The 121,896-nt window shown below is 50.6% G+C and overlaps 3 protein-coding genes, 1 non-coding gene and 1 pseudogene across 9 annotated transcripts; 3 read left to right on the forward strand and 2 right to left on the reverse strand.

Moving 5' to 3' along the window:
• Positions 1-16,519: 16,519 nt before the first annotated feature.
• SOX13 (SRY-box transcription factor 13) lies at positions 16,520-62,388 on the forward strand. Of its 2 annotated transcripts, none has more exons than XM_007523154.3 (14): positions 16,520-16,657; positions 54,481-54,679; positions 55,886-55,997; positions 56,071-56,157; positions 56,859-57,031; positions 57,327-57,395; positions 57,640-57,754; positions 58,079-58,164; positions 58,384-58,546; positions 58,882-58,991; positions 59,094-59,190; positions 59,450-59,593; positions 60,574-60,790; positions 61,953-62,388. In XM_007523154.3, the coding sequence occupies exons 2-14, from the start codon at positions 54,482-54,484 to the stop codon at positions 62,227-62,229; spliced, it is 1,848 nt and encodes a 615-aa protein (XP_007523216.1). In that variant the 5' UTR covers positions 16,520-16,657; position 54,481; the 3' UTR covers positions 62,230-62,388. The 2 variants fall into 2 exon arrangements, with proteins under 2 accessions (XP_007523216.1, XP_016043652.1); XM_016188166.2 differs by having other exon boundaries at positions 57,643-57,754.
• On the forward strand, positions 53,455-53,584 carry LOC132534803 (small nucleolar RNA SNORA3/SNORA45 family). The gene has a single exon (XR_009546501.1). It is a non-coding gene; the product is annotated as a small nucleolar RNA SNORA3/SNORA45 family (small nucleolar RNA).
• LOC132534785 (uncharacterized) lies at positions 62,292-63,657 on the forward strand (annotated as a pseudogene).
• A 1,973-nt stretch (positions 63,658-65,630) lies between these two features.
• On the reverse strand, positions 65,631-87,480 carry ETNK2 (ethanolamine kinase 2). Of its 5 annotated transcripts, XM_060178633.1 has the most exons (9): positions 86,976-87,099; positions 86,041-86,183; positions 85,664-85,923; positions 82,411-82,533; positions 77,249-77,391; positions 75,420-75,503; positions 71,299-71,444; positions 69,947-70,020; positions 67,744-69,739 (listed from the first exon to the last, which is right to left on the reverse strand). In XM_060178633.1, the coding sequence occupies exons 3-9, from the start codon at positions 85,867-85,869 to the stop codon at positions 69,535-69,537; spliced, it is 981 nt and encodes a 326-aa protein (XP_060034616.1). In that variant the 5' UTR covers positions 85,870-85,923; positions 86,041-86,183; positions 86,976-87,099; the 3' UTR covers positions 67,744-69,534. The 5 variants fall into 5 exon arrangements, with proteins under 5 accessions (XP_007523215.1, XP_060034616.1, XP_016043654.1 ...); XM_007523153.3 differs by lacking the exons at positions 67,744-69,739; positions 86,041-86,183 and adding an exon at positions 65,631-66,630 and having other exon boundaries at positions 86,976-87,474; XM_016188168.2 differs by lacking the exon at positions 86,041-86,183 and having other exon boundaries at positions 86,976-87,480.
• Positions 87,481-89,640: 2,160 nt separating this feature from the next.
• On the reverse strand, positions 89,641-103,078 carry REN (renin). Its single transcript, XM_007523152.3, has 9 exons — positions 102,468-103,078; positions 97,573-97,729; positions 96,275-96,398; positions 94,993-95,111; positions 94,077-94,273; positions 91,209-91,328; positions 90,716-90,860; positions 90,405-90,503; positions 89,641-89,985 (listed from the first exon to the last, which is right to left on the reverse strand). The coding sequence occupies exons 1-9, from the start codon at positions 102,563-102,565 to the stop codon at positions 89,824-89,826; spliced, it is 1,221 nt and encodes a 406-aa protein (XP_007523214.1). The 5' UTR covers positions 102,566-103,078; the 3' UTR covers positions 89,641-89,823.
• Between the last annotated feature and the right edge of the window lie 18,818 nt (positions 103,079-121,896).

Consider the following 121,896-nt stretch of genomic DNA (forward strand, 5'->3'; position numbering starts at 1 on the left):
ATTTTGTTGTTCCTGACAGAGATGACCCTTAGCAATGGAGAGAGGGATTTATTTGAGGTCTAGGTCCATCATGTCTGTTTGGGAATCTCAGGACTCCCCGAATAGGGCCCCAGCTGGTGGAATGGCCTGATAGTAACTTCTTCTTCTAGCGTTTGCCACTTGATAGTAACTGAAGAGTCATCATTAAAGGATGCCAGTCTCTTGCCCTTATTCAGCTTTTGCAGTCCTTGCTTTGCTAAGGTTAGCTTTGGAGTGAGTGAGAGAACTGTAATAGGAAGTAGGTGAGGAAGGAATCTAAGTCTAATTAGATACTATTTCATTAGGAACTTTATACTGACTCACTGCAGATTATGTACTTTTAGGGTATATATTTTGCCCTAGTTTATGGATATGTGTGAACATAGGCTCTATCTCACGGACCTGGTCTATATCTAGGTTTTGGGACTTTGTTAGGAAGTGAGCCTCCTGGAATGGATTAGAGAATACCATGAAAGGAAAGGTCTCACCCGAGTGATGAGGATGAAGGGTTGTCATTCCACACCTGAAGTCTCTGGACACAGTCTGAAGTGAAGCATGCTGAGGTGATATTCATTGCTTAGTTTGGGATCGGCGATGCAATATTATTTGGAATGAATTGAGAGAAGCATGCAGGAAAGTAAGCCCCACCCCAGAGGTTCCAGGACTGGGGGAAATATAGGCTCTATAATGTAAGGAAATATAGGCTCTATAAATGTAAGGTTCCTGCTGTCTTAGGGTTCAAGAAGACAATAGATAGTTATTGTTATAATCACATTATTTGGTAATTGGGTTAACTTTGAAAAATCCCTTTGCTGGGATTTGCTGTATAATACTCAACATCACCATAATTTATGTCCTTTGACATTATTTGTTTATAGCTGTGCCACCATTTGCTTCTGTTCTTCCTGGTCTAGGCTTTTGAGAGAGTCAACATATCAAAGATTCAGCCTATGTATTAAAAATATTCAGTCTGTACATTAAAAAGTTTGAGACATACAATCAGTTTTCCCCTCTCATATTAATAGTGATTTATATGACTGGAAATTAATAGGACTGTACGTAAACACCATTCCCACCACCAAAAAAAGACTGTGTCCCATCCCACCCAACCCCCCCCCCCCACCCACCCCCCACCCCCCTGCCGCTACTGGAAGCTGACTATCCACCCTCACTCTCACCCCAGGGTTTTTACTTTGGTGCCCTACTCTGATTTCTATGTTTCTACCAAATAAATAAAACAAAATATTTACAAATAAATGGAATTAAATGTTATAACATTTTACTAGGATATAGAAGACTTCTAGGAATTTCAGGTCATTTCTAGGTTTGGGTTTTTTTGTTAGTTTGTTTTTTACCAAAGCACTGCTCAGCTCAGGCTTATGGTGGTGTGGGGGATTGAACCTGGGACTTTGGAGCCTCAGGCAGGAGAATCTCTTTGCATAACCATTATGCTATCTACCCCCAGCCCAATAGGTTTCTATTAATAAGCATTTCTACTAATGCTTGTACAAAGCCAACAGAGTAGGGCTGGGTGGTAGTGCAGCAGGTTAAGCACACATGGCTCAAAGCACAAATCCAACAGAAAGATTTAGTACTGTTATTTGACAATGTTTCCCATATAATTGTATATACTAAATAGGCCTTATTAGCTTAATCTCTCTCTTTTTATCAGGACAAAGAACAAACCTTATGAAAAGTTCCAGGGGGAGTCAGGCAGTAGCACAGTGGGTTAAGCGCAGGTGACGCAAAGCACAAGGGCCAGCATAAGGATCCCGATTTGAACTCACAGGTCCCCATCTGCAGGGGTGAAGCAAGGTGAAGCAGATCAGCAGGTGACTATCTTTCTCCCCCTCCACACTGTCTTCCCCTCTTCTCTCTATTTCTCTCTGTCCTATTCAACAACGACGTTAGTAACAACAATAAAACAACAAGAGCAACAAAAGGGAATAAATATTAAAAAAAAAAAAAAAAAAGAAAAAAGAAAAATTCCAGGGATCCTACAGAAACCCTCATAAGTTAGGATTTTTAAAAATCTTTATTTACTTGATAGCCAGAAATCAAGAGGAAGGGGGCATATAGAGTGGGAGGGAGACAGAGAGACACCTTCAGCACTGCTTCATTATTTGTAAAGCTTTTCACCTGCAGGTGGGCACAGGGGGGTTAAACCCGGGTCCTTGTGCTTTCAACCAGTTGTGCTACCGCCTGGCTCCATAAGTTAGAATTAAAGACTTCATTTAGTAACTGGGGATATAACCCAACTGGTAGAGCATTGAACCTTAAAATGTTTTATTTGGCTATTATAAATTGTGTTGCTATGAACATAGATATACACAGATCTTTTTGGATGGGTGTGTTTGGTTCCTTAGGATGTATTCCTAGGAGAGGAATTGCAGGGTTACAGCTAAGGTCCATTTTTAGCCTTCTGAGAGTTTTCCAGACTGCTCTCCACAGGGGTTGGACCAATTTACATTCCCACCAGCAGTGCAGGAGGGTTCCTTTGACCCCACAACCTCTCCAGCATTTGTTGCTGCTACCTTTTCTGATGTATGACATTCTCACAGGACTGAAGTGGTATCTCATTGTTGTCTTTCTTTGCATTTCTCTGACAATCAATGACTTGGAACATATATATATATATATATATATATATATATATATATATATATATATATATATATATATACCTGTTGACCTTTTGGATCTCTTTTGTGGTGTATATTCTGTTCATATCCTCTCCCTATTTTTGGGTAGGGTCATTTGTTTGTTTTGTTGATGGGTTTAGTGAGCTTTTTATAGATTTTGGTTATCAGGGCGCTAGGTGATGGCACACTGGGTTAAGTGCACATAATACTAAGCTCAAGGATCCTGGTTCAAACCCTTGGCTCCCCACCTGCAAAGTGGTCTTTTCACAAGCAGTAAACCAGGTCTGCAGGTGTCTATTTTTTCTCTATCTCTCCCTCCTCCTGCAATTTCTCTCTGCCCTATCCAATTAGAAAATGTAATATTTATATAAGGGCTAGGCGGTGACACACCTGGTTAAGCGCACACATCACAGTGTGCAAAGACCAAGGTTCAAGACCCTGGACCCCATCTGCAAGAGGAAAGCTTCATGAGTGGTGAAGCAGTGCTGTTAAGTGTCTGTCTCTCTCCCTCTCTATCTCCCCTCCCCTCGCAGTTTCTCTCTGTCTCTATCCAATAATAAATAAAATATTTTAAATTTTTTAAATGTAAGATAAATATTACATTTTTTGGTTATTAGACTTTTGTCTGATGTCTGGCATGCAAAGATCTTCTCCCATTTTGTGGAAGGTCTCTTTGTTTGGGTGGTGATTTCTTTCGCTGTGCAAAAGCTCTTCGGTTTGATGTAGTCCCACTGGGGCTTTTGTTTGTTTTGTTTTGTTTTGTTTTATTCTTCTTTGCAATTGGATTTGTATCATTGAAGATGCTTATAAAATTTAGATGGAAGTGGTCCAGGAGGTGGTGCAGTGGATATAGCACTGGACTCTCAAGCATGAGGTCTTGAGTTCAGGCCCCAGCAGCACATGTGCCAGAGTAGCGTCTGGTTCTTTCTCTCTCTCTCCACCTACCTTTCTCATGAATACATAAATAAAAAAATTTCTTAGAAAAATTTAGATGTAAAAAAAAAGTTCTGCCAATATTTTCCTCTAAGTATTTGATAGTTTCTGGTCTAACATCCAAGTTCTTGATCCATTTGCAATTTACTTTTGTGTCTGGTGAAAAGAGGTGGTTCAGGGAGTTGGGCTGTAGCGCAGCGGGTTAAGCGCAGGTGGCATAAAGCACAAGGACCGGCATAAGGATCCCGGTTCGAACCCCGGCTCCCCACCTGCAAGGGAGTCGCTTCACAGGCGGTGAAGCAGGTCTGCAGGTGTCTGTCTTTCTCTCCTCCTCTCTGTCTTCCCCTCCTCTCTTCATTTCTCTCTGTCCTATCCAACAACGACGACAACAACAATAATAACTACAACAATAAAACAACAAGGGTAACAAAAGGGAATAAATAAATAAAATAAATATATTTTTTTAAAAAGTCTTAAAAGAAAAGAAAAGAGGTGGCTCAGTTTCATTCCTCTGCATGTTTCAACCCAATTTTTCCAACACCATTTGTTGAAGAGAATCTCTTTTCTCCATTTAATGGTTTGGGCCCCTTGTCAAAAATTAGATGAGTATCCCACAACAGGCGAGCTACTGAGTAAGTTGTCATATATATATACACATTGGAATATTACTCAGCTATAAAAATGGTAAATTCACTTTCTTCACCTAATCTTGGGTGGAGCTTGAAAGAGAAAGATGAATAAGAATTACCTCACTCATAAATAGAAGATGAGACACAAGAACAGAAAACACAAAGTACATCTTGGACTGGGTTTGATGTATTGCACTAAAGTAAAGACTCCCTGTGTTGGAGGTAGAGAGGGGTTCAGGTCCTGGAGCATGATGGTGGAGGAGGGCCTAGTCAAGATAATGTGAGCTCATTTGAAGGTAAGCAGGTGAAAACAGTCAGCTGTATGATTCTCTGTTAACTCTGGAAATATGCTTGTTTTATAAAAATTTGAAAGTCTTAAGAAAAATTAATTCAAGGCATAGTGAATTATGGGAAACAGCATAATGGTTATGCCTGAAGCATCAAAGGTCACAGGCTCAGTCCCCAGTACCACCATAAGCCAGAGTTGAGCAGGACCCTAGTCTCTTCCTTATTTATTTATTTATTTATTTATTTATTCCCTTTTGTTGCCCTTGTTGTTTTATTGTTGTAGTTATTATTGTTGTTGTTGGATAGGACAGAGAGACATGGAGAGAGGAGGGGAAGACAGAGAGGGGAGAGGGGAGAGAAAGACGCCTGCAGACTTACTTCACCACTTGTGAAGTGACTCCCCTGCAGGTGGGGAGCAGGGCTCCAACCCAGATCCTTACACTGGTCCTTGCTCTTTGTGCTATGTGCGTTTAACCCACTGTGCTACCGCCTGACTCTCTCTTTCTTTCTTTCTCTCTCTCTCTCTTTCTTTCTTTCTTCCTTCCTTCCTTCCTTCCTCCCTCCCTCCCTCCCTTCATTTATTTCCTCCTTTCTTTCATCATTTTTATTTATTTATTTATTTCCTTTTTGTTGCCCTTGTTTTTATTGTTGTTGTTGTCGTCATTGTTGGATAGGACAGAGAGAAATGGAGAGAGGAGGGGAAGACAGAGAGGGGGAGAGAAAGATAGACACTCAGACCTGCTTCACCACTGGTGAAGCGACTCCCCTGCAGGTGGGGAGCCGGGGACTTGAACCAGGATCCTTACACCAGTCCTTGCGCCTTGTGCCACGTGCACTTAAACTGCTGTGCTACCACCTGACTCCCCCTTTCTTTCCTTCTTTCTTTTCTTTTCTTTTCTTTTCTTTTCTTTTCTTTTCTTTTCTTTTCTTTCTTTCTTTCTTTCTTTCTTTCTTTCTTTCGTTCTTCCTCCCTCCCTCCCTTCCTTCCTTCCTTCCTTCCTTCCTTCCTTCCTTCCTTTCTTTCTTCTTTTTCTTCCTTCCTTTCTATTTTTCTTTTTTTCTCTTTTTTTTTCTCTCTGTATCTCTCTCATTAAAATAAACTGTTTAGGGCAGGGGTAGGTAGCATAATGGTTATGCAAAGAAACTCTCATGCCTGAGGCTCCGAAGTCCCAGGTTCAGTCCCCCGCACCACCATAAGCCAGAGCTGAACAGTGCTCTGGTGTTTCTCACTGTGTCTTTCTCTCTCTGCATCTCTCTAAGAAATATAAATAAATAAAATACTAAAAAATATTTTTAATAAACTGTTTAAAAATTAATTATTAAATATTTAGTATTTAGGTCAATACAAATTTAATTTTGTACAGAGCCAGGGAGATGGCATAATGGCTAGGTTTAATGGTTATGACTTTCATGTCTGGACTTCTAAGATTCTAGATTCAATCTCTAAGTCTCACCATAAATTAGAGTTGAGTAGTACTATGGAGGGAAAAAGTAATAATTTTGAGTAATACTATCTGAAGGTAAAATTATACAATTATGAATCATCTGAGTGAATAAAACCAGACTTTTTGTTTTGTTTTGTTTTGTTTTTGTTTTTACCAGAGCACTGATCATCTCTGGCTTATGGTGGTGTAGGGGATTGAACCTGGAACTTCAAAGCCTCAGGCATGAGAGTGTCTTTGTATAACTATTCTGCTATCTAAAACCAGACATTTCATAGTTTCCATTTGAAATTTTAGTCATGAGTCCTTTACAATATAATTTATTTTATTATTTATTTCCTTCTTTCTTTTCTTTCCCTCCTCCCTCCCTTTCTCTCTCTTTCTCGTTGTCTTTCTTTTTATCTTTATTGGATTAGAAACAGCCAGAAATTGAGAAGGAAGGGAGAAGTAAAGAGATAGAGAGAAACAGAGACATCTGTAACATTGCTTCACCACTGGCAAAGGCTTCCCCCTGCAGGTGGGGATAACTCTCACCTGAAACTCCCCCCAGCCCCCTCTTTTAAATTGCATTTATTTATTTATTTGCCTCCAGGATTATTGCTGAAGCTCTGTGCCTGCACTACTTGGACTGGGTCCTGACACATTATAACAAGGTGTGCCACCACCTGGCCCCCTATTTTTATTTTATTGTTCTAAAGGTGTTTTTTTTTTTAATTTATTGATTTAACACTGGTTTACAATAGTATAAGATTTTAGGAGTGAGCTGGGGAGATAGCATAATTTCTTTCCTTCCTTCTTTCTTTCTCTCTCTTTCTTTCTTTCCTTCTTTCTTTCTTTCTTTCTTTCTTTCTTTCTTTCTTTCTTTCTTTCTTTCTTTCTTTCCTCCTTCCTTCCTTCCTTCCTTTTTTGCCTCCAGGACTATCGCTAGGACTCAGTGCCTGCACTACAAATCCACTGCTCCTGGAGGCTATGTTTTTCCCTTTTGCTGCCTTTGTTGTTTATCTATGTTGTTGTTATTATTATTGTTGTTATTGCTGTCATTTTGTTGGAGAAGACAGAGAGAAATTGTGAGAGGAGGGGAAGACAAACAGGAGGAGAGAAGGACACCTGCAGACCTGCTTCACTACCTGTGAAGCGACCCCCTGCAGGTGGGGAGCCAGGAGCTCGAACCAGGATCTTTATGCTGGTCCTTGCACTTCACGTCATGTGTGCTTAACCTGCTGTACCACTGCCCAGCCCCCTCCATAATTTCTTCATCCAGTTATCTATTGATGGACATTTAGGCTGCTTTCCACTCTGGCTATTGTGACTAATATAGCTATAAAAATAGATACATCTCTTTAAATTAGTGTTTGTGAGTCCTTTGAATAAACACCTAAGAGTAGTATTGCTGAGTCAAAAGTTAATTCTTTTTTTATTTCTTTTTTTTTAAACTACAAGTAGGCTTCTTAGCTTTATCACTGACTCCTGACCAAGAGATAAAGCAGGGTGTGGCAGAGATATTCCAGTGGTTATGCAAAGAGACTTTCATAGCCCCACCACTATGCCACCGAGGTATAGATCTTCTGAGTTTCCTGGCTAGATCTCTGTCCCCTGGTGTCCCCCACTGCTGCTGCTCCAGACTCTGAGGGCAGTAGCAATGGAGACCCAGAGTTGCACTTGGTGAGTCTCCGGGGAGTCCTCTCCTCCCCTCAGCTGTCCCCTTGTTGGTGGAACAGACTGGAGGTGGTGTCTCAACTGATAAACTGCCGGACTGTTACCAGCCACTTAATCTCTCCCTAGGCTCCTCTCTGTCACCAGCCACACGTGTTTGCACTCACTGGTGACCTGGTGGGTTCCTGTAGTCGTTCCAGTCCTGTCTCGTTTTGGTCCCAGGTGGTCTCCTTTGGTATTCCCAGCCTCCTTGGCTCGCTCCTCAACCAACTCCTCCTCCTGTCTATTTCCTTTTTGTTGCCCTTGTTGTTTTTATTGTTGTTGTAGTTATTATTGTTGTTGTTATTGATGTCATCATTGGTGGATAGGACAGAAAGAACTGGAGAGAGGAGGGGAAGACAGAGAGGAGGAAAGATAGACACCTGCAGACCTGCTTCACTGCCTGTGAAGTGACTCCCCTGCAGGTGGGGTGCCGGGGGCTCGAACCAGGAACCTTGGACCAGTCCTTGTGCTTTGCATCACATGCACTTAACCCACTGTGCTACCACCTGACTCCCTTCATTTTTATTTCTTTAAGAACTCCCAAAGAACCTGCACTACCACCAGCAGTGTGGCAGAGTTCCTTTCTCTCTTACCACTTTGCCAACACCTGTCATTTCCTGTTTTGTTGATGCAGGCCATTTTCACAGGTGTACAGTGGAATCTCTGAGTAGTTTTAATTTGCATTTTGATAATGATAAGTGAAGTGGAACATTTCTTCATATGTCTGTGGGTCATAAGTATCTCTTCTTCAGAAAACAGTTTTGGTCTTTGGCCCACTTTTTTTGTTTGTTTGTTTTTCCTTTTTGTTGAGCTGCACGGGTTCTTTATTGATGCTTGATTATCAGTTGCTTGTTGAATATGTGACATTCAAATATCTTCTCTCATTTACTGGCTTGTCTGGTTATTCCCATGCAGTTTGCTTTTGATGTGTAGAAGCTCTTTAATTTTATGTAACCCATTTATTTGCTCTTGTTTTCATTTCCCATGCTCATAGGGCTGAGCCTCCAAATACATCAACATTGGAGGAAGTTTTAGTACTATGGTCTGTCTATCTATCTATCATCTTTTTTAAAATTTTATTTATTTTTTTAATTTTTATTTATAAAAAGGAAACACTGACAAAACCATAGGATAAGAGGGGGTACAACTCCACACAATTCCCACCACCAGAACTCTGTATCCCATCCCCTCCACTGTTAGCTTTCCTATTCTTTAACCCTCTGGGAGTATGGATCCAGGGTCATTGTGGGTTGCAGAAGGTGGAAGGTCTGGCTTCTGTAATTGCTTCCCTGCTGAACATGGGCATTGGCAAGTTGACCCATACACCCAGCCTGTCTCTCTCTCTTTCCCTAGTGGGGTAGGGCCCTGGGGAAGCAGGGCTCCAGTACACATTGGTGGGTCATCATTATGGTAGCATCTGGGACCTGGTGGCTAAAAAAAGAGTTGACATATAAAGCTGAACAAATTGTTGACTAATCATGAACCTAAAGGCTAGAATATTCAGATGAAGATTTAGGTTCTTTGCTTTCTAGATAGCTAGTAGGCTTATTTAGTTATATTCCAAAGGGCCCATGACTATATTAGTTTTTCCTGAGCCTGACATCTGATATGCAGGTGGATCTAGGTTATTGTCTGGGGAGATGATGTCATGGCTGGAAAAAGGGCTAGAAAGCTGGATCAGGGAAGAGAGTAGCTCCCAAATATGGGAAAGGTGTATAAATATTGTTGACTGTAAACCCCAACGATTTGATCTCATCTGGGGCCCATATTCAGCTTAGGAGCCTATGTGTCTCTGTGTCCCTGTAGGTCTGAGCTCACATTCTTTCATCATGAGTAGGAACATTCCAAGCTGCCCCAATTTCAGGACCCATCTTCCTCAGCTAGTAGATAGAGTATGTTATCCAACTTCCCTTGGAAGGTTGTTGATCCACATTGAGGGCAAGGTCCTATGGGTGCCCACAGAGGGGTCTATTGTGTTGTTCCTGATGGAGATGACCAGTAACAATGGAGAGAGGGATCTATTCAAGGTCTAGGCCCATCATGTGTGTGTGGGAATCTCAAGACTCCCCGATTAGGACCCCAGATGATGGGGTATTTATTTATTTTTATTATTGGATAGAGACAGAGGGAAATTGAGAGGGGAGGTGGAGACAGAGAAGAAGAAAGACAGAGAGACACCTGCAGCTCTACTTCACCACTTTTGAAGCTTTCCCCCTGCAGGTGGGAACCAAGCGCTTGAACCTGGGTCCTTGCACACCATAGTGTGTGTGCTTAACCAGGTGTGTCATTGCCTGGCCCCTGTATCTATCATTTTTCTGCCAGTCTCTCTGTCTGAAAAAGCTAACCTTGGAGTGGTGATGGCCTAGGAAATAGCAATAAATAATTAATTAAATAAATAATTTTTAGTAATCTACTTTTCAAATAATTCTTTTTCTTCTGATGAGAATTTATCTTCAAAAATGTACTTAGGGTACTGGGCAGTGGCACACCTGGTAGAATATATATATATATATATATATATATATATATATGTTTAGGGTTGGTATAGCAAGGTTGTAAGGCTATTTACTGATTTAGGTTCAAGTCCCCGGCCCCCACTTGCAGAGGGGAAGCTTTAAGAGCAGTGAAGCAGTGTTACAGGTCTCTTCCCCACCCCAGCCCATCTGCTCTCTTTTCTCTCAATTTCTCTCTAAAAAAAAAAATTGGGGGCCAAAAATTATGTAATAAAGGTACAGAGAAAGCATGACAACCCCTCCAGGAATAAGTATTATTCACAAAACATTTTGAGAAGAATAGGAAAAATTCTGGGATTGAAGAGGTGGGTGAATTTTCCATTGTTTCAGGAGCCACACCTCTGGTCCTGTAAAGACTAGATTTGTAAAACAAAGATAGCTGTTTTGATTCCTCAAAGAATAGGATCTCTGTCTGAATGATGTCAAAGGACAGACACACCCACTCACCTATGTTGGAATGTTTTTCTTTACTTAGTACATTTAGCTTGGGGGAAGAAACCTAAGAAAAACTACTTTGGAAAAAAAAAGGCCTTTAAATATTTCTGGCTTTAGTCAGTGCTAAGTCTTCCCTTGACCTTGAGAGGGAGGCACTGCTAAAGAGGATACTAGACCAAGTCCCATCTATCTCGGACCCAGTTCAGTTCTAATTGGTGAGCCCGGGATCCAGCCCAACTCTGGAAGGGACCTTTTAGTCCCAACTTGAACTAAAAGCACAAACTGAAGTAAAAAGAGACTGAAAACCAGAAGCAGGGAGGGAGATCCAAGTGTGGAATTATGGGCTGTGGACAACAGATTCTTGATAGAATCTTCTACCCATTTCCTCCTGACTCTCTAAACCCTGGAGAGGAATTACATCAGGAGAGCGCAGCTAATGGCTGAGTTCAAACCACTAGAAATAACCCATAACCCTTAGAAATAATGAGAAAGACTGAAGGAGAACTCAACAGTGTTTCTCATTGTCCCTCAGTGCTGCCATTAGAACCTGATTCCTTACCTACCAGTAAACTGTTAAAAAAAAAAAAATCGGGAGCTGGGCAGTAGCGCAGTGGGTTAAGCGCACATGGCACAAAGCACAAGGGCCAGCATAAGGATTCTGGTTCAAGCCCCCGGCTCTCCAGCTGCAGGGGGGTCTCTTCGAAAGCAGTGAAGCAGGTCTGCAGGTGTCTCTCTTTCTCTCCTCCTCTCTACCTTCCCCTCTTCTCTCCATTTCTCTCTGTCTTATCCAACAACAACAGCTATGACAACAATAACAATAAAACAGCTACAACAAGCCAACAAGAAAGGCAACACAAAATGGGAAAAATGGCCTCCAGGAGCAGTGGATTCCTAGTGGATTCCAAGCCCCAGCAATAACCCTGGAGGCAAAAAAAAAAGAAAGAAAGAAAGAAAGAAAGAAATCACCAAAGGTCATTCATAAATTTTGATACCTAGTTGGCTTTATCTGTGAATGTAGCAGAAAGAAAGACTAAAAATCAAAAAGATGACATGGTAGTTAATAATTTGTTTGGCTTTATATGTCAACTATTTTTTCAGCCACCAGATTTCAGATGCTAACATGATGCCAACCAGACATCCCTGGTCAGACGACCCCACCAATGTGTCCTGGAGCCCCACTTCTCCAGAGTCCTGCCCCACTTGGGAAAGAGAGAGACAGGCTGGGAGTATGGGTCAACCTGCCAATGCCCATGTTCAGTGGGGAAGCAATTACAGAAGCCAGACCTTCCACCTTCTGCACCCCATAATGACCCTGGATCCACACTCCCAGAGGGTTAAAGAATAGGAAAGCTATCAGTGGAGGGGATGGGATACAGAGTTCTGGTGGTGGGAATTGTGTGGAGTTGTACCCCTCTTATCCTATGGTTTTGTCAGTGTTTCCTTTTTATAAATAAAAATAAAAATAAAAAAAGATGACGTGGTCCTTTGGGACAAAATGAATGATGCTTAGTCAAATTAGAGATGGAAGACAGTTATGGAACGGCTCCACTCCTATTATTATGTCTGATAGACATTCACTTGAAAAAGAACAACAAAACCAGAAGCAAGACTTCTAAGAACTCCTGTGGTTATCTTTGGGAGGTGGAAGGTGGGAGGGTGGAGATAAAGTGGTGAGCATGGTGTGAAACTATACACTCTAATCTTACTATCTTGTAGCCATCTATTAATCTCAAAATTTAAAAAAGGGGGGGGGGGAAAGACTGCAAAGGTCTTGCCCCGAATGGAGATTTTTATAGTTGGAAAGTACGTGGGACACAGAAATTAACAAAAGCAAAGGGATTATTTCATACGAAAGCACCTTCTTTCTAGAAAAGGGGTGGGGGAAGGATTGTTTTGTCATAGATTCCCTTACCTTTGCTGATCAGGAAACTCAAGGTTGATTGATTTTGGATTATCAGTTGAGGGCCCAGGAAATAGCTTACTTGGGTAGTGCCCTGCTTTGCCTTGTGTGCAGCACTGGGCCCCACAATGTTCAGTGATATATATGCAAGATATACACTTAGGAGAGGGTGAGAGTGTAATTCGGTTAGGCATTAAGTCCTGGTCGGGGACTTGGCATGAAACACTTCATTGTGGGCCTACTAAGTTTTTTTTTTTTTTTCATCAGGTTCCCTAAATAAGTTATTGTTGTTTTCTCCCACCCCTTTATCTCACCTGGTCCCTTCTTCCCAAGCCATTGTAGCTCAGGCTACTGTGATAGTCCCAGCTTCTGGCTAGACTGAGGTCACTAAGGGGCTAAGAAGTAGCATTCTTACCATTCAGTCAGTAAAATTACCATTTATTTAATTTTACCATAGCACTGCTAAACTCTGGTTTTGGGCACTGGGGTTTGAATCTGGAAACTTTGGTACCTCAGGAATGATGGTCTTTCTAACATAATCACTATGCTATCTCCTCAACCTTTTTTTAAATATAGAAAATCTTTTAAAAAATATTTATTTATTCCCTTTTGTTGCCCTTGTTTTTACTGTTGTAGTTATTATTGTTGTTGTTATTGATGTCGTTGTTGCATAGGACAGAGAGAAATGAAGAGAGGAGGGGAAGACAGAGAGGGGGAGAGAAAGATAGACACCTGCAGACCTGCTTCACCGCTTGTGAAGCGACTCCCCTGCATGTGGGGAGCGGGGGTTCGAACTCAAACCTGGATCCTTATGCTGTTCCTTGCACTTGGCACCACCTGCGCTTAATCTGCTGCGCTACTGCCCAACTCCCCCTTAAAAATTTTTTTTTTAATTATTTATTGGGGATTAGGCAGTAGTGCAGCAGGTTAAGCGCATGTGGCGCAAAGCTCAAGGACATGAGTAAGGATCCCGGGTTCAAGCCCCCAGCTCCCCATCTGCAGGGGAGTCACTTCACAGGCAGTGAAGCAGATCTGCAGATGTCTATCTTTCTCTACCCCCTCTGTCTTCCCCTTCTCTCTCCATTTCTCTCTGTCCTATCCAATAACAATAACAACAACAATAATAATAGTATCCAAAACAACAAGGGCAACAAAAAGGGGGGACATGGCCTCCAGGAGCAGTGGATTGGTGATGCAGGCACCGAGTCCCAGCAATAACCCTGGAGGCAAAAAAAAAAAATTTTCCCTTTTTGTTGCCCCTGCTGTTTTTTTTTTTTTTTAAATCATTGTTGTAGTTATTACTGTTGTTGTTTTTTGATGTCGTCGTTGTTAGGACAAAGAAATAGAGAAAGGAGGGGAAGACAGAGAGAGGGAGAGAAAGATAGACACCTGCAGACCTGCTTCACTGCCTGTGAAGGGACTCCAACTGGGATTCGTTCGCTTCGGGCCATGTGTGCTTAACCCGCTGTGCTACTGCCCAACTCCCCCCCTTCCCCCCCCTTTTTAAAGTAGTTTGCTCAGCTCTGGTTTATGGTGGTGCTGGGAATTGAACCTGGCACTCAGAGCCTCAGATGTGAAAGGTTTATTTTTTTGTTTTTGTTGTTTTTTAAAAAAGATTTATATATATATGTATATATATATTATTTTTTTTACTAGAGCATCACTCTGGTACATGTACTGCCAGCTTGGGAATATCATGCTTGAGAGTCCATTGCTTTACCCACTGTGCCATCTCCCAGACCACGGGAAAGTTTTTGTGTTATCTCCCTGGCCTGACTGACAAGTTTTTCTCAAGGGCCTGCTTTGGGCTAAGGCCTGACTAAGCATAAAGACTGCAGCAGTGAACCAGAGAAACACATCCCTGTCCTCATGGAGCGTGTGTGTGTGTGTGTGTGTGTGTGTGTGTGTGTGTGTGTGTGTATGTGTGTGTGTGTGTGTGTGTGTGTGTGTGTGTGTGTATAGGCAGATAAATGGAAGGCATCTGGAAGATGAGGAGCTAGCTGTGGAAGGTAGTGGGGGAGGATAAAATCCAAAGCTCTGAGATGACCTTTGCTGGCCATCATCTGCTGAGCTGCTGGCACCTTTCTTGTTACTCACACTTTCACCATTGCCATGCCTTGCTCCGGCTCCACTCCCCAGGAAGCTTCTGACTGGGGATCTGCGCTCAAGTCCTGGATCCCCACTTACAGAGGGAAGCTTCAGAAGTGGTGAAGCTGTGCTGCTGCAGGCTGCAATTGTTTTTATCTCCTCCTTCCCTCTCAATTTCTCTCTGTCCTATTAAAAAAAAGGGTGGGGGGAGAAAGAAGAAGCCACTGGGAATGGTGGGTCTGTTGTGCAGATGAACCCTGGTGACATTTCTTATTGTTTTTATTTGTTACCAGTATTATTCTTTTTTTAAAAAAGTATTTTATTTATTTTATTTTCGAGAGAGATGCAGAGAAAGACACAGAGAGAAATACCAGAGCACTGCACAGCTCTGGTTTATGGTGATGCGGGGGATTGAACCTAGGACTTCGGAGTCTCAGGCATGCAGAGTCTCTTTGCATAACCGTTATGCTGTCTACCCCTGCCCTATCAGTATTAATCTTATAAAATAAAATGAGGAAAGAAGATGAAGACAAACAAAAATTCTGATCTCCATCCTGCACTCTCCAGGCCCCCATAAGCTGGCCTGACCTCAGAGCTCCTACTCACTGGTATGCTTTTGTTTTTTCCCCCAGTATGCTTCACAAATTGTGAATCCAGAAAACACAGGGTTGTGTCTCATTTACCCTGGCCCCTCAGCACCCAGTTAGGCCAGGCCTAGTGTAGGCATTGATAGTTAGGATGAATTGAAGGAATCCACACCCTTAAACAGAACAGATCAGAAAAAAATATATATAAATAAAGGAAAACAGAGCAAGACGGAAAGGAAGGGTGTGTCCTGTTGTGGAGGGTGAAAGGTGACAGGTTTAGGGTGCAGTGTGACAACTGAGAAGCTGTGGGATCAGGTTCCTAAGGGATGGTCTGAAATTGAGTGGGGAAAAAATTTTGGGGCAGGGGAGACAGCATAATGGTTATGCAAACAGACTCTCAAATCTGAGGCTCAGGCCCTAGGTTCAACTCCATCATGAGCCAGAACAGGGCAGAGCCCTGGTAGAATAAACAAACCTTGGAACTGTGCTCTGGTCTTTCTGTCATAAACCCAAACCAAACCAATAAAAACCAAGTGAAGGGTGTGTGTGTGGTGTGTTTGTGTGTGTGTGTGTGTGTGTGTGCGTGTGCGAGCGCGCGCGCGCGTGGGAGTCCCAACTTCTGGCCCCCTCACCTGGGCAAGGGAGGAGGCGGAGTCACCCCCTTTCTTCCCTTCGCCCCGCCCCCGCCGCCCGGGCCGCCGCCCCCCGCCTCGCGGTAGAGGTTTCCAGCTGTGGATGCCTGGATGGACCTGGCTGCAGGGAGGAGGAGGGAACTCGCTGTCCCTCCCTCCCGCCCGGTCTCCCCACCCTCCCTCGCTCCCTGCGCCTCCCCCTGCTCGCTCTGCCTCCCTCCCTCTTTCTCCTCAGAGGCCGCCGAGTCGCTTAGCAGCCGGGAGCCCAGCTCGCAGCGCCGGCTCGGGACTCAACTGTGCGGGGAGCGGGGAGCGGGGAGCGGGGAGCGGGGCCCCGAGCGGCGAGCCCCGGGCTGAGCGCGGGCGCAGCGGCCGGTCCCGGAGGCCCGAGTGGGGACGTAGCCGAGCCGCCGAGCGCGGAGCCGGGGAGCCGGGCCGCAGAGCCGGCCGAGGGCAGAGGGCAGAGTGCAGAGAGCGGCCTGGCCCGGCCGAGGGCGCCGCCCGCCCGGAACCGAGTTCCCCGCCCCGGTCGCCGGCTGTTCGCGGGGCGCGGACCCAGGGTGGCCCCGAGCGGGGAGCCGCTGCCCGGCCGACGGCGGGGGGCGTGCCCCCTCCCAGCCCCGCGGCCCCTGCCCAGCTTGCCGGGGCATGTGAGAGGGAGGTCGGGGCGGCCGCCGCGAGGACCCGGCCGGAGCAGGAGCAGGAGCCGCAGCGGCAGCGGCAGCGGCAGCGGCAGCGGCAGCGGCAGCGGCAGCGGCAGCGGCAGCGGCAGCGGCAGCGGCAGCGGCAGCGGCGGCGGGACGAGCAGGAGCGGCGGCGCGGACCCGAGCCCGGAGCCCAGCGCCTGGCTGAGTAGTAAGTGCGCCCCCGGCACCCCGAGCGCGCCGCCGTCCAGCCCTCCGAAGTTTGACACTCGCGCCCCTGCCTTTCGGGACACAAGCCGGCTGTCTTTCCGGGGAGTTTGCATCCTTTGCAAAGTTTTCCGAGGAGGGACGCACCCCCACCGCCCCCCAGCGCCGCCCGGCAGCTGTTTCTCGCCCGCAGCCCCGCAGAGGGGGGCAACCTGCTTGGGCGCTGCGCGTCCGTCTGCCGAGCTTGAGGAGCCCCCCGCGCCAGCTCCCCACCCTCTGGCCGCCGCCACTCGCTCTTTCTCCCCAGCGGGTCTGGATGCCCTGTTCTGTTCGAGGGTTCCCAGCGGAAGCCGTGCGGAGCTCGGGTGCGGGCGCCCAGACTCACATTCTTCCCCCCCCCCCGTTCCGGGCTGTGCGGGACGCCTGCCTCGCCACCCTCCCTCGCAGGTTGCTCCCCGGAGCCGGCGGTATCTGCACCCCGTTTGCAGCCCTGGCTGCTCCTGTTTCACCCCCTCTCACCTTCCACCCCGACTTTCTGACGCCCCCTCCCCCAGTCCAGCCTCGGGGTGTCGGAGGTGGATCCTTTCATCCTGAGGGCTCCGCGGGAGCGAGCCTTGCCGGGGTGGGGGTGGGGGTAAAGAGGTGTGTGTGGGGGGGCACTCGCTCTGTTCCCAGCGGCTCGCCATTGTTTTCCCACCCCGCGCGTTCAGTGCGTAAACACACACAGACACACACACAGACACACACACAGAGACACACACACGTGTGCGCGCCCGCTGCTTCCCCTCCCCGGGTGTGCGCGAGTGTGCGCGCGCGCCGGCTGCTGCGGTCCCTAGACACGCGGGGATCGCCTGTGGGCTTCTCCCAGCTGCCCGCCTGCTCCTCCAGCCTCCGGCTGGGGACCCCAGGGCCGCGGGGGTGGCCGCAGAGTCCCAGGCGGGGCCGCCGGGGCGGGCGGGGCTTTGGGCACTTCAGCCTTGGCCCTTCCCGGGACGATCCCGAGCGCCCCAGCGGCGGCTCCCGCCCCGCAGCGCGGACAGCAGCTGCAAAGCCTCCAGCCGCGCTTTGGCAGCTGCCTCCCGGACAGCGACTGGGAGGAAGCCGAGGAGTTTTCCTGGGAAGTTCGCTAGGACTCTGTGGGAATTTCCGGGCTGGGCGCCCGACGCTGGTGAAGGGGTCTAGCGGGAGGACAGCTGGGGAGGACGCTGCCGCCCTGGGCAGAGTTTCCGGGGACTCTGGACTTCACAGCGCTCCCTTAGAAAGCGGTGCCGGGGAGGTTGGGGTTCAGCACATACATTTGGGTAGCCTGCTCCTCCGTCTCTGGGCAACCTGAGCTCAGGGAGTCCCAGAACTTTTCTAGAATTTTTTTCCCCCTCGTGTAAAACGGGCAGTTATGTACACACGTTTGGAATTGGCATCTAATGATCACTTGAAAGATACTGGCTTAGAAGTCAGCTCCAGGGAGCGAGGGACAGCCCCTCACTGGGCCTCTGAAGGCTAAGGACAGTTTAGTGGTTAGGAACTTGGGCCACTGGTAGCATGCATGGTCTTGAATAACTTCACTCACTGCTCTGTGTCTCAGACTGTTCATCTATAGTATGGGTTTATTGGGCTGAGGAGTTAGCATCACCGTTATGCAAAAAGACTTTCCTGCCTGAAGCTCTGATGTCCCAGGCTCAATGTCCAATATCACCAGACCCAGAACTGAGCAGTCCGATGGGGGAAAAGAAAAGGATGAAAAAGAAAAAATATATAAGATAAAATGGGCTTAGTGTGAACTATACCTACGTCATTGCTTTGTCTTGAGGATTAAAGGTCTTAATAAAGCGAAGCTCATAGAACTGTGCCAGGCACATCGTAAATGTTAGAGAAATGGTAGTTGTTATTGTTTCGGTGACTAACTGACCTTGTACGGTGCCCAGAACAGCACTTTACCGCTGTGCTCATTCAGCCAGTTTTAATAATTGTCCATGCCTGGGACAGAAAAATAACTCCCGTCTTCCCACCCTTTTCCTGAGTTTGGATCCTTAGATCCGCCTTGTCTTAGTTCATGCTTTCTGAGTACATGATGCTTTTCCTTTCGCCCTCCTTCCTCCACACACTTTGTGAAAGGCGCTTCCTCTCTTCCTCATTCTTTAGCATCTAGCCTCGGCCCCAGTGCAGTTTTCTCTCAGTGGAAATCAGGCCCCAGGAAGGAAGCGTCTCCACAGGGTGTCCCCTGAGTATCTCGGCTGGGCGGCAGGCTCAGGATTGGATGTGCATTTGTGTCTCTGAGGCTAGGTAGATTTCCTGAGAGAGGAGCCCAGGTGTCTGGGGCCCCAGGGAAGAGGCAGGTGGGATGGGCTGGGTCCGCTCCTGGCGGGGATGGTGGTGGTGGTGGTGGTGGTGGTGTGAGCACTGCTCCCTGGGTAGCAGCTGTGCCGCTTGCCAATGGGGCTCGCTTGGGAACCTGAAATATCCCAGCTGCCTTGGCAGACAGGAGGTGGGATTTGGGGCAGGTGGGTGACAGGGAAAAAGAACCACAGGCTCTGCTTAGCCCTTTGGGCGGTGATGGGCTGCTCTCTTCCTTTCTCTGACTGGCTAAGCCCATCCTAGGCAGGGGGAAGAATGCTTCTTAGTGCTCGCGGAATCCTGTTAGTGGGCAGTTTCCAGTTTCTAGTGATGAGAACAGCCAGCATTGCAACCACTTGATTCTTTCCTTCAACAGCAATTTGCCAAACACCAGTTAGGTGTTTCTGTGCTAGGCAGTGGGGGCTTCAGGGCTGAGCAAAAGAGGCTGCCAGCCTTCAGGGATCCTTGTTTCTAGTGTGCAAGACAGACAATAAATATGGGAATATGTAACCAAGGTGTAATATAGGTATACATGTGGATATTATAATAGTAGCTCTGTTATAGAGCTAAGGAACTACAGTACCATGTGAGATATATCCAGGTGCTCAGAGAGGCCAGAAGGAAGGGCATGCCAGGCAGAGGCAGCACAGCAAGGGTGGGAACCCCACTCCCATCTTCCGCCCCACTAGGATGGGGTTTGCAAAAGCAGTGCATCTGGAGGGAAAGACTACAGCAATTAGAGAACATGGGGCAGTCACACAGGACCTGCCTTGTCAGAGGACTGAGGTGTTTTTTTGGTTTTTCTTTAATAATTTTATTTATTATTGGCTAGAGACAGAAATTGAGAAGGGAGAAGAGACAGAGAGACAGACAACTTGCAGCATTGCTTCACCCCTCGTGAAGCTTTCCCCCTGCAGGTGGGGACCAGGGGCTTGAACCCAGTTCCTTGTGCACTATCATGTGTGCATTTGACCAGGTGTGTCACTGCCTGGCCCCAGAAGGCTGAGTTTTATGGCCAGATTGATGGGAAGCTATCTGCAAGTCTTAAGTAGGGGAGCAGCCTGACCCAATTTGTGCTTGTAAAAGGTTATTTGGTGCACTAGAAACTGGTAAGCAGAGTTGCCCCAGGGGAAGGAAAAGGACGGTTGAGGTGGAGGAAGGAGCGTGTTTTCCCTGTAGACCCTTCAGTCCTTTCTGCTTGTGGTACCACAGATGTGTATCCACTCCACCAAGAAAAACAAATACCCTAAAAGCATAGTTAAAAAGGACAAGCAGGGCAGTTGGGCGGTAGCCCAGCAGGTTAAGTGCAAGGATCCTGGTTTGAGCCTCTGGCTCCCCACCTGCAGGGGAGTTGCTTCACAAGTGGTAAAGCAGGTCTGCAGGTGTCTGTCTTTCTCGCCCCCCTCTTTGTCTTCCTCTCCTCTCTCTGTTTCTCTCTGTCCTAGCCAATAACGACAACAACAAAACCATGTAGTAGAACACCCATTTGATACAGATAATTTTACATGTGTTCACATGTGAACATGATTTTCTTTCACATGAAAGAAAATCAGGTTATGAGGGCCGGAAAGGTAGTGGCTATGCTTGCATTGAGGCTCCCAGGCTCAGTCCCAGCACCACCATAGGTCAGAGCTGAGCAGTGTTCTGGTCAGAGGAGGAAAGGAGTAGAGATAGAGAAAGAAAGAAACTGGCTCTCAATGCTGGACATGGGATCGATTTCCTTTCTTTTTTCTGCTTTTTTTAAAGTGTTTTTGTTACTTGTTTACTTATTTATTTTGGATAGAGACAGAAATTGAGAAGGGTGGAGATGTAGAGAGGGAGAGAGAGATACACTTTGAGCACTGTTTTCACCACTCATGAAAGCTTCCCTTGGTGGGATCCAGGGGGCTTGAACTCAGGTCCTTATGCACTATAATTTGTGTGTTCTGCCGGGTAGGCCACTGCTTGATCCCTGGGCGGTGTTCATTTCTTGGTTATTTTCCTCCACTCTTCCACTTATAAAAGTGGGCAATTACTCAAGATGAGATTATTCAAAGTGAACACACTCAGGGGCACTGTGATACATATAGTGAGAAGAAATTAAAGGTAGAGGCGCCAACTATCACTTAACATCTCTGAAACTCCATTTGTCTCCCCATCTGTGATATGGAACAGTTATAGTGACTACACGATGCCAGCAGAAGGGCTCCATGGGTGGCAAGTGCTGGGGATTGCTGCCACCAGATGAATGAGTGTTGGAGGCAGGCCTGTCCTTCCAGAGGATCCAGGCATTCTTGCCTTCCAGGGCTTGACAGTCCACTCTCACCACAATCGTCCCACAAGCTTTTCTTTCTTCTCTCTGGGGGTGCTTTACTGGGTAGCTCCAGAAGCAGAAGCAGGCATCCTTTGGAGGAAGTGGGATCCTAGTGCCACTGAGTGCCTCCTCCCCATATTCAGGGGTAAAGCTGAGTGTTTGAAAAAGACTCTGTGCTGCTGGAAGGCCCAGCCAGGCCCTGTGTGAATCGTGCTTTGAATGGGAATTACTTTTGTGCTCACTGTTTGCTTAAGACAGCCGGCTCCTGGCTCCTGCCTGAACTCGCTGCCATCCTCACCCTTTGCTGGTCCCATTCCTGGAACCCCAGAAGCTTTCTCCAGAAGGGCTGTCCCGGGCCCAAGGAGCCAGTGCTTGAATCTCCTAGCCCTCTGAATGTTCCCTTGTGCACTGTAGCATGTGCACTCAACCAGCTGTGCCACTGCCTGGCCTCCCAGCTTCTCTAATCATGGATGACTTATTATTATGACTGTTTTTTTTACCAAAGCACTGCTCAGTTCTGGCTTAGGGTGCTGGGGATTGAACCTGGGACAGGCATGGAAGTCATTTTGCATAGCCATTATGTTATCTTCTGATTTTAACAATTGAGATTTTTTTCCTGAGCAGCAAGGTAAAGGTAGTTAGTTCCCTTCTGAGAGTAGGGTAGGGCGTTCAGTGCCTGTTATATGCTAGAGACTCAGGGCCAGGCCCTGCCCGAGGAGCCTCATAGTGCCTTCCCCAGAAGGTTTCCATCTGCCCTATTGCCACTTGCTCATGGGCCCTTAGCCCCCTCTGCTTCTGAGTGGAGGGTGGGAAACTTGTCCTCAGGTGGTGCGGGAGAGGATGGACACCGGTGGAGAACAGCTCCAGTGGTCTCACTGAGGCTGTGAAGTTGGAGGAAGTGGCTAGCATTCTGCGCCTTCTCTCTGGAGGTGAACCCCAGACCTGGCACTGCTGTGTCCGCATATGTGAGAGTGCCCAGCTAGCCAGAGCAGCAGGGGACAGGGATGTGGACCCAAATATCTTGGGTTCCAGCCTGAGTGTTGTGGGGGGTGGGGGGGTAGCGGAGAGGGAAGAAATGGGATCTGCTTTCCCTGTCTCTCCCGGAGAGCCCTGGCATCTGAATTCAGTTCCCCTAAACACTGGACATTCAGCTGCCCAACCCCCACAGTGGCCTTAGCATTTAAAAGGCCTTGGCGTGGAGCCCTAGAATCTTCTGGGGGGGGGGCATTTTGACCTAGTTTGGGGAGCGGGGCGGGGCGAGGGTCTTGGTGTCACCACCCTCACACACACACTTAAAGTGCCTTCTTGCAGGGACTCTAGAGAGCAAGAGCGGGAGGGCCGCCCCTCCCCCGGGGCCGCTAAGGTCGGTCCTCCAGCCGAGCCTGCGCTCCGGGGGGACCCGCCCCCGAGGAGGCCGGACTGTTCTCCCTCGGCCTCACCTCCCCCGTCCCCACCCCCTGCTTGACTCAGAAAGGAATGTGCAGCCTGTGGAACAGGCCTGGGTGAGAGCTGGTTCCCAGAGGCCCTGGGTCCAGGCTGTGCCCCGCCCCCTTGTGGGGAGGGGCGTCTGGGCGCGGGTCCTGCCCCTTGGTGGTGGGGGCTAACCTTCCAGTTCTGAACCTTGTGCTGAATGGGGGAGGGTCTGGGTGCTCTGGGGGGTACTGGTCTGGAGTAAGTCCAAGTTGCGATGGGTGGTCAGTTAGAGCCGGCGCCTCCACCATTGTAGCTGGGGGTGGCCTATCCACCAACGGCCTTTTGTTAACTTCTTACAAAAAATTATGGCTATTGTGGCGGGGAGGTGGCTCTGCCGCTCCGGATTCCTTGCCTGCGTGAGGCCCTGGGCTGCTTCCCCAGCGCAGAAGTGGGCAAGAGACTGACTGAGCTGCGCTCTGGGCTCTCTCTAAATAAATGATTTTAAAGTATGCCTATGTCTTCACTTCTCTATTTCCAGACGTAGCGTCTCCTCCATTAGAATAGCAGTGGGGGAGGAAGAACAGTTGTAACACACGGGTGGCTGTGGAATGGGCCCCCCTGGAAAGCTCTGGACCGGTGGGCTCTCCTGGGATTGGGCCCAGAGGCTTCCTTCCTTGGCCTTGACACGGGGAAGAGGCAAGAATGGCAGGGAAGCATCCGGTTCCTACAGAGTGGAGTGGTTGGGGCAGGCCAGAGGGATCCAAGCTGAGAGGGAGGGCCTGGGCAGTGGTGCACCTGGTTGAGCACATGCATACATAGGCACCAGGACCCGGGTTTGAGCCTCATCCCCCTCCCCTTGGGGGAGTTCATGAGTGGGGAGGCAGTGCTGCAGGTGTCTTTCTTTTTCTCTTCCAATCTCCCCTTCCCTCTCAATTTTTCTCTGACCTATAAAATTAAAAATAACTTTAAAATAAAAAAGCTGAGAGGGGAGGGGCCCAGAGGCATCCCACCCCAGGGAGTAGGGGTGAATAGGGGGTCCCTGAACTGAAGAGTGGCTTCTAGAGAGAGCCCATGCAACTCAGCTGACTGGCCTGATCCCTTTTATTTGGCTGGTGGAGGGGGTGTGTGCCTACATGGTGTAGGAGTTGGGGGCGGGGTTGCTGCACCCTGCAGATCTTGGGTAGCAGCCCTCACCCCTGGGTGACCAGGCAGTGCCTATAAGAGTCTGGGCAAATCTGGGGGCTGTGGGGTACCACAGTGGGTTAAGCGCACGTGGCGTGAAGTGCAAGGAGGGGCATAACGATACAGGGTTGAGCCGCCCGCTTCCCACCTGCAGGAGGGTCACCTCACAGGCAGTGAAGCAGGTCTGCAGGTGTCCATCTTTCTCTCCCCCTCTCTGTCTTCCCCTCCTGTCTCGATTTCTCTCTGTCCTATTCAATGACAGCAACAACGATGATAACAACAATGACAAACAAGGGCAATAAAAGGGAAAAAAATAGCCTGCAGGAGCAGTGGATTCACAGTGCAGGCACTGAGCCTCAGAGATAACCCTGGAGGCACCAAAAAAAAAAGTGTCTTGGCAAATTCATGGAGACTTTACATCAAAATCTAGAAGGAAAGGGAACCGTGGTGGGAAGGAAATGAGAGAGCTGGAGTGGGGCCAGTGCTGGGTTGCGGCAGACAGAGGGAGACATTTCAGGCTGCCCTTCCACCCCCCATCTTGAGTTTCAGCTGTCCAGGCCCTCTGTGCCCCACCGCTGTTGGGTGTTTCAGTGCTGACCTACCTGGGAGGTTGGAATAGTAGGGCCCTTGCCCACCCCCCTTCTTCCCTCTGCTTGGTGGCATGGAATTGCAGCTCCGCCTGTCCCCCACCTGGGTGACATGGGGGAGTCTGCTCAGGCCAGGAGCCCAGGGCTCAGCCTTCACTCACACCAGGGACCAGGTGACACAGACAGAGGACTGAAACCCAGTGAGGTCCTGCCTGTTGCAGAGGTAGGTGGGTAGTGGAAGCGATTTCCCTTCTGAGGCACCTGACTGTGTACTGTCTGCCAGGGAACTGTAACAGTGGGATCTTAGTTGGAGTTGTGCACAGCCCTGCTGCTGTATGGGGGCATCCCCATGGCACTGGCTCTGAGCCTCAAGGTGCTGTGGTTCTCTCTCTTTTCAAAATTTTTTTATATTTATTTATTTTCCCTTTTGTTGCCTTTGTTTTTTTATTGTTGTAGTTATTATTATTGTTATTGACGTCATCGTTGTTAGATAGGACAGAGAGAAATGGAGAGAGGAGGGGAAGAGAGAGGGGGGAGAGAAAGACAGACACCTGCAGACCTGTTTCACCACTTGTGAAGCAACTTCCCTGAAGGTGGGGAGCCGGGGCTCAAACCGGGATCCTTCCTTTGGTCCTTGCACTTCACGCCACGTGTTCTTAACCCACCACACTACTGCCTGACTCCCACTGTGGTTCTCTTGATGTCAGTTCCCTTCTCTTCCTCCTGCTTTCCTGGCCTTATACAGGACACCCCTTGTTTGCAGGTGGCTTTAGGACCACTTGTTACCCCTTTCTGGACACTGGTTGACTTGGAACCTGGGGAATTGGAGCTGAGGGAGGGCCTGTGTGTGTATGTGTGGGGGGCAGTTGGGCACAGTAGAGGGGTTGTGGACTTGGGTCCTCCCTTGTGGAGTTGGGGCTGTTTGAGTTGATGGTAGATGAGTTAGGCTGGGGTTGAGGGGTATCCCAGGTGGAGCTGGAAGGGGGAGTGGGGAAGGCAGGCTGCCTCTCCTTATTTTTTTTCTTTTAAATTATCTTTTATTTATTTGATAGACAACCAGAAATGGCGAGAGAAGAGGGAGATAGAGACAGAGACACACCTCCAGCACTGCTTCGCCACTTGTGAAGCTTTCCCCCTGCATGTGGGGACTGGTTGCTCGAACCTGGGTCCTTGTGCACTATAACACGTGTGCTCAGCCAGTTGAGCCACCACCCAGCCCCCATTTTTTTTCTACTTGGTATATAGAGAGAAATTGAGAGAGGAGAGGAGAGATAGGGAGAGAGACAGAGACACTTACAGCATGTTTTACAGCTTGTGTAGCTTTCCCCCTACGGATGGGGACTGGGGACTTGAACCCTGGTCCTGGCTCATGGTGGTTTGATTGATGTCTGAGGAAATCAGGCTCCTCTGGTTTCCAAAGTTTGTGCGGGTGCTGATGGCAAGTGGTAAAGCAGGTCTGCAAGTGTCTCTTTCTCTCTATTTCTCTATTCTTCCCCCTTTCAGTTTCTCTCTATCCTATCAAATAAAAAAGGGGGCAAAAAGGCCACCAGGATCAGTGGATTCTCTATGTGGTCACCGAGCCCCAACCATAATCCTGGTGCCACAAAAGGGCGGGGGGGGGGAGACACTGCAACACTGCATCACAGCTCGTGAAGCTTCCTTCCCTCCTAGGGGTTTGAACCTGGGTCCTTGCACATAATACTGTGCCTGCTGTATCCGGTGCTTCACCTAGGTTGTTGGTGATCCAAGAGGTGGCTGTCATACAACCCAGACATGGGGTATACCTGCCTCGCTGCCTGGGGGGACCAGACCATGATTGCAGCCTGACCCTTTGAGGAAGACAGAGAGGAGTAAATAACCTGCACTGACACTCAGACAGTATGGGCAGGGGCGCAGGGCAGAGTGCTTTCAGGAGCACTTCCCAGGGTGGCCACCACCGCCAGATTTGGTCAGTTGGGGCAGGCTCCCTGTAAGAGGAAGCATAAGGACCTGTCAAGGACCAGCAGGGTCCTGGAGAGAGCTCAGGCTATTAGAGCACTGGTTGGCATGTGTGCAGCCCCAGAGGCTGAAGGTTTGATCTCCTACACCATCTTCTGCTGGAGCTGAACAGTGCCCTGCATTCCTCTCTCTCTCTTTCTCTAGTACTTATTCTCATTGTGGATAGAGACAGAGCAATTAAGAGGGGAGGGGGAGATAGAGAAGGAGAGAGAAAGAGAGATAACCTGCAGCACTGCTTCGCCACTCATGAGGCGTCCTCCTTTCAGGTGGGGACCAGGGACTTGAACCCTGGTCATTGTGCATGGTAACATGTGCGCTCAACCATGTGTGCCACCACCTGCCCCTTCATTCTCTCAAAACCAATGCAAACACAGGGTAGCCAAGGTCTCCCCGAGGCCTTGCTCAGCTGTGTCGTGTATCAGCACAGGGAGTGTGGGGTGCTGGCCCTGGCAAAAGCATGGGATATGTGAGCTCACAGGGACATGGTCACCCTACAGTGGGTAGCCCCAGCTGCCCAGGAATTAGAAGCCCAGGCCTGGCCCAGACAGCCATGTGTAGTTTTTTTTTTTGGGGGGGGCACAGGGTCACAGGAACCAATTGCAGACCATGGGGCTGGCATGAAATGCCTGTGCTCCTCTCCTCTCCTCCACTCCCTCCCAGCCCTCCTGAAAATCACCAACTGTGTCAACAGCGGGGGTGATTGTGCTTGGCCCTCGGCCCCCAGGGCTGCCAGGCTAGGCAGGGCAGGTGCTGGCAGGGGCTGCAGGAGCCCCATGCTGGGAGCAGGCTGAGCCTGGCTGGCGGGCCTGCAGGGTAAACAGGGCCGCACACGGGCTGGGGGAGGGAGGCGCAGGCCCGCAGGAGAACAGGTGTCTGCGAGTCCTGCAGACACAAAGGGCCTCTTGTCTCCTCCTCCCTGGCCCCGGGAAACAGCCCCCCTCTCCAGGCTGCTCGCAGTCCGGTGGCCAGGTCAGCCAGAGGGTGCTAGGAAGGAGGAGGACAGGTGCTGCCCTTAGACACCCCTGTCTCTTGGTGTTTGTCTTTTCTTGCTTGAGGTGAAGTTAAAGCTCCCCCACTCCCCACTGCCACCCTTGGGGTTCAGGCACACTGTCCAGGACACCTCAGTGGGGCCAGTGTCCTTCGAGAAACACAGCAAGATCCCCTCACCCCTGCCAGGGCACCAAAGGAAGAAATGGGGTGGGGGGGGGAGGTGGGGAAGGCAACGAACATGGAATGTTCTGGAAGATGGGGTGATTAGTAGAGAGATCTGGACTATGGGAGTTGGAGTGACTGGTGTGCAGCCTCCCCTCCTCTCCTCTCTTCTCCCTTCCCCTCCCCTCCTCTCCTCTTCTTCTTTCTGAGACAGCTTGAAAGGGAAGGGAGAAACCGAATAGAGAGACAGACACCTGCAGCTCTGCTTCATTGTCCATGAAGTTTCCCCCTACAGGTGAGCGCTAGATGTCTGAATCTTGCACATGGTAACCAGGTGTGTCACTGCCTTGGTTATTTGATTTTAACAATCATTTTACTTACTACATTTGAGAATTTCACATGAAATGAAGGGAAGTCACAGTATCACCCCAGCACATTCGTTGCAGGGCATTGAACTGGGAACTGCAAATTCTGTGCTACTAGGTGAGCTGTCTCCTCAGTCTGTTCTGTACTTCCCAGTGAGTACTTGCTCTGTATCTGTGGGCCTGGAGAACTGGACTGCTCTGACTCAGTTTCCTCATCTGTAAAGTGGGGGAGGAAACAGTGGTGTCACAGGCTGTACATGGGCTGTCAGTAGTGTGTATGTATACATCTTGTGGAACTGGGACCTCGCACACACGTGATTTTACCAGTCCGGGTTATTTTTCATTCAAATATAGAAAAACAGGAAGAGAGAGAGTTACCACAGCGCTAAAGCCATCTATTGCCATAGCACCTTGCGTGGGCTACGGGAGGGTCAATTGGGAGTGGGTCATATCTAGAATTTTGGAAGAAGACAGCCAAATAACTCCTTGCAGTTTTACAGTCCCATGAAGTGCTAGAAACCAGTGATGACCAAGGACATGGAGAAACCCCAGCTCTCCTAGGACTGTGGGGGAGAGATTGACAAAGGAAGGACAAGAAAAGAACTGGAGGAGGGGTGGGCGTCAATATAGGAGTTCTCTAGTTAAGGAGACGTAGGAGTTCTCTGCTCAAGAGTATACCAAAGTGGGGTGGAGAGATAGCTCAGCAAGTAGAGAGTGTGCCTTGCCTTGCAGGGTCCAGGTTTAAACCCCAGCACCACAGAGGAGGAAGTTCTGGTGCTGTAGGCCGTACCACTCTCTCTGAATGGAAAAATCAGCCTGAGAAACGGAAACCACCTTCACAGGGGTGAAAGAGCAGGACCCTCCCCTGCCAGCTCTGGAGCTGGGTGCTGACTTTAGTGCCTTTTCTGTACCTCTACCCCTAGCCCCATGCAACTCCTGTGAACAGCTCCATCTCATTTGCTCTGGAATCCTCCTTGGCCTACAGAGAACTGAACAGCAGGGCTGTTCAGTTTCAAGTCAGGGTTGAAGCTTCTGGATTCTGACTCTCCATGTGGGGCCACAGACCTCATTTTGTATTTCTCCCCCAACAGGGCAGGGGGCTGCAGAGGGCACACCTAGCTCCGACACAGGGAGACTGTGTGGTCATCAGAAACTGTCAGGGCTGCTCTCTGTGGACTTGCTCAGGTCAGAGACCTCTGGCCTCAGTTTCTGGATCTGTAACCTGGAGACAATGCCCTGTCTTCTTTGCCTCCAGGTTTTCATCTGAGTGGTGAAAAGCCAGTCTGCACATCCCCAGTCAGGTCTAGAGGCTCAGGCCGGTGGGGTCAGGGGCTAGTTCTCCTGGGGATGATGGGGTAGACTCTCCTGTCCTGTTTCTGACTGTTTTACTGGTGCTAGAGGGCCATGGGCATGAGGAAACAAGGACCCCCGGCTCCCCTCCTGGCCTGCCTGAGTGTCCTCAAGGTGCGACTTCACCTTATACCTCATTTTTTTTTTTTTTTTTTTGATCTGCTATTTGGGATTGAGCCCTCACTGCAAGCCTGGCACTCTGCCCAGAGGTGTTCTGTCTCCTGGGCTGTCATCCATCTGCAACCTGAGAAGAACTGTTATTTTATTATATTTGATAAGACACAGAACCTGAGAGGGAGAGGGGAGATAGAGAAGGAGAAAGACACACCTGCCTCACTACTTTACAACTCATAAAGCTTCCCCCCCCCCTCAGGTCCAGGGGCTTGAACTCCATCCTCGCACATGGTAATATGTTTGCTCAAACAAGTGTGCTTCCACCCAGCCCCAGGAAGGACTGTTTGACCCCACCCCACCTGGGGTATGACAGTAAGTTGTGGTGATGACTCCAGTCGGTTTTCCAGTGGCACCAGAAACTAGGTGTGGAATCAGACACTTGGCCCCAGCCCCCACCACCTGCATTTGACAGTGCCCTCTGGGTGCCTCCTTCCCTACAGCTTTGACTCTCCTCAAGGGGGTCTTGGGGGGGGGACCCTGTGAGTCCACAGGGCAAAAAGCATCTAACCCAGTAGATAGAAATGCAGGTTCAGAGATGGGACTTGTCCAGTGTGAGGTTCTGGGGCTCCAGGACAAGGCTGGCTCATGGTGTGTGTGTGGGGGTGTCTGACCCTGTGTGGGACAAGTGGAACCCCCCTCCCCCTGACTGGGCTGCAGAGTTCCCTGGCTTTCTGCTCTGGTTTTGAAGACTTGGTGATGGGAAGGGCATCAAGGAATGTGCAGAGCCCACTGGGTCTCTGCCGGTCACAGGGAGGTCAGATCTAGGAGGAAGCAGCCTTGGCAGAGGCTACCATTTCCTCCCCTCACCCCTCCAAACTCTTAACTCTCTCTCTCTCTCTCTGCCTTGGTTGTGCCTGGCATGGGCACACTGCCACCCTCACCTCCTTGACTGCACTCACATTTCTCAAGGTGAGTTGAGGCCAGGGAAAGGAGTTGGAGCAAAGGGGTCAATGGCAGAGGGGCCTGGGGACAGCACTCTGAGGTTCCCTGGCCAGGTGGTCAGATAGCTTCCTGGGTGGCCCTGGAAACTGCCAGAGGCAGACAGAGCAGCAGGGGCACTCAGATGTTTTCAAGGGCCATGTACATATTTACATATGATTTGCATAGAGCCAAGACTCTTGAACACAACTTTATAATCTGTCTCCAGGCACAGTCAGATGTGCTTCTTGCTATTGTTCCTTCCAAAGGTGGCTGATGCTGGCTTTTTGCCCTGGACTGGTTGTCCTCTGACCCTTGTCACAGAGGATGAGTGACTGGGGGCACAGTCAGCTGCTGGTCCTCCCTGCTGTTATCTGCCCTACCTTCCTTCCTCCCTACTGGTGAGCACCAAGGGCAGCGCCAGCCTTCCCTGCACAGCTGCTTAGGGGTACACAGCTCTCACTCTAGTGTTCCCCAGAAGCTAGCCCCCCCCCCAGCTGTGAATGGAGATGGAGACCACCTTCACCCACTAGATGTTGGGCACTTAGCAGGAGAAAGGAGATAGCCAGAAGGAGCAAAACAACACACACACACCCCTCCGTTGGGCCCTGGCTTTTATGCTGGAAGAGTGAGGTTTTGGGGTAGTAAGGAATTCTGGAGGTCTTGGGGTGGGAGGGGGACCTCTTCCATCTTCTCCAGTGTGGCAGAAGGAGGCACTTAAAAATACTATTCCAGGGGGCCGGGCGGTGGCGCAGAGGGTTAAGCGCAAGTGGCGCAAAGCACAAGGACCGGCGTAAGGATCCCGGTTCGAGCCCCCGGCTCCCCACCTGCAGGGGAGTCGCTTCACAGGCGGTGAAGCAGGTCTGCAGGTGTCTATCTTTCTCTCCCCTTCTCTGTCTTCCCCTCCTCTCTCCATTTCTCTCTGTCCTATCCAACAACAAATTGCGTCAACAAGGGCAATAATAATAGCCACAATGAAGCTACAACAAGGACAACAAAAGGGGGAAAAAATGGCCTCCAGGAGCGGTGGATTCATGGTGCAGGCACCGAGCCCAGCAATAACCCTGGAGGAGGAAAAAAAAAAAATACTATTCCAGGTGGGAGAGACAGAATAATGGTTATGCAAAAAAAAAAAAAAAATTTTCGTGCCTGAGGCTCTGGGGTTTTAGGTTCAGTTCCTAACACCACCATAAAGCAGAGCAGTGCTCTAGTCTCTCTCTTGTTCATTAAAATAAATAAAATACCAAAATTATTGCTTTAAATATTTTGTTTATTTATGATTCAGATAGAGAGAGAGAGAACCCTGGCATGTGCACCACCAGGGATTGAATTCAGGGATTCACTAGAGATTCCAGTGCTTGGTTCACTGCACGACCTCCTGGATCATGCTAAAATTACTTTACTTGCTACTCATGAGTTTCACATGAGGCATGGGGGGGGGGTGCTGAGAGACTGAGAGATTTTCCCAGGTGCGGAGGACACACTTCTTTTTGGGATTGGCCATGCAAGAAATAGCACAGCTGAGAGGTGCAGAGAGAGGACTGGCCAGGGCTTCTGTTACTGTGCTTTGTGCAGCCGGGGAAAGCGTTATTAGTGATTTATGGCCTCCAAGCCCCAGCCAAGCACATTCTGTTCTGCAGCGTTGGGGGAGATGGGGGTCGTAGGGGGACAGGAAGAACGCAGGTCAACAAGTTGAGACTGCTGGTGATAGGTTCTGCTTGTGCTGGGGACTGTCCTAGCCTGGGCGAATGGGAGGCCAGCCTTGTGTGGGTGCCATGGCCCACCCACGTGGACCCTGGTGGCTCCAGTGAGTGGGAGGGATGAGCCCCCCCTTCCACAGCTCTTCTGAGAAGTGAGGGCAGGGTACTGTTGTTGGAACCCAGAGGCGCCGAAGGGTTCCTCAAGATGGCAGGGCCTAGAGAAGACGCCCCACAAGGAAAGTAGAGCATCTGCATGAGTGAGAACCCCGGAAGAGGGGGACAGTGAGAGGCCCACCCCTGCGGAAACAGCGGCATACAGCAAAACAAGCCCATTTCTGCAAAAGTGCTGAGCTAGTGTGATTGCGCTGGGTCTCAAGATCGCGTTGCCGATAGAGCGCAGGCCCGCGCCCCGCCGCGTGTGTGCAGGCGGTTTTGGGGGCCCCGGAAATCAACCGGTGGGACGGGAGCAGCTTCCGCGGTGCCCCATCTCCACTAGCCTCCCCGTTTCGCTGCCCCATCACTGCTCCTGTTCCTGGAAGTGCCTTGCCTTTCTCCATTCACTCCGCATGTGAGTTGCTCGTATTCGCTTCCCAACTTTTTGAACGATTTATTTTTTAAAGAGCCCTTCTTTTTAAATTTTTTTAAAAAAATTTATTTCCCTTTTGTTGTCCTTGTTGTTTAACATTGTTATGGTTATTGATGTTGTTGTTGGACAGGACAGAGAGAAATGGAGAGAGGAGGGGAAGACAGAGAGAGGGAGAGAAAGACAGACACCTGCAGACCTTCTTTACCACTTGTGAATCGACTCCCTGTAGGTGGGGAATCGGGGCTCGAACCCGGGTCCTTACACTGGTCCTTGCGCTTGGTGCCACGTGCGCTTAACCCGCTGCGCCCCCGCCCGACTCCCGATTTATTTATTTTTAATGAAAGACACCAGAGCACCACTCAGCTCTGGCTTTTGGGGGTGCTGGGGATTGAACCCAGGACCTCAGAACCTCAGGCATCAAAGGGGCTTGCATTATGTTGTTTCCCCAGCTTCCAACTTATGACTTTAACCAAAAATGGCTATCAGCAGCCATTTTTAAAAAAGATTTGATTTATTTATTAATGAGAAAGAGGAAGAGAGAAAGAACCAGACATCACTCTGGTACATGTGCTGCCTGGGATTTAACTCAGGGCCTCATGCTTGAGAGTCAGTGCTTTATCTGCTGCTCACCTCCCTGACCACTGTCAGGTATTCTTCAACGACGCATCCCCCACCCCAACCTTACAGTGCTTAAGGACAGGGGACTTTGAAGGAAGAGCCATCTCAGTTCAGGAATAGGGGTATCTGCCCCCCAGGGAGGAGCCTAAACTGCATGGTAGTTCCTTACATCCCAACCAGTCCTCCCAGCTTGGTGCTGATGGATGGTTGTTTAAGAGCGAACCTTCTGGAAGGGCAGTGAGAGGCTGGTCCTGCTCCCCAGCTGTGAAGTTAGGACTGATCTCTTAGTATTACCTCCACACTGGCAGGCCACTCGGCCCCCCGGGTCAACAACTTGGCCTGTATTCTCTTGCCAGGCGTGCTTGAATGGATAAACTGAGATTTCATTCCCCAGCAAGGTCAGTGCTTGTGCCTGGACCCCCATTTCCTGCTAACACAAACATCAGCCAGGCAGCTCCGAGCTGGAACTTTGGCTCCCGGGCAGCTCTGCTGTGATGGGAAGGGAAGGCAGAGACCACCAGGGTCAGAGCAGGCCGTGCTGACAGCTGAGAACCCAGGGAAGACAGGGTTCAGAGGACTTTCAGCATGGCTGCCTTCTTCACCCAGGCTGGACCATCTCATTGTTCTACAGAAAATTCCATTCAAAGGAATTTTCACTGCCTTTGGGTTATGCCTTCCTGCCTGGTGATTGAGAACACCTTGTGTTCCTTGCCAGGGCTGGTGGGCTCCCAGGGCTTGGGGCAGGGGGCAAGGCATAGGTGGGGTATTTGTTCCTTTCCCTGTCTGCTGTAGCCTCATTGGCTTCCACTTACTCCAGTGGATCACTGAGTCTCGTGTTTCTCAGTGAATGCACCAAGCTCTGCAGTCCAGAGGTTAGCACATTAGATTAAGACAGAGTCATTAATATTTATTTATTTATTATCATTAATTTTTAATTTTTAATTTATTTACTTTCCCTTTTGTTGCCCTTGTTGCTTTTCATGGTTATTGTAGTTATTATTGTTGTTATTGATGTCATTGTTCTTACACAGGAGAGAAATGGAGAGAGGAAGGGAAGACAGAGAGGGTGAGAGAAAGACACCTGCAGACCTGCTTCACTGCCTGTGGAGCGACTCCCCTGCAGGTGGGGAGCCGGGAGCTCCAACCGGGATCCTTATGCTGGTCCTGTGCTTTGCGCCATGCACGCTTAACCCACTGCACTACTGCCCGACTCCCTATGTATTATTTTTAACCAGAGTACTACTCAGCTCTAGCTTTTAGTGGTGCTGGGGATTGAACCTGGGTCCTCAGAGCCTCAGGCATGAAAGTCTTTTTGCAGAACTGTTACCATATCTCCTCACTCCTGGTCTGTTTTTTGGACAAGTGAGATATTCAGGGACCTGGGAAACTACCAGGCCTTGGTTAGATGAAGACGGTGGGCTAGGCCTAGGAGGGCAGACGGGACCCTGCCCACAGAGAAGTCTGGGGGGAGAGGAGATAGAATTATGGCAAACAGCTGCCTTGTGGGAACAAAGCCAAGATGGCCCAGGCAGCAGCAGGGCTGATGGAGAAGTTTCCATCTTCAGAGCCTTGGGGTGTAAGGCTGGGCTTGAAGTGCCATCAGACAGACCTGGGTTTGATTCCAGCTCTGCTTCTACTGAGCTGTGTGGCATCTGACAAAATCATAGGACCTAGTAAGACCTAGTCTTATGAGAACATACCATGTACTTCATGTGGTCAGAAGGATTCAATGAAGTGATGTGTGCTTACCTCACTTAGGACTGGGCCCTGGAGGATAGAAGGTTCCAGAATGTGGGAGCTGATAGCATTGTGGCTGTCTGCAGTGATGGTGGGACTTGTGCTGGGATGGAGCTTGGAGGAGTGGGGCTCTTCTGAGGCCTGCCTGACCTTGGAGGGGAGCCCCTTACTTGGCTCATAGACCTCTGAGATCTGAGAACAGAACAGGATCCTTCCTCCTTTCCCTCGCCCCACCCCCTATACAAGCACACTCCAAAGTGTGGTGAGAGCAGTTGGATCTGCACCCCTCAGCCTCCCAGAGAATTCCTCCTTCAGAGGCAACATGCAGGTGTGCTGTGTGGCCCTGGGCTAGGGTGAGGGTGAAGGTCCCTCATCTTCTTCACTCGTAAGATGCTGCCCATGAGCATGCCTTTGTGTTGAAAGAATTATGCAAAAAGTGTTTAGTCTGTGTCATGTGAGGCGACTTTATGTAGGTATGGCTGCCACCGTTGCTGCTGTGGTGATGCTGTCACTGAAGCGATGACCCCCCAAAAAAAAAAAAAGCAGGTGAGATGCCACCCTGGGTGTCCCAGGAGCTTGGGCAGGGCTGTGGAGTGCAGGTGGGCTGGGCTACACACCCCGCCTTGATGGTGCTGGGGAGCAGCCCAGGAAACGGCATACGCTGTCTTCATACTCGGCGTTGCTGGTGGGGCCGGGGTGTTGCCAGGTGTGGCAGAAATGGCTCAAGACCAGATGTCTTTTGTCCTTTGCCCAGTGTCATTCCTGAAACGGGTCACTTAGGGGGATGGCTGTACTCCAAGGAGGATGGATTTTTGTTAAACTGATGAATTCTGCATGGTGTTGGTTGGGATCCCTCAGAAGCAGAAAGGGCCATGTCTGCAGACCCCAGTTGTCTGTGGATTTAATAATTTACAGTGAGAAGTGGCCCTGAAGGGACCTTTGGACTCAGGGCTCAGGAGCTGTCTGCTGACTGAAGCAGGGCAGGAAGTGAAGGCTGCCCCCAGCCCTGCTATGGAGGGTGCATGTTGGGGCTTGGGGTGCCGGTGGGAAGCAGCCTGTTCTCCCCTGTTTCTGGGCCTTGGCGTCTGATGCGTCACCTGTAAAGTGGGTTTTGTGACTTGTTTAGCTGGTTGTGATTACTCGCTCAATGACAGGTACTGTCAGTTTGCTCCCTTTTCTGCTGCTTTCGGGCACAGCCTGAAGGTGGAAATTGGAGGCCTAACAGCACACATTTATTTCAGAGTCATCAAGGACCTGGAACTCTCCCTTATGTAGTTTTAGCTCTGAGGAAAGAAGGCTTAACTCACCCCACATGCAAAGAAGGGCTGGTTGGCGCATCCAGCTTTGCAAACCCAGCAGGTGTTTGGAGGGTTAGAAATCACTGTCACTGCTCCAGAGTCTGCTGAGCTTCAAAGAGTTCACACATGTCCAGGATTCATCCAGAACTCGGCTCAGGCTCTGCCTCCAAGTCAGTGCTCATGGCCACCACCCTTATTAATTTTCCTTGTGGCCTGTTCTACCCTGTCTGCACTGATTCCCCTCCAGGCTAGTGCATTGGTTCTTGTGGGTGGTTTTGAGCCAGCAGAGAGAGGGTTAAATTCCTCCAGAGCTCCAGAGCTGGTTTTGAGCCGGTTCCTCCTGTGACCCCATCACTGACCCTCATCCCCTGGGTCAGGGCGGCCGGCCATGGGGGGAAGGGAGCTGAGCATCTCTGGCACGATGGGGGGTGGGGAAAGCCAGGCCGGGGAGGGGACACTCCTCTCTCTTCCCCTTGAAAAAAGGTGCTGGTGGCTTCTTTTAGTTGCCCTAGGTAATTCCTTGTGGGAAGGGGCAGGGGTCCTCTCCTGGTGAGAAAGACAGACACCCTGAGTAGTAGCTGCTGGGTTAAGTTCAGTGCCTTCTTTGAAACCAGCACCCTAGAAGGACATTGGAGGAAAAGCTTTCCAGCTCGAAGGGAAGACTCAAGTCTCTTCTTCTGTCCCCACTAGTCGCTTCCCTTCCTGTCCAGGACTTGTAACTGCACCTTGTTGGGCCAGGCAGGTGGAGCCTTTAATTCTTCCTAGAGGTGAGGTGGAGGAGGGGGTAGGCATTGATACTGGTGGGCAAATCTGGCACTGTCTGGCCCTGGCCTTTTCTAGACACTTCAATTAGTGACGTTAATTATGGCTTTGTGAGCTGGGACAGCCAATCTCCGGGCTCTCTGGAGTCCTCAGGCTGCGGCTGTGTTTATGCTCTCACCCCTGTCCCCTGAGAGGGAAGGGGCCTCTGGGGTGCCATTTATTAGGAGTTTTCCATTCTCCATCTATATGCTCTGTGTGGTAAAGCATACACAACACAGTCACCATTTGGACCATGGCTCTTTTATTATTGAAAATAATTGTATTGGGGGTCGGGCGGTAATGCAGCGGGTTAAGCTCACTCACGTGGTGCAAACACAAGGACCAGTGTAAGGATCCGGGTTCGAGCCCCCGGCTCTCCACCTGCAGGGGAGTCGCTTCACAGGCAGTGAAGCAGGTCTGCAGGTGTTTGTCTTTCTCTCCCCCCTCTGTCTTCCCCTCCTCTGTCGATTTCTCTCTGTCCTATCCAACAACGAATGCCATCATCAACAATAATAACCACAACAAGGCTACAACAACAAGGGCAATAAAGAGGGGGAACAAATGGCCTCTAGGAGCAGTGGATTCATGGTGCAGGCACTGAGCCCCAGCAATAACCCTGGAGGCAAAAAAAATTGTATTTATTTATTTTGGATAGAGATAGAAATTGAGAGGGTTGAGGGAAACAGAGACAGGCACCTGCAGCACTGTTTTACCACTCGTGAAGCTTTCCCCCTTCAGGTAATTAACATGTGTTCCATGAGGTGTGCCCTGGACCATGATGCTTCTGTTTATTAATTTTGATAGGACAAGAGAAATTGAGAGGGGGAAGGGAGATATATACAGATAAAGATAAAGATAGAGAGACACCTATAGACCTGCTTCATCGCTAGAGAAGCTTCCCCCCTGCAGGTGGGGCCCGGGAACTTAATCCAGGTCTTTGTCCATGATAAAGTCAACCAGCTGTGCCATTCAGACCACGCTGAAGTGCCTGGCTCGGGGCAGTAAGTCTACATCTACAGTGAACTCCTCACCACTGTCCTCCAGAGCTTCACATCACCCCATACTGTTAAACAGTAATTCCCACTTTGTCTTTTCTCTCAGCCTGGTCACCTCTGTTCTACTTACCATCTCTATGAATTTAACTGTTCCAGTACTTTGTAAGTGGGGTCCATCATGACATTAAATGATTACACACACACACACACACACACACACACACACACACACACACACACATTCCCTTTTGTTGCCTTGTTGTTTTATTGTTGTAGTTATTGATGTCGTCGTTGTTGGACAGGATAGAGAGAAATGGAGAGAGGAGGAGAGAAAGATAGACGCCTGCAGACCTGCTTCACCATTTGTGAAGCGACTCCCGTGCAGGTGGGGAGCCGGGGGCTCAAATTTATATCTGGCATGATTCACTTAGCACAGCGCATGATGCTTGTCAGAATTTCCATTTTTGTTCCCTTTTTTTTTTTTTGAATTTTTATTTAAAAAATTACTTTAAAAAATTTCTTGGGAGTTGGAGGTAGCGCAGCGGGTTAAGTGCACATGGTGTGGAAGTGCAAGGACCGGTGTAAGGATCCCGGTTCAAGCCCCCGGCTCCCCACCTGCAGGGGAGTCGCTTCACAAGCGGTGAAGCAAGTCTGCAGGTGTCTGTCTTTCTCTCCCCCTCTTTGTCTTCCCCTTCTCTCTCCATTTCTGTCTGTCCTATCCAACAACAACGACATCAATAACAATAATAACTACAACAATAAAACAACAAGGGCAACAAAAGGAAATAAATTAAAATAATAAATTCTTTAATGGGGGATAATTTCCCCCCCTTCTCCTTGGGGCTTTACCACACCAGGTCGACTTTTCTAGATACAGAGAGAGGAAAAGACACCACAGCACCAAAGCTTCCTCCAGTGTGGTGTGGGCTGGACTCACGCCTGGGTTGCACACGTGACAAAGCAGGCACACTGTCTAGGGGAGCTATTTTCCTGTCTGCATCTGGTGGGGGGTGCCTGTGTCTGTCTCTCCTTCTCAGAAATGTGTCTGCTGTGGAGGGTGAATGGATAGAATGGGTCCATCCTCCACGGACTCTGGGGTTGTTTCTGGCTATTGTGAACAGTGCACATGGGTGTACGAGTGTTTCTTCAAGACCCTGTTTTTAGTTGTTCTGGGAAATAGCTCAGCTGGTAGAGTGCTGGACCTGCCTGCCTGTCTTGCCCACCTGGTTCAATCCCTGGCACTTCGTGTGGCCCAGTGGTGCTCTGGCTTCTCTGTCTCATATGAAATAAATAAAAATGAGTCTCGGGCCACTGCAGTTGCTTGACTGAATGATGTGCTGCTTTGCTGTGTGTGACCCAGGTTCAAGCCCAGCCTCACCACACTGAAGGAAGTGTTGGTTACACCTCTCTCTCTCTCTCTCTCTCCCCCCCTTCTCTCCTTCTCTGTGTCTATCTTAAAAAAATATATCTTAAAACATCATGGGGGAGGGGGACGCTAAGGAACTAGCACAGTAGTTCTGCAAAAAGACTTTCAAGTCTGAGGCTCCAAAGGTCCTAAGTTTGATCCCTAACACCATCATCACCACCTAGAATTGAGCAGTGCTCTGGTTAAAAAAAAAAAAAAAATTGGAGCTCATATACCGAGAAGTGGAATTGCTGGGCTATACGGTTATTTATTTATTGCATCTATCATATTTTTATTTTTAAAATTATTTTTATTTATTGGATAGAGACAGCCAGAAATCGAGAGGGTAGGGGGAGAGAGATAGAGAGAGAGAGGCAGAGAGACACCCGCAGCACTGCCTCACCACTTGCAAAGCTTTCCCCCTGCAAGTAGGGACCAGGGGTTCGAACCCAGGTCTTTGCACATTGTAACATGTGTGCCACCACCCAGCCCCTCTCTATTATATTCTTTTCATTTCTTTCTTTCTTTCTTTCTTTTTTTTTTTCCAGAGCACTAAACAGCTCTGGCTTATGATGGTGCGGGGGACTGAACCTGGGACTTTGGAGCCACAGGCATGAGAATCTCTTTGCATAACCGTTACGCTATTTTTTATTATATTATTTTCAACAGCAGCTGTGCCAGTTTACATTCCCAGCAGTAACTGTCCCTATCCTTGCCAACACTTTTCTTCCTGTAATAGCCATTGTGGGCCTCATGGGGTATCTTTTCGTAACTCCTCCATCTCTTGAGAGCGAGTAAAGACTTGGGACTTGCCAAACTGTGCCCCCAGTACCCACGGGGCGGGGGGGCTTCATGACCAGTGCCGAAGGTATCTTTCTCTCCCCCTTTCTCTTTTTTTTTTTTTTTTAAATTATTTCTTTATTGGGGAATTAATGTTTTACATTCAACAGTAAATACCCCCTTTCTCTTTGTTGCTCTCAGTCTCTATAGGAAAGGAAAGGGTTCCGTAATAAGAAATACAAAGAACGGAGGCGTCTCAGGCATCACATCTGTAAAGTGAGTAAGGGGCCTCCGTTGAGGGGAGGATATGTGACTGTAAATGATTTTATAAAGATTTTTTTTTTTTTTTTTACCCAGGCTTGTCCCTGAGGCTCAGGAATTCATGACTCCACTCCCAGTGGCCTCTTTTTTTTTTTTTTTTTTAATAGAAGATGCAAGGCAGAGGAGGAAAGGAAAGGAAAGGAGAGGTACTATACACCATTTCAGAGCTGAAGAGCTCAGGGACTTTCTCCCCTCAGGTGCTGTCATGTGCTGGTCTGGGGCTCCTGGCCCGCAGTAGCATAGGCCTTCCTGCAGGGAGTCCTTCCTGCCGTGCTGCTAGGTATATAGAGAAGCACCCCAACTTGGTGGGGATCTCCACGTGGGGAAGAGAGATGTGCCGGCAGCATGCCTGCTTGTTATCATCAGTCACTTCTGGATTTGTGGGACCTCGGTGGCTTTTAAATGGTTTTCTTCTGTCTTGTACTAAGCTTCGAGTGCTTTCAACAATGAATACACCTCACTTTCCTGTTCAGAAAAGGTGAGCGGACAGTAAGAGTGACTGCAACCACTTGTACCAGCAGTGCGGGTCTGTGGAGGGCACAGGGATGAGAGTTGGGGGGGTACGGGGGGTGTGTGGAGGGGAGAGGGCACAGGGATGGGAGTTGGGGGGTACGGGGGGTGTGTGGAGGGGAGAGAGGGCACAGGGATGAGAGTCGGGGGGTATGGGGGGTGTGTGGAGGGGAGAGAGGGCACAGGGATGAGAGTCGGGGGTATGGGGGGTGTGTGGAGGGGAGAGAGGGCACAGGGATGAGAGTCGGGGGGTATGGGGGGTGTGTGGAGGGGAGAGAGGGCACAGGGATGAGAGTCGGGGGGTATGGGGGGTGTGTGGAGGGGGAGAGAGGGCACAGGGATGAGAGTCGGGGGGTATGGGGGGTGTGTGGAGGGGAGAGAGGGCACAGGGATGAGAGTCGGGGGGGTATGGGGGGTGTGTGGAGGAGAGAGGGCACAGGGATGAGAGTCGGGGGGGTATGGGGGTGTGTGGAGGGGATAGGACACAGGGATGAGAGTCGGGGGGTATGGGGGGTGTGTGGAGGGGAGAGGGCACAGGGATGAGAGTCGGGGGGTATGGGGGGTGTGTGGAGGGGAGAGGGCACAGGGATGAGAGTCGGGGGGTATGGGGGGTGTGTGGAGGGGAGAGGGCACAGGGATGAGAGTCGGGGGGTATGGGGGGTGTGTGGAGGGGAGAGGGCACAGGGATGAGAGTCGGGGGGTATGGGGGGTGTGTGGAGGGGAGAGAGGGCACAGGGATGAGAGTCGGGGGGGTATGGGGGGTGTGTGGAGGAGAGAGGGCACAGGGATGAGAGTCGGGGGGGTATGGGGGGTGTGTGGAGGGAGAGAGGGCACAGGGATGAGAGTTGGGGGGGTATGGGGGGTATGTGGAGGGAGAGAGGGCACAGGGATGAGAGTTGGGGGGGTATGGGGGATGTGTGGAGGGGAGAGGGCACAGGGATGAGAGTTGGGGGGGTATGGGGGGTGTGTGGAGGGGAGAGAGCTCTTGCACATGGCAGCATGTGTGCTCAACCGGGCAACCCACCACTCGACCCAGAGACTAAGCCATTTCAACAGAGCTTAGCTGGCAGAGAGTGAGTGCCAGCTATAGCCAGAGGATACACACCCATTTGTTTGTGACTGACATCTGCCAGCTCACCGGATCCTCCCAAGAGTCCCATTTAATTGGCAAATATTTTGAATGTTCTCATTATTATTTCACTATTATTAGTGTTTGGGCTCCAGCAGTCGAGTGCCCTCCAAGAATCGTTCCTCAGCCCCCACCCCGGGCTGTGCCTGGCTCTTCCCCTGGTGTGGAGGTGCCCCTGCTGCTGAGGGGAGGGAGGTCCCGGGGTGCAAGTCTGTGACTCTGGAGCTCGAATTATGGGCATGTGAGACGGCTGCTCTCTTCCCTCCTTGCTTCCCTCCTTCTTTGAAAAGGAGCCAAACCCAAGGGAAAACAATCACCCATAAATAAAGGGGCCCTGAAAATAACAGAAAGGGAGGCGAAATCTCGCTTTTGCTGCGGGCTTGGCTGCCGATGGGTTAGATAACGGAGAGACGAGGCGGCCTTTGTAGACAAAAAGGACGGGAACACTTTGTTCAGATCTGACCAAGAGCTGCTAAGCTGGGGTTCCGACGAGTGGGCTGGCTTTAGATGGGGGCGAGATGGTGACGATTAGGCTGACTTGAGTTGACGATTAGGCTGACTTGAGTTGACGATTAGGCTGACTTGAGTTGAGTGGTGGCCCACCCAGAACCTGCTGGGGGACAGATCTGAACAGCGTCCTCGGTCACCCCTTTCCTGAGCTGCCATCACTGCTGCTGTGTTGTTGGGGGTGGGTGGGGGGCTAGATGCTCAAATCACCTGAAAGCTCCAGCTCTTCAGGGTTTGGAGGAAAGGAGGAGTCTGAAGAGTGTTTGATGTTGGCTCTGCATATCCACCTCTGGGCCCCAGGCTGTGCTGCTATGGCTGCTGCCCTGCGAACGTTCTTGGGGGCTAGCACTTAGGCCGCCCCTGTCTCTCCTGTGGCAGTTGCCCATCTATTTGCTGACCCATCTCCCTGGGCCCTGCCTGGTGGCTGAGGCAGGAACAGAGAGCAAGGAACTCAGGAATGAATTAGAGGCCTTTCTTCAGCTTTGGGGTGGGAAGGGGGCGCCAGGATGCAGTGGGAGGTGCCCACTTAGAGAGAGAGCCCCCAGCTCCCGGATGTGTGGGGGCTGGTCTCTGAAGTGCCTTTAAGTGGGACCTTGGAAACACACACTGTTGGAGGCTGAGTGCCCGGGCTGCCCTTCCATTCATTCATTCATTCACTTATTCATTCACCCCCAACAACACCAAGTGCCAACCTGCTTTGTGCCAGGCACGATACTGAGTCTCCTGTACACAATGACTAATGAAAGAGTTCTCCAACAGCCATGAGAAGTAGGTGTCCTTAACTCCCTTTAGATAAAGAGCTCTAGGCATAAAGAGGTGATGTCTCTAGCATAACTTTGAGTGGCATAGACCTGAGCATCCCCCCACACACACCTTTCCACCTTTCATCCTCCACTCTGATCGGAATGCCCATCAAGTCAGTAGCTCCATGGCTTGTGCCAGACACTGGCCTGTGTGGGTTCTTTCTAGTCCTTGCAACCACACTGGTGTGCGTTAATGGCTCTACACCCACTATGTGCTTAGTACCTCCCTGAGCCCTTTGGAGGAGAAGGGGCCGCTGGCTTGGCCGGACAAGCATTGGCACAAGGCTGTGATTTCTTTCAGCCTGGTCTTGTGGTGTGGAGCCTAGCGCCTGATTCAGTGGAAGTGCCAACAGGGGGTGGGTGGGTGGGGAGAGATTCCAGGGTAGTTAGGGACCCCTTCCCCAATACTCAGACAATCCAAGTGGGGTTTAGAGATAGCACCCATGAGGGAGAGGCCTGCCAGGAGCAGATAGAGAAGGAAGGAGTGGGGTGACAGCCCAGTGGTGGGGCTTTAGGTTGTGGTGGGGGTAGGGGATTTTTTTTGACTTGAGCCCTGCAGGCATGGGGTGATCGTGGGGTTCAGCAGGCAGCTCCTTTCTCCTTCTTGCAAACACCGCATTCGGTCCTCCAGTAATTTTACAAGACAGTTAGGATTTGCTCCATTTTAGAGGTAGAGAAACAGGAACTGTCCTGTGGTCACATGCCTGGTAGTCTGTGGTGAGGCTGCTTTCCTCAGCCGAAACTCATGGCACTGCTGGGGACCCTGGGTGGGTGCCCTGCTCTGAGCATGAGGTGGAGGTTAGACAGAACCTCCCTGCTTTAGCTCTTTCTCTCCCTTCTCTCAGAACCACCAGGTTCTTTTGTTGTTGTTGTTAATTTTTAAAATATTTATTTATTTATTTTCCCTTTTGTTGCCCTTGTTGTTTTTCATTGTTGTTGTAGTTAGTTGTTGTTATTGATGTCATTGTTGTAGGACAGGACAGAGAGAAATGGAGAGAGGAGGGGAAGACAGAGAGGGGGAGAGAAAGATAGACACCTGCAGACCTGCTGCACCACCTGTGAAGCGACTCCCTGGCAGGTGGGGAGCCGGGGGCTCAAACCGGGATCCTTAAGCTGGCCCTTGCACTTTGCGCCACGTGCCCTTAACCCACTGCACTACCGCCCAGCTCCCACACCAGGTTCTTTAATAATAATGTACAAGCATCAGAATCACCATATGACGGTGCGGAGGTTTGAGAAGTTGAGCTTTTGGGGTCGGTGAAATAGCTCACTTGGGTAGTGCACTTTGCCAGGTACACAACCCAGCTTTGCTGCTGTGGACCCTTTCACTTTCTCTCTTCTGTATGGAGAGAGAGAGAGAGAGAGAGAGAGAGAGAGAGAGAGAGAGAGAGATTAAACCTTTGCTCTAGGTTTCTTTTCACTAATTCTTCCTGGGCCACCACTCAAGTCAAAAACAACTCAAATCCTGTCAGCAGTGAAGACAGTGGCAGATCTATCTTTGTTGGACCGGATCCTCTTATCTGGAGTGGAGGGAGAGTGGCCAGGGCATCAGGCGACATCGGTGTGGCCCGGGTTCCCCTGCCAGCCTGGTTGGGCCTTGGGGAGGAGGGGGGCAGCAGTTGGAGACCAGGGAATGAGTGGGGGCCCCCTCACTCAGCATCAGCGGCCAGGTAAGTACTCTGGAGGCTGCACAGTTCCTTCCTGCCTGCCCTGCCTTCTGCAAATGCTGAGGGCCACCTCCAGAAGGAAGCCTAGGATGGGGCCAGTGGGACCTGGCCCTGTTGCTCCTGCTCTGTGTCTGCAGAAGGCCACAAGGGACCAGGCTTGGCCCTGGCCACCTAGAGGCGAGGAACTAACCTGTGTGTGTGCATGGGGGCGTGGGTGAGGCAGAGAGCCAGAGACAGCATTAGGTGCTGGGCAGGGAGACCCCCAGGGGAGAGACTCCTGAAAATGCTGCTGCCCTCTTCTGGGTTTGCCCAGGGCAGTGGGCAACCTGCAATCCCTTTTTCCCCACAATCCCAAGGTGGGAGGAGCCTTGGTTGTCTCTGAGGTTTGGTGTCATGGGGAATTGTATCGGGGACCATTACAGCTTGTCTCTCAGGCTCCTTCCTAACCCTGTACCCTTGGGCTGGCAGGCCGGTTGAGGCAGCTGGCCCTGGCAGGCTCTGGTGCCCACAGTTCCCCAAGGCTGTTTGGCACCTCTGCTCTACCAAGTGACCCCTGTCTAAGTTAGCCTAGGATCATCTCAGGCATAGGGCCGTTCACTGTGACACCTCCTGAGCTGGGCTAGATCCTGCCAGCCCGCACCCTAGGCCCTGTACCCCCAGAGCACCAAGGACCCACAGAAGTGGGAGAGGGTGAGGGGCCTGTCTCAGGAAAACTGTGTCCCCAGCCCACAGCTGCCCTGCTCCCAACTCAGAGTAAACAGCAGAGATAGGATCGGGCGTAGCCAGGAAGGGTGGCAGGGTGCGGCCCAGGAGAAGAATAGCAGGATGTGGCACTGGGGCACCATTCTGGGCACCCACGCCTTGGGCTATTGTTTAAGGCTGCCCGAGGCTCTCAACTCTCTGGGGCCTGGAAAGGAAGTGACATTCCCCTGGATTCAGGCCCTACCTCCCACCTCCAGCCCCTTGGGGCCACCCCCCCATGCCCAGGCATGCCAGGACCTGGGGGTTTGGTGTGTGCCTGTTCACCCCCGGGGAGGGTCTGCTGGCTGTTCAGTCTGCTTTCCTGTGCCCCAGGCTGAGTCATGCTCGGATGACTGGGATTTATCTCTAACTTTATCTGCATTTAGACTGAGGGGGGGCAGGGGGCTGTCATGGGGAGAAGGAGGGGCTGAAAATGAAAACTCCTTTGATTCCCATCCAGCTGTGCGGGTGGGTCAGCTGGTTGATGGGGGAGAGGAAGTGACTGGTGATTTGTTTGGGGCAGAAAGGGGCTCAATGTCTGTGGGGGGCTGGGGGTTGGAGGTCAGAAGGGTCTGGAGAGGGCTGGGCATGGGGAGGAGTGAAGGAAGATCCAGCCCCTGCAGGCTGCTTTGTCACTGCGTCCCCACTCAGGGCAGGGCTTCTCTGTGCCCGATCTTGGCACTGGACTGGGGCCGAGGCCTCACAGCCTCCATCCAGTTCAGAGACTCAGGACTCTGGGCCTTCCAGAGTGACGATGCTCAGTGCCCGCACCTGCTAGGGGCCGTCACCTCTTCTCCAAGCTCAGGTGAGCTGGGCAGAGTAGGGCCTGTGTGTTGAGAAGGTGGTTTCTGGAAGGGAGGGAAGGGGAGGGTAGAGCAGAGGTGCTGTTCTGAGTCCTAGCTGAAGAAGTACAGATTGAACTTGGCCTCTCTGGGCCTCAGTGTCTTCATACACAGACTGGTGAGAAGGAGGTGCTTGGGGACCAGAAGCACTTCACTCAGTGGGAGCCCTCAGTGGGCAGATGTCCTGGAGGCTCATGGCCTTTGATGCCAGGTCAAGGACCAGGTTGCCCATTGCTTCTTCCCCTGTATGTCCAGCATCTTTGGCTTGGGGTGTGTGTGTGTGTGTGTGTGCGTGCCCCTGTGTGCATGTCTGCTGACCTTCAGACCTGAAAAGCCATGTGAGCTGTGCAGTTTGGAGTGCAGAAGCCAGAGGGAGCAGAGCAATGTCAGTGCTTCTTACCCCCTTCCTTTCCAAATAGACTGCGGAGAAGACTGCAGTTGGGGTTTTGAGTCCCCAAAGTACAGGAACCACTTCTTATTCTCCACGGGTCACAAAAGCAAATGCCCTTGCTTTGCTGCTGAGGCATTTAGGTCACTTGCATTCATCCCCCACCCCTCCTTTTTTTTTTTTTTACTTACGAGAGGAAGGGAAGATAGAAAGAGACAGAGACGGAGTTGGGCGGTAGCACAGCGGGTTAAGCGGCCGGCATAAGTACCCCGGTTCAAGCCCCCGGCTCCCCACCTGCGGGGAGTCGCTTCACAGGCGGTGAAGCAGGTCTGCAGGTGTCTATCTTTCTCTCCTCTCTCTGTCTTCCCCTCTTCTCTCCATTTCTCTCTGTCCTATCCAACAACGACATCAATAACAACAATAACTACAACAATAAAAAACAACAAGGGCAACAAGAGGGGAAAATAAATAAATATATATAAAAAAAGACAGACACACCTACAGCACTGCTCTGCCACTTGTGAAGCCTCCTCCCTGCAAGCACTTGATGCCTGGTCCTTACACTCGTGTGTACCCACCCAGTCCCACTTTCAATCTTTGTTTCCCTTTCCTCCCCGGATTCATGTAGGATGGAAGAGCACGTATGGTTACACAAAGAGACTTCCATGCCTGAGGCTCCAAAATCCCAGGTTCAATCCCTTGCACCACCATAAGCCAGAGCTGAGCAGTGCTCTGATATATATCAGAAAAGAGGCAGAACCAGAGCATCACTCTTGACATATGTGATCTGATGCCAGAGATTGAATTCAGGACCACATGCTTGAGGGCCGGCACTTTATCCCCGATGATGACTGGGTGAAGTCAGTGGGGGTATGGGAGCCACAGAGTAGAGACCGAGTCTGTCTAATAAGCCGTAGCGGCTGCCACACATTCCACTTCCAGGTCTGCCTGCACCGTGCTGCTCAACCTTGTTAGGTCTTTGTGTTATCCTGTGCACATCCACCAAGTTTATGTTGTGTTCCAGCCTCTGCGCTAGACACTGAGTGAGAGCAGGTGTATTTCCACAGGGCCCAATGTAAGGGTGGGTGGTTTCGCAGCTACTGGGTCAGCAAGATATAAATGAAGCATGTTTTTGGCTGGGGGAGATAGCATAATGGCTATGCAAGAAGACTTTTGTGCCTAAGGCACCAGAGGCTCCCAGTTCAATTCCCAGTGCCACCATAAGCCAGAACTGAACAGTGCTGTGGTAAAATAATAAATAAATAAATTCAGGAATCACAAAATAATAAATGAAGCATGTTTTGTTTTATTTTATTTTTTTTTAAATATTTATTTATTCCTTTTTGTTGCCCTTGTTGTGGTTATTATTGTTGTTGTTGATGTAGTTCGTTGTTGAATAGGACAGAGAGAAATGGAGAGAGGAGGGGAAGACAGAGAGGGGGAGAGAAAGATAGACACCTGCAGACCTGCTTGTGAAGCAACTCCCTTGCAGGTGGGGAGCCGGGGGCTCGAACCAGGATCCTTGCGCTTTGCGCCACGTGCACTTAACCCGCTGCGCTACCACCCGACTCCATATATATATATATATATATATATATATATATATATATATATATATATATATATATTTTTTTTTTTTTTTTTAAAAAGATTTTAAAGAACCAGACATCACTCTGGTACATGTGCTACCAAAGATTGAACTTAGGACCTCATGCTAGAGAGTCCAATGCCCCATCCACTGCGCCACCGCCTGGACCACGAAATGAAGCATGTTTTAAAGGTAGTATGACAACCAACTTCATTAAGTGCTTTTTCCCTTTTTTAAATTATGAGAGAGAAGCAGAGCATCACTCTTTACACATGTGATGCCAGGAATTGAACTTGGGACCTCAAGCTTACTCAGGGAGGGCAGTGACTTCCCCTGCCTGGTGGTCATAGCCAAGGAGGCCGGCAACTGAGAAGTGCATCTCTCAAGAAGTTGCAGTGCCAGGCTGAAGACCCTGAAGATGCTAGCTCACCAACAGACAAGCCAAGGGGAGCCCACGGTTATAAGAAATACTTTCACGGTCAAAACTTTGATGTCCCAGGGCCACTGTAAGTTAGTGCTGAGTGGTGCTCTCCTGTGCCCTGTATCTTTCCCTCTGTATCTTTCACATTAAAATATTTAAAATAAAAATGAACCAAGGGGGGCCTGGCTAGAAAAGGAAGTAGTGATGTGGGGTCTCTTCCAAGTGGAGTGTCCTAGCCGAAGGAGCAGAACTTGGGACACGCACAGACTCACAGCTTTGGGAGGTTTAACAACCTGGATCCAATTTCCTGTCTAGCCAGCAGCTGACTTGTGTGACCTAGAGCAAGTTCATTAACTGAGTCTCCATCTCCTCGTGCAAATAATGGGTAAAATAACCCACCGCTATCTCTTCAGTAATTGTGAAGATGAACTGAGACAGGGCGAGCACTTGTTAAGCTATCTCTGGGCTGGGATGCCCCTGGAAGTTGAGCACAAAATCTCTGGAGTTAGACAGTCAGAAGATGTACCTGTTTCATGGCACCTCGATCTTAGCCTTATAAATACTTATCAAGCTGCCCCAGGAAGTGGTGGAGTGGATAAAGCATTGGGGCCCTCAAGCTTGAGGTCCCAAGTTCAATTCCTGGCATCACATGTGTAAAGAGTGATGCTCTGCTTCTCTCTCATAATTTAAAAAAGGGAAAAAGGGGAGAGGAGGATGAAAGAAATATCCAAGGACCCAATCCTTAAAAGATGAAGCCAGGGATCAGGTGGTGGTGTGCTTGGTTGAGCAGGTTGCAAGGACTTGGGTTTAAGCCCCCACCTACAGGGAGGAAGCTTCATGAGTGCTGAGGCAGTGCTGCAGGTCTCTCTCTCTCTCTCTCTCTGCCTCCAGGGTTATCACTGGGACTTGGTACCTACACTACAAATCCAGTTTTCCTGGTGACAATTGCCCCCTTAACCCCCCATTTTCATTCATTAGGACAGAGAACTTGAGAGGGGGAGGGAAGATTGGGAGAGAGAAAGACAGACACCTGTAGACCTGCTTCACTGTTTGTGAAGTGCCCCGCTGCAGGTGGGGAGCTAAGGCTCGAACCTGGGTGTCCACGGCCCTCTCTCTCTCCTTCTGACAGAGATTTCTCTCTGTGCAATAAATAAAAATAATAAATATGTTGGGGGTCAGGCAGTAGCACAGCAGGTTAAGTGCTCATGCACAAAGTGCAAGGACCGGCATAAGGATCCCGGTTCAAGGCCCCAGCTCCCCACCTACAGGGGGTCACTTCATGGATGGGCAGTGAGTAAGTCTGCTGGTGTCTATCTTTCTCCCTCCCTCTCCTCCACTCTCGATTTCTCTCTATTCTATCCAACAACAACAATAATGACAACAACAAGGGCAACAAAATGGGAAAAATGGCCTCCAGGAGCAGTAGTGCGGGCACAGAGCCCCAGCAGTAACCCTGGCGGCAGTAAATAAATAAATATGTTTAAAAAAAAGATGGGTCCAGGAAGGCACCAATGGGCCCACGCTGTAGCTTCTCCCAGCAGCAAATGTGCCCCAGGGTGCCCAGCCAGTGCCCATGTGTGTAGGAGAGCCAAGCAGCTACCCATGGGGATGGAGGGGCCCTTCTGTGGGCAGTTGGACCTGGCTGTCCTGTGTGGTAGGCACCACGCCCTAGTGAACAGACAGACGCCTCCAAACCAGCTCGGAGGTCCCCAGAGCCATTTTCTCAGTTAGTGGGCGCTGTGCCAGAGTTCCAGGGTAAGCTGTGGGAGCTCTGGGGAGGCAGGCTCCCCAGTGTCAAGTGCCCCCAGCCTAGGGTGTGTGTGTGGAGGGGGTTGAGGTGCTGGTTTCTCCTCATGGGTAGGAAAGGTGACAGGAGCTCCAAGATAGATGTCCCCGTACCCTGGCAGCATCGTACCCTGGCAGCATCGTCCAGGGGCAGATGTGAGCCAACTGCCAGTAGCGCCAGTGAGTCTAAACAGACACAAGTGAGATTAATCTCAGGAATGTGCTCTGTTCAACACCCCGCAGCCAAAATAATTATAATTTCAGAACCTAATCAATAACCAGTCATTAATATAGATGGGTTTGTAGCCCATTGACCCAGCTGTCATCGTGTTTCTGTGTTGTGCTTGGAAGCCAGGTTTGGCGAGTGACTGGCCCCTCCTCTGCCACCACGTTCAACTGAGGGGCTGAAGGACAGGCCGGCCACATTCCCTTGGTGACTCTTTTCTGGCCAGGTGCCCTGCTGCTGCCCATGGCTCTCCAGAGGAGAAAGGGCTTAAGGTTGGAGCTAGAAGGGACAGAAAGGGGGACAGACCCCCGTAGGGTCCAGACCCAGGAGTGAGAATGACCCGGTGGCCGGCCCACGCCCGCAGTTCAGGCAATGGGTGTGGGGTGAGGCCCAGAGCTGGGCTGGGGATCAGAAGCCCCAGGCTCCCATTGTTCTCCTGTCACACTTCCTTTGGCTTTATTGCCTTTGTCCGACACCCTATTGTCTGGTTTCCTTTTGTCCCCCTTTCAGCCCAGCCGCCTTTTATTTCCCAGCCAGCCTGGTTGTTTTCATTTCTTTTGTCTGAAGTTCCTGAGAGGAAGGTTTTATTTTCAGCGGTTTGATTAATTCACAGCTTGAGCCCAGGGTTTGTTTGTTATGTAATTGCTGCCCTCAGCTTCAGGATAATACCCCTCCCTCCCACCAGTCCCCTCCCCCATGCCGACACCCACCCCCTCCCGTCCCTCCCCTCGCCTGGATGGGCTGAGCCACCACTTCCTGGATGCTCTCTGGCCACAGGGACAGAGCCCTGGCGGCTGTGCTGGGGGCTGCTGGCTTCCTCCTGGTCTTCTTAGTGCTGCTCTGTGGTGCCCTGCCCCTGGCGCTCACACCATCCTCCAGAGCCCCGGACTTTCCAGAGTGTTCTGGTTTGACCTGCAGGGGGCAGCATCTCTGACGCACCTTATTCAATGGAAGTGGCTACCCAGCTACCGTACTGGATTGGGGGGGGGGTGCTCTATATGGAGTCCACTGTGTACGACACAATCACAGCCACTCTTTGTGTGTTATAAGAAGTTTGTTTTTCCCCACTGTACAAATACTATATTGCATTGGCACTTTAACTTATAACTTAAGTTTTCTCCCTCCCCCTCAAACTCAAGTTGTGCACCTGGCAAAGCAGCTCACTATCCAAGTGAGCTATTTCAGCCGTCTTGAGGGATGTTTACACTATTTTTTTTGTCTTATTTGTTTCAGATTTTATGCAGTGAACCTTTAAAGATTTTTATTTAGCAGTTTAGTTATATATATATTTTTTTAATTTGAGTTTTCTTCTATTTGATAGGACAGGGAGAAATTGAGGGGCAGGGCAGAGTGAGTGAGAGAGAAGGACACCAGCACTGCTTCACCTATCATGAAGCATCTCCTCTGCAGGTGTGTGTGTGTTGGTGGGAGCAGGGGCTTGAACCCCGGTCCTTGCACATAGTGACATGTACTCTCAACAAGAGTGTGTGACTGGCTGGCCCCAGCAGTTTGCTTGTAGCTAATAATTTGTGTCCAGCTAGGCTGTACTAGAATCACCAGAAGAGCTTATTAAAACCACCCCTGGCCCCACCCACAAGACATTCTGATTTGTGGGGTGACTCATTTGCTTTACAAATGACCCCCAGGCCACACTGAGATTGGGACCTCCACCTCCTTGAACAGAGGGCTGGCAGATGCCACCTTGGAGTTGGCAGGTGCCAATGTAACTCTGAACACCATATGTGTGCCCACTCACAGATGTCACTAGACTGCCTGTTCTATAGATGAGAAAACAGAGCACTGGAGAGGTTCTCCTGAGTCTCACTCACAAAAGTGCCCTGTGGTTAGCTCAGTAGCCAAGGCAGGGCCTGTGGGTGCTTGGAACCTGCTGTTTGTCCCTGCTGGTGTTGTCTGAGTGACAGGGAAGGGAAGCAGGTGAGCCATGGACTCATGTGCTCTGTCCTGAGCTTGTGGTCACTCAGCTAGCATTGCTGTTAGGGGCAGTGGGCACACCAGGGAGGCACAGATGGATGGATGGGAGCAAACCGGACTTACAAAGACCTGCAGGGCCAGATGCTAATGGAAGCTCTAATTCCATCTTTTCCTCAATGCCTCTCATCCTTATTTTCCCACTTTCGGCTGATATGTGGATGCAGGAAATATTGCTTATAATGTAAGAAAATTTCCCTAGTCAAGACTAGAATCACGCTTGGGAACCACCTGTTGCCTTAGTGTGTGCGAGTCCTCAAAGAATAACTGCTGAGCTTATTCACTGGCCGTGACCTTGTTGGCATAGTAAGTCACCAGGTTAGTGGCATGTTAGATTGACTTATACTAAACATTACGTCCACTAGTTAGGGGTGGCTCTTTTTTTTTTAAAGTTATCTTTAAAAAAATTTTTTTTTTAATTATCTTTACAGATAGAGACAGGTAGAAATCGAGAGGGAAGAGGGTGATAGAGGGAGAGAGACAAAGAGACACCTGCAGCCCTGCTTCACCACTTGTGAAGCTTTCCCCCTGCAGGTGGGAACTAGGGGATCGAACCTGGGTCCTTGCGCATTGTAACATGTGCGCTCAATCAGGTGCGCCAACACCTGGCTCCGCTTTTTTTTTTTTTTTAAGGCAGGTTTAGAAAAGATTAGGCCCAACCTCTGGCACCATACCTGTTACCACCTTGTGACTTGTGGATTTATGCACTAGCCTAGGGAATATCTCTCTCTCTCTCTCCCTCTCTCTCCCTTTCTCTCTCTCTCTCTCTCTCTCTCTCTCCCTCTCTCTCCCTTTCTCTCTCTCTCTCTCTCTCTCTCTCCCTCTCTCCCTTTCTCTCTCTCTCTCTCTCTCTCTCTCTCTCGGAAGAGAATGCAATTAGTTTTATAACTTTGTCACCTTTACAGCTCATTTCCATTATAGCACTGTAGAAATTTACAACATTCAAAACCTATTGATAACAGTGTTGGCTTCAGATCACTTGGACACAACAAATTCTTACACCAACCCTGAGGCCCTGCAGTACGGCAGCCAGACGTCCCACCTACAGGGGCCTGATGAGTGGTGAAGCAGTGCTTCGTGTGCCTCTTCCTCTCTATCTCCCCTTTCCCTCCCGATTTTTGTTTCTATTCAATAAAATAAGAATGGATTACAAAAAGGAACAGATTGCATTCTGCGTGTCATGTGGGACTGGAGGGCTCCCTCGTCACTCTGTCCCTTCCCTTGCAGGATGTCCATGAGGAGCCCGGGCTCTTCCCAGCTGGCCCTGGATGGCGCTGGCACCATGGTGAACTGCAGCATCAAGGCAGAGGGGAGGAAGGAGCCTTACCAGGAAGCCCCACAGGGCCCGGTTGCTACAGCCGAACCCCAGCCCAGAGACCAAGCCTGGAGCCCCCAGGATGCTGCTGACTCCCAAGCTCCAGCCCAGGTCTGTCCAGCATTTCACCAGGGGTCAGTGGCCCCTAGGCTGGGACAGCCACCCCTAGGTGGGCGGGGAGGCTGGAGGAGGTGGGGCTCCAGCCAGGTGGAGCACACCCACTCCTGCACCCGCTGACCTGTGTGTGACCCAGCCCTTAGCTGGAGAGAGAGGATCAACAGTTCAGAGTTGGGCTTTAAGATAATCTGCTGGCCTTTCCCCAGGATTTGAGCAACTCTGCCTCCTTATCCAAGTCAGAGTTAAATCACTGGTGGGACAATACTGCTTTCCATCAGCTGAGCGCCAGGAGCTGGGAGGGCTCTGCAGCTCTTCAGGTTTTGTGGTTTCACCAAGAGAGGTGTCAAAGGAACATATTATTAGAAGGCAAATGCGGATGCTCAAGGAGTGTTTTAGGGCTCCAAGGAGGGGCCGAGCTGGGAAATACTGTGGGTACAGATAGAGAGGTCAGGGTGGTGATCAAGGAAGTCTTCCTGGAGGGGTAGGGCTGTAGAGAATGGAGAGGATTTAGATGAGGAGAGGAGCAGGGGTAGTGTCTCCGGAGTGGTGGGGCCCCTGGTGTGTGTGCCCTGCTGGCTGGAGCTGAGGCTGTATGGAGAGCAGTGGTTAATCCGTAGCTGGCATTTGGCCCCTGACTTTGCCTCAGCCGCATGCAAACACTGCCATGAGCCCCACATCAACCCCAGGGCAGGGCAGGGCAGGGCAGGGCAGGGCAGGGCAGGGCAGGGCAGGTCTTAGACTTTCATTTTCAGAAGAGTGAAGTCGGGTTCAGAGAAGTTCAGGGATCAAGTACCTGTGAGTCACCCAGCCTGAACTGAAACCCCTCAGCTCTCTTGCCTGCAAGCTTTGTTTCCTCTCCCTCTCCCCCACCCCCTCTCTCTGTTTCTTATTGCCACAAGGGTTATTGCTGAGGCCTGGTGCCTTCACAACAGATCCACCGCTTGTGGCAGCCGTATTCTGCGAGAGAGAGCGAGAGAAATTGAGAGGGAAGGGAGAGCAGCTGGGGTAACAGCTCAATTGGTAGAGCATCTGGCTTTCATGACTGAGGTTCCTGGTTCAGTCCCCAGCACAACATGTACCTGAGTGAGGTTCTGTCTTCCTCCTCTCTGCATCTCTGCATTCCCTCAAGGTGTACACTGGGTACTCAGCAGCTTTATGCCCTTCTCTGGGGTGACCTTGACATTTAATGTGTTTTCACAGGATCGCAGCTTCCCTGAGAGCAGTGGGTCCCCAGAACCCAAGAGACCAGGGGCGTCTGAAGTGGCGTCTGGAAGCCAGGAGAAGCTGGACTTCAACCGGAACTTAAAAGAAGGTGAGCTACCTGTGAGTGTGAGGGCCCGGCAGGTATGGATGGAGTGGCAGCCCTCAAAGTCTCTGTCTTACAGTCGTGCCAGCCATTGAGAAGCTGTTTTCCAGTGACTGGAAGGAGAGGTTTCTGGGAAGGAGCTCTGTGGAGACCAAAGATGTCAAAGGTGAAGCGTGTGTGGGCAGCAGGGCAGGGTCTGCAGGGTACTTCCTGGGCTCCCTGGTACCTTGGGTGCCACATCACTTCTTGCCAGGCCCTCAGGGGCAGCACTGTCCCTCACCCCAGAGGCCTGACCTCCTACTCACCCAGGCTCTGCTGCTCAGCCCTGAACAGGGGCCCGGAATATAGTAGCTGCTCAGTGAACGCCAGGTGGAGGGGTAGATGGGTTTTCTTTTCAGTGAGAAAAAGGCCAGAACACAGAGCTCAGCTCTGGCTTTTGGTTATATAGTGGATTAATCTGGGACTATATGCCTGCAAGTCCAGTGTTATCTCCCTTGGCCCCCTATTTTTTCCTTTCTTTTTCCTTTTTTGTAATTTGTAATTCGTAGTGGGTTACAGAATTGCAAGATTACAATGTAATCACTGCACCCACCACCAAGTTCTGGGTCCCCACCCTCCCAGCTCCCAAAGATAACCAGTATAGTTCTCACAGTGCCTTAGGAACAACTTATTTGCTTCCTTTCCTCTCCTTTCCTTTCCTCTCTCCTCTCCTTTCCTTTTTCTTTTTCTTTTTTGCAAGCTCATGCATATCAGCTCTCTAGACTCATATGAGTGAAAGCATCCAGTAGTCTTTCATCTCTTTATTTTCCTAAGCACAGTCATATCCAGTTGGACTAGATTTTCAATATGGCTGTTTCTGTGGAGCAGGGACCCAGGAGAGCCTGGCGGAGAAGGAGCTGCAGCTCCTGGTTATGATCCACCAGCTGTCCACCCTGCGCGACCAGCTCCTGACGGCCCACTCAGAGCAGAAGAACATGGCGGCCATGCTGTTCGAAAAGCAGCAGCAGCAGATGGAGCTGGCCCGGCAACAGCAGGAGCAGGTAGGCCCGGCGTGCTGTGCCGCCGTCTTCTCAGGTGCTCGGAGAGGAGCACCATGGGGAAAGTGGAGGTTGGGGGCAGGCAGGGCCTGTCACTCCTGAGCCTGTGGGGTGATGGCATGGAGCGGGGAGGGGCTCTGAGGGCCGGATGCTTCCTACCCACCTACCCCTCAAATAGAGCATGAACTCTGAGGCCTGGCTCTTGCCGCTTCTCTGCCCTGCTCTGGACATGCGGGAGCTCTGTGGGAGGTGGGCTCAGGCCTGATGTCCATGGCCCCTGTTGCCCGTTTCCCACCAGATCGCGAAGCAACAGCAGCAGCTCATTCAGCAGCAGCATAAGATCAACCTCCTTCAGCAGCAGATACAGGTAAACGGAGGCCCAAGATGGGCAGGTAGGGGCACCCTGGAAACTGCATGCTGACACCTGTCTGGAGAGTAAAGGGTGGACACACAGGCAGGACCCCAAAGGCAGGACCCCAAAGGCAAGGCTCATTTTAAGGGAAGACCCAGAGTATCTCTCTCCCCTTCTGGCACCCAAGATGCAAGGAGGTGAAGGGGAGGGATGTGAAGATGGGGCCCCAGAGGATCATACGGGCTTTCTTTACCCTCAGCAGGTCAACATGCCTTATGTCATGATCCCGGCCTTTCCCCCAAGCCACCAGCCTCTGCCCGTCGCCCCCGACTCCCAGCTGGCTCTGCCCATCCAGCCAATCCCCTGCAAACCTGGTGAGTGGGGCAGGGGAGAGGCCGGGGACCCTCTCCCCATTAATGTGTGTGGCCTTTCTGGGCCTGGGCACTGGCCTTCCTGAAATTCTCTGGGAGCAGAAGAGACAATACACCAAGAACTCTGGGTGCTGTGTAGTTGTGAGAGGGCCCAGCCAGTCTGGGTCTGGCCTCCCCAGCTCAGGAAGTGAACTGAGCTCAAAAGTGAACTGAGGTGGTCATGTCTCTCACACCCTTTCTCCTTTTGCCCAAACCCTGCCATGGGACACACACCATGTAATTGATCTGTGCTCATCCAGGCTTTTCTCCCTGCTACCCTTTCCACAGTAGAGTACCCACTGCAGCTGCTGCACAGCCCACCTGCCCCCGTGGTAAAGAGGCCAGGGGCACTGGCCCCCCACCACCCGCTGCAGGTACAGGGCTCCCACAAGGGGCTCCCCACCTTTTCCTGGGGGCTGTGGGGCCTTTCCCTCTTGTTCCTCTGCTTCCTGTCTTTTCCTGTCCTGTGTATGCTTGTCATCCCCCAGCCCCCACCCACCATGTCACCATGTGTTCCCTCTGTCTCTCAGTGGTGGTGTTGGTCCCTGGCCTTCCACCCTCTGACCTTCTGGGTCCCCCTCACTCCCCACCAGGAGCCCTCCCAGCCCCTGAACCTCACAGCCAAGCCCAAGGCTCCCGATCTGCCCAGCACCGCCAGCTCCCCCAGCCTGAAGCTAAGCAACTGTGGGCCCCGCCCCCCCAGCCACGGGGCTCCCACAAGGGACCTGCAGTCTAGTGCCCCCAACCTGCCTTTGGGTGAGTCCTGGCCTCAGCGCCCATCTCACTGGCTGCTCTGGGGGGTCGCGGCTTTTATAAAATGAGCTTAGGAGAGGTCTTTGCCCCTTTTGGCTTCAGCGCTATGTCTCAGGACACCCCCTTTCTCCTTCTGCCACACCTGCTGGCCCCCCAGCATCACAGTTCACCTGCACAGTCTCCGGGACTATTAGAGTTGCTGCACAGCAGCCCTGCAAATAGCGCCCCCTTGGGGTGTGCAGGGAGTGCTAAGTCTCGCCCTGGGGAGGAGGGGTGCTAACGCAGGTGACTCTCAAGGTGGCTCCCTCGTCAGCCATCCCCTCATCCCTGTCCCATAGGCTTCCTTGGTGAGGGGGACACCGTCACCAAGGCCATCCAGGACGCTCGACAGCTGCTGCACAGCCACAGCGGGGCCTTGGACAGCTCCCCCAGCACCCCCTTCCGCAAGGTGTGAACCCCCACTACCAGGAGCATGGACAGGGGAGGGTTGAGGGAGGGGGAGTGAGGTGACCCTGAAGGGGCTGATATAGATTGTCCCCATCAACCCCAGGACCTCATCAGCCTGGACACGTCCCCAGCCAAGGAGCGGCTGGAGGAGAGCTGTGTGCACCCCCTAGAGGAAGCCATGCTGAGCTGTGACATGGACGGTGAGGGCAGCAGACAGGCTGCGCTGAGGGGCAGGAGGGTGCAGAGCCTGAGGCTGCTGGCTTGACTCATGTCCCTCCTCCCTCTTCTCTCCCTTTGTCTTGTCTTTCCTTCTCTGTCTCTGGGTCCCTGGCTGGGACTCTGCCCCTATTTGTGGCTGTGGAGCCTCCCTACTGCTCTCTAGTGGTCAAGGTGGGAATGTCACTTTCTGCTGAGCCTGGGAAGACCCTCTTCTTGGGCTCACTCGGTCTGGCTCCTCAGGCTCCCGCCACTTCCCGGAGTCCAGGAACAGCAGCCACATCAAGAGGCCCATGAACGCCTTCATGGTGTGGGCGAAGGACGAGCGGAGGAAGATCCTCCAAGCCTTCCCGGACATGCACAACTCCAGCATCAGCAAGATCCTGGGTATGGGCCGGGGGGCTGGGGCTCTGGGAGCAAGCTCGGAGCTGGCTGGGTGAAGCCTGGGAGAGGAGGGATCAGACAGGTGTGGGCTGCCTGGGCCTCTGATGCACCCAAAAACTCCGAGAAAGAGAGCCACACCGAGAACATTCTTGATGCTCACAGCATCTTGAGCTAGTAGGAAAGAAGAGAGAGGGGCATTCCTGAGTTCTGGTAGAAAGGTCTTTTACACTAGGAGTCCTGATCAGAAGCCGGGGCGGGGGGGGGGGGTCTAGGGTGGGGGCAAGGGGTGGGGGAGGAGAGCGGGGCTATTTTCTTTTTTTTTATTTAAAAATTTTAATTTACTTTCCCTTTTGTTACCCTTGTTTTTTATTGTTGTAGTTATTACTGATGTCGTTGTTGTTGGATAGAACAGAGAGAAATGGAGAGAGGAGGGAAAGGCAGAGAGGGCGAGAGAAAGATAGACACCTGCAGACCTGCTTCACCGCCTGTGAAGCGACTCCCCTGCAGGTGGGGAGCCGGGGGCTCGAACCGGGAGCCTTCCGCTGGCCCTAGCGCTTTGCACCACATGCGCTTAACCCACTGCGCTACCGCCCGACTCCCGCAGGGCTACTTTCTAGACTGAGACTCTCCCGGTGTGTGGGCAGGTCTTTTGTCAACTAGGCTGCCAAGTATTTCCCCTGAGCCAGTCTGTAGGTTGGCCGCTCTTATGTTTATGCAAATCAGACAAACTGGAGGCCTCCCAGAAGGGGTTGTTTGGAGTGTGGGTGGGTGCCTTGTCTGAGGTTGGCAGTGGGATGCCCCCGTACATGCCAACACTGTTGAGTGGCGTGTCATCCAAGGAGCACCCACATTAGGCCGGGCCCTTGCCAAGCACTGGCATCTGTCTCTGGTGTCTCTGGAACTAGAGCCTCAGGGGCCCGCAGGAGGCCGGGGCCAGAGGTTGGCAGAGCCCCTCCTGACTGCCTGCTCTGGGCTGGGGCCAGGCTCCCGGTGGAAGTCCATGACAAACCAGGAGAAGCAGCCCTACTACGAGGAGCAGGCGCGGCTGAGTCGGCAGCACCTGGAGAAGTACCCCGACTACAAGTACAAGCCGCGGCCCAAGCGCACCTGCATCGTGGAGGGCAAGCGGCTGCGGGTGGGCGAGTACAAGGCACTGATGCGGACGCGGCGCCAGGATGCACGCCAGACCTACGTCACCCCGTGAGCAGCGCCTCCCCGACTGGGTCACGTGCACGTCAGCGTGTGTGCCAGTCGCTCAGCGTCACTGCCTGTGCCGGGTGCCATGAGTGTGTGAGTGAGTGCGTGTTTGCAGACGTGTGCACTGTGCTTGGCTGGACTTGCGTGTGACTGCAGCTGGGTGCCTGGTGGCTCGGGATCTAGACGTGACTGAGTGGTGGGGGGTAGAGTGGGCATGATACATGAAGCCACGAGGAGACCCCATTTCTGGCAATTCAGTACAAAAATCGGGTGGGTACCTTCCATACTGAGGACCCCTGCCTTGACTGAAACAAACATCCTAGTGGATTCCCCTCAACCGGAAGCCCCCAGAACATAGACGTGCACTGGAGGGAGCCAGGTGGTGGTGCACCTGGTTGAGCACACATACACATTACCACACACCTGGGCTTAAGCCCCTGCTCCCCACCTGTAGGAGCGAAATTTCATGAACAGTGAAGCAGGTCTGCAGGTGCCTTGTCTTTCTCCCTCTTTATCTCCCCATCTATTCTCCATTTCTTTCTGTCCTATCAAATAAAACAGAAAGAAAAAAAAAGAAAACCTGGCCGCCAGGAGCAGTGGATTCATAGTGCCAGCACCAAGCCCCTGGTGGAAATAAATATACAGTGGTTGTTTTAAGTGGAACACATCAATGTAGGGACGCTACTGGCAGTGAACATGGACATCAGAAAGCAGATAGGGAGTTGGGCGATAGCGCAGTGGGTTAAGCACACGTGGCGTGAAGTGCAAGATCCAGTTCGAGCCCCCGGCTCCCTACCTGCAGGGTAGTCGATTCACAGGCAGTGAAGCAGGTCTGCAGGTGTCTGTCTTTCTCTCCCCCTCTCTGTCGCCCCTCCTCTCCATTTCTCTCTGTCCTGTCTAACAACGTTGACATCAATAACTACAAAAATAATAACTACAACAATAAAAAAAACAAGGTCAACAAAAGGGAAAATAAATAAATACAAAAAGATTTATTTAAAAAAAAAAAAAGAAAGAAAAAGCAGATGGGGGACCGGCAGCCTAGGAGTCAAAAGCATGTCAGGGTTGCCTGCTCCCCTAACCCCCAGGGGCCCCCATGGCAGGCAGACAGGAGGGTGGTGGCTGGTGTGAGTTGCACCCGAGACAGTGTCTTCCTGCCCTGCAGCCCACAGGCTGGCCAGATGCAGATGAGCACCTCGGATGTCCTGTACCCTCGGGTGGCGGGCGTGCCCCTGGCACAGCCCCTGGTGGAGCACTATGTGCCCCGGAGCCTGGACCCCAACATGCCCGTCATCGTGAACACCTGCAGCCTCAGGGAGGAGGGAGAGGGCGCTGAGGACCGGCACTCGGTGGCAGACGGTGAGATGTACCGGTACAGCGAGGACGAGGACTCAGAGGGCGAGGACAAGAGCGACGGGGAGCTGGTGGTACTCACGGACTGACCCCCACCTCCAGCCCGGGGACTCAGCCAGCCTGCCTGGACTGTTGGTACTTGGACCCGGGCATGCCTGGGGGTGGGCACAGACAGCTGTGCGCTTGTAGATAGCTCGTGTGGGGAGACACGCCTTCCCCACCACACCCATGGGCACACTGAGCAGCTCCTGGCCCGTGGGTCCAGCCTGCACGGGGGGGTGAAGGGCCGAGCTGGCTGCGTTTCTTGTCCCTGGAGGCTCCCTGCCAGGGGACACTGTATGACCCTCCTCTCCTGCAGGTCTGCCCACTCTGGGAACACGGTAGTCACAGGTCAGTCTCCCTGGGGCCACAGGCTTTGTTTCCATTTTTTGTCCTGACAGGACCAACACCACCACCCCATGCACCCCCACACCCCTTCACTCCAGGGTCACTTTGTATTTTGTGCAGAGAGGTTCAGCTGCCCCTCAGTGTCCCTCTTCTGCCAAGCCCGTTGTGCCTCTGGATGTGTGTATGTGTGTGTGTGTGTGCACACGTGTGTGCACGTGTGCATTTGCATCTGTTCATTCATTGCACAGGATATTTATTGAGTGCCTACTACGTGCCAGGCACTGTTGCTGAATTCCTATGGGTGTCTCTCTCGGTGTCACTCTCGCTTCTGGGGGGGGGGGGGCTCCTGCTGTGCTTCTCTTTGTCCCCCAATTGCTACCTCTTTGTCAGTCTGGGTGTCTCAGGTTCTGTGTGTCCTTGTGTGCATTTCTGTCTGTCTGTCTCCTTCCATCCTTGATGTCTGTCCCTGTTGTCTGATGCCCTGGTCACTCTGGGTCTGTAGGCCACTGCTCTGCGCACCCCTCCCCCCACCAGCCTCCTTGACCTCCCCACCCTTCACTCCCTCCCCGGGTTGGTTCCCACGGAGCCATTTTTAGCTCGGAGCAGTGTGGGAATATGCCCAGCCTCCAAGGGGCTTTGTCCTGGTGGCCCAACTCCTTTCCCAACCTGAATGCCAGGAGTAAGGGCAGAGGATGGATGGGGCAGACATCCGGGAGAGTGGGGCTCCCTTGCTGGGAGGAATCAGCCTTGAACCCCCCACCCCACAGGGTACTCCTCCACCCCTCACGCCCACTTGCGTCATTTCCCATTCACTTTCATACACGCTGCCCTTCAGAAATCAAAGTCCCATCCACTGGCATCTGGCTCCAAAGATGTGGAACAGCTCTGGGGTCAGGTTGGGAAGACCTCACAGGGTCTGTGCCTGCACCCCTCCCCCCCCCATCTTCTCCTCTCTCCACAGCCCAGCTTCTCTCCAGGCTGTTTCTTTTTTTATGACTGTAAACATAGATAGTGCTTTATTTTGTTAATAATAAGATAATGATGAGTAACTTAACCAGCATTTGTCTCCTGTTTACACTCGGGGAGCGTTTTGTTTTCTGTTGGCATAATAAAGACAGACCATTTCTGTATCTGACCCTTGCACCAGGGAGAGGGATGGGGAGCCTGGCGCCAGTCTTGAATTCCAAAGTGAGTCTCCAGCCCAGACACCACTGCCCTCTGCTGGCAGCCTGAGGGAGCATCAGGCATGGGTCCAGGAGACGAACCTAAGAAAGAGAGAGCCCAGGCCACACCTGTGGAGGGACAGATACCAGCCCCAGGGTGCACACTTTGAACAACATACTTGCCCTGGCGCCAGGAGGTGAGACAGATCTCACCAAGGAGTGTCTACCCAGCTCTTAAGAAAGATGGCATGGGGAGGAAAGGTAGTCTGTTGGACTCCATTGGCCTCAGCTGAAAGTAAAGTTTTTAGCTCCTTAGGGAGAAGCCTGTACCCACCACACAGCCCCAGGTGTATACACCACTCCAGCCTTGAGTACATGGACGAGATCACACTGCAGAGCCAGGCAGCCTGCACAGAGAGGGGCAAGAGGGAGCCTGATACGCCCCATGCCTGGAGGAATGGTCCAGGTGTTTATGTTTACTGCAGGCAGGAGGCCAGGGAGGGTGGAAAAGACAAGACCACATTCTTCAAAGCTGTCAGGTGGCCATATAGAATATTCCTTGCTGCCCATGAGGCAAGGTGAACATCTCAACGCAGGGAAGTATTTATTTAGACAGGCTCCTGAATGCTGGGAAGGGGGCTTCACCGTGGCTGAGGGTGTGGATTCCAGGGCCACCAACTTGGGAGTGAAGGGTCCCCAAGGGTTAGGGTTCAAGACTGCTGGTTTTGTCTGGTTCAGCCTCCCAGCGCTCTGCCTACTCCACCTCCCTGGCCACCTGATGCAAAGAGGCCAAGAGGCAGTCGGGCTGGACAAGACTGCAGGCTGCCTCCTAGTGGGGCCGTGTGGGAGAATGCTCATTTCAACTTGTGCTATTCCAGCTTCCCAGCTCGGAAGCCCACAGCTGCCCCTGACTATTCCAAGCTCTGTGTGGGCGGCCTGACATGTGAGACACCTCCAGCCATGCTCCCCCATTCTCCCCACCAGTCCTGTGTTCTCAGTCCTCTGTGGCCCTAGAGGCTCGTCCCCTGCTTGGGAGAGGCGGACGGGGCTGGGGATAGTGGCAGTTGGCAAGAGAGCCACCAAGCCTCTGCCCACTCCCAGAGAGCTGGGAATGAGGGTGTCTTCTCAAGTGCCCATGGTTCAGCTCCTGTGTATGTATTGGTCTGGGTCTCGGGCTCTGGATGCTCTTGGGGGACCCTGTCCCAACCACCTCCCGGCTCACACTGTAAAGCCCTCAACACTGCCATCATAACCCTGGGAGGTTAGAAGGAAAGCTGCCTCCGTATTGGTTCTCTCTACCTTCAGCTCCAGAGATAGGTCTGGGAGGGTGTGCACTCCCACCAAGCTTACAGGAAGGCCATGCCCATGACCACCTGCCCAGCTGCACCTGGCACCATCGCTCGGGCACTGCCTGGCCTGCCATGCATTCATGGGAGCCCAGCCACACCAGATCACCATGGTTTTGCAGAAGGCCCCGACTACCAGTGCCAGCTCACTGACTGGTTGTCATGGCACCCTGGCACTTTGACCGGCCAAAGCTGAGCCACCCAAGTCCACCTGGCAGGCAGCTAGTGCTGAGGCTGTTGCAGCTAAATGCACGAGCAGCTTCTGGGGGGTCTGGGGGTCTGGGGTGCTGCTGCCCAGCCCTGGGAGTGCACTCTGTCCCCACAGTAGCTAGAAGCAGAGATAGAGCCGAGCTCTTCTGTCGAGGGCCTTGCCTGTTCCCCAGCTCCACAGCTTTGGAAGAAGCAGCCCCTGCCCAGCCAGGCTACTTTTCTCTAAGCAGCGGCTCGGCTCCTGTTGGCTCCTTTCAGCCCTGTGCAGGTTACTCCCACACGACCAGGCGTGGAGGCCACTCTGAAGAGGGGCAGGAACACCCCTGCTCTGGGAGTCCACACCCTCCCCAAAGCCTCACCCTTGCTACTCAATACACCCAGTGGTCCACAAATGGCCTTTTAATGCAGAAAACCATGGTCATTTACAAATGGAGCACAACATGGGCCAGAGCCGCCAGCAAGGGAGGGCAGAAAGGAGCATCTCCCCTTGAGGGCCGGGGAGATGCTCAGCTGGGCTCAGCACCGTCACGAGTGGTTCTGCTCAGGTGCTTATGCTGGGCCAGCCTGGAGGTTCCCACACTCTCCCCCACCCCCACTGGTCACTTAAAACCATGGGTCACCCTCAGAACAGAAGGAAGGGATGGAGAGTGAGGGGCTGGAGGGCAGAGGAAGGGGGCTAGTCTGGGCTCTGTGTTATTGTCCCCCCCCCCCCAAGTCACAGCACAGAGGACACACGGCTGCTCCCTGGTCCTTCCCAGCAGGCAGCAGAGAGATAGAAAGGGCACCAGAGCATGGGGAGGGGTGACTGGGTTGGATCTGACTTTGAGCAAGGGAAGGACCTCGAGCACCACGCTAGGCCACACCCCCACTCCATATAGGTACTGGTGTGGGCTCGGCACCTCCCACAGAGGCCTGCAGGGGGAGGCTGGTGGCATTGGAGGTAGAAAGGAGCCCTCCCACTGTCTCCCCTCCCCAAGACAAGAGGGTCAAAGACTCATCTAAGGCAGCCCAGATGCCAGCATGGCTGGGCGCTGGGAATGCTCGGCTTCCCAGGGGTGACTGAGGTCCAGGCCGGTGGCAGGCACTTCCTCCCAAGTTGGGCCAAGTGAAGGGGACCCCCAGGGCTGTGACCTAACAGCTTTCCAAATAACAACATAGCCTCAAGCACCAGCCACTGGGCTGGTGGCAGCAGCACAGTTTTCTCTCTGGGAACCTCCGTCTGTTCCCTTGTCCATGGGTGAGGGCCCCAGAGCAGAGCCAGGCCACAGGGGCTTGGCCAGGCAGATGGGGGGGGGAGACACGGGGAGCTGGTCACTTTGGCATCTCCAAGGCGGACACTTGCGGCTTCACCTTGAAGTACTGGTTGAAGCGGATCACTGCATACCTGCAAGGACAGGGGCAGGAGCTGCTGTGAGAGGGCGCTGCCTGAAGGGGGCGCTCACCACACCAGGAACGCTTCCACCCACTCAAACTTTTCGGGATCCAGGCAGGGCAGCTCCAGTCCAGGCTAAATTTATTATTATTTTTAACTTCAATTATATATTTTTCTTTTTCAGTCAGACTGGTATAACCCACCTACAAATGTTTTCAAAAATTTTTTTTTTCTCATTGCCACCTGGGGTTCACTGGGGCTTTGTAGCTGCATGATTCCACCCCTCTTGGACTTTTTATGTTTTGTTTTGTTTTCAGATACAGGGTGAGAGAGAAGAAAAGGAAGGATATCACAGCACTGCTTCTTTGCTTGAGGAAATTCTCTGTGTGGTGGTCCCATGTGGTGGCCAGGGGCTTGAGCCCTGGTCCTTGTTCACAGTAAAGTGTGCACTTGACTGAGTGCTCTACCTCCCAGTGCTCCATTCTTTTCTTTCTTTCTCTCTCTCTCTCTTTCTTTCTTTCTTTTTTTTTAATGGTGCTGGAGATCAAACCCAAGCTCTCACGGGGCTGCTGCCTTGGCTAAACCTCCCCTCCCCCGAATTGTAGAGTGAGATAGAAAGAACGGGGTGATGCTGCCTCCATGTGGTGTCAGGGATCGAACCCAGAGCCCCACACATGCAGTAGACATACTATTGCTAAGCCAACTGCCTGGCCTCATGCAAAAAAAAAAAAAAGTTTTTTTAAAAAATATTTATTTATTCCCTTTTGTTGCCCTTGTTATACTGTTGTAGTTATTATTGTTGTTATTGATGTCGTCGTTGTTGGATAGGACAGAAATGGAAAGGAGGGGAAGACAGAGAGGGAGAGAAAGTAGACACCTGCAGACCTGCTTCACCACCTGTGAAGTGACTCCCCTGCAGGTGGGGAGCCGGGGGCTTGAACTGGGATCCTTACAGCGGTCCTTGTGCTTTGCGCCACCTATGCATAACCTGCTGCGCTATCACCCGACTCCCGCAAAAAAAAAAAAAAGTTTTTATATTTATTTTTATTGCCACCAGGGTTATTACTGTGGCTCAGTGCCAGCACTGCGAACCCACTACTCCTGGTCGCCATTTCCACCACCACCCTTTTTATTAGATAGGACAGAGAAATTGAGAGAGGGAGACAGAGAGAGAGATACCTGCTTCACCATTCGTGGTGGAAGACAAGGGGAAGACTTGAACCCAGGTCCTTGGGCTTGGTAATATGTGTGCTTAACCGGTCGCACCACCGTCAGGCCCCCAAAGCACAGTTCTCCTACTGTAGGCAGCTCACATGCATGGGTCATACAACACCTGCCACTCAGCATGACATCTTGTGGGTTTCCCTATGTTGAAGCGTGTGGTGCGTGTGGTTTCCTCTAGGGCTCAACAACATTTCACACACAGGCCACGTTCTGCAGGTCTGCTGCCTACCAGCAGACACATGGGTTGCTTCTTAGCTACTGTGCATAGCGCTGCCATGACCTTGGGGGTACAAAAGGCTTGGAGAGCCTGCCTTCAGTTCTGGGTCTGTTTCTAGCAGGGAGCTAGCTGATGGTATCGTATTTCTGTTTCACTTTTATTATCTTTCTTTAGCAGAGTCTGGGCCTCACATACATGATTTCACCTCTCTGGGCTACTTCTTTTACTCAGATACAGAAGAATAAGATACCGAAGTACTCGGGCTTTCTCCAGTGCTGTTGTATTTCCCATGTGGTACCAGGGTTGAAATCCAGTCTGCGTGACAACGTGCCCAGCCTCGCCCACCAGGGGAGCTACCCCTCTGGTTCACTGTGACTGTTTTAATCATTTTGAGGGCAAGTACAGTACTATTTTCTATAGCACTTCATATTTTTAATAACCGGGCACAAGGGTTCAGTTTCTCCATATCCTCACCTTTTTTTCAGTTCTTTAAAAAAAATATTTTGGGGCTGGGTGGTGACACACCTGGTTGAGCGCACATGTTACAATACCCAAAGACCTGGGTTTGAGCCCCCAGTCCCCACCTGCAGGGGGAAAGCTTTGTGAGTGGTGAAGCAGGGCTGCAGGTGTCTCTCTGTCTCTATCTCCCTCTCTATCTCCCCCTTCCTTTTTGATTTCTCACTGTCTCTATCCAATAAATTAAAGATAATGCCAAAAAAGAAGAAAAATTATTTTTATTTATTTGATAGAGGCAGAGTAAAATTGAGAGGGAAGGGAAAGATAGGAGAGGGAGATAAAAAAGCTTCCCTTGTGAAGCTTTCCCTCTGCAGACATGACTAGGAGCTTGAACCCAGGCCCTTGAGCATGTTCACATGCTCTGCAAGGTGTGCCGCCGCCCAGCCTGTCTGTCCTTCCTCCCTTCTTTTCCTTTTTTTTTTTTTCTGTCTCCAGGGCTACCACTGGGGCTCAGTGCCTGCACTAGGAATCTACTGCTCCTGGTGGCCACTCCCTTTTTTTTAACTGAATAGGACAGAGAGAAATTGAGAGGGGAGGGGAAAATAGAGAGGGAGAGAGACAAGACAGACACCTGCAGACCTGTTTCACCACTTGTGTGAAGCGACCCCCCCCCACACAGGTGGGGAGCCGGGGGCTCAAACCGGGATCCTTGAGCGGGTCCTTATGCTTCATCCTATGTGCGCTTAACCCACTGCCCACCTCCTCTTTTTCTTCTTTCTCCTTTCCTTTTCCTTCCTTCCTCCCTTCCTTCCTTCCTTCCTCCCTTCCTTCCTTCCTCCCTTCCTCCCTTTCTTTCTCTATCATCGCCCATGTAGTATCTGTGAGAGTTCAATGCACTTGATTCTAATGACACTGAATCCAGGCTAGTGACTCGCTTTCTGCTGTGGGTGGCGTGGAGAAGGCCGAGGAGACAGATCCCTGGCACTTAAGGACCTGGCTGACAGTCCTCTGAGTCATCACTAGTGAAGCACAGTCTGGTCAGAGCACCTGGGGTGACTAGAGGGGAGCTGATCTGATGGCCACACAAATGGACTCAGTGAGTCCCTACTGTCCTTTTTTCCCTCTGCTATGGGATGCAGGGTGGGGTTGCACTTGTCATCTTCCAGGCCACGGGCAACAATTCCACCAGCCACCAGACTCACGATGCTCAGGCAGTGCAGTGGGCTGCAAGGATGGGGGCAGGATGGGTGTTACCCCAGCCTGGCCTCCCCTGGAGCAATCACCCTACTAGCATGAGCTGGTTGGAAAGAGGACATTAGCAAAGCAAAGGAATGAACTCTGGATATTCCGCTGGGACTGCCCTTGCCCTCCCCCTCCTGCCCCAATCCAAGACTTTCATCTGCCCACGTTGACTTGTCTGCTTGCACTTACCTGAGGAAATCGAAGTCGATGGTGGAGAACTGGTTCTGGATGAGGGCCCAGAGGGCCCAGAAGAAGTGGGATGCCTAGAAATAGACCAGAGAGGTTCAGTGTGGACACTCCCACCTCCCTAGTCATCACAGAACTGCAGGGGGTCACTTTAGAAAGCAACTAAGACAGCACAGGGAGGGCGACCCCAGAAGTCAGGTCACTCAGGGGCTCTAGTGGCCCCAGAAAAAGGCCAGCAGAGTTAGTCCTACTTGCCCTGAGGTGGTCAGCGGGATTATACTTCTAGAACTCAGCCCATTCCCAAGCCAGCAGAATTTTCTAGACCATGGTATTTGGGTGCAAAAACTCCTGTCAGAGTTCAGGCCCAGTGACAGATAGAGCAGCTGGGACCCCCTCTTTTGCTAGAGCCCACCCCTTTCCCCTGGCCTGACTCTGTAGTAGCAGGTGGGCCTGGCTGGACAGAGCTCTGGGCACTAAAGAGCCATCTGCTGTCCCTAGAAGGCATTGTTCCCGATGTCCCTAGCAGTGACACTACTACTCCCCAAGCCAGGGCCCCCCTCCCGCAAGAGTGGGTTCTCAATTTCTCTCTCTCCTATCAAATAAATAAATATTTTTAAAGCAGAAAAAGAAAGATAACATTCTTCCTCTCCGAGGCTCAGAAAAAAAAACAGGATATGCTTAGCTGCAGTGTGAAAAGTTAAGGTAAGACATGAAAAAGAACTACTCACAAGTGTGCAAAGTTCCAGGTTCAAGCCCCCCCCACCTACAAGGGAGGAAGTTTCTCGATCTCCCCTTTCCCTCTCAATGCAGAAAGGAAAAAAGAGAATTGCTAAAATCAGGAAGCAGGTGAAAATCAGGAAGTCAGGCGGTAGCGCAGTGGGTTAAGCACAGGTAGCCCAAAGGGCAAGGACTGAAGTAAGGATCCTGGTTCGAGCCCCCGGCTCCCCACCTGCAGGGGAGTCGCTTCACAGGAGGCGAAGCAGGTCTGCAGGTTGTCTATCTTTCTCTGTCTTCCCCTCCTCTCTCCATTTCTCTCTGTCCTATCCAACAACAACATCAATAATAATAACTACAACAATAAAACAACAAGGGTAACAAAAAGGGAATACATAAATATTTTTTAAAAAAATCAGGAAGCAGACAAGAGATCGCTTTAGTGGGGTTGGGGGTGGGGGTGTGGAGGCAAGGAACAGCACCTGAAGAGTAAAGGGGTGCTCGAAATGGATCTCCCCAGAGGTGTCCTCTAAGTGGAAGTTCAAGAGCACTAGGCAGGGAATCCCCAGGGCCTTAAGCCTCTGCTCCCCCTTCCCTCCGAGGCTGCAAGAGGGCAGGAGATGGGGGTCACAGGCACTCACCAGGGCAAACTTGTTGACTTGCACATACAGCCTCTCCACTTCTCTGGGGGTTACAGCCACCCCCTTCTGAGCCTGCAGGTAGTAGTGCAGCCACTGCAGCTGGGTGTCCCTTGAGGGGTAGCGGCAGTAGTCCACCTCGTTCACACCTGGAGGTTGCGCAAAACATGCTGGGAGACCCACCTGGAGGTGTGTCCCTGATACCCCTTCCAACAGGGCTGTGCCTGAGGATGTGGTCCTGAGAAGGCAGCCAGGGCCCCACCACCATCAAGCACTTCTGACTAATGGGCAGAGGGGTACTGGGCAGTGGCTCACCAGTAGAGAACACAACTTACCATGCTCAAGGACCCGGGTTCAAGCCTCCATTCCCCACCTGCAGAGGGGAAGCTTTGCAAATGGTGAAGCAGTGCTGCAGATGTCTCTCTATCTCTCACTTTCTGTCTCCCCCCCATCAATTTCTCTCTGTCTTGTCTAACGACAAAAGAGAAAAAAGAGAAGGAAGGAAGGACTGTCAGACAGCAATAACCCTCGCAGCAATAATAAAAAGCAAAATCAGCTGGGGCCAGTGACATCCTGTATGAGTGAAGCCTTGGATGGCAGTGGGGAAGGTGTGGGGGAGGGGAGAAGACAGTTTTCTTTAAAAAAAAGGGGGGAGGGAGTCGGGGAGTAGCACAGCAGGTTAAGCGCACGTGGCGCAAAGCCCAAGGACCCATGTAAGGATCCTGGTTTGACCTCCCAGTTCCTTCTTCCGTAGCCAGTCAACAGCCAGTCAGGTTGAAAGCTGTCAGGAGCTGCTTGTTGCTGGCTTTGAAAGTGACTGGGATCCATGTGGATTCAGTCAGCTAGGAAGGATCGTCAGTTTCCCCAACAGTTCCCTACCTGCAGGGGAGTTACTTCACAGGCTGTGAAGCAGGTCTGCAGGTGTCTGTCTTCCCCTCCTCTCTCCATTTCTCTCTGTCCTATCTAACAACGACAACATCAATAACTACAACAACAATAAAAAACAAGGGCAACAAAAGGGAAAATAAATAAATAAATATAAAAATAAAAAGGCGGGGAACATTACCCCAGTGCAGGGCGCTGCTATCTGTAGACTGGTTGAAAGCCCAGCAGAGATCCCATAAGACAGCACCACCACACCCTACTGCCCACCTAAACTTCAGGCACACAGAATGGGGCTTAGCTGTCGTAGGACCAAGACAAACCTTCACTCACTGCCCCTCTCCCTTCAGTGGAATAAGTGACCCCCTTCCCCATTTATAAAGTGTAAGGTTGGATCTGAAGCATGTGTCCCACATTGCTTCACGGGCTGGTGCTGAGTTGGCTGAGATGTACCCCATTTGACATGGTAGAAACCAAAGAACCCACCTCATCCACCTGTCCTTCCTGCCCTTCCCTGGAGAACAGTCTAATCTCCTCAGGCCCCGAGAACATGGCTGGAGAAGTAGCTCCTGGCACAGATGTAGAAAAACTCAGGCCCAGAGAGAGCTGTGCTCAAGGTCACACAGCCAGCCAGTTAGAGGGGGATTTGGGGCTGGAACTTGGGTCATGCGAAGGAGTCCCTCTCCCTATGTCCAGTCTCCTGTCTGGTCCTCCCTCTCTCCCCTATGAGAGGCTCTTTCTTATTCTCAGCTTGGGAACTGGATGCAATCTGTTCCTTTAAGAAAACCAGCTGAGCTTTGCTCTGCGTGCTGGGTGGCAAGGACTTACAGAGGTTGAGATTCATCCGTTCCAGGGCCCAGAAGGTAGCCTACTAGCTAAAGCATGCATACTGCCATGTTTGAGACCCAGGTTTGAGCCTCTGGGAGCAATAACATACATAGAGGATGTTGGGATGTCTATTTTCTATCTCTCCCTCCCTCTACCTTCCCTCAAATTCAAAACAAAACAAAGGCCACCAGGAGCAGTGCAATCACATAGGCATGAAACTACAAAGTCCCTTCTGGGCCCCAGTGGTGACACACACACTTTACCAGGCACAAGGACCTGTATTCAAGTCCCCAGCCTCCACTTGCAGAGGGAAGGCTTCACAAACAGTGAAGCAGTGCTGATGTCTCTCTCTCTGTTCTCCGTTCTCCTTCCATCTCAGTTTCTGTCTCTATTCAATAAATAAGTAAATAAATAAATAAATAAAATATTAAAAGAAAATTCCTTCTGGAAAGGGCAGAGGATCTGGCAGCCAGGCCCTCACCAGCCCAGTGTGCAGCCAATGCCACATCCCCAGTTCTGCTGGTGGACCCAGCTGAGGCCCCACGTCCTGCAGTTCCTGGATAGAGCTGGGGCCTCCCTAGAGAGCCATACCCACAGGTGTGCTCAGTGTCCGCAGACCTGGCTACCTGGAGTTCCAGAGGGGCCTCAGCTGGCCAAGGGCTGTGGTGGAGAGTAGCCAGGGCTAGGCCGGGGTGGTTCTCCAGTTGACCTGGGTGTGTCTCACCTTCAAGCTTCAGGGTTAAGTACCCCACACTGCAGCCTGGGGAGCCCCTCCAGCCCAGGTCACCTCTTTAGTCCCTCTTTAATTATTAAACAAGTCCTCAAGCTAGAAAAACCTGCCTAGCTCCCTCTGCACAAACCATTCTATTGTGCACACCATGTCTCACAGGCCCATGAGGACCAGGTGGTGGATCACCTGGTGAAGTGAACAAGATTCATCTTGTCATGCTCAGGGATCTTTTTTTTTTTTTTAAATATTTATTTACTCCCTTTTGTTGCCCTTGTTTTATTGTTGTAGTTATTAGTATTGTTATTGATGTCATTGTTGTTGGACAGGACAGAGAGAAATCGAGAGAGGAGGGAAGACAGGGGAGAGAACAAAGATACCTGCAGACCTGCTTCAATGCTTGTGAAGCGACTCTCCTGCAGGTAGGGAGCCAGGGGCTCAAACCTGGGTCCTTACTTTGGTTCTTGCGCTTTGTGGCACCTGCGCTTAACCCGCTACACTACAACCCGACTCCTGTCATGCTCATGGATCTAGAGGGGGAAGCTTCCCAAGTGGTGAAACAGGGCTGCAGACGTCTCTTTTCTCTCTCTCTCTCTCTCTCTCTCTCCCTCCCTCCCTCCCTCCCTCCCTCTCTCCCTCCCTCCCTCCCTCCCTCCCTCCCTCCCTCTGCCTCTCATAACTATCGATAAAGAAAACAGAAGAAAATATATGGACTCCGGGAACAGTCGAGTTGAGCAGGCACCAAACTCCAGTGATAACCAGTGATGAAAATAAATAAATAAATAAAACACGGCTTGAACTTGGAGGGTGAAGTTGTCCAGCACGTGGCTACTCAGAGTAGTCTTTCTTTCCCTTCCTTTCTCTTTTCTTTTTGCCATCAAGGTTATCGCTGGAGCACAGGGTCTTCACAACACCACACCCAGTGGTCACTTTCCCCCCTTTTGTTTGACAGAGGATAAGAGAAAGAGGGACAGAAAGACAGAGAAACAGAGACAGTAGCATCACTGCTTCAACACTTATGAAACTTCCCCCCCACAAGTGGGGACTGAGAACTTGGTCCCAGACCCTTGTGCACGGAAGCATGTGTGCTCTACCCAAGGTATCTCCACCAGCCCCCCCCCCCATCCTTAGTCACCAGGAAAACAGCTACATACGCTTGGCCTGCACTGTGCTGGCCCAGCTGGTTGGACTGTGTCTACCCAAAGGAGGGGCCTTTCTCTATCTTACTCCAAGTGGAGTATTCTCAGGGAGTCTGCAGGAATATTTTCCTAGTTTCCACCCAAATGCCAAAGGGATATATGTGTGTGTGTGTGTGTATGTGTGTGTGTGTGTAATTTATTTGCATATGTGAGAGATAGGAGGGGGAGAGAGAGAGTCTGCCAGGTATCGAACTTGGGACCTCATGCCTCACAGCCCAACACTTTCTCTACTGTGCCACTTTCTGGATCACTAAATGGGCCTACTCTGTGAGTCTTCTTTGTGGATGTGGGTTCGAGGCTGGTAGGGGGTCTCTAGCGACAAGCTGCACCTCCCCCAGCCCTCCCCAGCTGCAGCTGAGATATTTCTGAGGACAGGCGCTGTGTGGCTTCCACTCTGCAAGTGCTGGACTCCACACATCTGCCCCCAGCCCGGACCGTCCGTGACAGGAGAATGTGATGTCCATGCCCCCAAAGAAACACCCCCTCACCTGCAAACTCATTGAAATGGTTGCCGATGTCGTAAGCTTGGTAGTTGTAGCCAGCATATTCATAGTCGATGAAGTGAACGTGACCTGGGAGGAAGAGGGGAGGAGTTAAGAGCAAGTCCCTACATCAGACAAGAGGCTAATAACCAAAATATATAAAGAGCTTGCCAAACTCAACAAGAAAACAAATAACCCCATCCAAAAAATGGGGAGAGGATATGGACAGAATATTCACCACATAAGAGATCCAAAAGGCTGAGAAACACATGAAAAAATGCTCCAAGTATTTGATTGTCAGATAAATGCAAATAAAGACAACAATGAGATATCACTTCACTCCTGTGAGAATGTCATACATCAGAAAAGGTAACAGCAGCAGATGCTGGAGAGGTTGTGGGGCCAAAGGAACCCTCCTGCACTGCTGGTGGGAATATAAATTGGTCCAGCCTCTGTGGAGAGCAGTCTGGAGAACTCTCAGAAGGCTAGAAATGGACCTACCCTATGATCCTGCAATTCCTCTCCTGGGGATATATCCTAAGGAACCCAACACATCCATCCAAAAAGATCTGTGTACTCGTATGTTCTTGGCAGCGCACGTAATAGCCAAAACCTGGAAGCAACCCAGGTGTCCAACAACACATGAGTGGCTGAGCAAGTTGTGGTCTATATACACAATGGAATACTACTCAGCTATTAAATATGGTGACTTCACCGTTTTCAGCCGACCTTGGATGGATCTTGAAAAATTCATGTTAAGTGAAACAAGTCAGAAATAGGAGGATAAATATGGGATGATCTTACTCTCAGGCAGAAGCTGAAACACAAGTAGAACCTGAACTGGAATTGGCGTATTGCACCAAAGTAAAAGACTCTGGGGTGGGTGGGGGGGAGAATACAGGTCCAAAAAGGATGACAGAGGACCTGGTGGGGGTTATATTGTTATATGGAAAACGGAGAAATGTTATGCATGTACAAACTATTATATTTACTGTTGAATGTAAAACATTAATTCCCCAATAAAGAATTAAAAAAAAAAAGAGCAAGTCCCGTGAGATCTGGAGAAGGGACTGGCAGACACTGGGGAGGAGGCACCCAGGGACTCCAGTTGGCCTCAGGCAACCCAGCCCCACCAGCCTCCAAAGCAACAGCCTTCCATCCATGGGTCTGTCTGTCCTGCCTTCAGTCCCTCTACACTGATGGGTGTGTGGACCCTCCCAGCATCTGTTCTGGGCATGACAAAGACCAGAACTAAAGCTGAGTGCTCTTCCAGGGGGTGAAACTTGGGGCCAAAGCACTGGAAGGTCTCTCTCTCCATTAAGACTGGGGGTAGCCAAGACGAACACCAAACCACTGCCAGCATAAAGGGTTCAGTGCTCTGATGTGCAGGACCTCCCGTAGCACATCTATGACTTCTTGGTATAGGTTTTCTCTACATTTTAAAGATGTCTTGGGCAGAGATAGCCTAATAGTTATGCAAAGAGACCAAGTCCCAGGTTCAATCCCCTGTATCACCATAAGCCAGAGTTGAGCAGTATTCTGGTTAAAAAAAAAGTTCTCTACATTTTAAAGATATATATATCTTTATGAGGAGCGGGGTCCTTGCACATGGCAATGTGTGCACTCTACCGGGTGTGCCACCGCCTGGGCGATGGCTTCGACTTTCTCAGAGTTGGGATTTCTAGTTTCCTTTTCCCCTTTTCTCCTACACATTACCCTAAGCCCTAAACCTGGAGGCTTCCTATTGCCAATCCAAGGATCCAGAGGTCGGCAGTTTACCCAGAGGTCGGCAGTTTACCCAGCACAGGGCCCGGCCAGGGCCAGCCGAGCTATACCTTTGGTGCTGTCATAGATGATATTCTTGCAGAGAAGGTCGTTGTGGCAAAACACCACAGGGGAGTCCAACTGGGACAGGTGCTCCTTCAGCCAGCTCATCTCCTGTTCCAGCACGTCGACAGCGGGGACCCCTGCAGAAAGGCTAGGTGGTGGGAGAAGGGGGGTTGCTGGAGGGAGGTCAGTGCCTGGCCTCACCAGCCCTGAGCTCCAGCCTCATCACTGCCTCTCCCTGGAACAAATGGCCCTCCCACTTGGACCCTTGCTTGTGTCATTTGTAAAATGGCTCATGTGCTTCCTGTCCTCCTGACTTCCTGCGGTTACTCCAAGAGACTGAGAGTCCTTCACCAGGCATGGAAGCCTTTGCTCAGAGCGCATCCCTGCAACCCAGTGAACAGAACAGCAAAGCCCCTGAAAGGCAGAGCACGGCCAGGAGTGTCTCCCACTGCCCTGGCAGCTGATGTCACAGCTGGACAGGACCTGAGGAGTCATCTGGCCTAACTTCTCATGGCACAGACAGGCCACACCAACCTGCTAAGAAAGCAATCAAGTTTCCCTTAGGAAATCAGTCCTATAAGACCAAGGGACTATCAGAACCCCTTGCTCAAAACACTTGGCTCCTCGGCTCCCCGAGAGCTCACCTTTTTCACCTTGAAGAGTGGCTTCTTGGCCCAAATCCCCTGCCAGACATGAGAGGGCAGGACCAAAGACCAAAGACTCCTAGAGGCTGCCCCTCTTCCTCCCTCCCCTGACCCCCTGTGGCACGAGGCACATGGCACATGCAGGCATTTCTGTCCAAAGAAACATGTGGAAGAGCAGCTCAGGAGGAAGCATAGCAGGTAAAGCACTGGACTCTCAAGCACAAGGTCCTGAGTTCAACTCCCAGCATCCCTTGAGCCAGACTGATGCTCTGGTTCTTCCCCTTATAATAATTAATCTAAAACAAAACAGTGTTGGCAGGACAAGTGCGTGCGTGCATGCATGCAAACTGAGTACTGGAGTCCTCAGAGGCCAAGGGGATGCTAGTGGAGGGTACACTCTGCCCAAATGCTCTGAGCTTTGACCCCTGGGCAGTACACAGGTCTCTGCAGTGAAAAGCCAGAAAGCCAGCAGAGCCCTTACAAGCACCAATGAGCGGAGGGGCGGAGGCTGGGATGTTATCTCCCTTCGGGTGTCTTCTGTTTGCTTTCCTGTGGAGGGCATGCAGGGAGGAGAGTGACATAGGGTCTCTCAGATCTTCCCCTGACGGCCTGCCGCCCCCTCACCTAGCCCCGGGGAGAAGTACTCACCCACAGCTCCCTCACCCTCTGGGAACAGGCAGGCAGCAGGCTCCCCAAGGCTTTGAGGAGATGAAAGTTTAAGAAGAGATGAGGTCATCCAGGGCCCCCACCCCCAACCCAGGGAAACAGGCCCAAGGCAGAGGCTCCCAGCCAGCCTCCAGATGTCTGATACAGCTGGACCCTGGAGGAATTAACTGAGGAACACAGAGCCCGGCCTGTCCAAAGACTGAATCCAGCTGGACCACCACCTGCATCCCCCTCAGAGGTGCTGCCGGCTGCTCTGAGCCCCGGGGCCTGGGGCAAAGTGATAAAGGGGACCCCTCCACCCGCTGGAGTTCATATTCGGTCTTCATCAGAGCTGAGCTTACCTCGGTTCTCTTTAATTTCTTTTACTTTTTTTTAAAAATAGAGACAGAGAGGCAGAAGGGGGGGGGGGCAGGCTGCAACCACAGCACTGAAGCTTCCTTCAGTACAGTGGAAGCCAGGCTTGAACCTGAGTCATGCACATGGCAAGGTAGTGCACTATCCAAGTGAGCTATCCCGCCAGCCATGGCTCTTTAAGAAGCTTCAAGATTGTTTTTTCCCCTCTCTGTGGAGTAAGGCCATCCAGAGATAAGAATTCAGAGGCTGAGGAGTCGGGCGGTAGCACAGTGGGTTTAAGCACAAGTGGCGCAAAGTGCAAGGACTGGCGTAAGGATCCTGGTTCAAGACCCCGGCTCCTGACCTGCAGGGGAGTCATTTCACAGGCGGGTGAAGCAGGTCTGCAGGTGTCTATCTTTCTCTCTCCCTCTATCTTCCCCTCGTCTCTCCATTTCTCTCTGTCCTGTCCAACAACGACGACATTAGTAACAACGACAATAATAACTACAACAATAAAACAAGGGCAACAAAAGGGAGTAAATAAATATTAATAAAAAAATATAAAAAGAATTCAGAGGCTGCCTTGGGTCTGCCCAGGTCTACAAAACACTGCCCAACCTTAACCCAGGCCTGACCCCCAACCTTCCCACCTCAAGGCCACTCAGATGGTTACTGTGGGAACCACCAGCCTTGTATCTCCCCAGCAGCCTCCGTTGACACCCTGCTTCCCTCCCCTCCTGAAAGCTGGCCAGCTTGCCACCTCCATCCCTGACACCACTGACTCTTTCAAGGCTGTAGGGCTGGTGGAGGGCTGGCCAATACCGCATCACACCCGGCAGAACAGATAGCACTGAGCCTCCTCTATCCCTCAGTGGTTGCAGGAGTGGGTGCAGGGGTGGAGGTGTCTCCCAGGAACCTCTATCCTTCTTTCCTTCCTTCATTCCTTCCTTCCTTTTTCTTCCTCTCTGTCTCTGTCTCTCTCTCTGAATAAATAAAAATAAATATAAAAAAATATTTATTCATTTTCCCCTTTTGTTGCCCTTGTTGTTTTATTGTTGTAGTTATTATTGTTGTTGTTATTGATGTCATTGTTGTTGGACAGGACAGAGAGAAATGGAGAGAGGAGGGGAAGACAGAGAGGAGGAGAGAAAGACAGACACCTGCAGACCTGCTTCACTGCCTGTGAAGCGACTCCCCTGCAGGTGGGGAGCCGGGGGCTTGATCCGGGATCCTTATGCCGGTCCTTGCACTTTGCGCCACCTGAGTTTAACCTGCTCCGCTACCATCCAACTCCCCCAAGGAGCCTTCTTGATGCACCCAAAGCTGCCCTTTTTCTTCCAGCCACCCAGACTCCTCCAAGTTCAGCCCAGTGCCCAGGCCACCACACTAATTTCCACCCCCCAGCAAGGATGCTCTTGGGCAATGTTCCTGAAGATAGTTCTTTGACTACCTGCCTCAGAACCACCAGGCAAACCGATCAGAATGCAGGTTCCCAGGCTTTCCCGGGGGACGTCCTAGTCAGTCTCTGGAGTCCGGCTTAGCAAGCACCTCAGGGGAGTCCACTGGGATCTTGCCCATCGAACACCAATACCATCACCACTACCCCCAGTTGGTCTTCTTACCTTGAATCACCCCTTCACCCCCACACTGGCCCTGCATGATGCTCTAAGAGTTTCTCTCCAAGTCACAGAACTGCTCTGGTTACTGACCCAAGTCCCTGGCTCAAACCTCCCACAATTTAGCCCCACCATCTGCTAAATAAAAACTTCACTCCTGAGCTGGCACTTAAAGCTAAGGGAGATAGCGTAATGGCTATGCAAAAAAGACTATTATGCCTATGACTCTGAAGCTCCAGGTTCAATCCCCAGCACCACCATAAGTCAGAGCTGAATAGTGCTCCAGTAAAAGAAAAGTAATAAATAAATAAAGTCTCTCATACACTAGCTCCTACTCACCCTGCAACCCTAGCCCCTCCTGTCAGCCTTGCCCCCTCATCCTCTCTGAGCAAGCTGTGCCCACAAGTGCCCTCCCTTCTCAGCTCTGCCACCCCACCTCCACCAAGAAGCCTTTCCCTGCCCTCTCAGCCCCAGTGACTAAACCACACACCCGCCTCCTGGGGCCAAGCATAGGCATGTCGGAGCCCCAGACAGTCTTGAAGCTCCTTGAGGGCAGGGCTGATGATGGCCCGTTGATGTTTGTGCAACTCAGGGCAGGGCTGAGTTAAATCAGGGCTGTTAGGCAACAGGCTGAGCCCAGGAACCTCATGTTGCCCTAGTAACTGGTCCTCAATGCCCGGCTTCGGGGTAACCATCACTCCGTAAAAAGGCTCCGAGCAGCTAAGCACTGGACCTGTCCAAGGTCAGAAGTGTGAGGGGACAGCTCCTTCCCCAGCAGGGGCAGCAGTGACAGTTACCATGGGGATAGTGGAGTGGAGCAGCCTCAGTACAGGCCACGCCTAGACATCAGGCTTGGATGCTCAGACCCCACTGAGACTCCCTTCCCACATGCTGGTGCAGCCTGAGGAGAGAAGGCCATTCTTGTTCTAGAGACAGCCTGAGGTCCAGAAGGCCAGGAACAGGCCCTCTGGGGACAAGCTGTCCCAAAGCTGAGGTTGATAACCAGAAAGTGGGAGGGGTCACATAAAGTGTGTGTCTGTGTATCTCTGTGCATGTGTCACAGAGACATATAAGGACACAGTTAATTATTGTCTTGTCACCATAGGGGAGGGATGGAGACACGCTTGCCCAGCTCCCTCTGTTTCAGACTCCTTGAACACTGGGAACAAAGGTAATGTTCAATCCCAGCAGGGGACGTGAAGCAATCAGAGACTCGCAGCTGCTTCTCTAGACAGGAGGGACACCACCACTCCAGCCCTATCTCAGCACTCAAAGACCCAGGACCGGAAGACTCTCAGTCCATCAGCCTGAGAGCTGAGGTGGAGGGAACCCCATCTTCCTCAGGGAGAGGTATTGTCAGGATTACCCCCTTTCCTGGAAAGAGCAGCAAGAGAGCAGGCAGCTGTCAGGGCGCCAAGAGGCAGGTGGGCCAAGAGGAGCCCAGACTTGCAGCAGGAACCTTGATGTCTCCAGGGCTTGTCAGCTGAGCCCTCGCAACTGACTGAACTCAGCCACACCCCGTCCCTTCTCAGAACGTGGGGCCCCTCGTTCTCATGGCTCAGACAAAAAGGGTCCTGGGCTGAGAAAAAGATGCCCTACCTCTGACCAGCCCTGACACTGGCAGAGTGCCGCCTCTCAGCCCCACTGTCCTTTATGCAAACTGGGGAGAAACTGTCCCTGCCCACTCAAGAGATGCCAGGAGAAATAAGCTGGCAGCTATTAAACTGTCAGTCTGATTCCTGACACTCAGTCACCCCAACTCTGCTCAGAGACAGGCAGAGGACCAGATGTTAGGACAGAGCCCAGAGACCTCCAGTTGGGGACAGTTTAGAGGCAGCGGTATAGGGCAGGGAGATGGCGTTAAGGCAGTGGAGACAGTGGCAGCTTCAGACCCTCCCATCTTTGTACCTGGGGTTGATCTCATCCTTCACAAGCATGAAATAATTGTGCATCTTGTGCCAGAGGCTGGGCTTGGGCAGGCTGCCGTTGGCATGGATGGTGTGGATCTTTGCCATTTCCAAGGCAATGAGCCTACAGTGGGAAACGGGGAGAGAGTTAGCGATCAGAACGGGGCGGGCACTTACTCAGTTCAGTGCTCTCCTGACCAGAAAGGGGTCCTGCAGTGTCAACTGGGGGCTGGGCAGAGGGCAGCGCATGGGACTCTCTCTCACTTTAGATAGAGACAGAGAGACAAACAGAGAAAGAGAGTGAAAAAGACCACAGCACCAAAGACCCCTTCAGTGCGCTGAAGGCAGGATTCACACCTCAGTCGGGCACATGGCAAGCAGCACACATCCAAGGGAGCTATTTCACCAGCCTGCATAGGACATCTCAGTGTTTGCTATCTCTGTCCCAACCAGAGGGATCAACCAAAGGCATGGGCCCAGCTGGGTGGCTTTGCCCAAAGCAATGGGCTGGTGACCACAGGTTAATGACCCTGCCCCATGCCAGGTTACATATCCACCGATATCCTTGATGACAGAGGGGTCACCTGGGGATAGAGGCAGTGCCCCTCTCCTCCCCCTGGACTCTGACCCTTGCCAGGGGGGGTGTGAGGCATGGACACAGGGCACCAAGGGATCAGGGGGTGGTGATGCCATACTGGAGAGAAGTGAAGTGCCCGCCTCTTATCAGACTGGCCAGAGTGAGGAGGGAGGCAAGCTGGCCCCGGGGCTGCCCCTTCCTCTGCCTCAGGGAGTAGACACTGGCAGCTGGGTGCCAAGGACGCAAAACAAACCAGAGTTCTATTTTCAAGTTCTCCTGTGGACATCATCCAAGGTCCTGGGAGAGGAGGAAGGGATACTAGGGCGAGGAACAAGGAGGCCAGGCAAGGCTGCAGGCAGAGCGTGGGGGTGGCTGACGGGCTGACCGGTCAGAGCCAGAGGCCTAGATAAGGACAGCAGCGTCTGGGGCCCTGGGTCCCAGCTGGTCTCCCCCAGCCTCTGCCAGGGCTCCCTCCTGGAGCCCGCTCCCCTCCAACCCCACCCCGGCTGCCAAGCCTCCAACATGCAAGTTTCCATCACTTCTGCCTCTTGCTGGAATAATCATCACTGGAAAGACAACAAAGGCACTGGCTGTTTGAAATCTTCTTACCAGAACTTCCAGGGGTACCCCCGCCCCTTGCCAGGTCCTGGGAATGGGGCAGACAGCCCCCCTTGGGATCTCAGGGCAGTGGAGGGGTGTTTCCAGCAGCCTAAAGGCTCTCACCCTCTCACCTCCCAGAGAGGGAAGGCAGGGGGCATGGCAGCCAGAGAGTGGGTGAGCCCTGGGGTTGCACTGTGACCAAGGCCCGGAGGAGCCGGTCAGAGTCTGACCAAAGCAGGGAGACTGACCTGAGACCAGGCCTTCCCTTCCCAAAGGAAGATTCCAAACTGAGCATGAACAGAGCATTTCCTGGAATATCAACAGGACTGTTGTCTGGAATAGCAATGCAAGTAACCTCGACACTCAGCATCTTTATGTTGCAAAGCCTCTGCTGGCAGATGGTAGGAGGTGGGGTGCTGAGGAACATGGGGCTCCCCAAGGCCTTCCCTCTGCCTTTCCCTCTGACTCCAGCTTCACACCCCTGAAGGATTAATGGTTTCTCATAGACAAAGGGTCTAGTGCCTACACGCACCTCGATTTCTGGCTCTCCCCCAAAGGCAGCGTTCAATTTATCCAGCCTAAATCCACCTTCAACATTTCTGACAGTGCTGACTGTTCTCACAGGGAGTGAGTGACAGCTCCATCCCTAGAGGTGAAGAGGGCCTGGGAGTGGTGAGGGTCTGCCAATACTTGTACAAGACTGAGGGGAGGAGAACGGTGGAACAGCTGGGAGAGCCCCACCCCCACCCCCATCTGACCTCACTCTAGTTCCAGTGCAACTGGGGCTGCACAGCTGGGGCCTGAGGAGACTCAGGGTCACAAGGCCCCTCCCCCCAGATGCACAAGCCCTGCATGCGACTATCCCTGGGCCCACACCAGCTCTGTCCTGGAAAACAGAGCAGATGCACCAAAAATGCACTTAAGTGGAGGTTAACTGGGTAGCAGGTTAACCTGCACAGGACTTCCTGGTTGCCTGACTAGGAGGCCTTTACTGCTTCCCCATGACATCTGGAAGGTTCCTTCTTTGTGGAACAAGTCCCATGGATCCCAGGCAAACCCTGACACTGCCACTTAGTATGCCAGAAGAAACCTCCCCACTGCATGGAGTCCCACTCTAGTCTAGGTTCCCCAGGGGGTCATGTGAGGACTTGGAAGGAAGTCTCTGCAACTCCTTAAACTAGGGTTCCCACCAGACCAGGGACAGAGCTCAGGTTGGGGGAGGGACAGTTTCTCCCTGGGCTGTGGAACCAGGCTCAGCCAGGCTGGGGCCCACATACCTGAGCTCAGAAAGAGGGGAGGGGCAGGAAACGGGCTCTGGAGATTTGGCTCAGATTTCATTTCCAAGAACAGGGGGATGTTTCCAGGTCAGACTTGGGGTGGGCAGAGGCAGGGGCCAAGAAGCACAACCCCGCTGCATTTAAGAAGCCTGGTGGTGGCAGTGGTGGTCTGTGTGTGTATGTGTAGGGGAGTGGCACACCTGGTTAAGCACACACACATCACAGTGCACAGGAGGCGGGTTCAAGCCCCTGGTCCCTACCAGCAGAAGGAAAGCTTTACACTCAGTACAGTTGTGCTGCAGGTTTTTCTCTGTTTCTTTTCCTCTTTATCTCTCCTTCCTCTCTCAATTTCTATCTCTATACAATAATATAAATGTGGTCCAGGAGGTGACACAATGGATAAAGCATTGGACTCTCAAGCATGAGGTCCTGAGTTCAATCCCGGCAGCACATGTACCAGAGTGATGTCTGGTTCTTTCTCTCCTCCTTTCTCATTAACAAATACAATATCAAACAAATAAATAAATAAATAAAAATAAATATAAACAAACATGCAAAAATATTTTTTTAAAAAGCAGCAGAAAAAAAAAAGAAAAAGCAGGTCCCTCTGTTCACAGAGTCACCTGCCTACCCAAGAAATCATCTTTCTGCTAAATCTGGCTGAGAAAATTCTCACCAGTCTCTGTTGAGCCACGCACGTGCAAACACATGCATTGTTCACACAGCTTCATGGGGTTTGCAGAGCTTTCAGATTCATTCCTGGAGCCCAGAGTCGGCAGTCCCAGCCCACCCCTCCTCACCTGAAGAGCTGGGGCTCTTGGATGTGCTCAGGTCCCAGGGCCATGCCCTGCATGTACTCATAGCACAGCCCGTTCTGGAAGGTGCAGTAGAGTTTAGGGGCACAGCCGTGTGCTCGTAGCAGCTGGAAGTTCCTGACTTCGTTCTCGCGGTCCACCAGCAGCTCTGTCCGCTCCCCATACACCCGGACCAGCACACAGTCCTGCATGTCCTCCTCCACATAGCAGGCCACCAGCTTGTTGGTGATGCCATCAGTGAAGCGCTGGCATGGGGAGAGGTCAGTGTAGGCCAGGGCCCCTGCTCCAGCATGGACCAGAACGTGGCCTGCGAGAGCCCCAAGGTTCCCAGGAAGTGTCATTCCCACCCGGCTGTTCCTTACCACCTGCCAGGTCCAGGGCTCCCTGTCCTCCTGCCCCCTCCAGCTGCAGAAGTACAGGGGGAAGACTCTGGCTCCAGCGATAAGGAAGAATGAACTATGGGAGGGGACTCAGAAGACATCTGAGCCAAGTCGAGATATAGAAACTGAGGCCCAGAGAGGGAGGGACTGGTAGACAGCAAGTCAGGTCAGTGCTGGCACTATACCCCAGGTCTGGGGGTGGCTCACCATTTTCCACAAGTAGGGGTATGTGGCCTCTGTTTTTGGTCTGTCAGCTCCCTGGGGCCTGGCTCCCCCCTTCCGCAGAGCCCCCTCACCCCATGGGTGGAGCAGGAGCTGGGGACGCCCCACAGGTGGCAGAGGCTTCCAGGGGGCGGTAGTGGGCAAGTGGGGATTGTTTCCCAGGGTGCAGGTCAGTTGGGGAGTCAGTGGGGCTCCTCAGTAGGAGGTCCTGGCCACATCAGTGACCCTGAGAAATCCCAGCTAAGGGAAGGTGGGGTACTCTGTTTGGAGGGTCCATGGTCAAGCACCCCACCCCCAACACACACACTTGGGGGACATTCCGAATTCCAGATATGGCTCCTGGGATTCTGGAGGAGCTGGGGGTGCTAGAAGTGGGGTGGGGGGGCAGCAATGTTGGGGGAAGCTTTCAAAAGTTCCTGCCTCTTCGGGCTTCAGGGTCGGCTGGGTGCGAGTCCTGGACTGCAGGGGTGGGGCTGACAGCGTTTAGAGGGAGGGATGGGGGGGGGGAACAGGGAAGGGAAGGTAGAGGACCGAGGGGAGGGAAGGGGGAGCCTTGCTCTGCACAGAGATCCAAACAGATGGAGCCAGAAACAGCACCCCCCCACACACCGCCAGGCCGCGCCTCTCCCGCGCTGGGCAGCGCCCGGAAAGATGCCCCAGCGGGGCCGCGCCCGCGCCCGTGCCCGTGCGGCTACCTTGGTGCGAACTTGCTCGGGGCGCCAGTGCGGCCGCAGCTCCCGGATGAGGCGCAGCGCGCCCGGGAGGATGTTGTCCTGGTCCACCGAGACGCCGAAGCACGGGACGGCCCTCGGGGGCCCCGGCGGCTCCCGGCAGCCCGCGCCGGCTGCCGCCCGCTCCTCCATGCCCCATGAGCACTGCGGGCAGCGCGCCGGCCGCCGCAGGTAAAAGGGCGAGCGCGGCAGGGCCGGCGAGGGGGGCACAGCCATGCCCGCAGCCCCACCCCCTCGGAGCGCGGACGCTAGCCCCGGCGGGGGGGCCCGGGGAGGGGCCTGGGGGAGCCCATGGCGCTGAGCGCCGCAGCCCCAGCCGGATGGCCAGGGACGAGCCGCGGGCCGACCTCCCGCTCGGCTGGGAGAGGGCCCCGGAAACGCCCCCTCCGCCGCGGCCCGCCCCGCACCGGCCCGGCCCGGCCCGGCCCCGCGCCACGGCTCGCAGCAGCTGCCCGAACCTGAGCGCGGGGCGGAGGGCCGCCCGGGAGGCCGTGACGCCAGGGCCGGGGCGGGGCGGGGGGCGGACCCCGAGTCCTTGTGCGGCCGGGCGAGCACCCCGGCCGGCCTCTGGCCTCCTCCTCCCGCCGCGGGTCAGCTCTCTCCTGGGCGAGGCACTTCCTGCGCCCCCATTTCACCCAGGAGAGTGGACACCCCCTGGGGGTCAGCCCGGGTGCGCCCACCTGTGCTCACTGCCCGCACTCCCCGGACTTCTGGGAAAGGTTCTGCGGGCGGTAACCCTTGCAGCATCTCAGAGCTCCTCCCGGCAGCAACCCCCTACTCCCCACCACCACCGTGGAGAGAAGATATGGATGATGCATATGGGGGGTGGGTTGCACTATGACCACTCTGGTCGGGAGAGTCCTTGCTGCCCCCCGCAGAAAAAGAAAAAGTGACTACAGAGACTGGGGTCCCGGTCTGTCACCTGTCACCCCAAGTTGATCCTATCGTCAATGCTGCCCAGATTCCCCCTCTGCCCCACAGACTCAAGGGCTTCCCCCGGAGGCGCCCAGAGCAACAGCACTCGCCCACCGCACTGGAAATAGGGCTGGTGTACTATTTACTTTGAACGTAAACAGCCTATCTGAATGTGCTTTACAAGAGAGACTAGAGTATCGCTCTGTCATATGCGGTGGCCGAGACAAAGGGCAGGCAAGGAATAATACACTCTGCCCTACCTGCCCCTGAGCCAACACCCTGGCCCAACACATGTAAATTTATTTTATTTTCTAAGATGTATTAATGAGAAAGAAGGAGAAAGAACCAGAACATCAGGCTAGGGAGACAGCATACTGTTATGCAAAAGACTTTCATGCCTGAGGCTCTGAGGCCCCAGGTTCAATTCAAAGCACCACCATAAACTGGATCTAAGCAGTGCTCTGGTCACTCTGTGTCTTTCTCTATGTACATTTCCCTAAAATAAAATATTAAAAAAGAAGAATCAGAGCACCACTCTCACGCAAGAGTTCCTGGGGATCAAACTCGGGGCATCGTGCTTGAGAGTGCAATGCTTTATCCACTGTTCCACACCTGGGCCTCCCCTGTCTGTAACTAATATGCAGGATAGTGAAGGAAATGATGGGGTGGGGCTTACTCTTAAGGTCCCAGAGTCCCAGGGCTGGAAAGATACTGACTCCAGTGCCCCCCCCCTTTCAGTGAGAAATAAAATCAAGTAAACAAGTAAGTGAATTCTGAATGACAGTTGGGAGCTAATGGGGTGGCATCCTAAATAGGAGCTGTGCACAGGGATACTGCTAACACTTCCTGTCTTTGGGGCTACTACCCTAGAGGCCATTCAGTGCCTTTTTTCCCCCCTCTCTCTTTTCTCTCCCCCCTCCCCCCTCCCTCCCTCCTAAAAGAATGGTGACTAGCCTCAGTGGCTTCCTGACGATGTCTGTCACCCTCATCCCGGGGTTAGTGGGAGTGAAGAAAAATTCAGCCCAAAGATCCCTGAGTCTGTGAGAAGGACAACAGCAATGTCTTCTCACCGGTGGTTGTGTTTGGGGACCCACCTAGCCCCCTGCTAAGGTATGAAGCTGTCCCCCTGTATGGTAATGTGGGGAGCTCCCCGGACAAGAGTCATGTGGGCTGGGTTCTAGTCTTGTATTTCCACACTCCAACTAGCTACATTAGGCACATGTCTTCATTTTCTGAACCTCTGTTTCCCCACATGTTAAAAGTAGTTCTCAGTGTTGGCGACTTACACTGTTTTAGGTAAAGGAGTTTATAGACCGCTGGTGCCTATGACTGAAAGGGATGAGTTTGCTATGCCTGAGAGGCAAGGCTGCCTGGCTCAGCAATGCAGTCTGAACTTGGGCTGGCTTCCAGAAGCTTTTCTCTGACCCACAGCCTCCTATCACAGGGATTGGCCCTGGTCCTTGAGGGGCAGGATGGGCACAGGGCCGACTTTCTGCAAACTTCCCTCCCAAGGTTATGTAAACAGCTCCACCTGAGCCCTGCCAAGCCCAGAAGCCCTGCCAGCACCGGGTGGCTGGCGTCACCTCTGCATGCAGGAGCCTGTACCAGCAGATGAGTGTGCAGCTTGTCATTCTGTCACCCTCCTGTCTGCACACGGCCACACAAGACTGGGACTCTCTCTGCTCCCAGCCCCAGTGACGCCAGGTACTATGGATCTGTGCACATGAAGTTTTTATTCTGCTGGTCCTCAAAGCAGGGAAGAGCCCATGCTGTGGACAGAGCCAGTCTCCCAAGGAACTCCACGCCCTGTGCCCCCTCCCCCTGGACAGGCAGAGGGGGCTCCCCCACTACCCACAAGCGAGGACTCCACTTGTGGGCTGGGGCTAAGGGCTGGGCCTCAGCGGGCTAAGGCAAAGCCAATTCTGTTGTTGTGCCGATCGAACTCCGTGTAGAACTTGCGGATGAAGGTGGCACCCAGGACCCAGGTGGGCCCCGTGGGTGGGGGGACATCCATGCCATGAAGGGCCAGTGTGCACTGGTCACCGCTGCTGGAGGAATCCTGGCAAGGAGCAGGGATGATTGCCCACTGCCTAGTGCAGAGTCATTCTCCCCCCAGCCCCTTTTGTCACTCTTGAAATCACAACCCTGGATATCGCCAAAGGATGCAAAACAGGTGCCTTCAAGGGCTACAGGCTGGCGGGGATTCTGGGAGTTGATTGAGTGTGGAAAGGATAAGAGAGAGCGTAGCACTACTGGCAGTGTTTGATGAGGCAATGGAGTTAGAGGGTGGCTGCACACTGGAGTCCTGGGTGGGGGGGTGCCTAGGGGCCACGCTGGGGTGCTGGCTTCAGAAGCAAAGGATGTGGCTTGCTATGGGGATTTTCAAAGCTTTTTTTCAAAGCCAGGTCTGTTAGTGTGTCATCTGTACAGAATGACTGGCGTGTCCCTCTCCAAGGCCCTCTCCCCCTTCCCCCTCACCTGTAATACATAGTCGACACTGGTGAGGGTGTAGTCTCTGCCCCCCAGGTGGAAGGAGATCTCAGGCATCATGGGCACCTGGTTACAGTTCACCACATACTGGAGGGAGGGAGAGGGCACTGAGTGGGGGAGGACTCCAGCAGTCACAGCCCTGGGTTGCTGGCTTCTCCTATGGAGGGGGCTAGGCGTGGTGCCCCCTTATCCCCTCCACCCTTGGAATGTGAGAAGTGGTCTCACTTAGTACTTGAGGCTGCCTGGGGTGATTTCAGGGCTTGGACCCCCTCCCCCATCCCGGCCCCTCAGCTTCTCACTTCATCCCTGCTCAGCTCCTTGGCCTCCAGGGTCTCCATGAGCAGCTTCAGGGAGCTGGTGGGCCCTGAGATGAAGGACGCCCCGGTATCCACCACAGCCTTGCAGCCTTCCTCACAGAGCAAAGTCACCGACCTCACAGACACCCTGTGATGGGGCAGGATGGAGACACAGACAGACAGGTTGAGGGCACTGCTGGGCTGCACTGCTTTCCTGAGTGAGGGTGGCCATGGGAAGCCATGCCAGAGGCCCAGTTGTACAAGGCAGGATGGCAAAATGGGCAGTGAGGCAGGCAGACAGTCATCCTGCCAGTACTGAGCTGGAACCCACCACCATCTCTCTGGACACTCCTCCCTGGTTCCTCGCATCTTCGTGTTTCCCAGCACTGGGCAGGGCTGACTTCACAGGGGGACAGGCTGTCTCCTCTCCAGCCCAGCACCCCCCCTCCTGTGAAAGCTGAGTTTTGGGGCATGGGGTGAGTTGAGGATTCCTCACCCTTTCATGTTGATCTGCCAGGAGCCGGTGTCGCTGACACTCACATAGTGGAAATTCCCTTCATAGTACTGGGGGTCACTGCCTCCCAGCACTATCTCTCCCCCCTGCAGGTGGGAATCCCTGGGGGGGGGGAGGAAAGGCTGTTGGAGACCCAGAGCCCACAGGCACCCAGGCAGGTGGGCCCAGGTAGAATCCGGGGAGGCAGGAAGGCTGGGGAGCACACAGACCCCCCTGACCCCTCCCCCCAAGCTCAGCTAGGTCTTCAGAGCAATGCACTTGCACCCAGTGAAGCAGAAATTGCAAGTGTAGACAGTGACTAGGATGCAAATGAATTGCAAATTAGCCCCTCCCACTTGGGGTCTGGGTTGAGCCAGTGCATGGGGAGGGGCCTCTGGGGAGCTTGGGGGTGGGGGGTGCAGGCAGAAGGGGAAGAGAACATGGGCATCTCCTGAGCCCTGCCCCCCACAGAGGTGAGTTTGAGCAGGTGCCTGAGGGTTCTGGGCCAGGTGCTCTGGAAGGCCAGGGCCATGGCAGGGCTGATAGCTCCTTACTGGTAATTTCTGCAGAGAAAAAAACACAGCAGAAAATCAAGGCTTGGGGTGGGAGGTGGGGGCTCACCAGCCTGCTGTTAGGAAGTGTCAAAGTTTACCCTTTTCACCCTTCAGGCACGGGAGTTACCAAGAGGTGCAGCCACTTGCCCGAAGTCACTCAGGCTGGGGGGGGGCGGGGGCTGGAGGTATGGGGGTCCCCTGCAGTTCAGGGCTGACTTCAGAACATACTTGGTGCTTGGGTTTCCTTCCCAGCACCCTAACAGGAGGCCCGTGTACACACAGCTGTGTGCACAGCTGTGGAGGTGTGTCACAGTATTAGTGCAACTGTCATTATTTGCATTTATTTTTTTTAAATATTTATTTATTTTCCCTTTTGTTGCCCTTGTTGTTTAACATTGTTGTGGTTATTGATGTCATTGTTGTTGGATAGGACAGAGAGAAATGGAGAGAGGAGGGGAAGACAGAGAGGAGAGAAAGATAGACACCTGCAGACCTGCTTCACTGCTTGTGAGGCGACTCCCCAGCAGGTGGGGAGCCAGGGCCTCGAACCGGGATCCTTAAGCCGGCCCTTGCGCTTCACCTGCTGCGCTACTGCCCGGCTCCCCATTATTTGCATTTTTATAGAGCTGGTTCACTCAACTGCCATACCTCTGTCCCCCCAAAACTTGCAGAATGTTCCCTTCCTCTGTGCCAGGGTAGAGTCCGAGGCAGGCCTACTTCGTACCAAGGGCCCCTCTTTGTAGGTAGGCTGCATTCTCTTTCTTCCTTGGCCTTTCATGTGCCCTCAGTTCCACGTTTCCCCCTCTAGATTCTCAATTGCTCACTGTCCGTCAGCTTCTCTCTCCAGTTGCAGGTGAGCAGGCATCCTCCAGAACTCAGCAGCGCCCAGCCTTTCATCCTCTGCATCCCTGCCTGCACCTGCCCTCCACTCGGTCCCCTGTCAAACTGCCCCAGGCACCCTGCATCCGCCTATCACATGCACCAGTACCACTTGCTGCCTGGCCCTGCCACTTGGGAGCAGTTCTCCAACCTCCTTCCTATAGACCAGTGGTAGCCCTGGCTCAAAGGCAGCTGGGAGAAAGCTCAGCCATTAGAGTGCATGCCTTTGCCTACATGAAGCCCTGGGTTTGAATCTCAGCAACACATGGGAGCTCCATGGGAAGTGGAGCAGTGCTGTGGTGTCTCTCCCCCTCCCTCTTTTCTTTCCTTCTTCTGATACAGACAGAGAAAGCCAAGAAGTAGAGAATAAGAGACCATAGCACCAAAGCTTCCTTCAGTGTAGCAGAAGCCAGGTTTAAACCTGGGTCTCGTACATGCAAAGCAATGCACTATCCAAGTGAGCTATTTTGCCACCCCCCTCCTGCTCTATTTCTTTTTTCTTTTATTTATAAAGTGAAAACACTAACAAAAACCATAGGATAATAGGGGTGCAACACACAATTCCCACCACCAGAACTCTGTATCCCATCCCCCCTGATAGCTTTCCTATTCTTTAACCCTCTGGGAGTATGGACCCAAGGTCATTGTGGGGTGCAGAAGGTGGAAGGTCTGGCTTCCCCATAAATAATATTTTTTAAAAATTGAATGTTTAGGGACTGGGTGGTGGTGCACACATTGCAATGTTCAAGGACCCAGGTTCAAGCCCCTGCTCCCCACCCACAAGGGAAATGCTTCATGAGCAGTGATGCAGGTCAGCAGGTGTCTATCTTTCTCCCTCTCTATCTCCCCTCCCCTCTCAATTTCTCTCTGTTCTACCAAATTAAACAGAAAGGGAAAAATGGAATGTTTATTATTTTTACATGCTTATTTTAACTTTTTTTTTTTTTTTTAAATCAGGGCACTACTCAGCTTTGACTTCTGGTGATCTGGGGACTGATTCTGGAAGCACAGAGCCTCAGACGTGAGAGGTATTTATTATTATTATTTTTTCCATCAGGGTTATTGCTGGACCTATGAGTCCACCACTCCTGGTGGCCATTTTTTCCATTTTTTTATTTCTAATTTTCATTCAATATGACAGAGAGAAATTGAGAGAGGACAGAGAGATATAGAGAAGGAGAAAAAGAGAGATATCTGCAGACCTGCTTCACTGCTTGGGGAATGGGAACTTGAACCTGGTCCCTGGTGCTTGGTAATATGTGCCTTTAACCAGGTGCACCACTGCCTGCCACCCCATGAGTTTTTTTGCATAACCACTATGCTGTCTCCCCAGCCCTAAATATAGTTTTTATGAATTGAAATTGAAGTTGTGGCTTCCACAATGGGGGATACTTCAGAATCCTGCTCCATAGCCTCCCCACCCAGCTCCAGGCCCCACCTGTTGTAGTAGACGGAGAAGACATCCTCTTTCAACACCTTCTGGGAGAGAATCTGGTCAAAGACTGGAGTGATCCCGTCCACAGCCTGAGCAGGGAAGCCCATGCCCAGAACGCCATCAAACTTGGCCAACATGAAGGGGATCACGGGCAGCTCTGTGACCTCGCCAAAGGTCTGTGTCACCATGATTCCGCCTACCTGTGGGAGGAAGAACCCTAGGAGGTCAAGCTTGCACTCTGTCCCTGGGCAGTGTCTGGGCTGGGCTTCCATATTGAGGGGCTTGGGGGACACATCTGCTCCAGAGGTGAACAGTTTGGGCTAAAACCGTCTCATCTACTCCCCCACTCCGACATTACACATCAACTCATGTCATAATAAAGCTGTGGGGTCCAGAGAGAATCAAGCAGCCCAGTGACCAGATAGGGCTATGGTCTAGCATTTGCAAATGGGGTTAAGGACACTCAGCTCAGCCAGGCTGTTCCCCCTGCTCCTTTTTCCTCCAGTCTCTGACATCAAGCCCAGATTTAACCTCAGTGTGATTTTACCCTGACTCAAACTAACATGGGCCCTACAGTAAGCAATGCCCTGACCCTGTTCTTGATTGGACTTCAGTTTAGCCTCTGGTTGGGTGGTAGGTTCCTTGGCCAGAGGCTGTGGGGCTCAGGACAGGCTGTCCTTGTGATTGAGGTGCAGAAACTTTCACAGAGCAGGCACACGGTGCCAGGAGTTGGACTTTGCTGTCCACGATACTCCTCTTTGCTCCTCAAACAAGAAGCAGCCCAGCAGGGTGCTTGTCAGCAGAAGGAGTAGCTAGTTACACCTTCCCCAAGTGTGGCCTTGAATGGCAGGAGAGATCTGGGGCCAAGAAGATCTGGGAGTGGGGGAGGGTACTGACGGCCTGAGGCAGCCTCACTTACAGTCACCACATCTTGGCTCAGGAAGCCTCTGACCTTCCCGGATCCATAGCGGATGGTGAAGTCTCTCCCATTCTCCAAGTAGCTGGAGGATTCTGAGGAGTCGTAGAGCCTGTGAATCTCTGGCAGAGGAACACGGGCTCAGATCCAGCCCAGAGAGCCGAGGGGCACATGGGTAGAGGGGGGGCTGTTGGGCTGGCTGACTGAGGACTTGGGTACAGTGAGCCCTGAGGTCAGAGGCTTGGACAATGTGTTTCATCAATCAAGAGCTGTTTCTTGGGCCCCTATTATGTTCCTACACCTCTATGATTTTATCTCAAACAAAGCACCTTAGAGCGACTTGTAATGTTCAGATTTGATGAAGGTTTTGCAATGGTTGTTGACTAGAATCCAACCTTCAGTCTCTGGGAGGAGGGGAAATAGACTTCAGGTTGGCCAGGATGTTGAAGTTTTTAATTTGATTTTATTTTTGCCTCCAGGGTTATTGCTGGGGCTCAGTGCCTGCACCATGAATCCACTGCTCCTGGAGGCCATTTTCCCCTCTTTTGTTGCCCTTGTTGTTGTAGCCTCATTGTGGTTATTATTGTTATTGTTGATGTCGTTCATTGTTGCATAGGACAGAGAGAAATGGAGAGAAGAGGGGAAGACAGAGAGGGGGAGAGAAAGACAGACACCTGCAGACCTGCTTCACCGCCCGTGAAGCGACTCCCCTGCAGGTGGGGAGCCCGGGGCTCGAACCGGGATCCTCACGCTGGTCCTTGTGCTTCGTGCCACGTGCGCTTGACCTGCTGTGCTACCGCCTGACCCCCTTAATTTGATTTTTAAACAATATTAATTTATTGGTCTGGGGAGATGGCATAATGGCTCTGCAAAATATTTTCATGCCTGAGGCTCTGAGGTCCCAGTCTGAGTCCCCTTCACCACCATAAGCTAGGCCTAAGCAGTGCTCTGGTTTCTCTCTCTCTTTAAAATAAATATTTATTTATTAATAAGAGGGATAACCAGAGTATCACACATGTACTACATACTTGGGACCTCATGCTTGGGAGCCCAACACTTTATTTTCTGTTCTACTTCCTGTGCTACTATTTATTTATTTATTTATTTACTCTGGTGGCCAAATTGGGCAGATGAAGTGCACCTGTCACTTTCTTGGGGCCAGTGGGGCCAAGGCTGAGGGGAAGCAGTTCTGAAGGCAGTAGGAGGGGTCTGTTGACAGCTGTCGTGAAGCAGGGCTGGCCAGACATGCAGGGAGGGGGCTTGGGGTGGGGTGGGGGGCACTCACCACAGGCCATGTAGAGAGGGCTGCACTTGGTGGAGGGCACCCAGAGGTTGGCAGAGCCTGTATCAAAGACGACTTTGAAGGTTTGGGGTGGGGTGCCAATGCTGATCTCGCCATAGTACTGGGTCTGCAGGGGTGAAAGAGGCAGCTGGAGGGGATGTGGGACCTTGAGGTCACCTGATCCCCCCCATAGGTACTTGGGGTGGGGTCAGCTGGGCTTCCATTTTCCAGTGGGGACTGACTGGGAGGCTTAACACATTTTCTCTTGTTTTAAAAACATTTATTTAGGGGGCTGGGTGGTCACACACCTGGTTAAGTGCATATATGCACAAGGACCAGGGTTCAAGCCCCCAGTCCCCTCTTGCCGGGGGTGGGGGGGGTACTTCAGGTACTTCAGGAAGCAGGTCTGTGTCTCTCTCCCTTTAAAATTTTTTTATTATCTTTATTTATTGGATAGAGACAGCCATAAATTAAGAAAGTAGGGGGAGATGGGGAGAGAGACACCTGCAGCCCTGCTTCACCACTCGTGAAGCTTTCCCCCTGCAGGTGGGGATGTGGGGCCCGTACCTGGGTCCTTGAGCACTGTAACATGTGCGCTCAACCAGCTGCGCCACCACCCGGCCCCTCTCTCTCCCTTTCTATCTCCCCTCCCTTTCATTTTCTCTCTTTTCTTTCAAATAAAATAAATAAAGTTAAAAATTAAATATTTATTTACTGTTTCTTTGTTTGATGGGACAGAGACAAATTGAGAGGGAAGGGAGAGAGAGAAGAGGAGAGAGAAAGAGAAATACCTACAACACTGCTTCACTGCTTGTGAAGCTTCTCCCTTGCACATGGGGGACCAGGGGCTTGAACCTGGGTCTTTGCACATGGTAATGGGTGTACTTAACCAGCTTACCACCACCTGACCCCAGCTTTCTTCCAAACTCTCAGGAAGTGTGGCAAGAAGTCAAAATGAACTGCCTGACCTGAAGCAGGAAGGTGTCAGCCTTTGAGGAAGCAACAAGCTGTACACAGCAACCTGCTGAGCTGGCTCCCAGAATATGTCACCTGAGTTCACACCCTTCTGCCCACTGGTGACACCTGGGCTGGAGGCCTGGAGCCCGGGACTCAGGCAGCCTCTGTCCCTCCTGCACTCTGTGTGTGGTCTTTCAGCTGTAGCCTGGGACTCCTGGAGGGTTCCAGTGCTCCAGACCGATTCAGTCAGGCGCAGCATGGCAAGAGCAAAAACAGCATTAGGCCCAAGAAAGAGGAGTGGTGAGCTTGGTGGGGGCTGGGGCTGGGGGAGGGGTGGCACTCACATCCAGGTAGTTGGTGAGGATCACTGGGGAGGTGCTGTTGCTGTGGCCCAAGGCAAGTTTCTGGGAGAACTGGCTCCATTCAGCAAGCAGCCTGTCCACACTCACACCCCGTTCCTGCAGGCTCTCCCTCACTGAGGGCATTTTCTTGAGGCAAATTCTGGCCCGGAAGAGAGGAAGAAGAATAGGATAGATTTGTATGCCTCCCATAGAAATGGTAGAGGCCCTGAATTTCTGGTGTGGCTCTTCTAACTTAGCCTGGAGCCTAATAATCTGTTTATTTAAGTCTTTATTTATTTATGGTTTTGCCACAGGGCTATTGCTAGGGCTCAGTGCACTGGAATCCACTGCTCCTGGTGGCCGTTTTTCTCTTTTTGTTATGATAGAGATAGAAGTAAGACAAGAGAAGGGGAGAGAGAGGGAGAGAACAGAGAGCCACCTGCAACCTGCTCCTGCTTTAACCTGCGTGTGAAGTGTCCCCTGCAGGTGGGCACCAAGGCTTGAACTAGGGTCCTTGATTTACTGGTTGCATCACTGACTGTCCCTTCCTTCCTTCCTTCCTTCCTTTCTTCCTTCATTCCTTCCTTCCTTCCCCTTTCCCTTCCTCTCCTCTTTCTTTCTTTCTTTCTTTCTTTCTTTCTTTCTTTCTTTCTTTCTTTCTTTCTATCTGCATGACTTCACCAGTTGTGGTAGCCATCTTTGCTTGCTTGCTTCTTCTTCTTTTTCAGATAGAGATTCTAGAGATTGAGAAAGATGGAGAGATAAAGGGATTCTGTAATTGACTCACTCACTCACTCACTCATTCACTCACCACTCACTCACTCACTCACTCACTCGTTCACTTACTTACCCACCCACTCATTCACTCACCACTCACTCACTCAGTTTTCATTTGCTGAACATGTGCTCTGTGTCTGCACCCTGGTGGATACGAGAGATAAAGCTTGTAGGTGGCCAGGTGGTGGTGCACCTGGTTAAGTGCTCATATGACAGTGCGCAAGGACTCAGGCTCAAGCTGCTGGTCCTTACCTGCAGGAGGGAAGCTTCACAAGTGGTGAAGCAAGGCTGCAGGTGTCTCTCTGTCTCTTTCCCTCTATCTTCCCCTCTCTTTTCAATTTCTCTCTGTCTCTATCCAATAATAAATAAATTAATAAAATATTTAAAAATAAAGATAAAGCTTGTCATCACTTTCCAAGGGCTCCAGCAGGTGGGAAAACAGAGGGAACACAGACAATGACACCTAAGGAGATGCAGGCTGGGGATGCGCCCCCATCAAGGTGAGACAAGAGGCTGCAGTGCCATATGTGCCCTGTAGGTGGCAACAGATACTTGCATCAGCTGCCTGCAGGGATTCTAGAAAGCCCAGAGCCACACCCATCTGGACTGTGGGACCATTGAGCTCAGTTGGGCAGGGCCAGAGACCTTTCCTGTGCAGCCGTCCTTAGAAAAATATGCCTGTTTGAGCCCACATCCCAGCCTGTTGGTTTCTTTTTGTTCTTTGTTTCTTTCTAATTTAATTTTATTTCATCCTCCAACTCTTCCCCCTTCTCCCTGTCTTCCCTTTCCTCCTCCCCTCCCCCTCCTGTTCCTTTTTCCTATGGGCTCTTGTCTTGAAACTTTCCTGTCATGTTTGAGAGGCAGAATTAGAGAGATCTGAGAAACTCAACCAAACTGAGCTGCCATGGGGTGAGTGTTAAAGTCTGTTCATGTCACCCTCATAATAATTCTGCAAGCTTTCTGTCATCCCCTCAGCAATGCAAATGGAGCCTCACAGGGTTCAAAGTAGTGACTGGCACTGTTTCCCACGTACTGGGCTGCCTGGGCTCCAAAGTCTGAAGGGAGGTGTCCCTAGTTGCTGTTCAGAGGTCCCAGGATTGCAGCCCACGTCACAGAGGGGCCCCTTTCTCCCCTGTTGCTGGGCTGCCCAGTCCCTATGTCCTGGGCCTTAGGGCACAGGAAACTGAGTGCAGCCACCATGCCTGTCAGAGCTGCGCTTCAATGGAGGTGGAGACTCATATTCCTCTCACAGGCTACTGTTCACAAAGTATTTTCACAACTATGATCTTTACTTCTCAAAAATCCAAAAAGGGTGGGTCATTTTACTTTTACTATTCCATTTTTTTTTCTTTTGTCATTGCTAGAGCTTCACTTCTCCTGGCTGACTTTCCTCAGATAGAATGGAAGAGAAAGAGAAAGCGACAGAGAGATAGTGATATATACCACAGCCCTGACACCTCCCCCAGGGGAGCCTGGGCTTGAACCTGGGTCCTGTGCATGGTGGAGCAGGTGCTCTCCCAGATGAGTTACCTTGGCAGCCCACTATTCCCATTTTTACAGAGAGAAATATGGAGGAACAAAGACAGCTGCACTCCAAAGAGGACACATCCTCCACTGTGCTCCCTCCCTCCCCCCACACCCCCCCCACTTGAATGCATTTCCCCTCCAGGAAGCTTGCTCCCATGAACTTCATACTGACCTCACCCTTCCATGGGTTCTGGTCCCCCTGGGTGCTCACAGCCAGCTCTGCGTAGTCTCACAGAGACGGTGCTGTCTGCTGCTGAGGGCGTACTGTGCATGAGAATGAGCCTGCATTTTTTTAAAAATTTTTTTTCAATATTTATTTATTCCCTTTTGTTGCCCTTGTTGTTTTATTGTTGTAGTTATTATTGTTGTTGTTGTTACTGATGTCATCATCATTGGATAGGACAGAGAGAAATGAAGAGAGGAGGGGAAGACAGGCGGAGAGAAAGATAGACACCTGCAGACCTGCTTCACCGCTTGTGAAGCGACTCCCCTGCATGTGGGGAGCCAGGGCTCGAACCAGGATCCTTATGCTGGTCCTTGCGCTTTGTGCCACGTGCGCTTAACCTGCTGTGCTACCGCCTGCATCTTTTACTCGCTGTGTGACTCTCATCAACTTACTCAACTTCTATGGGTCTTTTCTGAATTAACTCCTTATAGAGGTGTTTATGGAGCTCAGGAAAGGCCCAGAGAAGTCAGGTAAGTTGCTGAGAATCCTAGCTGTGTGAGAGAGATTCGTCAGAATCGAGATCAGACTTACAAGCCCAGTGCTCTCCGCTGCACCACCTCCCAGCGCTAGAAACTCTCACTGTTATTCAGACCTGAGCTCCCACCTTCAGGTCTTCTGTTCCCCTCTGGACTCATCCCACCTTGTCTCTCCCCTTTCACATCTGCAGACTTAATGGATAATCAATCATCTGTTCCCTTGACCCTGGCACCAAATAGATGTCAGCTATGTCCTTCTCTTCCATGCATATATATTAATATGTAATATATTAATTTGCTTTATTTTAATGAGAGAAAGATAAGAGAAGCCAGAGCACTGCTCAGCTCTGGTTTATAGTAGTGCTGAGGATTGAATCTGGGACTTTGGAGTCTCAGACATGGAAGTCTTTTGCAGAACCATTATGCTGTCTTCCTTGCCCCACTTATCTCTTTTTTTTTTTTAAGATGAAACTTTTATTTGTGAGAGAGAGAAAGAGGAGAAAGAAAATCACAGTATCACTCTGGCATATACAGTGAATGCTGGGAATGGAACTTGGAACTTTATGCTTAAGAGTCCACTGCACCACCTCCCAGGATTCCTTCCTTCCTTCCTTCCTTCCTCCCTTCCTTCGTCTTCCTTCCTTCCTCCCTTCCTTCATCTTTCTTTCTTTCTTTCTCTCTTTCTCTCTTTCTTTCTTTCTCCCTTGCCATCAGGCATATCATTGAGGCTCTGTGCCTACACAACAAATCCAGCGCTCCCAGGGGCCATCCCCCCTTTTTTCTTTTTGCTTGATAAGATAGAAAGAAATGAGAGAGCAGGGAAAGAGAAAGAGAAACACCTGCAGCACTGCTTAAACCCAGCTCCTTGATGATGGCAATGTGTGCACCAACCATGTGTGCCTCAAAGTGTTTCCTTTAGTGTTTGTGCTAATCCCTTCCTTCCAAAGTACCAAAGATGCCTGGGGTGGGGGTGGGGTGATTTTTTACAATACACTGGCATCTTGCCAAGAGCTTTACAAATGGTACCTCATTCAATCCTTAAAGCAGCTGGGGGGGGGGGCAGTGGCACACCCAGCTAAGCACACATATTACCAGGCTCAAGGCTCCGGGTTCAAACCTCTGCTTTCCACCTGCAGGAGGTATGCTTCACAAACAGTGAAGCAAGTCTGCAGGTGTCTTTTTATCTTTCTTTCTGTCATCCCCTCCTCTCTCGTTTTCTGTCATATCTAATAATACAGAAAGAAAAAAAAAAAGGCTGCCGGGACTGTTGGATTTATGTAGTACAGGCACTGAACCCCAGCATAAACCCTGGTGGAAATACAAGCAAACAGCTCTGTGAAGTAAGAACTGGCATGATTTCTGCTTTAAATGCTAAACTAAGAGGCCAGGAGCTATCTGAGTGGTGGAGTTTGACTACAAGAAACCCCGGGTTCCTGACACTGCATATGCCAGAGCTGCACTGTGTCTCTCTCATCAAGAGTAGAATAAAATAGGCAAGCCTAGGCCTGCGGAGGTCGAGTCACTTGTCTGTCCATCACTGCACACACAGCTTGTTAGTTCTGCCTTTAGACTTAGCTGTGCCCTGTGCTAGGCTTTAAACTGTCTCAGGCAGCGTGGGACATGTCATCATCATCTCTGTGTTCCAGCCATGCCTGATCATCAGGTGCTGAGATGCAAAGCTCTGGGCAGGCATGACAGGACATGGCTTCCCAGCTTACTGGGCGCCATCTTGGCTATGTGACCGTGGGCCCAGTCACTTGACCTCTCTAAGCGGGAGAGTTGGATGACATCACATACCTGAAAACTGAGATTAGCTGCTCTGATGAAGTCTCTCCTGCCCACAGGTGGGAATGCCTTGGACCCCGCCCAGCCTTGCCCACCCAGCCCGGTACCTTCTGAAAGCGCCGCTGTCGGCAGGGAGACCAAAGGTGCAGGAGGCCCAGAGCACCAGCAGGAGACCCCCGTGAGGCATTCTGCTCCATCTGGCCATGATTCACCTGGTCCCTGATTGCTTTGTGGCTCACAGAGTTCTTGTCCTTTTATACACTCCCCAGGAGATGCTGTGGTTCCAGGCTGCACTGATTTATGACCCTGGGGCCAGAGGTACAGAGCAAGAGCAGCAGAGCAGGGGAAAGGGGGCCGTGGGAAAGCAGAGCTGGGCCCAGTGACGCCAGTGACCCCCAACCTGGCCTAGCCTTTCGACCCCCAGAGGGGCAGGGGCTGCTGAGAAACTGCACTGCACAGGAGCAGGGGACAGGGCAGGGCTGGGACAGGCATGGAACCCGGTTTCCAGCCCGCCAGCCTGGACTCCAGCCCTGTACCTGGAAGCTTCCCCATGCTTTGAATCACTCTGGCTTCTCCGAGACTGCAGCCAGTGCGAATTCAAGTCTGGAACATGGATTTCGTGACTGCTCCTGGCTGACCCCATGGTTAGCAGCAGCTGCTTTGGGGACTGCCAGGTGGGGTGTGTGGCCAACCTCTGTTGGCTGAAGATTAGCAGGAGAGACAGTTTGAGGAAGGCTCTCCAGAAGGTCAAGACTGGTCAACTGGTTCTTCTCTTTCTCCTCTTTGTTTGGTCCTGACTTTTTCTGAGGAAGGCCCCCAAACTCACACCTGACCTGTAAATCCCAGGATGGGTGGCACTTATTAAGCCTAGGATTCCCAGCTTCTTCCCACTCATCTCCTCCTTGAAGGCAGCCCTGATTCAACACAGCTTGACAGATTTCTTCACGAGAGCACAGCCCTCCATCATCTGTGATCACAGCAATTTCTGCTTGTGTGTACCTACCTCTTGCCCCAGAGTGGGGCAAGCACACAAAACCAGTGGCCTAGCCCTGGCTCAGTTGTGGGGGGTCCTGGGGTCTAGCACTAGCTGTGTGACCTTGGGTCCTCCCCTTCCCAGCTTGGGCCTCATTCCCAAGTCTGGATGATGAAGCAGGTGCTGTGTGGATTCCATGGTGCCTTGCAGTTCAGGTCCTGTGGGGTTGGTTCTAGGTTCTGTGCCTCCAGGGTACTGCTCCCCAGCTGTGGACAGGAGAGATTTCCTCAGAGCTGCTAATCTCAGCTGCTAAGATGCCAACTAACACCCATGTTTGGCCTACACGATTCTAACACCCACCTAATGCCAGGCCCTGTGGGCGAATACCCAGGCACTGCGGTTGGTGGGCAGTGGGGGGAGATTTTGAGGGCCGGGCAAGAGCTTGTAAGAGGAGGATCATCTTGTCTGTGAAGAACCCTGTCGTCGGCAGCGTCTTTCACTCATTACCCAGTATCCACATCATTTATTAAATGGCAGACACCTTTCTAGAACTGGGACTTACAGAGGTGACAAAAAAGAAGCACAGTTTCTGCTCTTGTGGTGCACATGAGAGCGATTGCTGCTGCCACATAAACGTAGAACAGTAATTGAGACCAGAGCCACTCTGGGACCTCCTGGAAGATGTCACTGGGAGAGTCCACTTCAGCTGTCACCTAGGGGCTGTCAGGCTGTCAGTGGGGGGGCTTAGAGAGAAGGAAGGGGAGCACTAGCAGAATAGCACATGCCCAGTACTCTTGGAGAGTCAGCATGGAGAGGGGTCGGGTGGTAGTGCACTGGGTTAAGTGCACATAGTATGAAGCACAAGGACCCATGCAAGGATTCCGGTTCGAGCCCTTGGCTCCCCACCTGCAGGGGGGTTGCTTCACAAGTGGTGAAACAGGTCTGTAGGTGTCTTTCTCTCTCCCTATCTTCCTTTCCTCTCTCAATTTTTCTCTGTCCTAACCAATAAAATGGAAAAAATGACCACCAGGAGCAGCAAATTCATAGTGCGAGTACCAAGTCCCAGTGGCAACTCTGGAGGCAAAAAAAAAAAAAAAAAAAAAGGAAGCATAGAGGAGAAAGCTGGAAGCCGACATGTCTAAACAGAAGTGAGACGCAGAGGTGAGGCTGGGAGCCAGGGATGGTGAAAAGCCAGACCTCACTGCCTGCTTTTTTATGTGCCAAGCAACATCCAACACCCAACACATCACCTCCTCACAAGAACACTGGTAGCTAGCACCTCGGTCATCCCATTTTGCAGATGAGGAAACTGAGGTATAGGAGGGTTCAGGAGGTGACTCCCCCAGTGCTACACCCACAGGAAGTATGGGATCAGGCTGCATATGTTGGCAGTGTGACCCAGAAGCCAGGACAGAACCGACGCTGTTTGAGCTGAGAGTCCAGCCATAAAAGATTCAGTGAGGCTTGTATACTCATTAAGGCCTGAACCTGCACTCCTGAGTTTTATACATTCTTGTGAGCTAGTAAATCAAATGCTGATGAGAAAGCTTTGAGTCCAGGGACTGGGCAGTGGCCACCCAGTTAAACACACATAGTACTAAGTGCAAGGACCCTCACAAGGATCTGAGTTCAAGCCCACTGCTCCCCACCTGCAGGGGGGACACTTCACAGGTGGTGAAGCAGGTGTACAGTGTTTATCTTTCTCCCTCTCTATCTCATCTCTCTCTCTCTCTCAATTTCTCTCTGTCCTATCCAGCAAAATGGAAAGAAAAAAAAAAGGATAAAATGGCCATCAGGAGTGGTGGATTTGTAGAGCCAGCACCAACCCCAAGCGACTGGAGGCAAAACAAACAAACCCCCCCAAAAAACCAAACAAGCTTTGTGCCCTCCCCCAACCCCCAACTGTGTTTGTCCTGAGAGCTAGGAGAAGCTGCTGACAGGTAAGAAGCAAACTCTGGGCAGGCAAAATAGCTCCCTTGGATAGTGTCTTGCTATTTGCCGTGTGTATGACCCTGGTTCTAGTCCTGCTCCCACTGCGTTGAGGAAGCTTCATTGCTGTGGTGGCTTACAGTCTCTCTGCCTCTGTCTCCATCTATAAAAAAAGCTTCTGGTATAATTCCATGTGTTTTGCAGACATGCTGGCTATAGTATGGCCTGTCACACATGGGGTTCAAGCCCCTGGTCCCTACCTACAGGCAGAAACTTCACAAGTGGTGAAGCAATACTGGAGATGCCTTTCATTATATATTCTCCCTTCCCACTTTAATTTCTCTCTGTCCTATCAAATAAGAAAATAATAAATAGCGGAGGACTTCCAGAGGCAGGGCTACGAGCAGCAGCAGCACTGTTTCTCTCCTCTCCTCTCCTCTCCTCTCCTCTCCTCTCCTCTCCTCTCCTCTCCTCTCCTCTCCTCTCCCGGATCCACTAGGAATACCAAAGGAGACGGCCTGGGACTGAAACAAGACAGGACTAGAATGACTACAGGAACCCACCAAATCACCGCTGAGTGCAAACACGTGGCTGGTGACAGAGAGAGGCTAGGGAGAGACCAAGTGGCTGGTAACAGTCCGACGCTCTATCAGTTGAGACACCACCTCCAGTCTGTCCCACCAAAAAGGGGACAGCTGAAGAGAGGAGAGGACTCCCTGGAGACTCACCAAGTGCTACTCTGAGTTTGCATTGCTATTGTCCTCAAAATCAGGAGCAGCAGCAGGGAGGGACAGAGATCTAACCAGGAAACTCAAAGAGAAGACCTATACCTCCGTGGCATAGCTGTGGGGCTGTGAAAGTCTCTTTGCATAACCACGGACTATCTCTGCCACACCCTGCCTTATCTCTTGGTTAGGAGTCAGTGATTAAGTTAGAAGCCCTCAGGCTCCCATAGCCTACAGAGAAGAAAAAAAAAAAAAGGCTTTTAAATCACTGAGTTCCAACTCAGGGATTAAAATACTATTGACAACTGTTAACTTCCACCACTGTGAACCCTTTAATTACCTTACTTAGACACAAGTCAATTCAGGAAATAGTGATCAGTAATTTGAAAAGTACGAAGAGAGGGAACTCATAACATAATATATAAAATGGGTAAACCAACAAGAAGAAATATTGGAGAAACTAACCAGGACAACAGTCCAGCTAATAGCTCCCCCAAAGGGTGAAGCACAAAATAACGAGTTCAACATCCAAACATTAGCTAAGGAAATAATCACAGGAGTTAGTAAAGAGTTTGAAAGAATTGTAATCAGAAACACAGGAACAACAAATGAGAATATGGAAGAAAATACTAATTATCTCATGGTTATTAGAGAGCTGAAAGCTGAAATCGCTGAGCTAAGAACACAACTAGTTGAACAAGCTAAAACAGTATCAGAGCAGGGCAACAAAATAGATGAACTCCAGAAAACAGTAGAGGGCAGAGAGAATAGAATCAATGAGGCTGAAGACAGAATTAGCAAGATTGAGGACGAATTAGAGACAACTAAAAAAGAAGTAAGAGATCTCAAAAAGAGATTAAGAGATGTTGAAAACAACAACAGAGTCCTATGGGATGACTTCAAAAGAAACAATATACGCATTATTGGCTTACCAGAGGAAGAAAGAGAGGGAGAGGAAGAAGGCATTCTTCAGGCCTTAATAGCTGAAAACTTCTCTAGTCTAGACAACATCAAAGACATAAAGATTCAAGAAGCCCAGAGGGTCCCAAACAGAATTAACCCAGACTTAAAGACACCAAGACACATCATACTTAGAATGGAAAGGAATAAGGATGAAGAAAGGATCCCAAAGGCTGCAAGAGAAAAACAAAGAGTCACCTACAGAGGAAAACACATAAGATTAGCAGCAGACTTCTCCACACAAACACTACAGGCCAGAAGAGAATGGCAAGATATCTATCCAGTGCTCAGTGAGAAAGGCTTTCAGCCAAGAATACTATATCCTGCTAGACTGTCATTCAGACTAGATGGAGGCATCAAAACCTTCTCAGACAAGCAACAGTTGAAGGAATCAACCATCAACAAGCCTGCCCTGAAAGAAGTTCTGAAAGGTCTCCTATAAACAATCAGACCACAACAGATAGGACATATATCAAAACACTCTAAAACTCTACAAGAATGGTGTTAAAATATCTTCAATCTTTGATATCAATAAATGTCAATGGCCTGAATTAACCTATTAAAAGACACAGAGTAGGAAGATGGATCAGAAAACACAACCTAACAATATGCTGTCTACAGGAAACCCACCTAACTCAACAAGACAAACACAGACTTAAAGTGAAAGGATGGAAAACTATCATACAAGCCCATGGCCCACAAAAAAGGGCAGAAACAGCTATTCTCATATCTGACACGATAGACTTTAAAATAGATAAGATAAAAAAAGATAGGAATGGACACTACTTAATGCTCAGAGGATCAGTCACTCAAGAGGACTTAACAATTATTAACATCTATGCACCCAATGAGAAGCCATCTAAATACATCAAACGTCTACTGAAAGAGCTACAGCAATATATTAACAGCAACTCAGTCATAGTAGGGGACTTCAACACCCCACTCTCTCAACTTGACAGATCATCCAGGCAGAAAATCAATAAAGATATAAGGGATCTAAATGAAGAGACAGATACACTAGAACTATTGGACATTTTCAGTCATTCATCCCAAGAAACTGGAATACACATTTTACTCAAATCCGCATGGGTCATTCTCAAGGATAGACCATATGTTAGGCCACAAAGACAGCATCAGCCAATTCAAGAGCATTGAAATCATCCCAGGCATCATCTCAGACCACAGTGGAATGAAACTAACACTTAACAATCAACAAAAGATTAGTAATAGTCCCAAAATGTGGAAGCTCAACAGTACACTTCTTAACAACCTCTGGGTCAAAGAGGAAATCAAGGAAGAAATCAAAATGTTTCAAGAGTTCAATGAAAATGAAGACACAAGCTATCAAAATATTTGGGACACAGCTAAGGCAGTACTGAGAGGGAAGTTCATAGCTAAACAAGCACACATTAGGAAACAAGAAAGAGCACAAATAAACAGCCTGATTGCACATCTTAAAGACCTAGAAGAACAACAACAAAGGAACCCTAAAGCAACCAGAAGGACAGAAATCACTAAAGTTAGGGCAGAAATAAATAACATTGAGAATAGGAAAACCATACAAAAGATCAACGAAAGTAAATGTTGGTTCTGTGAAAGAGTGAACAAAATCGACAAACCTTTAGCCAGACTCACAAAACAAAAAAGGGAGAAGACCCAAATAAATCGGATAGTAAATGAAAGAGGAGATATCACAATAGACACCGCAGAAATTCAACATATCATGCAAGGCTTCTATGAACAACCATATGCCACCAACCTAGAGACCCTAGAAGAAATGGACGATTTCCTAGATACCTACCAACTTCCAAAACTAAGTAAAGAGGAAATTGATAACATGAACAGGCCCATCACAGCCAATGAAATTGAAACAGTTATCAAAAATCTCCCCAAAAATAGAAGTCCTGGACCAGATGGTTTTACAAATGAATTCTACAAAACCTTCAAATAGGAACTATTACCTCTACTTTTAAAAGTCTTCCAGAAGATTGAAGACACTGGAATACTCCCTGCCAGCTTCTATGAAGCTAACATCACTCTGATACCAAAAGCAGGCAGGGACACAACCAAAAAAGAAAACTACAGACCAATATCTCTGATGAACATAGAGGCAAAAATAATGAACAAAATTCTAGCCAACCGGATACAGCAGTATATTAAGAAGATTGTTCATCATGACCAAGTGGGGTTTATCCCAGGCATGCAAGGTTGGTTTAATATACGTAAATCAATCAATGTGATCCACCACATCAACAAAAGCAAGACCAAAACCCACATGGTCATATCAATAGATGCAGAGAAAGCCATTGACAAAATACAATATCCCTTTATGATCAAAACACTACAAAAAATGGGAATAGATGGAAAATTCCTGAAGATAGTGGAGTCTATATATAGCAAACCTACAGCCAACATCATACTCAATGGTGAAAAACAAAGCATTTCCACTCAGATCAGGTACTAGACAGGGCTGCCCACTATCACCATTACTATTCAACATAGTGTTGGAAGTTCTTGCCATAGCAATCAGGCAGAAGCAAGGAATTAAAGGGATACAGATTGGAAGAGAAGTCAGACTCTCCCTATTTGCAGATGACATGATAGTATACACAGAAGGAATCCAGCAAGAAGCTTTTGGAAATCATCAGGCAGTACAGTAAGGTGTCAGGCTACAAAATTAACATTCAAAAGTCAGTGGCATTCCTCTTTTCAAACACTAAGCTAGAAGAAATTGAGATCCAGAAATAAATTCCTTTTACGATAGCAACTAAAACAATAAAATATCTGGGAGTCAACCTAACCAAAGAAGTGTAAGACTTGTATATTGAAAATTATGAGTCACTACTCAAGGAAATTGAAAAAGACACAAAGAAGTGGAAAGGTATTCCATGTTCATGGGTTGGAAGAATTAACATCATCAAAATGAATATACTACCCAGAGCCATCTACAAATTTAATGCTATCCCCATCAAGATCCCAAGCACATTTTTTAGGAGAATAGAAAAAATGCTACAAATGTTTATCTGGAACCAGAAAAGACCTAGAATTGCCAAAACAATCTTGAGAAAAAAGAACAGAACCGGAAGCATCACACTCCCAGATCTCAAACTGTATTATAGGGCCATTGTCATCAAAACTGCTTAGTACTGGAACATGAATAGACACATTGACCAGTGGAATAGAATTGAGAGCCCAGAAGTGAGCCCCCACACCTATGAACATCTAATCTTTGACAAAGGTGCCCAGACTATTAAATGGGGAAAGCAGAGTCTCTTCAACAAATGGTGTTGGAAACAATGGGTTGAAACATGCAGAAGAATGAAACTGAATCACTGTATTTCACCAAATACAAAAGTAAATTCTAAGTGGATCAAGGACTTGGATGTTAGACCACAAACTATCAGATACTTAGAGGAAAATATTGGCAGAACTCTTTTCCGCATACATTTTAAAGACATCTTCTATGAAACTAATCCAATTACAAAGAAGACTAAGGCAAGCATAAACCTATGGGACTACATCAAATTAAAAAGCTTCTTCACAGCAAAAGAAACCACTACCCAAACCAAGAGACCCCTCACAGAATGGGAGAAGATCTTTACATGCCATACATCAGACAAGAGTTTAATAACCAACATATATAAAGAGCTTGCCAAACTCAACAACAAGAAAACAAATAACCCCATCCAAAAATGGGGTGAGGACTTGGACAGAATATTCACCACAGAAGAGATCCAGAAGGCTGAGAAACACATGAAAAAATGCTTCAAGTCTCTGATTGTCAGAGAAATGCAAATCAAGACAACAATGAGATATCATTTCACTGCTGTGAGAATGTCATACATCAGAAAAGACAACAGCAGCAAATTCTGGAGAGGTTGTGGGGTCAAAGGAACCCTCCTACACTGCTGGTGGGAATGTCAATTGGTCCAACCTCTGTGGAGAACAGTCTGGAGAACTCTCAGAAGGCTAGAAATGGACCTACCCTATGATCCTGCAATTCCTCTCCTGGGGATATATCCTAAGGAACCCAACACACCCATCCAAAAAGATCTGTGTACACATATGTTCTTAGCAGCACAATTTGTAATAGCCAAAACCTGGAAGCAACCCAGGTGTCCAACAACAGATGAGTGGCTGTGCAAGTTGTGGTATATACACAATGGAATACTACTCAGCTGTAAAAAATGGTGAATTCACCATTTTCAGCCGATCTTGGATGGACCTTGAAAAAATCATGTTGAGTGAAATAAGTCAGAAACAGAAAGATGAATATGGGATGATCTCACTCTCAGGCAGAAGTTGAAAAACAAGATCAGAAAAGAAAACACAAGTAGAACCTGAAATGGAATTGGCGTATTGCACCCAAGTAAAAGACTCTGGGGTGGGTGGGTGGGGAGAATACAGGTCCAAGAAGGATTCAGAGGACCTAGTGGGGGTTATATTGTTATATGGGAAACTGGGGGATGTTATGCATGTACAAACTATTGTACTTACTGTTGAATGTAAAATATTCATTCCCCAATAAAAAAAAAGAAAATAATAAATAGCTCACCTGGAGCTGCTCTGTCATGTGTGCAACCTCTGCCTTTCTGTCTCTGTCTCTTTATCTCTATCTAAAAAAACAAAGACAAGACATGAAGTGGCTGAGAGCGATCCCTGCAACAGCTGAGTGGTGTGCCAGCATGGTGCAGACCAGGCAAGGTTTGGCTGTCTGGGGTAATGCCCTATGTGGTGATGGCCACTAGGATTTAGGTAGGGGTCCACCAAAGCTGCTATTGGATGATCAGAGGGGAGAAGACAAGGGAGAAGTCATGACGAAGGGAGTGGAGGGAAGCCAGTGGTGGCTGCAGGAGAAGAAAGAGCGCCTCCCGGTGGCAAGGTTTGGCGGCCAGGAGCGAGGAGCTGCAACAAGTGTGGCAGGATATGGGAGGCCATCGGCAGGAGGACACTACAGGAGCTCAGAGTCCAGGGTGCTGGTGGGGTCACCGCCTGCGTGGGTGGTGATGTCATACAGGAAGCTCAAAGAGGGCACAGGCCTTGATAAATGACAGGGTAGGACCTGACGACAGTGATGGAGGGGGGTGGGTTAGACGAAGGGGAGGGTCAGACGAAGGGCCCTGGCCCGAAGGGGGGGCCTTCCCCAGGGGAGTGGGCCAGAGTCCCGAAGCAGGAAAGAAACCAGCGCTTTGGGGCTAACTTAGGCATCAGATTCGCAGTGGGCACATGGGGGAGTTTTCTTGGACCCACCCCACCCCCACCCCTTCACCTTCCTTGTCACAGCTGGTTGGTCTTATTCATTTCCCCCCCACCCCGGGCGAGGAAACTCAGGTTTTGGGGAGCTCTCTACCCAGAGACTCCGGACTCCTCTCTGAGGCCGTGGATTACAGAAGTGAACACAGAGCTAAGGAGTCTTAGAAAAGAGGCTTGGGGGCCCAGAAGGTGGTGCAGTAATAGAATTCTGGACTTGCAAGCGTGAAGTCCTCGAGTTCAGTCCCTGAGTGACACTCAGCTTCTTTCTCTCTTGTGAAATAAACGGAGTACACACTGAAAGAAAAGAGAGGGCTGGGATGGGAGCCAGGCGGTGGCACACCCTGAAGTGCACACACATTACTATATGCAAGGACCCAGGGTTCAAGTCCTCACCCACAAAGAGGAAGCTTCACGAACAAAGGAGCCGTACTGCAAGTCTCTCCTTTTCTCCCTCTGTTTCTGTCAGAAAGTGAAAAAAAAAAAAAAAAAAAAAAAACACATGCCACCAGTAACAGTGTAGTCTTTGAGCAGTCGGCAAGCCTCTGTGTTAGCCCTGGTGGCACTACATAAATAAATAAAAGGTTGAACACTAGTGCTCACTGTCCACCCCATGAGCTTTTTCTTTTTCTTTTTTTCTCCTTCTCCTCCTCCTTCTTCTCTTTAATGATTTACTTAATTTATTTTATATATATTAGGGTGAGTTTCCCATGAGAAAGAGAAGTCATAGTCTTAGACCACTATACTGTGCTGGGGATTGAACCAGGGGATTCAGGCATTCACGCTCTGCAGCAGGACGGCGGCTGTTTAAAGCCCCACAGCTAGCCGCCATGTTGACAAGCAGTATCGTGTCCAGGATCACCAAATGTTTTACATCAGGCAGGGCCTGAGGTGAGGGCAGCCCTCTGAAGACCCAGGACATTGTGTCCTCCCCACCCCCGCCCCCGCCCATGTCTTCCTCGCCTCCTGGGGGCCTGTAACAGGTGCTCTCTGAGTTCTGTTGCTCTAGCTTAGAGGCCTCCTCTTAGCCCCTGTGGGCCAGGGTGCTAGGCTCAGGGGTGAGGCACCCCATCCCTAGGGGAGCAGAGATGCCTAAAGGTGTTGAGGACCCTGGAAAAGCTTAGTAAGCGAGTGGGGGGAGAAGCCCCTGGGAGGATTTCTCAGGTGGGCGGAGCCCAGGGAGGCCCAGTGGAGAAGAAGGAGCAGTCTCTACAGCTGTTTAAGGAAGCCTGTTTGGGGGTGTGTGGGGGTGGGACGGGGAAGCTCCCCAACCCTAAGGCCACTACTGCTGGGATTTCAGGGTTCTGGGGGTGCAGCCTCCCTGCCAGGTGGCCAGCTTCCTGCTTTACCATCCCCACTAATAGGCCAGAAAGAGGTGGGGACCACCGCCAGGCCCCCTTACTGCCCCTAGGGGTGTGTGTGGGGGGAGGTGGGAAGGGTGAGCAGGGGCACTTATCAGGGCATCAGCAAGCCCCATCAGCCCTGGGGTCCAGCTGTTCTCATAGAAACTCCCAGATTCCCACATCCAGGTCCCTGGCTGCGTCACCTGGAGGTCAGGGCCAGGGGAGGCAGGAAGGGCTGACAGACATGAGAGCCCTTCAGGGAAGCATAAATCCAGATGGAGGCCACCAACCCCGGCCTCCCCCCCGAGTATACTGAGGGAGCAGGCTTGGGTTAGGGAGTGGCTCTGGCATCCTGAGACAAACTCAGGACTTCTCTAGAAACACTCCCCAATCCTACTTGGTGAAAATGACCCTTAGGAGGTTGGGGTGCTGAGACCAGGTGGTAGGTGGGCTCAGTGGTGAGTAGGAGCTGAGTTATACTGCTCTAAATATACTGCTCTCCATTTCTCTAAATAAGGCACAGTCCTGGACACCATAGGGCCAGTGGGAAACTCCACCAATATGAAGAACAACATGGAGGTTGTCCTCTATTTTATTTTTTTAAATATCTATTTATTCCCTTTTGTTGCCCTTGTTTTTTTATTTTTGTAGTTATTATTGTTGTTGTTACTGATGTCATTGTTGTTGGATAGGACAGAGAGAAATGGAGAGAGGAGGGCAAGACAGAGGGCGAGAGAAAGACAGATACCTGTAGACCTGCTTCGCCACCTGTGAAGCAGCTCCCCTACAAGTGGGGAGCTAGGGGCTCGAACCAGGATCCTTATGCGGGTCCTTGTGCTTTGAGCCAAGTGCGCTTAACCTGCTGCGTTACTGCCTGACTCCTTATTTTATTTTTTATTTTTATTTTTCTATTTTATTTTACTTTTTTTTAACTTTAAAAAATATTTATTCCTTTTTGTTGCTTTTTTATTGTTGTAGTCGTTGTTGGATAGGACAGAGAGAAATGGAGAGAGGAGAGAGGAGGGAGCCGGGCAGTGGTGCAGCGGGTTAAGTGCACCACCTGGTGCAAAGTGCAAGGACCAGCTAAGGATCCCGGTTTGAGCCCCCGGCTCCCCACCCTGCAGGGGAGTAGCTTCAGAAGCGGTGAAGCAAGTCTGCAGGTGTTTGTCTTTCTCTCCTCCTCTCTGTCTTCCCCTCCTCTCTCCATTTCTCTCTGTCCTAAGCAACAACAACGACATTAATAACAACAATAATAACCACAACAATGTTAAACAACAAAAGCAACAAAAGGGAAAATAAATAAGTAAATTAAAAAAAAAGAAATGGAGAGAGTGTTACACTCAGAGGTTCGGGTCCCAATCACACACAAGGAAGTCCAGAGTCACATGCAAGTACAAGAGCCTTTATTTTATTAGCAAGTTTAAGCTTGGGTCCCAAGAACCTCTACGCAGGGGAAGTCATGTGACCCTGAACATTTTTCATCTCAGCTTTTTATAGTTAGCATAGGGTGGGTACAGGTGGGGATGTTTACGTGGAATAAGGAACAATCGGTTGTGGAATAAGGAACAGTTGGTTTGGGGTCAAGGCTGTTCTCCTTTCTCAATATTCAGGGGCTTTCTGGCTCGTCTCTGATTGGTTGGGTTCAGGGTGGCTAACATGGCGGAGGGTATCCAAAATGGAGTCACTTTTGGTGCCCTAGATCTCTTCCCTGACCTCCTCAGAGAGGAGGAGGAGAAAAAGATAGACACCAGCAGACCTGCTTCATCACCTGTGAAGTGACTCCCCTACAGGTGAGGAGCCCTGGTTCAGTCCGCCTGCGGGGAAAAGCTTCACCTGCGGTAGAAATGTGCTGCGGGAGTTTCTTTCTCTCCCTTTCTCTCTCTCTATCAAAACCAGCAAGAGTCCTGGTGGGGGAAAATCATTTCTTCTTCTTCTTTTTTTTTTTTTGCCTCCAGGGTTATCACTGGGCTCAGTGCCAGCACTATGAATCCACTGCTCCTGGACACTATTTTTCCCATTTTGTTGCCCTTGTTGCTGTTTTTGTTACTGTTGTTATAGCTGTTGTTGTTGTTGTTGTTGGACAGGACAGAGAGAAATCGAGGGAGAGGATGGCAAGACAGAGAGGAGGAGAGAAAGATAGACACCTGCAGACCTGTTTCACTGCTTGTGAAGCAACCCCCCTGCAGGTGGGGAGCCAGGGGCTCAAACTGGGATCCTTGAGCCGGTCCTTGCGCTTTGCACCATGTGCGCTTAACTTGCTGTGCTACCTCCCAGCCCTATCCTCTTTCTTTCTTTCTTTCTTTCTTTCTTTCTTTCTTTCTTTCTTTCTTTCTTTCTTTCTCTCTTTCTCTCTCTCTCTCTCTTTCTCTCGCTCTATCTCTCTCTTTCTTTTTTATTTTTAGGAGATTGGATCAGTACTTAGCTCTGGTACGTGCGATGTTGGGGGTCAAAACTGGGGCCCTAATGCATTCAAGTCCTGTGCTCTATTGCTGAGCTAGCTCCTTGGCGGAAGCCATTTTTAAACTTTTTAATTGTATGTACTATTTATTTTAATGGCAGGCAAGGATGCCTATCTCTTATACTCTGTCCCTCTGTTTTTGGCAAAATCTAAAATATTTCTATTCTCTTAAGAAAACTAGTATTTTGTATGGGTGATAATTCATTCTCTCTATATATAGGTATGTATTTGCTTTCTATTAAATTCATCGCTTCCCCAACCCCTGCTTTCCTCCCTTGTTTTTCTGTGACCCTGTGAATTCTGAATCCAGATCCCTTAAAGCCCCCCCTTTACATGGTGCTACACACAGGTAATATGGTGGTGAGACTCCTTCTGGGCCTGGGCACTTGTGGGTCCATTCTCTGTGCATCTCTTTGCTGCTCTGAGGCTCTGAGTCCAGGTCCGTGAGAACTCTTGTTTCTCCATCCACACCTTTGTTTAAACAGAGTCTGTACCACCAAAGTTTGCTGAGAAAGGGAACTTGAGAAGCCAATATTTCTAGTCTTGGCTTGTCTGAAAACATTTCCATCTGATCCTATTTCTCAGAGTTCAGTTATGAACAGCTTTACAGTTTGAAATCCATTTTCCCTCTGAAATTGGAAAGTGCCTCTCCAGTATCTTCAGTGTCTTATTTAAAAAAAAAAATTATTTATTTATTCCCTTTTGTTTCTCTTGTTGTTTAATTGTTGTAGTTATTATTTTTGTTGTCGTTGCTGGATAGAACAGAGAGAAATGGAGAGAGGAGGGGAAGCCAGAGAGGGGAAGAGAAAGATAGATACCTGCAGACCTGCTTCACCGCCTGTGAAACAACTCCCTGTTGGGACTATGTGTAAGCCTGATAGAGCTTAGGGAGAACCACCCCCATCCTTGGATGGAGGGCTGAGAAGATATCCTCTTGGTAAGTCTCTCTCAACCGAGGTGAGCAAAAGGGGGGAAACTCAGACTTGGTTCTTTCCTTCTTGATTCTCAGGCCCACAGAAACCAATACTTCCCTCCATTAACTTGCAGGCCACATGGCCACAGATTCACTTATTCAAAGTCACCTTCTGATCACAGAAGAACACACCTTATCACACACTTCATCACACACGTCAGACCCCAGACAAAAGAAGTTCCAAACTATATGGCCTTTTGATATCCATCTTCTCTCTGCCTCACCCTACGGGCTTAACCCCTATGCTTCTCTCAAATACCTTTGGATAATTACGTTGCTTGTGTCATGGAGAATACCTGTCTTGTATCTCATCAATTCCTGTCATACCAGCCCCCTACCTTAGGGGCATGCCGACCGTTAAGAAACCTGCAATTTCTGACATATTTCAGTAATAATTCCCTTTGTTTGTTTTTCTATTTAACTCATGTCCACCTTGCTAATAAATGAGTTCTGAGTTCTGAATTCTGAACACTCTGGAGAGCTCCCTGATGTCTTTTACTTCATGTCACCCCTGTCATGAGTGAGAAAGAACCAGTCCGTTACCTTTCCCCTGGAGATCACCCCACCAGAGAGACCTGACAACTCCCCCAGCAGGTGGGATCCGGGGCTCGAACCGGGATCTTTATGCCAGTCCTTATGCTTTGCGCCATGTGCGCTTCACCTGCTGTGCTATAGCCCGACTCCCCAATGTCTTATTATTTTAATTAAAATTTTTATTTTGATGCCAGGGTTATTGCTGGGGTGTGATCCACTACCACTCTACCATTACTGACACCTTTTATAATTTGTTTTGATAGAAGTGAGACACAGGGAGAAAGTGAGAGGCATACAGAGTTGTTTTACTGCTCACAAAGTTTCCCTCCTGCAGGTGGGGACTGAGGGCGTAACCCCACGATGCATTTACCAGGTGCACCACCACCTGACTCTGATATGGTTTTATCACTTTCTCACTTACCCTGAGAGTCTTTTTCCATTCTACAAAGTGAACAAACCAAGGCCAGGTGGTGGTGCACCTGGTTGAGTACACATATTACATTGTGCAAGGACCTGAGTTCAAGCCCCTGCTCCCCACCTGCAGGGGGCGGGGAAAGTTTTTCCAGTGGTGGAGCAGGGCTACAGGTCTCTGTCTCTCTTCCTCTCTATCACCCCCTTCCCTCTCGATTTCTGGCTATCTCTCCAATAAATAAATAAATAAATATTTTTTAAAAAAAGCAAAACTAAGTGGACAAACCAATCTGGAAATCCATGTTCTTCTATTCTGGGAAGCCATACCCTTTGGCTATTTCTTCCCTTCCTTTTTCTCTCTTGAAGCTTCCTATAGCCCAGGGAGCAGGTTCAGAGTCAGGCATGGAACCTCCAGAGACTAAAAACACCTTTAGTTCTGCTGAGACAAGGAGCCACATACTACCAGACCTGGTGTCTGCAGGTGGCAGTCCCAAGACAAGACAGACACACCCAGCAACCCCTGCAAGCTGTTGTCAGCTGGGACAGAGGGTCGAGCTACTGGGTGGACAGGTCTGACCTGGAGTTTTAAAAGGCCCATAAGGTCACACAGACACATGCATGTGGACGGTTCTCACCAGTTCACACTGGTTCTGTTACCCCTTACACCACACATACACTCAGGTGCGTAAGAGAATACACTTGACTCTCTTGCTCCTGAAGTAACACACACACACACACACACATACACACACACACACACAGTCCTGTCTCTCCCTACCCTCCCTAAATTTAAGGCTGTGAGGAAGCACAGGTGCTGGAGGTTTCTGAAACTAAGTCCTTGATGGGTGATTTCTGAGACCCATCAGCCTCTTCCTCCTCACAGTAATCTTCATCAGGCAGAGTAGGAAGTCCGTGGAGTAGAAACAGGACTGACTCAACAGAATAGGTGTGGCCTTTTGGTTCCTCTCAAGAAGGCACAGAGATACACTCCAGGCTTTTTGGAGATGGCACACTCAACTATCTCAAACACCTCTGTGCCATACATTAATGGAGGCCCACAGCAGTGTAGATCATCTGAGAGATTCTGGACTCAAAATAGAGAGGTGGGAAGGGCAGGGAGTCATGTTACCATGGCAACCCATCCCATTGCCATCGCAACTAGACTCTGCCTTCATCATGGCCAATCCCAGTTTCTGCAGTGGGTGGGACACTGTAGGGCTTCACTGGGCAGTGGTGGGTGAAAGAATATTTCCATTCTAGATCAAGCAAGTCTACAGCACCCTGAGGATGCATTTCCTTGTGGGTTTTCCCTACTGACAAGCTTTCTTTCCTATAGTAACTCCAGTCTCTCAGCTAGAGGACACCCAGGAATGAGCCCACAAGGCTGACTGCTACTTCCCTATGATGTCCACCACAGTTGGCAAGGAGATTTGCCAACTGAGAGGCAGGACAGGCTCCGGTGGCAGGAGACTGATTTAACATGCCACTCTCTAGCTGTGTGCCATGAATTATTTATCTTTCTAAATATCAGACTTCTTCCCTGGGAGAATGGGAATTCTGCTCCCGGGATCTTCACAAGGAGGATGCTGAGAAGCGATTTCATGTAAGGGAAGTAGGATGGATTGTCCCACCTGCCATTGACATCCCTTATAGCTGGACTGACGCTTCAGTGCTTAGGGGTCCAGGTGCCCCAGTATTGGAAAGACTCAGGCACTGGGTTGATATTTAAGCTTCAGGGGACAGCACAGTAGGTGATCATCCAGTTCAAGTTGCTAAAAAAATTTCTTTGGGAAAGAGGAAAGTACCTAAGTTTTTTGCCTTTCCCTGGCATTGGTTAAAACAAAACAAGAAAGAAAAAGAAAATGGTTTCTTCTTTATTTTTTAGTGATTTACTTAATTTTTTTAAAATTTTTTATTTGATAGGACAGAGAGAAATTAAGAGGGGAAAGAGAGATACAGAAGGAGAGAGAAAAAGAACAACTTAGGAGAAGATCTGTAATTCAGTGGCCAAGCAGTGGGGCTGTGAGAGTCTCTTTGCATAATCACTGGATTATCTCTGCCCCACACTGCTTTTGGAAATCATCAGGCAATATAGTAAGGTGTCAGGCTACAAAATTAACATTCAAAAGTCAGTAGCATTCCTCTATGCAAACACTAAGTTAGAAGAAGTTGGAATCCAGAAATCAATTCCTTTTACTATAGCAACAAAAACTATAAAATATCTAGGAATAACCCTAACCAAAGAAGTGAAAGACTTGTATAGTGAAAATTATGAGTCATTATTCAAGGAAATTGAAAAAGACACAAAGAAATGGAAAGATATTCCATGTTCATGGGTTGGAAGAATTGACATCATCAAAATGAATATACTACTCAGAGCCATCTACAAATTTAATGCTATCCCCATCAAGATCCCAAGCACATTTTTTAGGAGCATAGAACAAATGCTACAAATGTTTATCTGGAACCAGAAAAGACCTAAAATTGCCAAAACGATGTTGAGGAGAAAGAACAGAACTAGAGGCATCACACCCCCAGATCTCAAATTGTATTATAGGGCATTGTCATCAAAACTGCCTGGTACTGGAATATGAATAGACACATTGACCAGTGGAATAGAACTGAGAGCCCAGAAGTGAGCCCCCACACCTATGGACATCTAATCTTTGACAAAGGTGCCCAGACTATTAAGTGGGGAAAGCAGAGTCTCTTCAACAAATGGTGTTGGAAAAAATGGGTTGAAACATGCAGAAGAATGAAACTGAACCACTATATTTTACCAAACACAAAAGTAAATTCCAAGTGGATCAAGGACTTGGATGTTAGACCACAAACTATCAGATACTTAGAGGAAAATATTGGCAGAACTCTTTTCTGCATAAATTTTAAAGACATCTTCAGAGTGGCTGAGCAAGTTGTGGTATATATACACAATGGAATACTACTCAGCTGTAAAAAATGGTGACTTCACCGTTTTCAGCCGATCTTGGATGGACCTTGAAAAAATCATGTTGAGTGAAATAAGTCAGAAACAGAAGGATGAATATGGGATGATCTCACTCTCAGGCCGAAGTTGAAAAACAAGATTAGAAAAGAAAACACAAGTCGAACCTGAAATGGAATTGGAGTATTACACCAAAGTAAAAGACTCTGGGGTGGGTGGGTGGGTGGGGAGAATACAGGTCCATGAAAAATGATGAATGAAATAGTGGGGGTTGTATTGCTAAATGGGAATCTGGGGAATGTTATGCATGTAAAAAAAAAAAAAGAAGTAGAAACGCAAAGCAGAAATTGACTGAGTTTGGAGTATGGCACCAAAGTAAGAAAGCAGAAGTATACTAGAGTTTGCAGTGAGTACCTCCCTAATACTTCCTCTCCACTTTTCCAAGCTTTGGGTCCATGATTACTCAACAATTTGTTTGGCTTTGTTTGTTAACTCTCTTTTCAGTCACCAGGTTCCAGGTGTCATCAGGATGCCGGCCAGACTTCCCTGGATTGAAGACACCACCAATGTGTCCTGGAGCTCAGCTTCCCCAGAGACCCATCCTACTAGGGAAAGAGAGAGGCAGACTGGGAGTATGGACCGACCAGTCAACGCCCATGTTCAGCGAGGAAGCAATTACAGAAGCCAGACCTTCTACCTTCTGCAACCCTCAATGACCCTGGGTCCATGCTCCCAGAGGGATAGAGAATGGGAAAGCTATCAGGGGAGGGGGTGGGATATGGAGATTGGGCGGTGGGAATTGTGTGGAGTTGTACCCCTCCTACCCTATGGTTTTGTTAATTAATCCTTTCTTAAATAAAAAAAAAAATAAAGACATCTTCAATGAAACTAATCCAATTACAAAGACGACTAAGGCAAGCATAAACCTCTGGGACTACATCAAATTAAAAAGCTTCTTCACAGCAAAAGAAACCACTACCCAAACCAAGAGACCCCTCACAGAATGGGAGAAAATCTTTACATACCATACATCAGA

The sequence above is a fragment of the Erinaceus europaeus genome, chromosome 19, assembly GCF_950295315.1.
Source record: "Erinaceus europaeus chromosome 19, mEriEur2.1, whole genome shotgun sequence".
In the NCBI taxonomy this organism is placed as follows: Eukaryota; Metazoa; Chordata; class Mammalia; order Eulipotyphla; family Erinaceidae; genus Erinaceus; species Erinaceus europaeus.

Coding starts and splice junctions, on each gene's coding strand:
- SOX13 (XM_007523154.3), top strand. CDS start 54,482: ATGTCCATGAGGAGCCCGGGCTCTTCCCAGCTGGCCCTGGATGGCGCT. Junction 57,396..57,639: donor TCCTTCAGCAGCAGATACAG/GTAAACGGAGGC, acceptor CTTTACCCTCAG/CAGGTCAACATGCCTTATGT. Junction 59,191..59,449: donor GCTGAGCTGTGACATGGACG/GTGAGGGCAGCA, acceptor CTGGCTCCTCAG/GCTCCCGCCACTTCCCGGAG.
- ETNK2 (XM_016188168.2), bottom strand. CDS start 87,227: ATGGCTGTGCCCCCCTCGCCGGCCCTGCCGCGCTCGCCCTTTTACCTG. Junction 82,534..85,663: donor CAAGAGCCCCAGCTCTTCAG/GTGAGGAGGGGT, acceptor TTCCCACTGTAG/GCTCATTGCCTTGGAAATGG. Junction 77,392..82,410: donor AAGGATGAGATCAACCCCAG/GTACAAAGATGG, acceptor CCCACCACCTAG/CCTTTCTGCAGGGGTCCCCG.
- REN (XM_007523152.3), bottom strand. CDS start 102,565: ATGGCCAGATGGAGCAGAATGCCTCACGGGGGTCTCCTGCTGGTGCTC. Junction 94,274..94,992: donor TGAGCCAAGATGTGGTGACT/GTAAGTGAGGCT, acceptor TTCCTCCCACAG/GTAGGCGGAATCATGGTGAC. Junction 90,504..90,715: donor AGGAGCTGAGCAGGGATGAA/GTGAGAAGCTGA, acceptor CCCTCCCTCCAG/TATGTGGTGAACTGTAACCA.